The 135574-nt window shown below is 53.1% G+C and overlaps 38 protein-coding genes across 38 annotated transcripts in view, besides 2 other annotated features; 20 read left to right on the forward strand and 18 right to left on the reverse strand.

The window, feature by feature from the left end:
- Nucleotides 1-1700, reverse strand: part of PODANS_1_3050 (uncharacterized protein) — a gene marked incomplete at both ends in the record, with an annotated part of 1773 nt that extends 73 nt beyond the window's left edge. The window contains one exon of the mRNA XM_001912466.1: nt 1-1700. This exon is cut by the window's left edge and continues 73 nt beyond it. Coding sequence (XP_001912501.1) covers nt 1-1700 — 1700 coding nt within the window.
- Nucleotides 1701-2312: 612 nt separating this feature from the next.
- PODANS_1_3060 (uncharacterized protein) lies at nt 2313-3720 on the forward strand (the record flags this gene model as incomplete). The annotated part of the gene is made up of 3 exons (XM_001912467.1): nt 2313-2351; nt 2414-2473; nt 2530-3720. 3 exons carry the CDS (start codon nt 2313-2315, stop codon nt 3718-3720), a joined length of 1290 nt encoding a protein of 429 aa, XP_001912502.1.
- Nucleotides 3721-4443: 723 nt separating this feature from the next.
- On the forward strand, nt 4444-4734 carry PODANS_1_3070 (uncharacterized protein; the record flags this gene model as incomplete). Its single annotated transcript, XM_001912468.1, has 1 exon — nt 4444-4734. One exon carries the CDS (start codon nt 4444-4446, stop codon nt 4732-4734), a length of 291 nt encoding a protein of 96 aa, XP_001912503.1.
- A 1012-nt stretch (nt 4735-5746) lies between these two features.
- On the reverse strand, nt 5747-8344 carry PODANS_1_3080 (uncharacterized protein; the record flags this gene model as incomplete). The annotated part of the gene is made up of 2 exons (XM_001912469.1): nt 5747-6961; nt 7019-8344. Coding segments are annotated over 2 exons (2541 nt in total), but the record flags the coding sequence as incomplete, so codon positions are not given.
- A 1160-nt stretch (nt 8345-9504) lies between these two features.
- Nucleotides 9505-11813, forward strand: PODANS_1_3090 (uncharacterized protein; the record flags this gene model as incomplete). Its single annotated transcript, XM_001912470.1, has 3 exons — nt 9505-9615; nt 9670-9933; nt 9987-11813. 3 exons carry the CDS (start codon nt 9505-9507, stop codon nt 11811-11813), a joined length of 2202 nt encoding a protein of 733 aa, XP_001912505.1.
- A 387-nt stretch (nt 11814-12200) lies between these two features.
- Nucleotides 12201-12288, forward strand: a tRNA (tRNA-Arg).
- Nucleotides 12289-12954: 666 nt separating this feature from the next.
- On the forward strand, nt 12955-13879 carry PODANS_1_3100 (uncharacterized protein; the record flags this gene model as incomplete). Its single annotated transcript, XM_001912471.1, has 2 exons — nt 12955-13400; nt 13474-13879. 2 exons carry the CDS (start codon nt 12955-12957, stop codon nt 13877-13879), a joined length of 852 nt encoding a protein of 283 aa, XP_001912506.1.
- A 749-nt stretch (nt 13880-14628) lies between these two features.
- PODANS_1_3110 (uncharacterized protein) lies at nt 14629-16486 on the forward strand (the record flags this gene model as incomplete). The annotated part of the gene is made up of 2 exons (XM_001912472.1): nt 14629-15448; nt 15531-16486. 2 exons carry the CDS (start codon nt 14629-14631, stop codon nt 16484-16486), a joined length of 1776 nt encoding a protein of 591 aa, XP_001912507.1.
- Nucleotides 16487-17172: 686 nt separating this feature from the next.
- Nucleotides 17173-19182, reverse strand: PODANS_1_3120 (uncharacterized protein; the record flags this gene model as incomplete). The annotated part of the gene is made up of 1 exon (XM_001912473.1): nt 17173-19182. The coding sequence occupies one exon, from the start codon at nt 19180-19182 to the stop codon at nt 17173-17175; it is 2010 nt and encodes a 669-aa protein (XP_001912508.1).
- Nucleotides 19183-25905: 6723 nt separating this feature from the next.
- PODANS_1_3130 (uncharacterized protein) lies at nt 25906-27914 on the forward strand (the record flags this gene model as incomplete). Its single annotated transcript, XM_001912474.1, has 5 exons — nt 25906-26460; nt 26523-27410; nt 27471-27513; nt 27566-27721; nt 27784-27914. 5 exons carry the CDS (start codon nt 25906-25908, stop codon nt 27912-27914), a joined length of 1773 nt encoding a protein of 590 aa, XP_001912509.1.
- Nucleotides 27915-31109: 3195 nt separating this feature from the next.
- Nucleotides 31110-32485, forward strand: PODANS_1_3140 (uncharacterized protein; the record flags this gene model as incomplete). Its single annotated transcript, XM_001912475.1, has 5 exons — nt 31110-31335; nt 31398-31628; nt 31687-31754; nt 31805-31974; nt 32047-32485. 5 exons carry the CDS (start codon nt 31110-31112, stop codon nt 32483-32485), a joined length of 1134 nt encoding a protein of 377 aa, XP_001912510.1.
- Nucleotides 32486-36402: 3917 nt separating this feature from the next.
- Nucleotides 36403-37440: a sequence feature (transposase pseudogene).
- A 601-nt stretch (nt 37441-38041) lies between these two features.
- PODANS_1_3150 (uncharacterized protein) lies at nt 38042-43205 on the reverse strand (the record flags this gene model as incomplete). The annotated part of the gene is made up of 4 exons (XM_001912476.1): nt 38042-39545; nt 39636-41926; nt 41988-42217; nt 42281-43205. 4 exons carry the CDS (start codon nt 43203-43205, stop codon nt 38042-38044), a joined length of 4950 nt encoding a protein of 1649 aa, XP_001912511.1.
- A 2298-nt stretch (nt 43206-45503) lies between these two features.
- On the forward strand, nt 45504-46517 carry PODANS_1_3160 (uncharacterized protein; the record flags this gene model as incomplete). The annotated part of the gene is made up of 1 exon (XM_001912477.1): nt 45504-46517. The coding sequence occupies one exon, from the start codon at nt 45504-45506 to the stop codon at nt 46515-46517; it is 1014 nt and encodes a 337-aa protein (XP_001912512.1).
- Nucleotides 46518-49086: 2569 nt separating this feature from the next.
- Nucleotides 49087-49509, reverse strand: PODANS_1_3170 (uncharacterized protein; the record flags this gene model as incomplete). The annotated part of the gene is made up of 2 exons (XM_001912478.1): nt 49087-49274; nt 49356-49509. The coding sequence occupies 2 exons, from the start codon at nt 49507-49509 to the stop codon at nt 49087-49089; spliced, it is 342 nt and encodes a 113-aa protein (XP_001912513.1).
- Nucleotides 49510-50164: 655 nt separating this feature from the next.
- Nucleotides 50165-51205, forward strand: PODANS_1_3180 (uncharacterized protein; the record flags this gene model as incomplete). The annotated part of the gene is made up of 1 exon (XM_001912479.1): nt 50165-51205. The coding sequence occupies one exon, from the start codon at nt 50165-50167 to the stop codon at nt 51203-51205; it is 1041 nt and encodes a 346-aa protein (XP_001912514.1).
- Nucleotides 51206-51635: 430 nt separating this feature from the next.
- Nucleotides 51636-52953, reverse strand: PODANS_1_3190 (uncharacterized protein; the record flags this gene model as incomplete). Its single annotated transcript, XM_001912480.1, has 2 exons — nt 51636-51958; nt 52017-52953. The coding sequence occupies 2 exons, from the start codon at nt 52951-52953 to the stop codon at nt 51636-51638; spliced, it is 1260 nt and encodes a 419-aa protein (XP_001912515.1).
- Nucleotides 52954-55662: 2709 nt separating this feature from the next.
- Nucleotides 55663-59547, reverse strand: PODANS_1_3200 (uncharacterized protein; the record flags this gene model as incomplete). Its single annotated transcript, XM_001912481.1, has 2 exons — nt 55663-56329; nt 56387-59547. The coding sequence occupies 2 exons, from the start codon at nt 59545-59547 to the stop codon at nt 55663-55665; spliced, it is 3828 nt and encodes a 1275-aa protein (XP_001912516.1).
- Nucleotides 59548-60466: 919 nt separating this feature from the next.
- On the forward strand, nt 60467-62119 carry PODANS_1_3220 (uncharacterized protein; the record flags this gene model as incomplete). The annotated part of the gene is made up of 1 exon (XM_001912482.1): nt 60467-62119. One exon carries the CDS (start codon nt 60467-60469, stop codon nt 62117-62119), a length of 1653 nt encoding a protein of 550 aa, XP_001912517.1.
- Nucleotides 62120-62198: 79 nt separating this feature from the next.
- PODANS_1_3230 (uncharacterized protein) lies at nt 62199-63067 on the reverse strand (the record flags this gene model as incomplete). The annotated part of the gene is made up of 2 exons (XM_001912483.1): nt 62199-62858; nt 62984-63067. 2 exons carry the CDS (start codon nt 63065-63067, stop codon nt 62199-62201), a joined length of 744 nt encoding a protein of 247 aa, XP_001912518.1.
- A 336-nt stretch (nt 63068-63403) lies between these two features.
- Nucleotides 63404-65773, forward strand: PODANS_1_3240 (uncharacterized protein; the record flags this gene model as incomplete). The annotated part of the gene is made up of 1 exon (XM_001912484.1): nt 63404-65773. One exon carries the CDS (start codon nt 63404-63406, stop codon nt 65771-65773), a length of 2370 nt encoding a protein of 789 aa, XP_001912519.1.
- A 243-nt stretch (nt 65774-66016) lies between these two features.
- On the reverse strand, nt 66017-68777 carry PODANS_1_3250 (uncharacterized protein; the record flags this gene model as incomplete). Its single annotated transcript, XM_001912485.1, has 2 exons — nt 66017-67681; nt 67749-68777. 2 exons carry the CDS (start codon nt 68775-68777, stop codon nt 66017-66019), a joined length of 2694 nt encoding a protein of 897 aa, XP_001912520.1.
- A 1590-nt stretch (nt 68778-70367) lies between these two features.
- PODANS_1_3260 (uncharacterized protein) lies at nt 70368-72590 on the forward strand (the record flags this gene model as incomplete). Its single annotated transcript, XM_001912486.1, has 4 exons — nt 70368-70377; nt 70532-70556; nt 70785-70863; nt 70932-72590. 4 exons carry the CDS (start codon nt 70368-70370, stop codon nt 72588-72590), a joined length of 1773 nt encoding a protein of 590 aa, XP_001912521.1.
- A 450-nt stretch (nt 72591-73040) lies between these two features.
- PODANS_1_3270 (uncharacterized protein) lies at nt 73041-75394 on the reverse strand (the record flags this gene model as incomplete). The annotated part of the gene is given in 2 exon segments (XM_001912487.1): nt 73041-74711; nt 74726-75394. 2 exon segments carry the CDS (start codon nt 75392-75394, stop codon nt 73041-73043), a joined length of 2340 nt encoding a protein of 779 aa, XP_001912522.1.
- Nucleotides 75395-76684: 1290 nt separating this feature from the next.
- On the forward strand, nt 76685-79453 carry PODANS_1_3280 (uncharacterized protein; the record flags this gene model as incomplete). Its single annotated transcript, XM_001912488.1, has 3 exons — nt 76685-77038; nt 77219-77536; nt 77597-79453. 3 exons carry the CDS (start codon nt 76685-76687, stop codon nt 79451-79453), a joined length of 2529 nt encoding a protein of 842 aa, XP_001912523.1.
- A 1880-nt stretch (nt 79454-81333) lies between these two features.
- Nucleotides 81334-82828, forward strand: PODANS_1_3290 (uncharacterized protein; the record flags this gene model as incomplete). The annotated part of the gene is made up of 2 exons (XM_001912489.1): nt 81334-82436; nt 82582-82828. Coding segments are annotated over 2 exons (1350 nt in total), but the record flags the coding sequence as incomplete, so codon positions are not given.
- A 3386-nt stretch (nt 82829-86214) lies between these two features.
- On the reverse strand, nt 86215-86865 carry PODANS_1_3300 (uncharacterized protein; the record flags this gene model as incomplete). The annotated part of the gene is made up of 3 exons (XM_001912490.1): nt 86215-86567; nt 86663-86680; nt 86739-86865. The coding sequence occupies 3 exons, from the start codon at nt 86863-86865 to the stop codon at nt 86215-86217; spliced, it is 498 nt and encodes a 165-aa protein (XP_001912525.1).
- Nucleotides 86866-87050: 185 nt separating this feature from the next.
- On the forward strand, nt 87051-87167 carry PODANS_1_3310 (uncharacterized protein; the record flags this gene model as incomplete). Its single annotated transcript, XM_001912491.1, has 1 exon — nt 87051-87167. One exon carries the CDS (start codon nt 87051-87053, stop codon nt 87165-87167), a length of 117 nt encoding a protein of 38 aa, XP_001912526.1.
- A 315-nt stretch (nt 87168-87482) lies between these two features.
- Nucleotides 87483-89549, forward strand: PODANS_1_3320 (uncharacterized protein; the record flags this gene model as incomplete). Its single annotated transcript, XM_001912492.1, has 3 exons — nt 87483-87730; nt 87816-88256; nt 88313-89549. 3 exons carry the CDS (start codon nt 87483-87485, stop codon nt 89547-89549), a joined length of 1926 nt encoding a protein of 641 aa, XP_001912527.1.
- Nucleotides 89550-89869: 320 nt separating this feature from the next.
- On the reverse strand, nt 89870-91638 carry PODANS_1_3330 (uncharacterized protein; the record flags this gene model as incomplete). Its single annotated transcript, XM_001912493.1, has 3 exons — nt 89870-90891; nt 90947-91540; nt 91596-91638. 3 exons carry the CDS (start codon nt 91636-91638, stop codon nt 89870-89872), a joined length of 1659 nt encoding a protein of 552 aa, XP_001912528.1.
- Nucleotides 91639-92068: 430 nt separating this feature from the next.
- Nucleotides 92069-94652, reverse strand: PODANS_1_3340 (uncharacterized protein; the record flags this gene model as incomplete). Its single annotated transcript, XM_001912494.1, has 2 exons — nt 92069-94572; nt 94613-94652. The coding sequence occupies 2 exons, from the start codon at nt 94650-94652 to the stop codon at nt 92069-92071; spliced, it is 2544 nt and encodes an 847-aa protein (XP_001912529.1).
- Nucleotides 94653-95237: 585 nt separating this feature from the next.
- On the forward strand, nt 95238-98006 carry PODANS_1_3350 (uncharacterized protein; the record flags this gene model as incomplete). Its single annotated transcript, XM_001912495.1, has 1 exon — nt 95238-98006. The coding sequence occupies one exon, from the start codon at nt 95238-95240 to the stop codon at nt 98004-98006; it is 2769 nt and encodes a 922-aa protein (XP_001912530.1).
- Nucleotides 98007-100480: 2474 nt separating this feature from the next.
- PODANS_1_3360 (uncharacterized protein) lies at nt 100481-101722 on the forward strand (the record flags this gene model as incomplete). Its single annotated transcript, XM_001912496.1, has 1 exon — nt 100481-101722. The coding sequence occupies one exon, from the start codon at nt 100481-100483 to the stop codon at nt 101720-101722; it is 1242 nt and encodes a 413-aa protein (XP_001912531.1).
- Nucleotides 101723-106544: 4822 nt separating this feature from the next.
- On the reverse strand, nt 106545-108413 carry PODANS_1_3370 (uncharacterized protein; the record flags this gene model as incomplete). The annotated part of the gene is made up of 1 exon (XM_001912497.1): nt 106545-108413. The coding sequence occupies one exon, from the start codon at nt 108411-108413 to the stop codon at nt 106545-106547; it is 1869 nt and encodes a 622-aa protein (XP_001912532.1).
- Nucleotides 108414-112663: 4250 nt separating this feature from the next.
- Nucleotides 112664-114216, reverse strand: PODANS_1_3380 (uncharacterized protein; the record flags this gene model as incomplete). Its single annotated transcript, XM_001912498.1, has 2 exons — nt 112664-112711; nt 112768-114216. 2 exons carry the CDS (start codon nt 114214-114216, stop codon nt 112664-112666), a joined length of 1497 nt encoding a protein of 498 aa, XP_001912533.1.
- Nucleotides 114217-115434: 1218 nt separating this feature from the next.
- On the reverse strand, nt 115435-115839 carry PODANS_1_3385 (uncharacterized protein; the record flags this gene model as incomplete). Its single annotated transcript, XM_001912499.1, has 1 exon — nt 115435-115839. One exon carries the CDS (start codon nt 115837-115839, stop codon nt 115435-115437), a length of 405 nt encoding a protein of 134 aa, XP_001912534.1.
- Nucleotides 115840-117235: 1396 nt separating this feature from the next.
- Nucleotides 117236-118441, forward strand: PODANS_1_3390 (uncharacterized protein; the record flags this gene model as incomplete). Its single annotated transcript, XM_001912500.1, has 2 exons — nt 117236-118038; nt 118114-118441. The coding sequence occupies 2 exons, from the start codon at nt 117236-117238 to the stop codon at nt 118439-118441; spliced, it is 1131 nt and encodes a 376-aa protein (XP_001912535.1).
- A 2495-nt stretch (nt 118442-120936) lies between these two features.
- PODANS_1_3395 (uncharacterized protein) lies at nt 120937-121974 on the reverse strand (the record flags this gene model as incomplete). Its single annotated transcript, XM_001912501.1, has 1 exon — nt 120937-121974. The coding sequence occupies one exon, from the start codon at nt 121972-121974 to the stop codon at nt 120937-120939; it is 1038 nt and encodes a 345-aa protein (XP_001912536.1).
- Nucleotides 121975-123934: 1960 nt separating this feature from the next.
- On the forward strand, nt 123935-125053 carry PODANS_1_3400 (uncharacterized protein; the record flags this gene model as incomplete). The annotated part of the gene is made up of 2 exons (XM_001912502.1): nt 123935-124664; nt 124905-125053. Coding segments are annotated over 2 exons (879 nt in total), but the record flags the coding sequence as incomplete, so codon positions are not given.
- A 995-nt stretch (nt 125054-126048) lies between these two features.
- PODANS_1_3410 (uncharacterized protein) lies at nt 126049-129556 on the reverse strand (the record flags this gene model as incomplete). Its single annotated transcript, XM_001912503.1, has 3 exons — nt 126049-126638; nt 126743-129167; nt 129203-129556. 3 exons carry the CDS (start codon nt 129554-129556, stop codon nt 126049-126051), a joined length of 3369 nt encoding a protein of 1122 aa, XP_001912538.1.
- Between the last annotated feature and the right edge of the window lie 6018 nt (nt 129557-135574).

The following is a 135574-nucleotide window of genomic DNA, read 5'->3' on the forward strand; positions in this document are numbered from 1 at the left end:
CTGCTCCCCTCCAATATCTCCCTCGCCTCCTCCTCTCCAACCTTCATATCCTCCATCACCAACCTCGTCGCCAACTCCGGCACCAACACAGCCTGCAGATAGGCCGTATACCCCCTCGCACCAATCAAGCCATCCTCCAACGCCCTCTTCCTCAACACCGAAGAAAACTCGTGAATCAAATTCTCCGACATCTGCCGTAGCCCCCTGATCCCATAATACCCCGGCGTCAAGTTCTCATTCGACGTCCGCAACGTCTTGTTTTTCCCTCCCTTGATACTTTCCCGAAACCGCGCAGCGTAGTGCGACTCCTGCTTCCCCTTCAGGATAGATTGAATAAAAGGATAGAGCTTCTCAATCCGATGGTTGAGCTTCCGCCAGTCAATGTCTGGATAGCCATTCAACTCCCAGGCTTCTCTTGCGGTGTCTTTCCTGTGTCCGGTGCAGAATATGTGCATGGACTGGACGGTGCGATTTGGGTTGGTCTTTTCGTATTTGGCAAGGAGGTCGCGGTCGACTTCTCCTTTGCAGAGGGGGCAGACGGACGGTTTGAGGATGGGAGGGAGTTCTACTGGCGAGGAAGGGGCATCCGATAGCGGGGATCCTGGCTGGGAAAACTGGTATGTGACTGGTGAGGATCGGTTGAAGTGGTTGTTGTCATTTTCCCGTGTCCTGCCTCTGTTTGTGGCTGCTGTTGGGGTTGTGGTCCAGTCGATGTCTGCTCTGAGTGGGCTGTCGAGGAGATCCGGTATTCCATGTACTGGGAGTTGTGTAGCTGATTCCGGTGTTTCGTCTAGCGTTGATATTCTGTTGGGAAGGCTGCCTCGTGGTTTCGAAGGAGAACTGCCCAGGTGATGTGGAGTAGAAATCGTAGGGGGTCCTGGGTTGGAGTCAGGGGCTGGAAGAGCCTCTGGCAAGGCTTTGTTCTCATCACCTGAGTGATTGGAGTCGTGATTTTCGTCATCTTGGGAACTCTTGTGCCTCTTAGACTCACGTTGAGACGTCGAGGTGCGGTCTCGCTTCTTAAATACCCCTGATCCACCGTCGCCGTGTTTCCTTCCGCCATATGTCCTCTGGTTCTTTCTGGGGTTAGGTTGGTCAAATATTGGCTTCTCGGTAGTCTGTCCTACTGTTCGGACATCGTCTTTGGGCTTAGGTGCTGCTCCTGAGTTCGGGATGACTATCTTAGAGTCACTGGATACCAAAACAGCTGCCGAGGCGTCCTGAGCGAGCGTTCGGAAGGTGGTGGGACGAATATGGCCTCTCCCTATCCTGTCGTTGCCATCGTCGTCAGAGCTATCTATGGACTCCGTTGCCTTCCTAGCAGTTTTACTTCGCCGAGCGGTTGCTTGGTAGGAGTTCTCTGGGGGCTTCGGGGGACTTGGTATTGGCGAGTCTAGAGCAAACTGGCCTACTGGAGAACTAGTGATTGCTCCTGGATCATGAGGGGGTTCTTCGACATCAGAGCCCCTTTGGGGGGATGAGAGAGGAGCCGGGAGCATCAAGGAATCCCTTTCGTTACCTCGGCGTGGTGTCGGTGGGCTATCCGGAAAGCGTCTGGCTGTAGATTCCTGCGAAGTTTGAGATATAGGCTGACCGTTCACAAACTGGAAAAGCGGCTCGCCACTTTTTGTCAAGCCAACTGTGCGGCTCCTAAGACCCCAGGGAACCCTGACCTTCGGCTTCCCAGGATTGGTGACCATCTCGCACCGCAGCCCTGACGATAAACTGAAAGTTCGGTATTTTAGAATTTTGCTCCAGATATGATTTGTTCACAAGTGTCTTCCGCCGCAGGGCGTGATATCATCCTGGTCTGCGATTAGATGCCATGTCAAAGAGAACTTCCGAAATAGGTCAACACCTACAAAGCACCCACAAAGCGTGCCTGAGAAATGGTGGGAGGCCACTTACACACAGGCTGAAGCAAATAGGAATATTTTCTGGAAACGATTTCGAAATGCTTCTCGCTTGAAACTGATCCTGGACCGACCCAGCGACATATAGGCAGCAGCAGTTTTTGGCGGAGACCCTGGTAGATTTCACTTGTGGAAATTTATCAAAGACGCTCTTTGCAAGCCGCGACTTGGGAGCGCGTCGTGCAGGGATCCCAAGTTCGCCGGCCCATAACGTTCCACAATATCGGGCCCCACCAGCTCCCCTGTCCACCGCCAGCTAAGCCCAGGCGGGAAACCGTTTGTTTGACGTCCCAACATCCACTGTCAACAACCATACGAAGCGGTTGCTCCCAGAGTGCAATTAGAACAGCCAACAGCGCCCAGAAAGTCCGACAGTAAAGGGAATGACAGACTAGCACAATGGCTTCCAGCAGGAAATATGCGGCACTTCCAGACTTGGTAACTCAGCCACCGCCCGCCACAAACAAGCCGGCGAAACTAACTGAACATCAAAACGCCAGGATTCCGCACCCGATATTTACGAAACCCCCGAGCTTACTGATGATACTTCTACCATTCCCGTGAGTTGCTGGATAGTGGGGAATTCGTGGAACCCAAGTGCTGACGGTATATAAAGCCCACAACCGTGCGATCAGCCTCTGACAATGAGTATGACGACGACGACGATGCCGCCGCCATCTCTCGATCCAGACTCCGGATAGACCAAGCTCGGTCAAAGTTCATGCCGGCTGCCGTGGATCCCTCAGGGGTTGACTTTTCAGACCGTGTCAATGGCAAGCGAAAGTCATACAAAGCGTCCAGCAGACGACACCGCGTGTTGGATGATGGAACCGAAGAGCTGGGCGACTTGAGCGACGAGGACGATGCTGGAAGTTTGGCGCGCAAGATTGCGCGTTTGAGGCGCGAAATTGAGGAGGCAAAGGAGGAGTACGGCAAACAGAAGGCAGCAGCGGACGAAACTACGGACGAAACTGGTGTTCAAGAGCAGGAGATTGAGTCTCTGAGCAAAACTCTGGATGAGATGGCTAGACTCGGCGAGCCGCTGGCTCCTCGACCGGTTGCTACACCGACCCCCCGGATCACCAGTGCTGGCGGGCAGCCAGCAGGAGAAATCAAGGGTACTGCGAGCTATACTATTACCTATGCCCCTGACTACGAACAAACGCATGCTTTGGCTAAAGCAGCCGACTTTGACCGCCGGCTTGTGTTCTTGGAGAAGGCATTGGGTGTTGGCTCAGCAGCCATGCCGGAATTTGACTCGAATGGTCTTCCCCGAGCTATTATTCCCCTGGTTGAGAACCTTCACAAGCAGATTTCAACGTTGTCTGAAGCCTCGACACCCACTCTGGATGCCATCAGCAGGAGGGTCAGGACCTTGACACAGGAGGCGGAGAATCTGGAGAAGGCCCGTAGAAACGCCAAACAAGCTCAGGAGGCTTTGGCATCTGCGGGAGCGGCACCATCTGGCGAAGGCGCCACACTCGAAGACTCGGAGCAGATTGCGAAAGTCAATGCTCTTTACAGTATGATTCCGACCATCGAAAATTTGAGCCCTCTGCTTCCACCCCTGCTGGACCGCCTCAGGTCGTTGAGGATGATTCACGCAGATGCCGCAACGGCATCTGACACCTTGGCTCAGCTGGAGCAAAAGCAGGCCGAGATGGCCACAGATATTCAGCAATGGAGGGAAGGGTTGGAGAAGTTGGAGGTTATAATCAACGATGCGAGTGCCTTGAGGGAGAAGAATATGGGGGTGATCTCGGAGTGGGTGAAGGACTTGGAGGGTAAAATGTCTAAATTGTCTTGAGCGAGCATTATGCCATAGTGATACCCATGCTTATGACACATCAATGCTGTTTGTTTATCATCTGAGCTACAGATATCAGTGCTGACCGTGATAGGGTCGGGTGAGTGGGGCTCAGACCTTCGGCAAGCGGGGGCCGGATGCCCGTTATGTATGGGTCTCCATTCAGCCAATCAAGCTCCACCAAGCTCTCCCTGCTCAAAGCATAAATTTCTCCAAGAGCTTCCCTTGAGCTTCAAACTTTTCCTTCATTCACATCCCAAAAGAAGCAATTGTTCAAGAGGCAGTGTCGCAAGCTGCCCATCTCGCATCGCACGCTGATTGCAATGGATTGAGAGCTCTCCGAGAGCCAGGAGAACGGCCTCAAACATCGCCATGGAAGCTCATCGCACGTGATGGAGCAGCAGCAGCTAGCTGCTCAAAGATTTTTTCTCAAAATCTTTTGATGAAGAGGGGCAGTTTTTCTTCTTCCCCTCCCTCAACCATCATCACCACTCTACTTTGGTATGTTTTTTCCCCCTCTTCACTTCCTCAACAACAAACACATCGGTTTAGTGGGTTATCATGATGAACAAAAATGCATGTATTATCTGAGTCTCAGTATGCTGTATCAATTTATCACCAAGATCTCTGACAATAACCCCACCATGATGTTTTGTTGTTGACGGTTTCTTATTTTGTTGTCAAGAAACTAACATTGTAAGAAAGTCTAGTAGGTAGTTGATCATGTCTGCTACCCCCAAGCCCGCCGCCCCAGGGAACTTCACCATCCTCTACTTTGCCACCGCAACCTCCTTCACGGGCAAGAACGTCGAGTCGCTTCCCGCGCCGCTCTCGCTCAGGAAACTGGGTGACGTGTTGGAGGAGAGGTACAAGGGTATCAGAGAGGAGGTTTTGGGGCACAGTCTTGTGACGATTAACCTGGCGTATGTGGATGTGCCTGAGGAAGGGGAGGATGATGTGATTATTCAGGAGGGGGATGAGGTGGCGATTATTCCGCCTGTTAGCTCTGGCTAGTTCTTGTTTCCGTATTTACAATACAATAAGAGAGAAAGTTTTTATCATCCGCGATATACGTTATCCCATTGAGAGTTTAGCAGCGGTTGTTGTTCTTCTTCTGGTGATGATGATGATGATGGTGCTACTGATGAGGCCCAACGTGATCGGCCACTGGTGCTGTGCCATTTTGTCCAGAACTGGGGTTGGTTGAAGGGGATGGAGGCGCGGGTCCAGTCCCATTCGGCTCGGCGGAGGCGGCGGTAGGCGACGGTGGTGGTCCAGGCTAGGAGGCCGAGGAGGATGGTGGAGAGGATGGAGAGGAGGATGGAGAGGGCGGTGATGGCTGAGATGTTGCAGCCGAGGGGCTGGGTGCGGACCTCCCAGCGTTCGGACCAGTGGGGGCAGATGTCGGGTTGGGAGATGGGGGTCAGGAGGGGGAGGGGGTGGGTGTTGGGGGTGCAGGATTGGGTCTGGCGGGTGGGTGGGTGAGCAAAGGGGTGGGAGAAGGAGGGGGGTGGAGGGAAACATACGAAGGGACACCAGGAGCAGGCGTTCTCTGAGAGACAGGGTGAGCAGGATTGTTGGCGCCAGCAGCGGCGGAGGTGGTCGTCGGGGGTTTCGAGAGGGTTGAGGGAGGACATTGTTGTTATATAAGATGAGGTGGTGATATGTACCGCAGAATGGATGTTACAAACTAAGCTGGATCTCGTAGGTAGCAATTCAGTAGGTTACAAGAATACAAACAAGGTGTTTCACATAAGGAGGATGAGGAGGGCGGCTGAAAACCGTTGGAAGTCGAGAGATATCCCATCAGAATGCGGGGCAAGCATATCCTCTGTGCGCAGCAAGCAGGAACAATACAACAAACATCACACCTTCCAGAAATTCATCTCCAAAATTCCAAGCACGCTCTACATATTTTAAGAAGAGAAGCCTGCCACCCAAAATTTTGTCTAAACAGTATATAAATCAGTCAAAAACATCCCCACCGCTCAGCCTTTATCAAAACGCCCAATTACTTGTGACTGCATCACTCCTCCCTCACAATATCCCTCGCCCTCAACTTCTCCTCCTCAGTCAAAACCCACACCATCCCCCCATCTATCCCCTCCTCCTCCTCAGCAACCAACTCCTCCCACTCCTCCTCCTCCATGTTCGCCACCATCAAGATCTGCCCAACCTTGCCAAACACCTCTCTCACTCCGTAATTACCCTTGGACACCACGCCAATAATACCGTTGACGTCCCTTTCCAGTCTGATGGCACCATACGCGCTCAGCGCCCTACCAGCCTTGGCATAACTCCACACCCTCTTCTCCAGCACCTTTTGCGCCAAATACCCAGCAGTCTTGTCCATGAGCTGGCTGTACGTCTTTGGTGTCAACAAACGTGAGATGGGCTTCATCAGCGCATCCCATCCGAGCTCAAATGTCAGCGGAACCTGTTCGAGGTATTCCTCCAGTGTCTTATCTGACAGCGCGGCGAGCTCGGTGAGTTCTTCCTCGGTGGAGATGGTGTAATCTGCGTCGCTGAAGGTGGAGGTGATGACAGGCCGGAGACGAGCATAAACTACCTCGCTAAACAGGGCTTCGATGCCCGCCTTGATGAGCTCGCTGGATTTGAGGTGGAACGAGGTTTTGAGGTTCTGGAGGCGGGTGACGATTTCCTTGGCGTCGTTGGCAAAGGGGAAGGCGGCGGTTAGTACTGATGACGGCTGCTGGGAGTCTGCGGGTGGGTTTTCTGGATGTCTCAGTATCCCGGATACGATCCGTTCCAAGTACTCGTTTGCCACGTCGAGACTGTTGATTAAGACGATGAAGGCGATGATCTTGTCTTCTGGGGGGAAACCGCCTTGGACGTTGGGTTTGGGCAGGTATTCGTCCCGCATCTTGCGCTGGATCAGGCCGACAAAGTCGGTACCGAGAAGAGCTTGGATCGTGGGGATGACCTCCTTGACGACATCTTTCTGGGAGGTGGAGATGGACTTTTCGATGACGGTTTTGGCGATATACATCACGTCGTCAACAGCGGAGATGATGAACGGTGGGTTGCTTTCGATCGCCTTGTTTTGTCTAAGCGTAAGTCCGCTAGGGAACTCGTCCAGTTGAAAGGCCTTTTCGACAGAGCGCCGAAAAAAGAACTTGGTGAGCTCATTGTAGGGTGATACTAGCTTCCCAGAGACTTTTCGACCCAGGTTAGACTTGGTGAGGACCTCGGGCATAGTGAGTGGCGCATCGTCCGGTGACTCCGGTTCCTGGCGTTGTCAGTATCCCACTGCCATGAGACTCATAATAAGACGTACCCTGCACTTTCCAGCGAGGAAACGAGAATACAGAGACCACCTTCCAAGCATTACGGCGATCTCGCTCAGCAAGGCGTTTACTTCCTTCATGTCCACCCCCTCATCCTCGCTCTGGCGTCCGTTATTGGTGCCGCCAACAGCAGGCGAGTTTACTCGTGGTGTTCCTCCGAAGCCTCGATTTGGTTGAGAAACGAAGCTCTGAACGAGGAACGAGAAGGGATAACTTCTGACATCAGTCAACCTCCTATCCACGGTCCTTTCATCGCTCCAAGAATCCAGGATGATGCCTCCCTGCACATCTGCCTCCATCTGGAGCCTTTCGATAACCTTGACCATCTTCCCGGTTCCGTAATGTTTTTCCACCAGGGCCCCATGCCCATCCACAATATGGGCAATGTGTTCGAACAACCTTGTGAGGGCATTGGCAAAAAAGAAGCCATCCTTTCTTCCTTGCCCACCAACCGTAGAAGCGCCTTCCTTGAGCACCGTCCTGGCCGTACCCGCAACACCCTGGCAGACATACTGCCCATACACATCCAGCCCAACATCACCCCTCCCAATCAGGGGGAATAGCTTGAAAAACCTCGTCACCCTTGCGCCATCCCCATCCTCGGCAGCCTTCCTGAACTCTCTCAAGAACAAGTTACACAAGCTCTCCCTTGCCGACTCGAGGGTAACCCAAGGGGGGTCAGGCACCTCGACAGTCGGCACCACTGCAGCTGCAAAGCCTCCTCGGACAATCTCCTCAGGCACCTTGGAAGCCCGCGCAATGTACCCAGCTGCCGCCTCCCAGTCCTGAGGGGCGCCCATGCTACCCACCACGCCTGCGACACATGCTTTCAGCTCGGCAACCTGTTCCACCACGCGCAACGTGTCTTCCACCCGAGATTTCTCCAAATCGAGGGTGCGGACCCGGCTGGAGAGGTGAGAGGCGGTTTCTGAGGCTGAGGCGAGCATGCTGTTGCTTATGCCGCGGGAGGCGATCACCTGGGCGCCGAGCCCGGCGCGGAGGTTGTCGAGGCGGGAGAGGGAGCGGGTGAGGTCTGCTTGAGAGGAAAGCAAGTTTGTTAGACGGTCTGTGAGGGAGGATTCGCGGGTGTGAAGTGCCGCGAGGGCAGCGCGGATCTCGACCGGGGAGGTGGCATTTTGGATTACGGTGGATGGGTTGGTGTTGGCGGGGCTGGTGGTTGGTTTTGGTGTGTTGAGGGTTGGGAAGCTGGTTAGGGCGGGATTAGGAGACGCGGTGGCAGACATTTTGGTCGTCGTAGCGGCGCCATTGGAGAAAGCAGACATTGGAATAGTATCGGTGCATCGCTCTTCGTGCAGTCAGTTGCGCGCCGGGATGGGGGTTGGTCAGGAACCCGTCAAGGTAAATGAACCCAGTGATGCCCCACTGACACCGGGCTGGCAGTTTGGGCGTTGTGGGTTTGCCAATTTGGCACGCAGCTTGGGGACAGGGGCAGCTAGCGCCCCACTTTATCGGCCGTTGAGACACCCGACCACGCCGATGCTTGACCTCCTCCGTGTCGGTAGCTCCTTCCGGTCCGGAAGATATCCCGGCGTGCCTGCCATTTTTAGACAGGAAAGCAACCGCTATATAACTAGACCATCACGGTGGAATTGAAGTCAATTTTGATTTAACCCAGACTTGAACCAAATTTCTTACTCTTTAATCCTTGCACCCACCACAGCGTCATTCGCACCCAAGTCTCACTCTACCTAAACAACAACAAGTATTCGCTGTGTGCCTTTGTTCACAATGTCTCAATTGGCATCGTCCTTGCATTCTGTGGTAGTGGTGAGAAATGGCTCGGTGCAGACTCTTTGCTCCTTGTCCCATGTGTCTTCACCGACTTGAATAGCATCCAAACTCGAGGCTTCTGGGTGAGGCCTACAGTCCGCCAGCAAAAGGCAGATGTCAGCCTTAATCGTCGCCGGATTTAGGACCAATGCAATGAGGGGTCTGGTGTTTGCCCATCTCAACATTGAGGCCTACAGCGGCCGCTTTCCGATATGCCCCCAGCTCAGCGAATCAAAACTGCTCATCTCGTGCAAACAGAGCCTCGTCTCTATCCATGTCTGCCTCGCTTCACTCTGCCCATCCGTTTGCTCTTTCTTTATGCAGATATCCTACTCAATGTCGCATGTTTTTATCGCCATTCTTTGACTTTTGCAAAGTCTAGGTACATCGGGATCGCTATGGCCCTCCAGAGCGCGCACCGGATCTGTCATGACGGTAGAGGTCTATCTCGAACGGAAATGTCACCAATACATCCATGGACTTGTCAAAGGAAATTCTATCCTGAGGCGTGACTCTTGGAGTGTTTTACGGCTATATATGATGGGAACATCGCGCCCTTCTTGACCTCGACCCGAAGCTTTCAGATCCAACCCACCGTTCGACAAGGCAGGCAGCAACGCACATCTCGCCTCAAACAAGTGCCCCTTTGTCTTTGGCTTGACCAACTTTATCCCAATCATTCACCATGAAACAGGAAAACACTCCCCAAGATAACCTGCTTGCTAGTCCGAGCCTCCTTCGCAAAATCGACCAGCTCCGCGAGAGGAATATCGGCCAGCATGTCCCTCTGCCCCAGGCACGTATACCCCCTTCAGTTTGTTCGGCATGGCGAAGCTGACATGTCGATAAGCTCGTTGTTGTGGGTGACCAGAGCTCTGGCAAATCATCTCTTCTGGAGAGTTTGACTGGAATTCCGTTCCCGCGTGATGTTGAACTCTGCACGCGTTACGCCACTCAAATCACCCAACGCCGCGATCATTCAACTCATGTCAACATCACTATAATTCCTGGTCCGAATTCATCCGATGAACACAAAAGCCATGTCGAGGCGTACCATGGCAGTGCCCTGTCTGGTGAGGATTTGCGCGCCAAATTTCCGGCAATTTTGCAAGAGGTAAGCTTACCATACCTCATACGAGCCACTCGGTGTGTTGACCAATTATCCAGGTCAACGCCAGAATGGGCATTCGAATGAGCTCATCTGCCAAAGGCGGAACCGTCTTCAGTGAGGACATCCTCAAGATTGAGATTTGCGGTCCCAAGGAAGACTATTTGACCGTCATTGACGTTCCCGGTATCTTTCGTAACTCAACTGAGGGCGTCACTACCAAACAGGACATCTTGTTGGTTCGGAATATGGTCACCAACTACATTCGAGATAACCGGACCATCATCCTGGCAGTCTTGCCTTGCAACATCGATATCGCTAACCAGGAGATTCTGACTCTCGCGGAGGAGTACGACAAGAAGGGCGAACGGACCCTCGGTATTCTCACAAAGCCAGATTTGGTACCCGAGGCCAGCGGCAAAGATACGATTTGCAGCATCGTCGAGAACAAAAGGAAGCAGCTGACTTTGGGCTATTATGTCGTGAGGAGTCGTGGCGCAGATCAAGACGACTCTGGCTATGAGTCCCGCGAACAAATGTTCAACGAAGACCCCTGGCGTCGCCTTGACAGGGGGAGAGTTGGTGTTCGCGCACTCAAGACAAAACTGGGTGAACTGCTAGGCGAGATGGCGAAGCGTGAATTTCCCAAGTTGAGGAAGGATATCGGCGAGATGCTCAGTCGCGCGGAAAAGGAGAGAGATGGGCTCGGTCCCGCTCGTGGCACTGATACCGAACAGCGGATATTCTTGAGCCACATCGCAGACAAGTTCCAGCAGTTGACAAAGGCGAGCCTGGAGGCTCGCTATCATCATGACCCGGCATTTGAGGCGTCCTTCCATCTCAAACTCGCCACCCTCATGGCGTTCCTTGCCGAAGATTTCAGTCGCGAGTTTGAAGCAAAGGCTGCATTCCGATACTTTGAGAACGAAGACTCTGACACCGACGACTATGACGATGACTACGACGAAGTCGTTGATGAGGATTTTCTGCCCATGAATCCCAACCAGACATCGCCTGCCGCGAATGCAAAGAGGATTCTGAGGGCCGCAACTCGTGATCTTGACCCGGAGGAGTTTCCCGAGCTCGACGACATCATCAGTCACAGGTACGAAGTTGAGGATCCAGAAGATGGTATCATGGACTGGATAACAAATCTTTATGTGCGATCACGCGGCATGGAGCTTGGTCATTACACCAACGCGGTGCAGGCAAGTGCATGGAGAGAGCAATCCAGTAAATGGCCTATCATAAGTCGCGCTTTTACCAGCCGCGCGATCATGATCGTCCAGCGCTTCATCACAGACACGCTCAGCATCGTGTGCCCCGATAGCACGCTTCGGGATACCTTGTGGTCATGCATCCAAGAGGAGGTTCTCGAGCGATACAAGAAAGCGACTGGTTTTCTCGAGTACCTCCTCTCCGTTGAGCGTGAGCTCAATCCTTACACGCTCAACAAGCACTTCAACAGGACCCGTCAAGAGGCTCACGCGGACAGAGCAGCTTCCCACATTCTCGCGACACTGCAGGAGGCAGAACAAGCGGGCGGAGACAACGCCACCGTCACCATCGGCCAAGTTCGCAGCTCGACTAGAGACAAATCCAACATACAAGATGTGGCCGAGCAGCTCCACGACGGCCTGAGCTCGTACTACGACGTTGCTCGGAAACGCTTTATCGACAACGTCTGGACTCAGGTTGTTCAGTCCCACCTGCTTTTTGGCTCCAACACTCCGCTCAGGGTCTTCACCCAGGACTGGGTGATTGGGCTTGGTGCCGAGCAACTTGATGCGATTGCTGGGGAGTCGTCGAGTGTCAAGGAGCAGCGGGCTAACTTGGCTCGCAAGATCAAGGACTTGAAGGAAGCGAAGAAGATTTTGTCGTTCTGAAGAGCTGGCTGTACAGCAGTTTGAGGTGTGTGTTTACGCTAGGACTTTGTTTCGTATTGACTTGAACGGGTAGCTATTAAATATCATAGTTTTCAATGTGTTTTTAGGATACATATGTAATAACAAAAACAAAAAAAAAAAAAAAAAACAGTGTGCATGCTCTGCTTGATCCAAAATCCAAATTGTGGTCCTCTATCCCTATCCCAATTTCCCGGTTTTTGTTTCTACAGAAGGTTTCAGGATATATCTAGTGAGAAATTCTGGCGGGAGCTGTTGTGGAATGTGTGGGTGTGAGGTTGAGCTCAGGGGCTGACGACGGAAAGCGAAGTTTCTTCGCGGCCTCTTGGAGACGCTTCCCAACTGCAGCCTTCAACAAATCAATCGATAGGTCCGCTGGCGTAATGGCAGCGCGTCTGACTACGATTCTAACAATCAGTTAATCAGGAGGTTCCAGGTTCGACCCCTGGGCGGATCGATTTTTTGGGGTCATTTATTTGTTGCTCGGTCTCCACACGATGATGGGTTGGGAAGTTACCTCTTTTTGCTGGGAAAACGGGACTACTTCTTTTCACTTCTTCATTTGTCATCAATTGCTTAGTCGGCTTATTTTTCTGGAAGAGCGGTACTGTTGGTTATTTTGTTTGGTAGGACGGTATTAAGGCATATCTTCATGTATGGATGGGCTTGGACATTTTTTGTCGGGGATATGCAAGAGGTGTGGGTGAGCTTATCGCCGATGGCGGCTGAATAGCATGTTCGTTATAGAGACCCCTTTTCGGCGATAGGGCGAAACATCATTGGTTTGTGTTTTATCTTTGTGCCAATGCATGTTGGGCAGTCAATCTGAGGCCATCGTGAAATTTGCTGATGGGGGGTGTCAAATCGCCTAAGTCCTTTCTTTCTCCTTTGGGGATGTGTTACTTCCGAGATGTAATATGACGGTGTTTGTATGATGGTTTTTGGTGGTATATAAACAGTCGTCATCGGCCACCATGAGAAGAAGACTCTCTGGCTTGAACAAACAACATTAACAGTTTCAACAACAAAAACATTTCATCCATTTCCTACAGTCTTCAAAACCATACCTACCTGACTTCGACTCATTGTTTCTTGCATAGGATAACTTACCAGCTCACACACCATGTCAACCACCGAAAACCCCGTCTGGCTCATCACCGGCGCCTCCTCCGGCTTCGGCTTCGCCCTCGCAAAAGAAGCCCTTTCCCGCTCACACACCGTCATCGCAACCTCCCGCTCGACCTCCTCCGAGGGAATGATCTCTCTCTCCTCTTGGGGAGCCATCACCCTGCCGTTCGACGTGACAGCCTCGGAGGAGGTTCTCTCGGGTGTCATCGCCGAGGCGGCGAGTTTGGTCCCAGAAGGGAGAATCACTCATGTAGTCAACTGCGCTGGTTACATACTTGAAGGAGCCGTTGAGGAGACCACGCAAGAGGAAGTGAGAAAGGTTTTCGAGACGAACGTGCTGGGGAGTGTGAACATTGCCAGGGCTGTGGTGGGGAAGCTGAGGGAGACGGGAGGGGTGTTGGTGCAGATGGGGAGTTTGGGAAGTTGGATGGGGGGTGGGGGGTTTGCGCTTTGTGAGTTCTTCACTGTTGACATGAGGGAAAGGGGAAAGGGGCTAATGATATACAGATTGCAGCACTAAATGGGCGGTTTCGGGGTTGACGGAGGGGTTGGCGGATGAGCTGAAGCCGTTTGGGATTCGGGTTTGCTGTGTCGAGCCTGGGTATACGAGGACTTCGTTTTTGGCGGAGGGAGGAGGGCATAGGGTTAAGGCGAAGAATGTGATGGAGAGGTACGATGGGTTGGGGTTTAGGGAGGGGTTGAATGCGTATGATGGGCAGCAGCCGGGGGATGTGGACAGATGTGCGGTTGCTATGGTTGATGTGTTGACTAGCACGGGGATGGCTGACGGCAAAGAGATTCCGGTGAGGCTGGTGTTGGGGTCGGATTGCTTGAAGGTTGTGAGAGACAAGTGTGAGAGTACGCTGAAGCTGGTGGACGAGTGGGAGGCTGTTACCAAGTTTGCGGATGGGCAGAAGTGATAGACGACCACGTCAGCTTTTGGGTTCTGTGTCCGATGTTGAGTGTTTGATAGACGATATAGATTCCTGTTTGACCTTCGGTGTGGAGCCTTGTGTTGTCTTGGATGTTGGTGAAATGGTGATAATTGGGTGTAGGTTGTCAATGGAGGCCTCGCTGGGCTGCAGAATGGCCGTTGCAGCGGGGAAAACTCCGTGCCGTTCTGCCGTCATCGGGTGCTAATGCAGGCCAAGATGCCGCTAACTTACGGCGCCTTGCGGGTCTCGAACACTCTAGCGCCCATCTGTTCCGGTATATAAACGACGACGATAGCTTCGTGACTGTAACAGCCGTCAACAGAGACGACACTTCTGCACACGCGAGACAGTTTATGCCTCGCTAGAAGCGATATGGACCTCACAAGGCCTTTTGTGGCCGGGAATAACAGGTGACAAGCCACAGCTGTGTCCAAATTCCGCCGGGATTTTCACTGCAGTGCTCTCAGCTCATCCTCAGCTCCTCCCACTTCCCGCTGCCAACCGTTTGGTGCTGCGAGCTGCGCCTTGGCAGGATTCATATGAGTGCCGAGCTCCCGATATGTCCAGTTGTGATCATCAGCAGGCAGTGAGAAGGCAGACTATGATAAATAAGCGGATCCTTCGTCAGCATGACAACTCTGTTAACGACAGCTTCAGCTTTGCCTGTGACAACTTGAGCTCTCGCAAGCAACAGTCCCCTTGAGGCTGCAAGACAGACGTGTTGGCGCTGAAAAATGGATGTAGACAAAGCAGGAGCCGCGACGTCGTCGTCAACATCTGTAGCCAGTGCCCCAGCAGATATGCCCTCCAGGTCCAGACCTCCTTCGTTGGCACAATCTCACCGGCCTCGACTCTCCAAAACAGACTCTATCGCTTCTGTCTTGTCAGCCCACAGAAATTACCTGGATTCCCTTCCAGTCCCCACCAAGGAAGAGTTCGACCAAATAAACAAGATCCAAACCAAGCGTGAGGCCGAGCACAAGAAGCAATTCCGGCGGAACCAACGACAGCAAAGCATCGAGCTCGTCAACAGTCGCAGAAACAGCCTCATCAGTGAAAATGGAAGCGTCACCAAGGCAGCCACCGTCATACAACGAACCTACCGTGGCTACCGAGCTCGCCGGACGCTGGCAGGTCTGGGGATAGACGCCTCAACCCGCTGGATCCACGCCGTAAGAGAAGCCCAATGGCGAAGCCTCACCCGCCCCCGGCCCCGAAGCGAATACCTCGACAGCGACAGCCTCTACTCCCCCAGCTTCCTCTCTCCATCATTATCATCACCAGGGGACACCAACAGCGACGCAGGCAGCAGTATCATGCTCGCCGGAACTCGCTCTCCCACCGCCCGCCTCAACTGGAAAAAGGCCTCCACCATAGCCCGACGAGCAGGCGGGGATGCTGACGAAAGCTCTTCCACTTCATCATCATCCTCCTCCTCCTCCTCCTCTTCCAGTAGTTCCTCCTCCGAATCAGAAGAAAAACTCTCCAAATCCCAGAAGCAACACCTCAAGCAACGCCGCGCCGAGTCCAAAGCCCGCCGCAAAGCAGCCTCCCGCACCATGGGGGCTGCAATACTTTCTCGAAATGATCGACCACAAGCACCGCTACGGCTCCAACCTCAAAGTCTATCACGAAGAATGGCAAAGAGCCGACACCCAAGACAATTTCTTCTACTGGCTTGACCACGGCTCGGGTCGGAACCTGTCACTGGAAGCCTGCCCTCGGGAGGTTCTGGAACGGGAACAAGTCCGGTATTTATCCAGAGAGGAAAGACAGGCGTATCTAGTAGCTATCGACGAGAGCGGCAGGCTATGTTGGGCCAAGAACGGGGCGCCGATCGACACCACCGAAAAGTGGAAAGATAGCATCAACGGGATCGTACCCAGCGACGACCCCACGCCCGCTTATTCACCACCCTCGTTGGAGTCAACCACCAACTTCCTCGGTGACTCCTCCACCGAATCTTCCCAGTCATCATCCGAATCCCCTCCTTCACCACATCCACCACCCTCCAAGAAATCATCATCCTCCGCCCGGCGTCTCTTCAAAATGTCCCCTACAACCATGCTCAACAAACTCCTCCGCCACTCCGTCACCCCCAACACATGGATCTTCGTCGCCGACACCTCCTTCCGTCTCTACGTCGGGATCAAGAACTCGGGCGCGTTTCAGCACTCGAGTTTTCTTCAAGGAAGCCGCATCTCCGCTGCGGGGCTGATCAAGATCAAGAACGGGAAGTTGCACAGCCTGAGCCCGCTGAGCGGACACTACCGGCCGCCGGCGAGCAATTTTAGGGCGTTTGTACAGACGCTCAAGGGGGAGGGGGTGGATATGAGTCGGGTTAGTATCAGCAAGAGTTATGCTGTGCTTGTTGGGTTGGAGGGGTATATGAAGGTTAAGAAGAGGGGGAGGGAGATTAAGGGGTTGGTGGGGAGGGGAAAGGAGAAGAAAGGGGAGGTGGTCGGGAGGGTTGGGGAGGGGGGTGAGGGGGAGCAGGAGGAGAGGGAGGGTGAAGGGGGGGTTGGAGTTTGTGCCGGGGATGGAGGTGGGCTGGCGGGAGGGAAGGGGTCTATCATTGATGAGAGAAGTTAGAAAACTAGATATCTGTAGGATAAAATGATGATGATGATGATGTTAATTGAAGTATATATATATATTTATTTGTGACAATGCTGGGGCGCTCCTGTTAAAATAGTAGGCTAAATGGCATCGGACGAGGGACATAAGATCATTAAGGTGCGATGGTAACCGTGGGAGAAATTATGCGGAATGAGTATGAGATATATAATATAAGTAAACTCAAAGAAAGGCGAAGCATTGTAAAGAAGTGAAACTAAGCCAGGCATGAAATGATCCGAAAATCAACACCCCGCATAGAAGCACAAGATGAGTAACAAGTGCGAATCAACAATGCAACAGGCAGACAACACATGAGGTGGGTAGTATCAAGTGGATACACAGTAATATAAATCAGAATAATATGATTGAGCACATATACAGACAGTAAAGCGAGTCAACAAAAGAGTCGCAATGACCGTAGAAAACAGACCATCAAAATTACCCAAAACATGCTCACGGGAAATAGCCAGACCTCTACCTCTATCTATGCCCCTTGGGCTTCTGAATATCAAACCCCTCGGCAAAATGAAACTATCCGGCTTCAGCAAAACAATAGCCAGCAGATTGTACGAGATGTTCACTTTCCGGCAAATTCCCAACATTATTATCCCTTGCTCTCAGTCACCAGAACCAATAGTGAGTGACCACATCACATCACATCACTTACACCTCTTCAACAACTCCGCCAAAACCTCCCTATCAACCTCCTTCACCCCAACCTCCCTCTCATACTCCTCCAACCTCTGCACAACCTCCCTCAACCTCAGCCTCCCATACCAGTTCCCCTTCCACTCCCCCCTCCCCTTCAACTCCTCCCGCATGGTCAAAAACCTTTCCGCCACCTCCACTTCCACCCTCCACCAATCCCTCGCCGCATCAAGCACCTCGAGCGGTGTGCAATTCACATCCACCAGACCATCCTTCCGACGAAGCACCATCTTGCTTCCCACCCGAGTGACAAGCTTCGACAAAGTCTCCCTCCTGCCCTTGGTGCACCCATCAATGAGATCCCTAATCGGAAGGGGAGTGTGCCGATACTCAGGAAACTCATAGTCGGGCTCCCGCTTGTAAGACTGCCAAACGGCAGCGTGCTGCGGTGCACACTGCCCCTCAAAAATACACCACAAGACGCGCCCGAGCATGTACGCCTCAGCCGCCTCCTGTTCCGCCTCATCAAGCGCCAGCCAGGGGATATTATAGCTCTTATACCCATGGGGAAGCGGCGTGTACATTTCATCCTGCTCCAAAACCTGCCAGCCGGGGAGGATCCGGCTGAGAAACTCGGCCCACCGGTTGGGCCTCTCCTCACCAGGAATAAACTGGTTGTACAGAAGCCTGCTGTCATCCCCATGCTCTTGCTCTAACCCTTCCTCCTCCGCTCCCTCGTCCACAGCCAACGTATGCACATAAGCAATCGCGTTCACCTCAGGCGCAGCAAACTCGCACCACACACCCCGCTGCTCAAAGTCCACCATGACCAAGTCCCCCCCGGCCGTGAGAACAACATTATCAAGCCGGAGGTCGGGATAGTAAATCCCGCCACGTTCGCGGACGTGCAAGACGGCAGAGGCAAGCTGCCTAGCCCACATTATTTGCATCTCCGGCTTGAGAAGCCCATGGATGTGAAGCAGAGGAATCGTGTCCCGGAGGCTGCCGGCCGCATAAAACGGAATGATGAAACCCACCACGGCCGTCTTTCCCCCAAAGCGGCAGTACTTGGTGACTAGGTACTTTGGCTTCGAAACAACATGCGGATAAGGCTCCATGAGCAAAAGGTTGCGCAGCTCGCAAACCAGATACTTGGTGTTGCTGGTGAGGGCCTTGAAGATCCACAGCTTCTGGCCATCTTCTGGTTCATCATGATGATGAATGCGCACCAGGCAGACACTGTCGTGCAGCTGCTGGACAATGCTCAGGTTCGAAATGTCGATGGTTTCCGGAATGACCTCCTTGGGCAGTCCCAAAGTCTCAACCAGCGCCTTTGGCCTGATGAGCTGCTTCTCCACGTGCCAGGTTGTGGCGACGGTGATCTTGACGCTCTCAAGACTGAAGCCAAGTTCGAGAATGATGCGTGTACCAAAAGGCTGGTCCTTGTACAAGGCAGCAATGTGTTCTGCCGTCCCTTCACCCTCCAATGACCACTTCTGCAAAGCTCTGAGAATGTGCCTGGTGACCCCGAGACGGTTCAATCTCGTCGAGTCTTTGGTGTGGAAGGCGGCATCCAGGTCTAGGACGTCCCGAAGGACAGGGTCCCGTGTGGTTTCCATGGGGAGGAACACATCGAGGCGCATGGGTGGGACCTCGCCCACGTGCAAGGGTAGGGCATAGTACTGCGTGCCTATGGCGGTACAGCCGTCGATCCTCCAGAGTGGGTTGGGAAGGGGGTCAAGGCTGTCAACCCGGTTCTTGGGGTTCAGCTGGGATTCGAGCCAAGAGGCTTGTCCAGTGTCATTGCCGGTGGGCGAAGCAAGCTCGAGCGCTGACCGGTTCTGGGCAAAGGCGGCGGTCGGGTGGATGGCATCGTGGATTGTGGGGGAGTTGAGCTCCATGGCGGGCCAAAGGTGGTCTTCACACGACGCAGAGAAGGATGGCCTGATGCAAAAGCTTACAGAGAGAACCACAGAATGAAACGAATGGAACCGGGAAGGAATATGTTCCAGGTCGGACATCGAGCCTGGCTGCTCTGGATCGTGTATAACTTGGACACCATCCCGGTGCTACTTACCAACCACCCTACATCAATGCAGCTTCCCTCGGCCTCTGCTGGCCTGATCATCTACAACGCAGGAGAACAGACGAAAGGAGCGACCGCTGTGAAAGCATAGGTAGGTATGCAGTTGTTCCTGGCTCGAGAGCAAACTCTGAATCCGACCCACTCACGGCTCGATATCGTTCTAGTCTGCAAGCAGGAAGCCGTACAGGGAGTGCCACTTGCCAATGTCTTTTGACCCGACGACTGAGCTGTGCCGCTGCAAGACAAGATGCTTGGTGAACGAATGGGGGGTGGACAAGAGGTCAAGAAGTATCCGCGAAGAAGCTGCATGCTGTGGTGGTAGTCGTTGATGCTGGTCACTCAAAAATGATTGGCCAATCTCTCCTGCTTAGCTGGAGCGGAGCAGCCGGCCCGTCCCTACTGTCAACCAGCGAAGTCGCTCAGGTAAATCGTGGTTGTTAGGTATACTGTACTGCTTTTGTCTCGTACCCCTGGAAGCCCTATCCATAAACATGATAGGAACTTCTGAGCCGCGTTAGGCTATCTGCAAGAGGACCGATTAAGGGGAGATGTGACTCTGGCTGCGACGCGTCTCCACTCCTGTCCTGTCATCACACACTTGGTAAGAGATGGCTAATCAAGGGGGGGAGTGGATGCCAAAATCCCCCCTCTAGCCGCTCTATAAGAAGACATAGTCGACCAAGAGCCAACTGGAATGGGGCCAAGAATAGGGCGAGCTTGAAACTTGAAGCTGGGAGTGGAGGTGTCGGTCGGGACAGTTCCGACGAGAGAGTGCAGATGCGAAGGGTGTTGTCGTGCACAGTGCCGCAGAATGTCGGCATTATCTACTCCCTTCGTGAGAGAATCTTGGCTGATATCCGGAAGCATTGGCGCTTAGCACGGCCGATGAACCTTTTTTGATGCGGAGGAGAAGGCAGATGAAAGCCCTTCGGCGGGGATCTATGAAGTCACTGAAACATCTCTTGATATGTCAGCGGCATTGTGGCTCGGGTCTGGACCGCGACTTCGTGCCCAATATTACCTCACCCTATCACTCCACGGCTTCAATCGTGGGACAAGCCTAGGCCGAAAGCCTGGGCGTGGGATGAGCGCCGAAGGACCCCCTCGGCCGCACGATCTTGCTTTGGGCCGCGAGAGCCCATCTCGGTCGAGTATTTGATTCAACGCCAATGAATGGGTTCGGTAGATCGATGGCTAACTAACAGCTCGGGGTGTTGGTTGTAGCGGACACACCGAGATGGGAAGTCATCGCAGCCTGCTGAAGCCAAAAATGCATCACGCTCGAAGAGGAACTGGTCGAATTGGGGGACCCATCATTCCGCTCAGCCGCTGCAAGTATGCCTGATGGCTGTGGTTGTGTCATTGAATCGTCGGCGTTTTGTGGGGTTTGATGGGGAGTTCTGCATGCTGTGGCTTGATTCATATCGACGGGCACCATCCACATCGCGCGTTTCCACCTTCCAGATCAACTCGAGGCACTGGTTGATATCGATTGCATTGGTCAGCTCGTGTCTGGATGATGGATCGAAGGGTGTATGCCAGTAAGGGTGTAGCTAGTCGACCAACTTTTGCTGAAATCATAGTTCCTTTCGACCGGCCGCGGGCGCGAACGCAAGTAGGATTGGTTTTGAAAAGCTTCGAGACGAGAGGTGAAAGTTGAGTTAGGGTATAGATGGTTGTTGAATGCGAGTCTGCGTTCGCTCCAACAGTGGTTAAGCATTGCCAGAACCTTGTAAACGCACCATGAGGTTGTTGTCAGGAGCTTCGGGCGCAGGATAGTGGACAAGCGCATGACGGAGTTTGGGTGGACCATCCAGGGGCAACCCATGCCATTCCGAAAGAGAGGGGGTTGCTCAAGAAGCCATGGTACAGCAAACCCGAACCAGCGGGGTAACACGCGTTTCCCACTTGACCACCGAGAGATGTGAACTCAAAGCTCTTTTATGTTCTTGAGCTGGTCGAAAGCATCTCGAAGGAGGCCTGTGCGCGCTAGGTAATCACAGTATGGGACTGTGTATGAGGGTGAAAAGATCACCCAGTAGATTTCTCCCCCTAGGGGTTGATAGGCGGGCTGAAACGTCCCGAGAGGACGGTACAAACGCTCTGCCCAGAGCGATGAACAGCATCCCTTCACAGTGGCAAAGCCAAAAGAACCCTACTGCTTCGTAGTTGTAGCTTGCCCTGCCCCGAGGAGAAGCCCACGGGTAATGTGCCTGTGATCTCTGCTGAGCTAGAGAGACCCATCAAGGCTTCCATTTCATAGTCTCGGTAGTAGGCAGTAACTGGTCTCTAGGTCGCACAACTGCATACGACATTCGCGAACCCCGTCATGTAGTGCAGTAGTCTCTCGATGTTGAAATAAAGATCCATGGTTGTAGGTGGCTGCCGAGTTGAAACCCAGAATATTCCCTCCGGAACCCTGAAGTTCGGAAAGTTCTCAAGGGCACCGGGACAGGTACCTAGATGCATCCGATACATTGATTACTGGCGCCATGATGTCTCGCAAGATGCCACGGCGGGGAGACCTAGGAGTGTTGTACTCGGTCTCAATGTTGTGAAACCAAGCATTGTAGCTGGATCAGAGGAAGCTAGTTCCTGTGTTTTTTGACCAGGCCCCATTTCCAGTGCTTGATGCTCATCAGGGCCGTGATAAAGATTGCTAAAATCCGACACGCCTCGGGCTGTGTTCAGTTCGTCCTATAACGAAGGCCTGTAAATGTCAGTTGGGGAAACTAAAATTGGCTCGGATTTCAACGGCCATTTAGCAATATGAGATTGGTCGCTGGGTGGTGTAATGTGTGGTGTCGAACTTGCGTTTACTTATCCTCTGCGTCAAGGAAATGTGTAGTTTGTCAAACGCACTACTATCTGGGCTGGATGGCTGGAGCCAAGACCTGGTGGATCCCGGGTCGAGCCCCGGATATTTATGTGGAGCTTTGCGAGGGCAAGGGTTCTCCAGGTTGTGGGGTTTGGGCGGACACCTCGCACCAGAAAAATTGCGGGAAAGTTGACGACGGACGACCCACGACCAAGTACCTACATATCGAATGAATCAAAGTACTGTAGGATCATACTGTAGTCAAAAGTGAAGCTTAGACACAATGCATTGCAGGTATCTCTGCAAGCCACAAACTGCCTAAGGGTGTTTGTCAGACCGTGCTCCTTCTCGATTCGCTTCTGTGCATAGAAAGATCGGGTATGACTACCCCGCGGTTTTGTGTTCACCATCATGTCTTAATTCTCCCGTGACACCCTCCATTTGCGTGGCCCAGTCTGACTGGCAGCGGCTTGCGTAGATCTGCTGTACCCTTCTGACGTCTCCCTGATTTGACGATGGCTATGATTGAGGGTGGCAGTCGGTCCTACCTGATCTCAATGAGTGGGTTTGCCGTTTGGGAATCTTATAGCAATTTCTTTTGACATCAGACATACCCACTATGAGGTTTGACGTGGACGCTTGAGGCTCTGACATTCCTTTGCCAAGTTCCCGAGTCAAGGAAGAGCCCCCGGATGCCCTATGGGTGGGTCAAACGGTGTTCCTTTCAAGGTGTGGGGTTGTGGGAGCGTGGCGGGTCGAAAGCAGGAACCAAAATTGGCGTCAATCAACGTTTCATGCTGCAATGGATGGGCAGCACTTTTACACTATAGGGGATCCATTACGACGTGCCTGAAGGCCTTTCAATCCCACCTACTCTCACATGCGACAGTCGTTCTTGTAAGTTGAAGCCGACTGTCAGTTGAATTGTTGGCATACTGACCGATTGGAATTGCATCGCGGCAGCCACGTGAAGGGCACCAAGCAGTAGAATCCAGTTCACTTTGATTCGTCCAACATTCAGGCCCTGGTCCATGCCACTGACATTGTCAAAATGTAACCGAGCTGGACAATGCATTTGTCATGTCGAGTCAAAGCCAATGAACTCGAAGAGGTCACAGTCCGGAACCGTGGTTCTGTTACCAAACGGAAAGGGCGGGGTCAGAGCTCAACCAACATAACCACCGGCACCGCGTTTTTCTTCTAGCATACCCCATGATCCCCAACTCCCGCACTTATCATATCAAGTCAGGGCCTCATCTTCAGGTCATCAAAGACTGCGTGGAGCATGGAAGTCTGCTAAACTAGTGTACATCGATCGGATTGGTAGAGCTGATTGGTCAAGATTAGTTTCCGCCATTTTGAAAAGGTTTCCGTATCAGATCCGTTTCTGTGAATGGCACCCCATTCACGACACCATCAGAAATAGGATGGGCAATTTACAAGCCGAAGCATGTCGAGCGGGTATTAATCTGGATGGGAGCGGGCGGCCAGCAACGAGACCGGTGAGGTATGCACCTCGACGACTGGACGTACAACCAACAACCGGGCAGTCAGTTGTCTGTCAGTTATCACATCGAGCTTATCCCCTGTCCTCCCGTCGCATCCAATGCCGCTCTTTTTCCCACCCTCGATGGCCTGACCAGATGACCGCTTTTGCACCGCGCATTGAGGTTCCATCGACATCCATGCACGCACTTTGCAACTTGCGTTATCTCGAGACTCACGGACCCGGCTTTGCTGCCCCATGTCCGCCCAATTTTTGGGTGGTGCTCATTAGCCAAGCACTGGTCAGCTTGCGCCTTCCCGGCGACCGGTGAATCACTTTTCTTCGCCCATCTCCTCCAAAGCTCACACCGATTCCCTTCCTTTGCAAGTAAACGAGACAATCGCATTCAACCCCCGACAATTCCAGTCCCCACCGCGCAACAAGGAACCTTCAACCCCGTCCGGCCCGTAAGACAACACGCGTGTATTACCGCGAACCATTGGGTGGCACAGGACAACTCCCGCCGCTGAGCCTTGACCGGTGCCCTCACCGACTTGCCCATCAGCATCACGCCCCTCACGCCCAACCTCGACTCCACTCCCGTCCAGGAGCCTCTGACCTGCCCCGTCAACAGGGCCCATATCGCCCGCGCTGCTGGCGCAATTGCGTGCCGTCACCAGATTTGTGGACCTGAGAGGAGCCGTACCATAGTCTCGGCTACCACACCCTGGCCAGCTCCTCTCTCTACGACATCCTTTCTCTGACAGCACGGCGCCGTCTGAAAGCAACGACGACGGCCAAAAGACGGCACTAGCGGGCGAGGGAACACACGCAAGATTTCCCCTCCAAGGCTGTTTTTGCGCAGATCTGGGGATGGTGGTAACCGAGCAGTAGATTGTGTTCCCCCTTTCTGCTTGCTTGCCTGCCGACCGAGGATCTTGGCTTGGATTCATGCCCCTCTCCTCCTCGCGAGCCCCCTTGTCACCCCTCCTCGCCTCGTGTCGTTCCGACTCTTCCTGACCTAGTTCCGTCCGCAGCCGGCTGCACCGACTGCTGCTCAGTTGTGTCTTGCTGCAGCTCCCCATCGGTCGTACGGGGCTGTCGTCCCCGTGGCGATGGCGCTTTTGTGAGACGCCTACGTTTCTGCGTCTTGCAACCCCTCTCACCACCAGTTCGAGGGCCACCTGCCTGACCTTGGGGCCGGAGCAGGTTCCCCCTTGGTTGCCTTTGTGCGCCGCCGGGTGCTGCTGCTTGCTCACATTCCCAGAGTTTGTGCTTCCCTGCTTGCCAGGGTCGTATCCACACCGGTGTACATACCGACCAAGTACACCCTAGGTCTCTATTGACCTCGGATTGCCCAGTGGAATACCTCTTGATTGTCCTTCACCATGGTAAGAAGACTGTCTCTCGTTGTTGAGCTCGCTGCCGGCAGGCTGCATGGTGGCAGTCACCGACTTCTGCCTCTGAACTTGGTCTTCCCTGCACATGTCCCCGAGCCATGTCGCCGCCTGCTTTCACCTTGACCTCACATTGGTACTCTACACGCCAAACACATCTCCACATATACGCTCCCCTTTCACTCGAACCAACTCACCTTGATCCCCTACACCCCTCCCTCACGTCACTCACATATTTCCTCCCCCTCGAGCCCCCTCCGAAGTTCCTACTATGACCGGGGCTTGCTCACCGGCCCTTACCTTGTGAACCACCACCTCATTGTGCTGCCCCCCTTTTTGCTTTCGTTGTACAGCCAGTTGATGATTTTTTTTTGTCTAGAACAACGCCGTCAGAAAACGGAGGGCTCATCCCTTCGAGGATCCCCCTTCAGAGCCAGTGCTCCAGGATTGGACTTATTCCTCAGCGGAGCCACCTGCTCTATTCCACCTCAACACCAAGCTTGATCAGTACACGCCGCAAGACTTCTCCAACATATACGTTGAGCTTCCGCTGGAGGACGTGTGGTGTCATCCTCCGCTTACGCGAGAGCGCCGCTTCCTAATCTCAATGTGTCTGTGAACCAGGTCGAGAACTGGTTCGACTCGACGCAACTGGCACAACCCGCACAAGAGACAGCGTCTCAGCACTCCCAAATCTCCTCATGAGCGCCCAATTCTCGGAGATCTTATCGGCCAGGGTGACCACGAGAAGTCACCTCTCTCGGGCGACGGCTGGCCTGGATGGACCAGCCAGAGGCTGGCGCAATGTTTTTCGAGCCTTTGCTCCCCATGTGACCCCGCACCAAGTAAGTTTTCACACAATCACGCCTGGCCCTCCGTCTCCTTGGTGTGGTGCTGATGCTGCCTCCAGGCTATCGGCCGCTTCCTCAGACACCAGTCTATGAATATGGCCCAGCCATGGCGCCCGTCCCTGGGCCCAGTATGGCTCCCATTTCACCGCAGGAGCGCACCCTGACGATTTCGCCCTCAAATCAAGCAAGTGTTCTCGCTCGTGATGATCCGGCAGCCATGGCTCGATATTACCCGCCTCTGCGGCCGACACACGTAGTAGGCATGCCGCCATCCACAACAAGGGAGGAGATGGTCTATCCGGTTGCGCCGCCGGGGCTTGGAGATGGTCTTCATCACGGACCTAATTACACAGCTCCAGGATCGCACTGCCTTATGGGCTCCACCATCAAGTCCGAAGCTCTTTCTGTCATGTACGGTGGGGGGGTTGTCACCACACAATATGGCGCTTCAATTGGAGAACTGGCTGGTCTTCAGGACCTCTACGGCCTGGGTCTCAAGGACGACACTGATAGGCCAGATGGCCCAAACTTTGACACGTATCCTGCGCATAGAAACGTCCCGGCAAGACGAGGTGCATTCAAGGATCAAGAGCTGAGAGCCAAGACCGCGCAGACCAGGAAGATGGGCAGCTGTATTCGATGCAAGATGCAGCGCATCCGTGTGAGTCTTTTCCCTTGATCTACAGATCAGTTCAGTGTAAAACACGTGCTAATCCTCACCAGTGCAATCTGGACCCTGAAAACGAGAATGGTCCGTGCATCGCCTGCAGAAAGGTCAACGTCAGCACCAGAATTTACCGGCTCAACTGCTTGCGGTTGAAGATTGTCGACTGCAAACTCTACAAGCCGGGCCAGGTTCCTGGTCATGAGTGGACCAGCCGCTGGAAGGACAGCGTGCTCGATGATATCGAGGTCTGGGCTCCTGGAGAGCAGAGGACGATTCGTGTGACGGAAGGATACACAAATATGTTTGTGGAGCTGCGCGTCAGGGAGTTTGTCCCTCAGCCAGGAGACAAGTTGGAGAGAACCTGGGTGGACAAGAACGGCGTGAAGCAGAGGCGAAAAATCCCGCCGTTCGCCATTGTCGATCTCGAGGATGCGAAAAACTCTTACAGCCGCTACATCAAGCGCGGTCTGGAAAACTGCTGCATGCGCCTGCTGGGTGCTCGGGACAAACTGCTTCACAGAACATACTTTTTCGCCATCAGCAGAGCCAGAGATGACCGAGACCATTCCTTGACGGAATCAGAACGGGGTCTCTTGGGACTCACTCTTGACCTTTGGATGACGGCACGGCTCACCACGAAGACGCTCGAGATTATCGGGAACGAGAGGCTTGGCATGCCCCTGGACTTGATCAACGACCCGACCAATGACATGCACCGGAAGACGCCTGTCCCACCTGTGCTCGGGGCCCAGATCGATTCGTTCTTGATACACCAAATTCTGTCACACCTCCGCCGAAAGACGCTTGAAGAACTTCAAAAGATGACACAGGAGAAGAAGCAAAAGACATGGCTGACTACCTACCTTGTGACTTTTATTTTACTGCACAACATCGGTCTTGTTACGAAGCATGATGCAAATTATGCCAGGAAGCACGGGATGAAGGTTGGTGACCCCGCTATCTGCAAGTCATGGGTTCCTGGAACTGACAAGATGTGATCACAGAGACATTGGGCGAGAGAAGACAGCGTCAAGGAGTATGAAATGGGTTAGTCCATGCTCATGACCAGTTGTGATGGGTAACACTGACGGCGCGTTAGGAGCCAACACCCTGCTTGCCTACTTCCACTACTGCAATAAGGGCATCTACCCTTTCTCTGCCGAGTGCAGGGATGCCGACCTTCGAAGTCTGGCAGAACTTGATGACGATGCCATTGAGCTCGTTCGCTACACCAGAAAGTACGTCGCGGAGCATAGTAAGTACTTCCACAGACTTCCATCTGTCTCGTGGAACCAGCAGCTGACCCCCGGTGTGTAGAAGCGCAATGGGAAAGCATGTGGAAGAACGAAGGCGATTGGAAGGATCAGGGCCTCAAGAAGTACGAGCATGAGTACTATTATGTGAGCCAATTGTTCGAACCGAACTGGCAGCCACGCAACATGCCCTAAGGGACCTAATGCAGGTGCAGAGAAAGAGGATGTGAGAAGGGGTCTTTGGGAGTTGACTTTGGAATCTTTGTTGGAAACAGATGGACGAGCCGGGCCTCTGATGCTCATGAAACATTGCCGGCGGGGAGTTTGACGGTCTCCTTTGGGCTTCGCGCGTTCCTTCAGCTTGTGTCACTTTGTACGACTACTCCTCTTGTCACTATAGTCACCCCCCACCAACAGCATTGGCGATGGGGAAGGACACAGTATCAAGTGTTTTGCCTGTTCATTCGACCACAGCATCTCTGCCCATTTGACACGGAGTGTGTGCATAGTGACCGGATTGATCCGCCAAACAGCCGCTTTTTGTCATCAGATCATGGCAAGATGTAATGTTGGTGTGCCTCCGTCACCCCACACTTGCAAGCCAGCGTCGTAGCGGCTGCGGTTGACTTGCTGGCTGGGCTTCATCGAGGCCCCCCCGCATTGAGCTAGTCCCAGAAAGGAATAGCTCATTTGATCATTGAACCAGGGCTGAAGTGTGATCGCCAAGCCTTCGAGATTCCTGTCCACTGCTCTCAGTATCTCTTGCCTACGCAACGACACGGCACCACGATCCATATTCCCAACAAACAAAATCTGTAAATGGATCGTGTAGAACCGCTGCTCTGCGCCTTTCCGAGGTCCCTGATGCGGCTCGTCCGATTTTTCTTTTTTGTTTTCTTGTGTGACGAGACAGCAGCGGCAGTGAGCCGTCCCGCTGTCCCGGCCCTTCCCATCATCCTCTTCTTCTTTCGACCCGAGCTTCGCGACCTTGACCGGCCGGCAACCTACACATCGAGGGTGCCAAACATGGACAAAAAAGGCATCTACGGCACCTGCTCTGCGTGCTTGGCTCTGTAGATGTTTACCAATGCAGAGTAGCCTGGCTACTGGCCTTGCGCCTCTGCTGCAGTTGGAGCTTGCATATGCAATGCGGTATCCCGCAGCTCATTCCACAAGCGCCTTGAGATTTTCGATTTCCTTGTTTCAACAAAGGAACTTTTTAGACTCCCGTCGTGGATAGGCACCAATGCTGTGGCAGCATGCAAGATCGCCCGGCCGTGATACTCAACTGCGAGTTCCATGGTAAGCCATGTCTCCCCAAACCCCCTTGTTCCTTTCCCATACCACAATGGCCCATTTGACACGCTTTTAGATGGCTATTTTGTTTTCCATCCATTTCCCTTTTCCCATGTTGCACTGTTGCACTGTTTAAAACCTGATCTGCTCTTGGCTGGGCTGCTGGAAGATCTTTTCCTTCTTTTTATTGCCGCCCTAGCAGGCAATGGAAGAGGCCTTCCTGCCCAGCTTCACATCTCGACATCGCGCCACCTCACTCATGTCGTGCCCGGAAACAGACAGACCGGTTATCGTATCTGTCGGCAGCTCCCATCCAGAGAACGGCACCGATCGACGCATTGGCGGAGCTCTCCCTCTCACCGGTCGACTCAGCCAGAGGGTTTGCCGCCAACAGTGGTGCCTTCCGTTCTCGTCTCATGGGGCTATCGTACCTACCAAGGAGAGTCGTCCGAGTTCTTTTCCCGCTCCTTCCCGCCATACCTACCTACGTACCTACCTAGTGTCCTGAAGCCAGACCCCGCCGTCGCGATCCGGTGGTGTGACAGCAACTAGCGGAGTCTCTGGTGCGCCGTCGAGAACCTGGAAGGACCGCATCCGATGGATGGATGTTCTTGCCTCTGTCTCCACGATATGCTCCATCTTCGCCCATCGCCCTCGCGCAGGGCATCGGCCGGCTGGGTCGGCCTTGCTTGCTGCACCATATCATGTGGGAGATCAAGGAGATCCCGCCCCGTTGGCCACTAGTTCGTGTCAAGGTACCTATCACTTTGCAGTCTTTGGTTTCCACGTCCGGGTCCTGCCCGACCAGCTTCGTCAGGGACCGTCGTGTAAGGCAAGAGTCTCGATCTTTCATGGTTACACCACACCACAGGGCACCTTGATGAGGAGCTTGTCAGAGGCAAGTGCCCAAAGCAGCGAATCGTGGTGCATCGGGCGGAACTGCAATCGAAGCTGCTTTCACCTCTCCACGGGCGTTCGTTTCAATTACATGCTCAGGCTTTTCTTCATGAATCCATTCCTGCTTGGTCGTCCTCTCCTCTCAGCAGCGACTTCCGCTTAGGCTAGCTTGGGCTGGCCCGAGACCGGTCTAGTCGTAATTGGGATTTCCCGCTTTTGGTTCCATACAGTTGTCACTGCCAACCCCACACTTCATAGCTACCAGACTGCTAGGAGTTAGGAAAGAACGTACTTGACTGACCGAGTCATGTCGATCGACCCAAACGGTCAGGACACCTGCATTCAAAATCATGAAGCCTCCAACCGCATTTTTGCGCGGACAGGGTCAAGAGCCTGGAGCAAGTACTCGCATAGCACCTCTCCCACACCCCTGGCTCCCATCTTTCTACATCCCACTCCGTCGCGAGTCATCCACCTTGGTTAGGCCAGGGCAACGTCAAGTGGTGCTCTCTTGGACAGCTAAAGACGGCCGTTTTTCCATTGGTGACCTGAAACTCGCATGGCTGCTATCAGCACTTCGGAGGAAGTTCAGCATCTTTCTGTCTGTCCATGCCCAAGTTCGAGTATCGCTACTCCTTGTGCCTGCCGGGCATACTAAGCGAGTTAAGATATCTCTACTTCATGCCGTGCCTCACAGGCCCTGGCCTGAGCAGCCCTGTCTGGGTAGCATGTACCTTCCTGCCAGCTTCCACTGGCTACCCGTGCGGCTGCTTCTCAACATCATCGCCTGTTCCTTTCGTTCTTGTGTAAGCACCACAACCTGCCTTCCGGCCAGGTCAATGACGGGACGGCTACGGTCCTCGCCGTGTCGTTATTTCCCACCAGCTCACCGGTTTCCTGGGTTCGGACAGCGGCAGCAAGTGGAATTGGGCAAGCACAAAGAGGTCAAGTTGACAAAACTATATCAGTGCGACTTTCTTCCCCCAAACCTGACTTCTCTCTCGTTCTTTCCCTCCTCACTTGTCTTCATTTCATTTCTCTGTCCTGTGTCTTCGCATCCACAGCATACACGTCCGAGCACCATTGGCTCTCTTTTCGAAAACCTTTAAAGTCTATTCTCGGTCATCTGTTAGACCGGTACCGACCTGCTCCCACCTGTTTACGTTACATCGAACCAGCTCTCAACATTTTCCCACCATGTCTGCTCTTGTATCCGGACCCATCTCCCGGGCGGCTGTTGCCCCAATCACCGACGTCAATGTCAACCTTGTTGCTGCCCCAGCACTGCCGTCTGGCTTTCCGTCTCACCTCGACAGCGAGCTGGCCTGGACTCCCGCCTCCCTGGCGGTGGCCGCTGACTTTATTCTTCGTCTGAACGAGGATGACATCACGGAGGTGAATGCGGCTGTTGCTCACTTCAAGAGTGCGTTCCTACTTGGAGTTATTCCTGCAGGATCCTGTCGTGTCACTGACGCATCGTTGTAGCCCTTGACCAGGATGGAGATCTCGTTGAGCCTACCAACTTCCCTCTCCCTACCCTTGGGCCGAAGCTCGAGAAGCTCGGCCGCGAGGTTCACAACGGGAAGGGGTTCTCTGTCATCCGCGGCCTCAAGCCTGCATCCTATCCTGTTGAGGATCTCAGCCTGGTTTACCTTGGCCTTTCATCGTACATTGCCGAGCAGCGCGGTCGCCAGGACAAGCGTGGCAACATGCTGGGTACGCATGTCTTTGGGCCTCGAAACCTTGACCTTTTAACTGACACATTCTGGCGCAGTCCACATCGTCGCTGACAACAGCACCAAGTTGGCCGCCGAGCACCACAGACACTCGAACAAGTCGATTGTAAGCCACCAATATTTCGCGCGCTTTGGGGCTTCACTGACATGTGGCAGACTTTCCACCATGAGGAGGCTGGAGATGTCATCAGCTGGTTGACTCGCAGCACTGCTGCTGCCGGCGGAAAGTGTATTATTTCCTCGGCCTACACCGTTTACAACGTTCTTGCGGCCACTCGCCCGGATATCATCCGTACCTTGGCTCGCTCTGATTGGCCATTTGCGCTGTAAGTTATTGCTTCTAACTGGCTTGCCGTTTGTGGAGCTTTGCGGCTGACCACCACCCTGTCTGCCTGCAGTCCTCGCTTCCAGTGCCGTCCTGTCATTTTCTACCAGGATAACAGGTTGATTATGAACTTTGGCCGTGCTGCTCTCCTCGGCAATGAGGCTCATCCCCGGTCCAAGAACCTCCCATCCCTGACCAGCAGTCAAATGGAGGCTTTGGATGCCATTGAGTCCATTGCTCGGGCTACGGAGATGGAGATTCAAACTCAGGCCGGCGACATTCATTTCATCAACAACCTGGCCATCCTCCACCGTCGTGAGGGCTTTACTGACGGTCCCACGGAGAAGCGCCACCTCGTCCGCATGCGTCTTCGCAGCTCCCGAGAGGGCTGGACCATTCCCACCGCTTTGGAGCATGAGTGGGAGCGTGCCTTCAAGGAGCAGGGCACCAAGAACTGGCACCTGGACCCCATGCCCGATTTCTACTTTCCTCTTCGTTCTCAGCCTAACTAGATTGGGGATAGCATCGCACTTTTCTTGGGCATCTTGTGTGTGTGTGTGTGGGTGGGTGGGTGGGTGTGTGTACATCTTTCATTGCTAATTCTATCTCGGGACGACAGTGTGCATGGAAAGGATCTAAAACTGGCGAGATGGCGTCTGTGTTGTTACTGTGCTATGGGTGGGAAAAACGGAAAAGGAAAAGGAAAAAGGGGATATGGTTCAAATGAAGGGGGGCAGTTGGGAAAAAAAGGAGAAGGCGCAAATCGTGTGTTTTCTTTTGGTGTTTTAGTATTATTCACAGGCTGGTTTTGCTGGACAAGCGCCTACTGGCGGCCCTCAATCAAATCCATTACCAGCAAGACCACGTTTTTTCTCTTGATCGTTTTTTTCTTTTTTTCTTTTTTTCTTTTTTTGTTTTTTTCTTTTTTTTTTTTGTTTTTTTGCGCGACGTAGTCTCTCGGCGGCGGCATGTGGCTGATCATTGCCGAATGGACACTTTGCTGCATCTCAGTTACTGCCAGACTCCATTACCATTTCCATTACTCCAAGGTACTATCGAGATCAGACTGCAGCCATCAGGCTGGTAGTGTTTGCTTAGGCTGTGGCTGGGGGGAGTTTTCAACCCCGCAGGCCACATCACCACATGAAGTGGGGCTCGCTATCTATCGATCTGTCTTTTATCAGATATCATTTTGCGACCTTTGTTCTTCAGCTCTCGTCCCTGCACTGGCGACCCAGAATGGCTAGTCGAGATATTGGTATGAGACTGTTGATTCAGCCATGACATCACGTATAAGTCGAGCATGTGGGGGGGAGGGGGAGGGGGAAGAGGAAGGGGGAAGGGGAAGGGGTCCACACACCAAGCGCGGGGCTTGGAAAGAAGGAGGATTTTCGATGGCATATCATGTCCCAGATCGAGGGATTCAGGGTTGTATCGGGCAAGCTGGAGGTGCTTCCCCGTTGTGGTCTTGTCGTTTGTGGTTTGTGGTTTGTCGTGCATTGTGACCACTGACCACAGGGTTACATGTCACTTTGTTGCCTTTTTCAGACCTTATTAGGAGAGTATTTCCGATTGTTTACCGAGGGGAACCTTGATGGATGGATGGATGGATGGATGGAATCAAAAGGCTCTCTACTACTGTATGCCAGGGTTGTACGGAGTAGATACACGACAACATCTTTTCCCCCCCGAGGTAAGAAATACACACGTCCGCCTTGTGTCAGTGTACTTAGTCGGCAAAGAAATGATAGCTGGATATCTATCACATATCAGCCGATCTCCCCCCATCCTTCGGGGCCGCCCCACCGACGATATGTGAGCTGTCGAGTTGGCGGCCTTTACGCACACACACGCATTCCTCTCGGTGGGTTGTATATATCCGAATCTTGCGGCCCGTGCACATGCAGGCGCGGCTGGGGGGAGTTCAGGTGGTCAGTGACATCCCAGCCAGCCCAGTTCCATTTATGCATGGGACGGTGGGGTGTGTGTGCTCCCGGTAGATCAGAGACGGCGACGATCACCGTCCCGAGCTGATGGGTCGGTCAGCAGGGTCATCCTGGTTCTGCTGCTGCTGGACTGAGGACGAAAAGCTGCGGGTTAGGGGTAAGCGAGCACGAGGCATTTAATTATCCCTCGTTACACACTTCTGGTTTTTTTTTGTGCCACTTTTGATTGATGAGACTTAGTACCCGGGTTCTTTGGGAATCGGGTGAGCATTCGTGTTGTTGCGGTTATTTTATGAGGTTGGCGACAGTTGATGGTTATTGAAGGGGGCAGGTTTGTTGCGTCACACCGCCTGAATGTTTTCTTTCTTGGACATGGCTAATTCTTGTAGTCTGTGGAGAGAAAATACTTGACATGTGGGGAGGGGGTTATTGACCCGAGAGAGAGAGAGAGAGAGAGAGAGAGAGAGAGAGAGAGAGAGAGAGAGAGAGAGAGAGAGAGAGAGAGAGAGAGAGAGAGAGAGGCCGGATGTTGCTTTTTTTCTTTTCTTTTCTTTTCTTTTTTTTTTGTTTTGTTTTGCGTTCGATCTCCCATGTGGTTCGTCACACACACCCATTTTCCAAATACGAGACAGCGACAGCTAGCCGGATTCCAAACCTGCAGCTACCCCTCCCGCTCTAGAGTGGCCTGTTGCTTTTGGTGAAAATACAAACTAGGCCCGCGGATGAGGTGAAGTTAAACCCCCCCTGTTGACAGATGATTGGCTGCCACTGAAAACCCTCGTTGGTGGTGGTGGTTGGGAGAACGAATTTCTTGAGAACGGGTAGTGTACCGTGGAGTACCAGGCATTTCTTTTTTTTTATTCTCCCCTCACAACGCCATATTTTGGCTTGCCAACTAAGCCATAGCGAATCATGGTGCTTGTTCGGTGTTTTTTCCCATCAACCATCAACCGCCGATTATGTACCTTGTTGGACTTTTTTTTCTTGGGAGTTTTGGATACTTTCGGCAGCTATGATAGGAAAGGGGGAAAAGGGGAATTGCTGCGGAGGATTTAGGTTTACTTTCTTTTTTCTAAAAGACAACAACAATGGCAGGCAGAAAGCGAAAACGAGAGATATCAACTACACGGATGGATCATTTTGGGGGCGGAAGGTGTTCGAGAGGTTACTGAAGTTTCACACTGTGGTTGGTTGTACTTCTTATTCGTATCATCTCCCGGACCCGGAGGACGGACATAACGCGACACCGCAGCACGGCACCAAACCCTACGGGAGCAACAGCACCGGGGTCTTACTGGGACCCTTATGCGTGGGCGCTGCCGTTGTCGTCGTCGTTGGTGTCCTTGTCGGAGGTAAGCACCCGATTATCATCACACCGCGCAAAGGCCGGTGAATAGTTTTGGGATAGTGTAAGTCGAGGTCGACATCCGATGAGGAGTAGAAGGGGGAGCGGTTTTCACACTGGGTACATGTACCGGCGGATACTGTGACAAGCATCGCGAATTCTGTCTGTGATACAGTTTGTCACATCACCATGCCTAACTGTGCTGGCGGTCTCAGTCAATGTGCATAAACACCTCACGTTTTTGGATGGTGAGAGTGGGGATTCGGGCATATTTCCGGAGGTACAGATTTAGAAAGATGGATCATCACCCACCAACCGGGTAGATCACTTGGGGGAAGAAAAGGTGTGGTGCCACGACAGCAAGCCGGACGCCACGATACAAGGCCACACTTTTGACGGCTGGAAACGGGAGGGGGGATCTCGAGGGGATCAAAATTCTTCAGTGATGGGTGGTGATTGGTGACACAAATTGTTTGCGAGCAAACAACGCCACGAGGACGCCACACTTTGTTGGCTTGAACGGATGAGTTTGCGAGCGGAAGCTGGACAGACACATACCCGGACAGCCACTTGATTATTGAAAGATGCCGAAAGAGAAGCCGGTGAGGGGTGATCGGTGCCGATAACCTGGTTGATGTAGCGCGTGCCGATGAGCGAGGTTAACGCCGTTGAGGTTCGGAAATTATAACATGTGTAGACCGGCCAGAAACACACTGTTTCCGCTGCGATCGTACGTTCAGCAAGCCACGTTTTGATCGGTGAGGAGGCAAACACGGAGACAAAGATGCAGGAAGGTGCACATCGGGGTTGTTTGTCTTTTTAAGGAGCGTAAAAGGTCGGATCGAGGACTTGGTGTTGGCTTGATGTTAGTGTGAAGCAATTGCAGATAAGGCTGAGGTGGGTGGGACTAACCATGGGGACGACAAGGGGGTTGTAGTGTGAGTATGTCGTCATCTATTGACTTGTTAGATCCGCCGACATACTGTGGTTACGTACAAAAGTTTTGCCCCCTTGTCAAGTACCGCCCAGGGCCTTGTTTTTTTGGCTAGGCCAACTTCGGCCAAAATTCTACCGCAATTTCCTCCAGACCAGTATTTTCCGGGTTTCAACACCACTTAGCCAGCCAGCCAGCACCACACTGGCTCCCAATCGCCACCTTACTACTGAAGAGCGTCAACGAATTCGTACCCTTTATTTCGACGGCCACCTTAGCCAACCCCGAATTCAAGAAACCACTGGTTATACGAAATACCAAATCCGCCATGCGATACGAGCCCCGGCGGCCGAGGTCGCCCCACGATCTGGCCGACCACGCGTTATTACGGCCGATCAAGAGCTCGAGCTTATTCGGTATGTGTGTGAATCAAAGGCACACCGTCGGATGAGCTTCCTGGAGCTTTCTATTGCCCTTTTCAACTCCCTTCTTAACTGGATTACGATTCGCAACGCCCTTTACCGCCACGGATTTCGCCGTCGAGTTGCTCGGAAGAAGCCTCCTATTTCAGAAGCCAACCAGCAAAAGCGACTGGCCTGGGCTATAGAACATAAAGACTGGACTCTCGAACAATGGCGTACAATCCTTTGGAGTGACGAAACCTGGGTAGTTGGTGGTCCTCACCGTAAGCAGTATGTTACACGCCGAATCGACGAGGAATGGGACCCTACTTGTATCGTTGAAAAGCACCAGAGAAAAGGAGGGTGGATGTTCTGGGGCTGCTTTTACGGCTCAACTAAAGGCCCTGGTATCTTCTGGGAAAAGGAATGGGGATCGATCAATGAGTATTCTTACCGAAAGAATATCCTTCCTAACGTCCACGAATTTATTGACGATACCTTCGAGCAACACCATTTATAGCTTTCTTTTATGCAGGACGGCGCACCTGGCCATCGAGCGGCCGGTACGAAGAAGGATCTTGAGAATAGGAAGATTAGAGTAGTTGATTGGCCTCCTTTTTCCCCAGATTTAAACCCTATTGAATCCTGTTGGAATTGGATGAAGGATTATATTGAGGATAAATACGGCCTTGAGGAGAAGCCGTCGTACGCGAAGTTGAAGAGGTACGTGGAGGAGGCCTGGCAAGAGCTTCCGGAATCTTACCTTCAAACGCTGTTGGATTCGATGCCCAGTCGGTGTGAGGCAGTAATTGCAGCGAATGGTATGCATACAAAATACTAGCTATAGATATGGTGATTATTTTGTAGAATACAATCGTCAGGGTGGACCTTGACTAGCGCGAGTACTTGACAAGAAGGCAAAACTTACCCCTGCACCACAGTAGGGGGCTTGGCAGAAGAGGAAGGAGGGAAGGAGGGAAGGAGGTATTGGTGTTTCCGTGTGACTGGGATACCTAGGATAGAGAAGGTAGAGAGAAAAGGGGTAAATAGGGGTAACGTGGAGCATCACAGAGGTGCAACCAAGAGCACACCCACTTTACTTATCAACATCAGATGCTCTGGAGAAAAAGTTGAATAGCAGTCTGCCAACTCGTTTGGTGTTCGATAACATTATCATCAACTCGCCCCACATGTCATCGATGCCATGACTCTGTTTACTTTTGTATAACCGCCCTTGGGCATGGCAGTTGAATCCCAGCCATGGATTGCGCTGTTGAGACACGAAGGGATAAATAAACAAAATGTTGCGTTTCTTGATGAGTTGCTACATAGAAAATAACTAGAGAGTGTCTACTTGTAGTGCTGTTCTATCCTTTAACTCTTGTCTCTGTTTCCACACCTCCACTCTAAACGGGTATCACCAACGCGCCCATCACCACCCCTCAAGCAGCCTTCGCAAACCACCTCCTCCAAAACGGCACCCTCACCTTCCCATCCTCCTCCACAAAATTATCCCTCACCACACTCAAAAACACCCTCTCCAACGTCGGCGCGCCCACAGTGTAATCCTCCAGCCCCAACCTTTCCTTGCTCTCCTCAATCAGCTCAATCAACCTCCCCACCCCCCCCTTCACAACCTGCTGCTCCGTCTTGCTGCTCACGGCAGAGACACTATCCCGCTCATCGTCCTTGCCAGTAACAGTCGCCACCCTGGAAGGCGCCGCCGAAACAAACAAACTGGGCACTACAAACCTCACCTGCCCGCCCAAGCTCCGACCTTCAAACACCGTCCCCTCTCCAAACTGCCCCCTCACCCATTGCTCCACCGTTTCGACTTCTTTCTGGGTAGGAGTAGGTGCTGACCTGAGGACCAGCTGGACACAAACACTGTCACTATATTCCCGTCTCAGCTCCTCCGTCGTTCCCAACGCGAGTAATTTTCCCCCAGCCAAAATCGCCGCCCTCGTAGCCAACGCGTCAGCCTCTTCCATACTGTGCGTGGTCAACAGCAGCGACCTTCCAGGTGCAGAAGCGATATGGCTAAGCACCTTCCACATCTTCCTCTTGGCGGCTGCGTCCATGGAGCTGCTCGGTTCGTCGAGCACCAAAACGGCAGGGTTGCCCATCAGAGCGATAGCCAACGACAGCTTCCTCTTGTTTCCACCGGAGAGCTTGGTGGCAAGCTTATCCGCGTGGGGGGCCAAGCCAACTTGGTTCATCACCTCTGTGACGTTGAGTTCGGTCTCGCTGGGGGGGATGCCCTTGATTTTGGCGTAGAAGCGGAGGTGCTGGCGGGCGGTGAGGAGGTCCAAGGCGTCGAACTGGGGACAGACCCCGATGGCGGAGTTGATGGTTGATTTGGCCGAGGAAGAGGAGGAGATGTCCTCGCCTCGGAGGAAGACTTGGCCGCTGTCGGGGGCGAGTTCGCCGCGGATGAGGTTGACGACTGTGGTTTTGCCTGCTCCGTTGGGACCGAGGAGGGCGATGATCTCGCCCTGGGAGAGGGAGAAAGTTACATCGGAGACGGCGGTGTTGGTGCCGAATGATTTGCTGATGTGGGAGATGGAAAGGAGCTCATTTTCGGCAGGGGTGGAGTTGAGGCTGGGCTGCAGCTTTGCTTCTTGGTGGGAGGGGAGTGTTGCAGCGGTGTTGTCGGTCACGGGTGAAGTCTTCTCTTTCCGTGAGGGCATCAAAGAAAGAGAGAGGTCTTTGTCGAGAACACAGAGAATGAAGGCAAAGGCAATCACCTGAAGAACGAGGTAGCAGATGGGAAAGCCGTACCCCCACCACGATCCAGCAGGTGCTTGAAAGTCCGAATCACCGCGGCAGCCGAGCTGGTACAAATTCCATCCGACGGCCATGGCGCGAAACAAACTGCCGGCTGGGAAGAAGATGCCCAGAACATGGGAGATAATGTCGGCATTTCGTTGTACAACAAGCGGATCGCTCAAGACAGAGGGTAGCTAGAGAAAGAACCGTCAGTTTCGACCTTCAAGTCCGGTTAGTAGACGAGATGAACTCACAGTATACGCCAACGCCAGCCCAAAATACGCCAGCAAGTTGAATCCCAGTGCCCACAGAAACGACGACAGTTGAGACTCGGCCCACGTCGACACAATGTAGCTGACGAAGATGCTCGTGATGCCATGCAAAAGACATATAATGAACATGTACTCCGGCCCAAACCACACCGGAAACTGCATCGAAATGGTCACAGTGTACGCAATCGACACCACCAAAACAAAGCACAGATCAAACAAAAAGTACGCCGTCCACATCGGCAGCGGCCGCACCCCGTTCGAAATCTGTAGCGCCCTGACCTTGCTCGACCTCTCAAAGGCCGGGTACAGCGCGAAGAAGCACGGGTACACCGTGAAGATGAACGCGGCGTAGAGAATGTACGTCCAACTCCCATCACCATAGCCCCCGCCATAAAACGGCTCCGCCGATGTCGAGACTCGGATCTTGACCCCGCTCCTCACCGAAGAATACAAGTTCAAAAGCGCCATTATATTAGGGGGGTGTTGTGCATTCTCGATTGCCCAGGCCAGCGTCGGGCTGGGCTCACCGTCTCCACCCATCCACAACGCTTTTGTGTTCCAATGACCAGAAAAGCCTCTGGCATGTGCCAGGTGGATGTAGGCCGAAAAGTCTTCCCAGTGCGTCATCTGTTGCCAGTCGTCGCCAAATTGATCAATAGAATAGGGCTCACTCCATACGGGATACTGGTCGCTGATGTTAGGGGCGGGGGGGTTGCCGATGGGAAAGTCCCTGAGGACAGTATAAAAGGTGTCTGTGAACGAACTCGGGCCCATGGCCGAGCTCAGGCCAGTGGAGCTTGTCATGTAAACAGGGGAAACATAAGGATCGAACTGTTGCGAGGGTTGGAGTTCGGCGTATAGATTCTTGCAGCCCGGCCGGGTGAAGTCCTGGGCGATGAACCCGTTGATCGGGGGCATGCAGGCTATCGGAAGAGCAAGAACGAGGAAAGCCCCAATCCAATATCGGGGTATGATGAGAAGGCGTTTGAGGAGAAGCGCGCGGACTTGTTGAAAGAAAGTTGGGCGCTGGCCGAAGCTGAGTTGTTGATATTGTTGTGCCGGTGTGAATGATGCCGTCTTCTCGATGTCGACCGCTGTTCTTGAAACCTTCTTGCCGTCCTCTTCAACCGCAGCGATATCGTCTTGGGCAACCCGGAGAAACACATCCTCTACTGTCGGTCCGGCAACCTGGATGTCAGTCTGTCCTGCTGCTTCCAGTCTGGCGATCAACTGAGCGGCGGACTTGGAGTCGGGTGTCTTGTAGAGAATCCGGTCTTGATGGATGCCTCTTGGCGCATCGAGGTCCAGCTTGTCCGCCATCGTGCTTCCACCCATGGGAATGCTCACCCGATACCCCCCGCCGAGCTGATTCTTGAGAGCGGTTCCGGTGCCTCGACATTTGATCTGGCCCTTGGACAGGATGATGATCTGATCAGCGAGAACCTCGCCTTCGTCCAGGAAATGAGTTGTGAAGACCATCGATCTCTTGGAACGCTCAGCCAGAATGATGTTCCAGATAGTCCGTCGAGAAACAGGGTCTAAACCGGTTGTGACCTCATCCATCATACAGACAGTCGTATCACCAACGAACATGCAGGCGAGCTGAAGCTTTCTTTTCTGACCGCCGCTCAGCGTGCCAGCCCGACAGTGTGTCTTCTTGGTCAGGTCGCAGGCAGCGATGAGGTCATGAAGCGCTCGTTTGTCTTCAAGTCCGCCTTTGAGCTCGCGCCAAAATTGGACATGCTCAAAGACTGTAAGGCGGTTGAACAAGACATTTCTCTGCGGGCAAACGCCGAGTCGAGGGTGACGAGCATTAATAGTGATTGATCCTGCCGTTGGTGCTCCAGCCCCCGATAGCAAGTCTAGAGTCGTAGACTTGCCTGCCCCATTGACACCAAGGAGGCATAGTATTTGATTCTTTGGCGCGACCAAGTCAACTCCATCGAGAGCTTTGAAGGTTTTGCCTCTCTGACCGCAGCCAAACAGTCTCCTGATCCACGAGCCAGAGTAGACTTTGGTGAGACCAGTTGCTCGAATAGCAACAGTTGGGTCATCAGCCGCCTCAGACAGTGTCCGATTTTTGAAGTTGGTACCGTGCATGATCCGCTCGGTGATGATGGCCAGGATGGGATAGACCATGATTTGGATCACCAAGAAAACCCAGAATGTCCAAAGGGCGACCTGATAGTTCCCACCCGGAATTGGCTGGCCATTCCATTCTTGAGGTATTGTCAGGATGGCTTGCGACATGTTCACAGGCTGAGCGGTATAAGCAAACTTGGCCATCTGTCAAAACAATGTCAGTAACTTGTCAGATCGTCTGGAGCAATATAGCCGTCAGTCTCACATGTGACAGGGAAAAGATGTAGTTCATCTGAGGGAACAACAGCGACAGAGGAAGCACCTGTGGCGTTTCGGCGACCCGATTCAACATGATGGCGGCACCGCCTCCGAGGCAACAGAAACAGATGATGACGAATATGCTAGAGATGATACGCTTCGTGAAAAAAGAGGCACCAAAAATGGCAGCGTTGAGGAAGGCCAGACCATTGAAAAGCTGCCAGAAGATGGGAACTGCTGCGTTGGTTTCGGGAAAGAGTAGATTTTGATAGACTGGATAGGGTCGGTCGAGTTAGTCCCTACTTCTCTCGCAGCCTCTCACGCAGTTGTTTGAACAGGACTTACGACACCCAGAGATAAGCCATGTCGGAAACTGCACCACACTCAGTGCAAGTATGGTACCGGTGACACGGCCAGCCGGACCTCCTCCCATGGCATCGATCAACTCTGCCGTGCCACTCGCCCTATCGCCCGACACGAAGCTCACAGTATGGTAAACAGGGACAAGTGTGCTGAGGAAGAAGACAATGGCGTAGGTCCCGATGACCAATCTGGAATACCAAGCGTCAAGGTTGTCGTTGAGGTACTGCTGGGACGTCCGGCTGTATGCCCACTCCCTCGGTCTCTCATTGTTATCGGTAATAGCATTGTCGACAGCAAGCTGGACAGGTAGATGGTATATTTGGATGGCACTATCATCGTCATACACGCTGCTGTCGAGAGTCATACCGTAGTGGCGTATGGGGTCGACGATGACTGTGTAGTCCCATGTTTGGTTGTTGGAAATGCCCATTGTCAGCGGTGAATCTTTGAAGACGATAGTTGCGTAGCAGTTGGACACTCCTCGAAAGTTGGGTGTGCAGTGGCCTCTGGCTTCATTAGCCGAGTTGAAGCGAATGGTCTTGTCGTTGGGTAGCGAGGCGGCGAGTCTGTCGATGACCGTGTCGACATCAGAGCCGAGAAAATCAGGTCTGACAAGAATTAATTGTTGTGAAGCGGGTATGGCTTCGGCGAGGGCACGAATAGGACGAGCATGGCCGACCCCCAGGCGTTCCCTGCTTTTGGCAAAGTTTCGGATGTTGAGTACGAGGGCGAGAACGACGATAGGAGCCACAATGGATTGAAGAAGAGTCGATATCCAGTGCCGTGTGACTAGGAGAACGAGGTTCTTCTTGGTGATGGCTTTCACCTGTCGGGAAAAGTCCCGAAGAGATGTTGCTGCCATTGTCACCGATCTACCTTATCACCGGCTCTCCCAGATGCCCGGCTCAAGGGTAGTCTGGACATGCCATAAGCTTATGTACTAATAACCTGAGGTCCTCGATGAACTGCCCAGCCCCTTAAACCTCGTATATCTTCAGTATGGCTATCAATGCCAACTGCCCATCTCACAAAGTGACGCGGCTCTGAACGGCCTTGCATGTTGTTGACAGGGGGTCACGCCCCCGGATCTTCTTTGCGGTACAGCATCACCAGGTTCCTGAGAGTATTGGTAGGGCTTGAATGGTTTAGATGCTGCATCTAGATGCAATACTGCTGATGGCCGCGCGTCCACCAACGATATATCCCATTTGGGTTGTTCGTACTGCACCTCAAACGGTTGCCTGGCCTTTGACAGAACCAACAACCAATGCTGTAGAACAGTGCCAAGTGATCAACATCCTGGAAAGGGTAGGTAGCATGGGCGGATTTTGTGTTCGAGTTGACAACACAAGTTGAATGTTTAAGATCAGATCAGGGCAGAGCGCGCCTGAGGCAAGGTACCCGCGATATTACAGATGCCCTGATACAACATGTGCCAGTCCGAGACTTCTCGAATAACCATCCAGTGTATTTAATGCTTTGAGATAGAAGAAGAGCCAAAGGACGAGGGAGAGCTTGTGGTAAGCGTCTGACAGGCGCTGAGACAAGGTGACAATGGCAACATCAGCTGTGGAGAGCCAATGAAGTTTCGAACCAACAGGTTCCTTGGCACCGGACCGCAGCGTCCCGTCATTCCGTCATGTTGCGGCCGGAAGACCACCGGGAGGACTGCCGAAAGCACGGTCCATGAGCGGTTCGGATGTTATATCCGGCCGGGTGGGTCTCTCCGCGCTTCCCCGGCGAGCACACCATCACTAAAATGCGGGGGTGGAGATGGCGAGAAACAGCTTTGCCGCTAGGTATGCTGTGACTTGTGGATGAGAGGTGGCCACGACTGGTAGAAGAAATGCCAAGATGCAGATGGTATATCGGACCTGAAAACAAGTCGTGCATGAGCAACCTGGAGTTAAGAAAGCGGTGTGTACTCTGTATGGATGGCCGTTGGCTGCCATTGACCGCTATCGACGAGCATAGTAATCCATATATTCGTGTTCAGATGTTTTGCTGTTGTTTGGTGAATGTCTTGTCCAACTTGAATAAAATGAATTGCTGCATTGCCGTTGATAATCGATCAGGATGCTCTGAGATAGGTAGGTGACGGGAGTGGCAGCACACTTGGCAATATTCGTCCCATGGTTGAGTTTAACGCCGAAAAATTGATCAGTCCCCAAAACATCCAAGGAACCGCAGGTGCCGTTCTGGATCAACAGTGTTTCGCCCGGTGGCGAGCTGGACCTGGCGGCGGCTCGAGACGGACGCAGGCACGCAGGTGACGGACGCTGGTGATCCGTGCAAAAGCCGGGGCTGAGAGTGATGAGTGAGACCGCAAGAGCCCAACCCGTTGTTTCGAGTCGACACGGACAGAGGCAACTTCAGCAGTTGTGGCAGTAATGTTGACGGTTCCATGTTTGGTTCGAATTCAGGTTGTCCCTGGAGATGAATGCGTTACCTACCCCAAAACGAGAGCACCGAGGCAAGCAGCAAAAGTCAGCGAAGGGTCACTAACAGAGCGCCATATATTTCTTGGTCTGTCTATGATTAGTCGTCCCTCCCTCGCGGGCTTTGTCCACTTCGAGTTCCCCAGCGACTGCCCCATTGGTGCATTCCGCGCATCCAGCAGCACCCCTGGCCGGGTAAAGACCCCGCCTTAATCCTTCGTTCCCTGCATTCCAGTGCGCATCTGCAGCGCGTGTGCAGTGAGTGGTCTTGATTGACCGAGTCTTGGGTCTCTCCTTCTCCCGTCGTCCTTCCTGCAACAGCTTCGTGAGACGCTGGTGACCGCTTCCAGCTTCTTTTCAACAACTACCAGGTCGCCGCTCTCAGAAGTAGTCGCTGCGATCGATACCTTGCCGAAATCCGAGCCGGAGCAAGCTTCCCCTGGCCCTCCACAGTCCACACTCACCAACACAGCCACGGCTGCAAGGGGGAACAGCATTGCAAGCAATTCCATCATCCAAGCATCCAGGCATTGACATTTGCTTGCGGTTGCTGTTGCCGTTGCCGTTGCGCGCCCACTCCCAGCCGGTGGTTCGGTCGGATCGACTTTGCTGTCGCTGTGTCGCTCCATGAGTTTCCTGACCAAGTCATCATAAACGGTGTTTGATGAGGGCATCAGCAGACCACGACTAGAACAACAGAATCCTCAGTCAAGCAATTCACCATGGAACCCGTTCCTGAGACAGAGCGAATGGAGGAGTTTCGGCCCACGTCTATCCCCTCATCAAGAGCGTCGTCTTCTGCTTCGGCGACTCCATCTACGTTGACGCCAGTCGGCCCTCCGGAATTCGACTACCTGCGAAAGCCTCCCACGATCCGCCGATCGACCGATCCCTCACCTTTGTCCTCACCAATTTCTCCAACATGGACACCTGGGTCTTTGCTCACATACCGTCCTCGTGCATCCTCGCCGCTGTCTAGCAACCACGTGCGATCCAGGTCGGCCGCAAGCCTGGCCCCGCCGCCCATGGTGCGCACACAGTCGATGCCAGGAATCAATGGCGGTGGTCACTTTTCATTGTCGCCTCAGTTTCGTCCTTCGAGCCCTGCAGGATCTCCCAGCCGCATTAGGATCCCCCGAAAGCCGGTTGACGAAGCCTTTCCCACATCGCCAACCCGGATTTCGGTTCACGACCCTGAGCGGAAGCTTGCGGAGAGGAACAGTTCGCCCAACCTGGCTCTGAGCTTAACATCTTCAGCCACTACTCCCAAGTTACGGCGGCCGGCCTCTCCCCTTCGCCAAATGGCTGTTCCCGGCGCGGGCTCGTTTCCGGTCCATGGCCCTCTTACTCCATCTGCAGTTGCCACATCGCCGTCTTACCGCGCGTATGATGCATTTTCTAGCACCTCCACCTTTTCGACATATCCATCATCATCTGTCCCGTCTACCCCAACTTCACTTCGATCCAGAAGCCCCAGTATTTCCAGTCTTGAAACCATCCCAGACTCACCAGATGCAGAGGAGGCAGCTTTGGAGGCTGAGAGGATAGCGCAGCTCAAGGCAGCAGCGGAGGCAGCTGAAGGCGGCGAGGAAGAGAAGGGAAGGAGCAGTCTTGATGGCCCATCTCGTGGTAGGACCCTGAGTGGTTTCAGCTCCCGGGACAAGCGGAAGCGGTGGAGTGTTTGTGGTGCCGAGAGACGACAGGACTTGGATTTGGAAACGATTTGGGAGGATTGAAACCCCCAGAGCATTGAAACAAGAGCTGGGGAGACAACCGGAATGGTTGTATTGCATCATCTTTGATATCATCATCATCATCATCATCATAAGGGCGGCGCTTACCAGTTTGTTTTTCAACCGGACGACTGTTGATAATTGGGTTTTTTTTTTCCTTTTTTTTTTTTTGCTTCGTCTTTCTTTTGTTCTGGCAAAGGGTCAACATTGTCGGCGTTCTGTAACTCATTGATCTGATACCCTCTGCATCAAGCACCGTGGAAGATTTGCCACGCGAAAGTAGCTAGGCAATTTCGGGCGAGAAAGGGATTCGTCTATTGTTAGTTGCATTCTCTGAACGAGCATCAATTGAGAAGCGGCCATTACAGTGCAGATGGTTTTGTCAAGGGGCTCATTCTAGGGTTGCATGGCAGTATGTCTCGTCTGGCTGCGTGGGATATTCATCCCTAAATAGCGGCAATGTATATTTTATCTGTTCCGCATTACACTTGAATTGTGCCCTCGATTCCAAGCTCTCCCTGGTGATCATCCCCTTTTTTGACACGAACTGTATAATACAATGCATTTGCCATGCCGAGAAGAGTACTGAAGCAGATCATCAGAGGCGCTTCTCTAACTACGACACATCATGCAACTCCCACTTCTTTTCGGCGCCTTGATTGTCCTAATCAGGACCGTGGACGCTGCACCACACTTGGTGAGATGTATTGTGCCCGGGACATGAAAGTGAAATCTAACTTTTGCAACAGGGGAGGAATCATGCTCGATCTCACCAGCTACTTCAAGAGTTGCACCAGGCTTTGACAACATCTTCCACCACAACCACAGCAGAGCCTTCCACCCTCACGGTGATACCGAGCTACATGGCGTCTGCTGAGGTAGCTGGCGGTGTGACGGTGACGCTCCCCGGTGCCGCGGCCGCTCTGGCGGTATCAGCAGGAGTAGTGATCCTGAATCCACTGAACCCTCTCCTCGGTATCACGAGACCAACCAATGTGACCTCAGAGCCAGTGGCTACAACCAGTTCAACTACTGTTGAGCCATCTATTTTCCGGTCTGCCACTTCAACAACCACCGTCACGCCTCGTAGCTCAACCCCCAGCAGCTGCCTCTCCGCCACCACGAGTTTGATCACCCTAACAGAGACAGTCGACATCACCGTCTCCACCACCGCCCCGGCTGTCACCGTCACCGTCACCCCCCCCTTTTCCTCCTCCTCCTCAACCACCACCTCAACAACAACCTCCACATCAACCAGCACCATCACCCTCCGCCGCGTGACTTCTGCCTCTTCCTCTTTCACAACCTCCACCACAACGACTCCCCCAACAACAAAAACAACAACAATAACAACAACAACAACAACAAGATCAACCGCCTCCATCACCACAACAAGATCACCGGTCCCCTTGACAACACGACCAACCACCACCACTACCGCATCAACCCGCACACCAACAACCACCAGCACCAGGCCCGCAACCACCAGTGAACAAAGCACCTTTTTTGTGTCCTTGTTTTACAACCCCCCAGCCAGACCGGCAGTTACTAACTCTGTGTCTACGTCAACAACGCTGGAAAACGTCAAGACGGCGACCACCCGGCGGCGGAGGCCTTGGAGTTTGTGACTGTACGCCTGTCCCTACGCCCACCATTGAGGTCGAGGATCCCGATTGCACAGAGTCTGCTGGGTTTGCAAAGGGGTTCGGAAAGGGAAGGGGTGGGCGGGCTTGGGGACGGAAGGGGGATTGGGGGGTGGATGAGGAGTGATTGTGTAAGAGATGGGATGGGACTCGGGGGCTAATATGTATGGATGTTGGCGGCAGGGTAATATTGTAATACCTACTGTCACAGCCATGAGCAGACGTGCATGAACAGAATTGAAGTGATTTTCATTGCTTAAAGAAAGGGTATGTAAACTACCTCCCTCACCACAAAATAATTGAGACAATACAGTGGGTTTTACATGCCTTAAAAGGATAGTCCATAAGCCTTTAAAGATAGTTTACAATAGGCCTTAAAAATAGTTCACAAGGCTTCAAAAATAGTGAACAGGCCTTACAAGATCGTTTAAAGGCCTATTAACTTACTTTTGATGTATAGTTTATAGTATAGTATAGGTTAACTTACTTTAGTGTCTCAATTGTTTTGTGGGCAGGGTGACTACCTACAGACGATCAACTCGTTAAATATCCGGTCCTTGTTGCTACCTCAAAACAAAGAGCACGATGGCTATCACCCCCAACATTGCCCTTGGAGCCGCCAGTGACGAACCACCAGTAATAACAAAAGCACATCCCGGGTATCCAGTGTACTGTGTGCCCAAATCGGTGAGGCTTCTACACACCTAACACCCACCAAGCGTCAACCAACCCCCCCCCCCCCCCAAAAAAAAATAAAAATTAAAAAAAAAAAAAAAAAAATAAAAAGATAAATAATAAAAAATTAAAAAAATTTCAACATTCCCCAACGCCATATTAGATCATCCGCGCTCCTTCGCACCATCGACTTCATCCTCCCCTTCCGTTGCATACCTCACCCTCCCCTCTGTCACTTATACTGCATCTGCCCATTAGGCGGCGGTGGCCCATGTCCCCATCCTTGATTCCCCTGCCCGGGAGGCGGAGGCTGCATCGGTATCCCCTGCCCCCCTCCCCCGCGCATCTGCTGAACATCCTGCCGGTGCGAAAGCGGCTGCGAATAGTTGCACACCCGGCAGCTGACATCTTCGTAGCCCTTCATGGAAAGAGGGATGACGGGCTACATCATTTTGCGCATACATGTCAGTAACTAACCAATTTTCATGGATCGACGATTGAGCAGGGAACGGGGATATGATTCAAAAACATACCACAAAGCAAAAGGTAAACCAGGGATGCGACTTGATGACAGAGGCCGAGTAGTTGCCGCAGTTGTGGCAGCGGCAGACGATTCCTTCGTACCCTTCGACTTCCTTGCGGAACGTGTGTTCGCCACACGTGAATATCAAACACATGGTGACGGTTGCTGAGCTATACTATGTTGCGATGCGCCGTTGGTGTATATAGAGTAGTTGATGGTGGAGTATACGGAGTAGAGCTAGGTAGAGCTGTCGGTGTTGATGATGATGGAAGGTGGTTGTCAGAGAAAGGATGAACCTGTTCGCTTTAATCTCGGGAAGGTTGAAATGACGAAGACGCTCTGGGGGTTGCCGCTTTGCGTGTTCCAACGTGGCTGTGTTTCCGATTGCGCAGAGTGCAGAGCGAGGAAGACACGGGAAGCTCCCGCCAAGAAGCTTGGGGATCTCGGCACCCACGCATGTGCTTTATGCACTGATTGGATGAAAGCTGAAGCTTGGCAGGTGGGAGCTCTCCACACCTGTCAACCCCACTAAAAAGTCCAAAACTTTGAAGCGCCAAAGCAGCTTGGGGATGGCATTTCATTGAATCTGCATCGAACTAACCATTGACATTCTTACCAACGACACTCGCGACGGTTGAACCATTGAGCTACGGGCGCGCTTTTATAACCTGAGACTACGTTAGCAACCTTAGACCGCAACAATACTTTTTATTATTTTTTATTTAATCCGGCAGCATCAATTCGAACCTCGACGACACGCGACTGGACTACACCACCGCTGATCACATACTGTCTCGAGTCCCCCCACCATGCTCTACGACCTCAACATCGCCTGGTCCCCAGGCCTCTCCCCCTCCGACCTCCAAAACACCCTCCGCCTCTCCAAAACCCTCGGCTACGACGTAGTAGCCCTCAACAACACCATCACCGGCTCCCAAATCCCAAACTCGCCCAGCCCAATAACCAACCCCATCCCCATCCTCAACCCACAACAACCAGCCGGTGGTGGTGGTGCTCCCTCCTCAATAACAACCCCCTCAACAACAGCCTCCTCCTCCCTCCCCTCCTCCTCCCTCCCCACCATCCTCCGCCGCGCAACCCTCGAGATCACCGACCCTGCCACAACCAACTACCGCCTCCCCGACTTCACCCGCGCCTACGACCTCCTCGCCCTCCGCCCAACATCCGACAGGTCCTTCACCTGGGCCTGCAACAACACCACCGACCCGCCCGCCCTCATCTCCCTTGATCTAACACGTCCGTTGGGGTACCACATCCACCCCCGCACCGCCATGGCGGCCGTCCACCGAGGGAGCAGATTCGAAGTCTGCTACAGCCAGGCTGTCCAGCTCTCGTCTTTGAACCCAGAGTCGGCACGGGTGAGGAGCATCTTTATCGGGAACGTGCAGAGTCTGGTCCGGGCGACGAAGGGGAGGGGGATAGTGATTTCTAGCGAGGCGAAATCGGCTTTGGGCCTGAGGGGGCCGGCGGATGTGGTGAATTTGATGGCTGTTTGGGGGTTGGGGCCGGAGAGGGGGTTTGAGGGGTTGGTTATGGGGGCGAGGGCGGTGGTGGTGAATGAGGGGGTGAGGAGGAGGGGGTTTAGGGGGGTGGTGGATATTGTGAGTGTTGCGGAGGGGGGACCGGAGAGGGCGAAGGGGGAGGAGGAGGAGACAAATGGGAAGCAGGGGAAGAAGGGGCAGAAGCAGAAGGGGCAGCAGCAGCAGCAGCAGGGACAGGGGCAGAAGAGGAAGAATAATGATAAGGGTGGTGGTGGTGGGATTGGGGGTGGTGGTGGTGGTGGGCAGCAGAAGAATAACAAGAAGATGAGGAAGGAGGGGATGGCATGAGTGTTTGTGAGATAGGGCTTGAGAGATAGAGGCATTTGATACCCCAATTTTGAAGACGTTTTGACGTGTTCAAGTACCCAGGCCTGTGTTCTGGCTCTGTTGACTCTCTTGTCAGGCATCATAACTGCTACGAAACAGCACATTCACCAAGAACAAACAAAGAATGATGTTGAGAACACAGGAGACTTGCTCCTTTCCCCCTCTTCCATTCCAAAAAAAATACATCTAATAAACAAACAAAACGAACGTCAACCCAGAAGAAGTCGCTATATATACAAAGTTCAAAACTCCCTCGTTCTTTCATATCAATAAAAAAAAAAAGTCCTGCCTCGTATATTTCCCCTTCATATGTGTCTTTTAAACTTTATGTAGTATATGTACCATCAGAGAGATGTCTTCTTTGCACATCTATTTCCTCCTTGGGGTTGTTTTAAATGGCAACAGCAGCAGCAGCAGCAGTAGCCTGCACCAATCCCCCCAAGTTCAACTGGCTCTCCAGCTTCACACCCTCCAGGTCGATATCCACCACCGGCACAGCAGCACCACCATTATTCACGCCCTCTGCCGCACCGTTCGCAACGGCTGGTGTGGTGGCTGCCGGTGGGGGCGGGGCCTCGGCCGAAGCGATGGGGATGAGGCTTGCGACACCGCCAAAGGCCCCTTCTGGGATCAAGGGGACGGTGGGGGTGGGGTTTGCGAGGCTGAGGGTCGAGTCCAGGGATGAGGCGGCTGCTGGTGGGGGTGGGGTTGTTGCTACTCTGGTCAGCATCACTCTAGATTATTAAAAAAAAAAAGGGGGGGGTTAACTTACGAGCAGCGGTTTCCTCTGCTGGGGCGGACTCCTCAGCAGGTGTAGTCTCTGCTGGAGCGGCGCCCTCGGTGGAAGTGGGGGTTTCGACTGGGAGGGCCTCAGCGGTAGAGGATTCCAAACCAGGGAGGGGCGCAAGAGAGGAGGCGGCGTCGCCTGCGTTGGGGTCTAGGCCGGGGAGAGGGGCGAGGGTGGGTTCAGCGCCTGCTTCGGCGGCAGTGGTGGTGGTGCTCTCTGAAAGGACAACGCCGGGCACGGGGTCGACGGTGGGCTCGGCGGCGGCGGGTTCTTCGGTGGAGAGGCCGGGAGGAGGGAGGAGCTCGGGGTTGCCTTCGGCTGGGGGGTTGGCGTCTTCGGTCGGGAGAGGGAGAAGGGTGTCGGGTGCGTCACTACCGGCGGCGGGGGCTTCGGTGACGGCGGGATCGGCAGCGGCAGGGTCGGTCACGGCTGGGTCAGCAGCGGGTGGTGCCTCCTCGGTTGGAACCGCAGGAGGCCCGGTTTCAACCGCGCTGGTGACAATGGCTTCGGTAGGAACCTGCACAACAACGACACCAACACCACCCGAGGCAAGACCGTCGGTGGCGGGCGTAGGCGTAGCAACCGGGTCGGCTCCGGTTTCGATAGCTCCAACGGCTCCATCCGGAGCAGTAGCCGTGGCCTCGACGCCCTCAGCGGGAGGCGGAACATCTCCCTCGCTCGGTTGAGCAGCTTCTCCCCCTTCCTGAACCTGCCCATTACAGACCGTAACCGTTACCGGCGGCGCCGTGACAGTAACAGCCGCAGCACCATCCGCTCCAACAGTCTCTGTGATGGTCACCGTCTCAGTCGCGTTCCCAACCGCACCCGCCGCGCCGTCACCCCCAACAGTAATAGTCTGCCGTTCCGTCTCGGTCACCGTCACCTGCTCCTGCCTCGCAACGATGCGGTCGTAGATGCTCATGAATCCATCCGCCAAGTTTGGTGCTGACGAAGGGGCATTCTGACGACGCGCCAGTCTTGCCCCATCTCGCTCATAAACAGCTGCCTATCTCAAGTGTTAGTTCCACAATCTCAACTTTCCCACTCAGAGAAATCTCTTACCTGGGCGAGCGAGAGGGTGCCCAGGAAAAGTGCTAACGAAGACACATGAGGCCTCATTGTAACATGTACAGATATTAATCACTCGGGCTATCCAACAACACACGCAACAACGGCACTAGGCAAATGCCGATATCTCCCAAATCCAACAACAACAAAATGACGAGGGAGCGGACACAACAGGCCAGCCGTCGATAAAGAATAGAATGGGATCAACCCAGTGGCGGAATAAAATAAAAATGTTGGTGAAATCGGTTGGCGCTCCTCCTCGATGATGAAGATGATGATGACAAGGTTGAGGACGACAAAGTCTCGAGGTCGCCACACAACAAATCCGCAACTGCTCTCCTCCGATCGATTACCAAGCAACAAACACAAGACGAACCGAAAGAACCGCGAACGTGTAAAGGACTTGTGGGGGGTTGCGTATCAACAACAAACAGGGGCACCGCCGCCAAGTAATAAAGAATCAAACGTCAAGAAAAAGAAGGGAAAGGGTGGTGTGGGTTAAGGAACGTGGGTTGAAAGGTCCAGACCAGCAACAAGAGGGAAGAAGAGAGAAAAAGAGAAACGAAAGATCAAAACTGACGGGACGGGACCATTTTGCTGCTGAGCAAAACAAGAGAGAGGGAGAGGGAAAAGAAGCTTTCAGGAGTGAGAGAGGAATTCAACAAGGTGGCATCGAAACTGTTTCGACTTTGGACAAGGGGCGCGCGCCATTGGAGAGCCAAGCCAAGACTGTACCTTTTTTCCCCTGCTGACTCCTGTGTCTTGTTTGCGTAGTATTTGCTTACAAAAAAGGAGAATACAAGCCAGGAAGGAGAAGGCCGAGGGGGGAAGTACCAAGAAAACATGCTTAAACGCCCCGGCAGCATCATCACATAGATCACGGACTGTGGTCGCCAAAAGGGACCCAAAAGGTGGTCATCGGCAGACGTGTTCTGGACCTGACCCCCCTGTCGCTCCCGCAGTTGCGGAACCTTGCGGCTCAAGGCTGACCCCCTGGCGGTCCCCACGCCGTGAGGGGGCGTGAGACTGACCCCCGACGGTTCCTGTCGGAGGTCGGCCCAGATGAAACAGGCCAATGCCTGAGCGGCGCAGGGGAGCCTGGCTGCTTTGATGACAAGCACAAAAACCAGCAAGAGCCCCGTCGTCTTTTTTTGAGATGGTCTGATGAGAGGGTGATGCGTCGGGGAAGGATTCCTATTTCTTCATTGCTGACGACGACAGCGACAGTGATACCTAGTAGCATGATGTTTGGCTAAACTCACCTTGCGGGACTTTCGCAGAGAGCGAGGTGAACGAAACAGAACCGAACGATATGAATGTACATGCTCGGTAGTTGAGGTCTGAAGTCGAACCTATCACAGTCCATTCAAGTCCGGGGAAGTGTGATATTGGATGGTCGAGCGCCTCATGAGACCCGGCCTGCCCCAGGTTTTGTGAGGGCTGGCGCATCGAGCCGCATCGGATTGTGTGGCCTGCTTTCTGCGGCCCGGTAAAGACGTGATCAGAAAAATGTCGGATTGCTGACCAATGAAGGATATACACAAAGATGTGAAGATAAAGAACGAGATGTCAGAAGTTGATTGTCGGCACTTGAAGTTGTCAACATCGTTGGATTAATTGGAAGCGGAGCACGTTACAGAAGAACCCACAAAGAACCTCCCGGTGTAAACGAATAGCTGTTCCTGGAAATGCGGGCCAGTTGAGATAAGCCCACTGTGTTCCTATCAAATGATGCTGGACTTGAACGACATACCCAGCCTACTCAGGCATCCCTTTGAGCTACGGCTTAGAAATTTGAGTGCGAAAAGAAGTAGTGAGCTCTTGCTAAGTCAGCGAACCTCTGTAAGTTGATTTGGTCGGCTCTACCTACTTTCCCTTGGCGTGACTCTCCGTGGCTCAAAGGGATTCAACCAAGGACACACGATCCCAATGTAATTCATGACGAGATGAATCGTTCCCCTTATCCTTGACCCAATCCCACCATATACCCCGCGATATCTCATCGCTAAGGTGAAAAAAATTCAGATTATCATCTTGCCGACTTCCCCTCAATCTCCAGCTGGAGAACAGGGCCTTGGCTCTGATCTACTGGCAGATTGCATTAAATGTGGGAGCAAACACCACCAGTAGCCCAATCGGCTCATCTGAATAGCTGCTTTTTTATTATCACAAAGCAGGAGGGGTAAAAGGCAACTTGCCAAAAGAAGACATTCCCACATCAGAATGATGTAATTAAAGAGCTCTCAGTACCCTTATGTGCTTTGCTGCTTGGCACCAACAACACCTGACAACGCACCTCAACAGCACAATCCACAATAGCATCAATCAATATAAACAGAGATACCAATGCCAGTGTACACAACTACTCTGATTAAAGTACCCCGACAATGCCGTAAAAGAAGAAGCCACCAGAAACGCCTTTCCAAATGTTATTCTCATCACCCCATCCCCCCCCCCCCCCAAAACCCAAACCACAGTCTAGTCCATCAATGTCATATCCTGTCTCTCAAAAGAGCGTGTCATAACAAACAAAACCACAAACGAAGATCCCCCCCTACCCAACTCAACGCCATGATTTAGCCAATGGGCTTCCAATCTTTGGCGCAAACTGCAAGCTCTTCCTGCGAGCAGCCATCAATCTCATCAAGACTCTCTCATCCTTTTCCTTGTTAAGCACCCGCTCCCCGAGCTCGATAAATGTTGCCCTTTTGGGTGGACAGGTGCGCGTGAGCATCTCTTGGCTTTTGCGTTCCTCGTCTTCATCATCGTCACCAGCAACAGATGACATGTCTGAGCCAGGGCTGATGTTGGCCACATAGCGAGCAATGGCTTCAGGGGCAGGGGTCTTGGGCACTGGAGTCAACACCACGCCCCAGGTGTCATCATCGTCTTCCTTATGCTCCCTGTCGTCCTCCGAGTCGATATCATCAACTGAAATGCGGGGCTCCTCGGGGGTGCGCACCCAAAGGGAGCTGGCACGGCGACTGCTGCTCCGGTTGCTGGCCGGGGTCGTGGGAGCAGTTTGGTTGCCGGTGCGAGTAGTCGAGGAGTTGGTCGGCGTAGAGTTGCTAGAGGTACTACCTTTCACGGGCGCGGGAATGAGCGTGCCGTTCATGTTGGACATGGCGCGCGGCTCCATGCTCTTCCTTCGACGGGCACCACCACGGGGAATAATCTGGGTGTCAATGGCGTAGGGGCCCTCCTCGAGCCATTCGTTCTCACGTTCGCAGCTATTGAGCTTGGTTAGTCTTGGCTCAGAAGGTGAAATATGACAGGTAACAACTCACTCCAACACCCAGCTCACTCCAACACACTGCACCACGCCTTCACTTTGGCGAACCTTTTCCAGAGTACGCTTGCCACCATCCTTGTACACCACATGAGTGATTCCAATCTTGGAATCCGTGTTGGTGGGATTCCACTTCCACTCCTTGAGGCATCGAGCACCCATTTGCGTGAGCAGCTCAACAAAAATGCCGCTCGCGTCAGCACCCTCAGTTGTGTGAACATCAACAAAGACGACTGCCCCACGGAGCAGTGCTGGGTTCAGATCCCGTCTCGGGGTGCGAGCAGGGGTCCCCAGGGTCGACCAGATATCACCCTTCGCCGGAGTGACGGGTGGGACAGACTTGGCCTGTGCCTCTTCTTCATCCTCCATTTCTTCAACAGACTCAGTCTTGGTGGGCGTATACGAGATAACTGTTGCGCTCCGAGTTACGCGATCTGTGGGTCTTGAAACGGGGAGACGCGAGGCGCTGCCGGCACGCTGAATTGGCTTAGGGCGAGGGGTAGAGTCGTCGGCCGGCTTGAGAGGCACCTTTGCAACGGTGTGAACTTCTCGTGGGCGCAGGGTACGAGCTGGAGTAACCGGAGGGACAGGACTGGCTGTAGTGGTGGCTCTAGAAGAGATGTTGGGATCCACTGGCAGTTCATTCTCATCTCCGTATTCCTGGCTTGCCTCAGAGATGGTGTCGTCATGACTCGAATTGCTCATGTTGGCCTCAGCCTGTTCGGGCTCCATGAGGGACATCTCATTTGCTTCAGCTGCGAGGGCGGCGTCCTCTTCTGTGGGGGTGATGTCTTCGAGGATAGGAGTCTCAATCTCAGCGCTGGAATCAACCGCCTCCTCGTCAACATCCATGGCATCGGACCGATTGAGCATCTCATTCTCAAAGAAACCATTCTCGGGCTCCAGACCGGGAGTCGCGAGATCCTCATTTGTAGACGTGTTTTCCTCCTCATCTGTTTCGTGTGATACTGATAATGGGGAGTCGGCTTTGCTGTTTGTCTTCACAGGGCTAGGTCCCGCAGTCCAGCCATTGAGCTGAGAAGCCAAGGGAGTGAATCCAACGCTGTCATCGATACGGACCCTCTTGGCGGTGCTCCTACCAGACGACATCCTAGGCTGACTGGTCTGAGCACGAGGAGTCCTCAACGAGGAACGACGGCATGGAGTGTTGGGCAGCGCGGTGAAGGCAGACGAGAATGGGTTTTGTCGGGTAGGAGCCTCATCCTCAGAGTCTGTGTCCTCGCTCTGGTACGGGTCCAGGTCCTTCGTGCGGAGGCCAAATTGAAATAGGGCAGGCGCAACCTTGGGAGCAGGCCTAGCCTGCTCCTCAGGTTCCTCAGCATCGGCGCTGTCAACTGCCATTTCCTCACACTGTTCCTCAACTTGCTCATTTTCCTGCAGGAAAGTCTCGGCTGAGTCTTCCTCCGCCGCGGCTTTGTCATTCTCTTGTTCGATGAGTTCCACTTCCTCCTCCTCCTCTCCCTCCTCCTCCTGCTCCTGTTCCTCCTGCTCCACCTGCTCCACCTGCTCCTCAATCTCGTCATCGACCTTGTTCTCGTTGTTCTCAACGACATCGTCGATGTGTACTTCCTCCTGCTCCTGCTTCTCTTCCTCTTCTTCCTCGGACAAGCTCGTCTCAAGAGCCAGAACCGGGTCTGCATGTCGGGGCAGAATAGTCGAGAGACGTCCGGGAAACTCGGGGACTTCTGGTGACACGACTGCGACATCATCTTCTTCCTCTTCGTCTGTGTTGCCCATGATCATGTCACCATCTTCATCCGAAAGAGTCCTGGCCTCCTGCTCAGCAGGGACCGGCACAGCTGGCATGGGGCTGGCAAGCAACGTGGGCTTCGGCGCAGGGCTCTTGCATTCTTCCTCCTCTTCCTCAATCCTGGGCGGGAAGCTCTTGATCGGTGAGACAACCGAGCGTTTAGCTGGGGATGAGAGCAGAGAAAACTTGAAGGGCGAAGGGTTCACCTGGCTGCCACCGACACTCCCCAAGGCAATGGGAATGGCAAGGGGCTGTCGCTTGGCGGGTGTTTGCAAAAGGCTACACTTGATGGGGGATACCTGACCTTCAGGCTGGGCTTGAGAGGTAGAGGCTGCAAAAAGACCATCAACGCGTCGCGGAGGGGATTTCATACTTCCTTTCCAGGGTGATGGAGGTAGCCGTTTTGCGGGGGTTCCGAGCATGAGTGTGAGTGTGGCATCCGAGGTAGGCATGACCGGCACGTTTTCGTCGTTCTCCGTGGGGTGTCTCCGGTCCACGGAGGAGGCGAGAGCCTTGGTGGCGCCCATGGCGGGCTTTACGGGTGCCTTTTTGAATCGTCGAACGGGGACCTTCTCGTCCATACCAAGTTCGTCGTCGGATTCCGCGGCCCGGCTCACGGCGAGCTGGTTGATCTTCTTAGGACTCAATGGAAGTGGCTTATCCTTCGTGGAACTCACTGTATTGGAAACGGCATTTGTCGCTCCTTTGGTAGCACGGGCGGTTCGGCCGGTGGCAGTAGCTCCCTTGCGAACAGGTTTCTTGTTCAAGGCTCCAGTTGTGCTAGCAGCTTGTGTCGAGCTCCTCGAGGGCGGCGCAACATTCTCCTTCTCAGGTACCTCGAACTTGACGGTCTTCTTGATCACTGGTTTAGCGAGGGACTTGGCAGCCGTGCTCGCGGTAGCAGCTGTGGCAGGGCGGCGGGTCGTTGGCTTCTTTGCGGCAGCGGGTTCGGGCTCTGTGGCAGTCTTCCTGGGCTGGGCTGTCCTGGCAGCGGTTTCGGATGCGATAGTCTCGACAGTCTTCCTTGGCCTTCCCCTAGCCCTTGTTGATGTAGATAGTACTGGCGCTGATGGGGCCTCTGTTGCCTTCTTGGGCCTGCCACGTCCTCGGGTAGGCTTCACAGCGAGACTTGAAGATGGCTTAGTGGGTTTCTGCTCTTCATGATCTGACTCCTCCTCCTCCTCGTCATCAAACGGGCTCTTCCGCTTGAGAGATCCTCGCGACGTGGTGGTGTTGAGCGTCGAGGCCGAGGAGGTCGTCAGTGTACCACGGGCCGTCTTCGCCCTGGCCGCAGCAGTCATAATCTTTGTCGTCTTCGAGGCCGACTCAACAGCCTTGGCTGCGGCACGCGCCCGAGTGACCCGTTTTGGTGGTGATTGGGGGTCCATGTTTCGTTGGGTTTTTTGGTCGTGTTTTGCTTTTTAGGGGTATTTGAAGGGAAAAAGAAAACACGAGGTGACGAGATGAAAGGACAGCGCGGAAAAGGCCAGAACTAACAGCAATTCCTCATAATAACGCTGACTTGCTGTGGTGGGCGATTGACGTGTGGGCGATGACGCTGCTGTTTACAGTGAAACAGCAACGATGGCCAGTGACCGCTCCTTCTTGTTGAAAGACTTGAATTGTGGGACGCTGTTGCCGCTTGTTGATTTGCGCGACTGCTGTTGCCTAGGAGACGGTGGGGCTACTTGGCGGTGGATCCCTCCCACTCGGCAGTTTCTCTCCAAAGCGGAGAAGGGTTAGGGTTGCATTCATTTCCTGCTCTTCAGGCACCAGGACGTTACCTGCTGCTTTTCAACCGTTGCATGAATGATTACAAGGTCATCCATTGCAGAGTCTGATACAAGCTTCACACTCGGAAGCAGTGCTTCCATCAGTTGTTGTGGGCAATGAATGTTGTCAGGCGAGTGTCGGTGTGTGAAGTAAGCTGGAGCAGCCATCAGTCATGGTGCCGTAGATGCCACTGGAGTATCGCATGAATTGACATATTCCATAGCTCATCCATGGCTCATCCGAAAAAAAAGAGCATCTCATATGATTCTTAAGGCAAAATAGTTGATTTTGCGAAGAAAAATGAATTGTTGATTAGGGATGAGATCTGGCAGGAGATTCTCAGTGCTCTCTTTGGTCAGCCCCACTGCCAAACGTCAGAGTTCAAGCTTCAGGCTTTGTGAATGAGAATTTACATTGCATGTAACGACAACCTTCAACCATTAGACCTTGGAATCCTACCCGGCATTCTGACGACAATCAAACACCCACTAAATTTCCGAGAGTTACTAGTTTCATTTGCCCGAAAACAAAGCGATGTCCATCGATCTCAATTGGGAAACGGTCACGGGCGGCCCTGATGGACAAGAGCTTGCCGACAGCATCCGCGATTTCATCCACACCAAGTTCCAATCAGTACCATTACCGCGTTTCATCAAATCAGTCACCGTGCATGACTTTCAGTTTGGGACGATACCGCCAGAGATTGAGTTGAAGGATATCACCGACCCGTTACCAGACTTTTACGAGGAAAATCTTGATTCGGACTTGGCATCAGAGTCTGGCAGCGAGGAGGATGAGGAGGAAATTGCAGATGACCGAAGACGGCGACAGACTGAAGCGGTGTTAACTGGCGGTGCTGGGGCTCATAATCCCTCAGCTCTCCCACCACATCTCAGTCTTGGTGGTCTCGGAGGTTTGGGTGGTCTTGGTGCCGGTGGTTCACGCAATGGAGGAGACATAGGGAGCCCCTTTTTACGAGTCAACACGCCCGGTATTCCAGGAGGCACCTCCAACCTCCACTACTTTCACTCCCAATTCGCCACGGGATTATCAGGCACCCAAACACCACTCGCCGCCGTAGCAGGAGCTCACCACCTCAACAGCGCCGCCTGGCTAGAAGGCCACGGCCACAGCTCCTCAGCACCAAACCTCCACCAATACGGCGCCCCAGACTTTGGCGGTGTCGACGGGCAATCAACCGCCCCAGTACCCAACCAAGACCTCCGTCGTCCCCTCCTCCAACAGCCCCCTTCCACCCACCGTCGCAACCCCTCCCAAAGCTCCATCGATCTCAACCCCTCCCTCGGCCTCACCCCCCCATCCCCTACCGTCCTCTCCGTCCCCCCCTTCCCCCCTTCCTCAACCGGCGGCCCATCCCCTCCTCCCGGCCTAGCCAAACCCCATCACCCCCATCACCCCCATCACCACCACGCCCACCACGCTCACCCCCTCCTCCGAGAAAAGCACTCCGTCTCCACCCTCGCCGCCTCCGCCGGCCCCCCCTCCCGCCCCCCAACCCGCGACAAAACCACCCCCTCTCACCACCCGGACCCAGAAGACGTCCACGCACCCAACACCACCACAACCAACAAACAGCGCAGCACCAGCCCAGCCACCTCCTCCCCTTTGGCAACCTCAGCCCAGGAACAAGCCGAGGAAGAAGAGGAGGAAGAGAAGCGCAAGCTGAGAGAAAAAAAGGTAGACGACATGCAAGCCGTTTTCCGGATACGTTACGCGGGGGATATCAAATTGTTGCTCACGGCGGACATCCTGCTCGACTACCCCATGCCTAGCTTTGTCGGGATTCCCGTCAGGTTGTCCATCACCGGGCTAACGTTTGATGGGGTGGGGGTGCTGGCCAAGATTAGGAAGAGGGTTCACTTTTGTTTCCTCAGTCCGGAGGACGCGGTCGCTGCTGTTGGGCAGGGGGAGAATGAAGTTGATGGTGGGGAGGGGGATAAACAAACTGGTTTCAAGTCACCGCCAGGTGGTGGGAATGGGCTGGGGGCGACAAAGCTGGGCGGGTTGCTGCAGGAGATTAGAGTCGAGAGTGAGATCGGTCAGCGGGAGAGCGGGAAGCAGAGTTTGAAGAATGTAGGCAAGGTGGAGAGGTTTGTGCTGGAGCAGGTGAGGAGGATATTTGAGGAGGAGTTTGTGTATCCTAGTTATTGGACGTTTTTGGTATGATTAATAGGCCTGTCAATGATCAAGATGATTGGAGGTCACCGAAGCATCGTGGACCTGGATTGATGGAATCTTTCATTCGTTAGAGGGTAGCCTTGAAACCCTGATACGCAGAGTTGATGTCCAGCTCCAACTCCCTCGCCTGGTCCTCGCTCAGCTCTTCCGTAGCCTTCATCTGGTTGAGCGTAATCAGCCACTGGACAATCTTGCCCCTGTTTTCAAAGTCCCTATCCGTCACCTTGTTCGCAGACTGAATCACATCCGTCAGCAGAGGATGCAACTGGTCCTTTGCCAGCAAGCCCAGCTTCAACGCATCCAAAAATGTGATGAAGTCCTGCGTCGCCTCCAGAATGAGCTGTCCACTAGGGTTTTTACCACCCGAATTTTCAGACTTGGAACCATTTCCTCCACCACCGCTGCCGCCTCCGTGGTGTCCAGCAGATGCGTCCACTGTTGTGGAGGGCATCCCCACGCGAATGCGCTCTGTGGCGCGGGGCACTTCAAGGTCCCATTCTGCTTTGAATTCCTCCAGTCCGACAAAGGCGCGGGCGACTGCTTCATCGGCGACCAGGGACTTGTATTGTTTGAGAGAGCGCTCGCATATTTCGGTGTAGTCTGCTTCGGGGATGGCGTCCTTGAGGAAGGCCCTTTCGAGCTCGTCGAGGGTGACTATGATGCTGAAGATTTCGGCGAGGGAGTCTTGAAGGTCGCGCTCAGCGCGGGTGTCGGCTAGTTTCACTTCCTGGCATCGGAAGCAAAAGTCAGCAGTTGTCGTGTTGATGGTGATGGTGCTCAACAGCAACATGTTGGCAACAGGTGCGGGGCAGATTGGACATCAAGGTGATTGCAAGGCACAACAGGACGAACCTCATCGAGATTTATAGTCGCCGAGAGCGTAGAGTTTGGCACGTAGCTGTGCGGTGTCGGCGCATATGGTTGCCTGTTTAGCATGGTGAAGGCCTCGCGCTGCAGTTGCGCAAGCGCATCGCGGCACACAAGTACAGCTTGGAGGGGGGATGGATGATGCAACCAGAGCTGACGACGTTGGGGGAAGCTGTTATCGTCCGATAAGGGGCAACAAAGGTGGCAGAATCCCAGTCACCGCTCCCGCGCTAGTGACATTCCAAGCTTAGCGCCCCGCCTGATAAGAAATCCGATAAGCACCCCGGACAGGAACATCAAAAAAAGTTTGGAGACATGCGACTTCTGAGCCAGCAAATTGTTGAAGGGGCTGTTCGGCAAAGCCACACCAATTGCCGACTTTTTCCATCACCATAACTCGCCACGATGGGTGCCTCTAAGAAGAACGCAAAGGCGACGAAGAAGTTCGAACAAAAACATCTCAGCGGTGTTCTCGAAAGAAGAAAAGCGGTCGCCAAGATCAAACAGAAGCAGCAGATCAAGGAGAAGAAGCAGGCCAAGCGCGCAAAGGACGATGAGTTCTTCAAGGGAGCCGATGGCACCGTCAAGAGACCAACGAACAAGAAGCCCGGTACGCAGGGAACCGAGATGAGCGTCGACGATTTCTTCAAGGGCGGTTTCGAGATCCTCGACAAGGGTGCACCAACGGAGAATGGCAAGACAGCCGCTCTTGGAAAGCGGAAGCGCGGGGAGGCCAATGCCCGCGAGGAGACTTCTGATCAGAGCGACGGCAGCGATGTCGATGTTTCCGACAACGAGGAGGATGTGGTTACCGATAGCGAGGCTGGCTTCAGCGATGAGGAGGATGAGGAGGATCTTGGCATGTCCAAGAACGCCATGGCCGCTCTCGCCGAGAAGGATCCCGAATTCTACAAGTTCTTGAAGGAGAACGACCCAGAGGCTCTCGACTTTGACGAAAACGCATCACTCGACGAGGTCGACGAGCTTAGCGGCAGCGACGAGGAAGACGAGCAACCGAAGAAGAAGCAAAAGAAGGGCAAGAAGGCACAAGAAGAAGAGGAGGTTGACGATTCCGCCCATGAGTTGACCAAGGCCATGGTTTCCAAGTGGGAGAAGGCGCTCAACGAGACCAAGTCGCTCAAGGCTGCTAAGCAGACAGTGATTGCCTTTCGCTGCGCTGCCCACCTGAACGAGGAGGATGAGGAGAACCCACAACGCTACAGCATCAAAAACCCCGAGGTCTTTCACAACATCTTGATGGTGGCCCTCAAGCTCATTCCTGAAGTCTTGAACCACCATCTCCCTGTCAAGGAGTCCGCCGCCGGCAGAGCCTACGTCCAGACCGAGACCAAGAAGTTCAAGACGCTGTCCAACCTCATCAAGAGCTTTGCTGCTTCCATTATCCGCCTCCTTGGCACACTCTCAGACGACGCTACCGTCAAGCTCACACTCAACGCCCTTCAGCCACTCCTTCCTTATCTCTTGTCCTTCAGAAAGCTCCTCAAGGTGCTCATCAAGACTATTGTCGCTTTCTGGTCTCAACCCGCCAGCTCCGACAGCACCAGGATAACAGCCTTTCTAGTGATCCGCCGTCTCACGGTGGTTTCCGACAAGGGTGTCAGAGAAGCCGTTCTCAAGGCAGCTTACCGCGGGTTGTTCGACAACAGCAAGCACACCAACCACAACACAATCCAGGGCATCAACCTGATGAAGAACTCGGCCGCCGAGCTCTGGGGTCTGGATCAGTCTCTTGGCTACACCACCGCCTTCACCTCGATCCGCCAGCTCGCCATCCACCTCCGCAACAGCATCATCAACAACAAGCAAGTCCACAACGTCTACAACTGGCAATTCGTCCACGCTCTGGATTTCTGGTCTTGCGTTCTTTCCGAGCACTGCAGCCCCCTGAAGGAGGCCGAAGCCGGAAAGGAATCCCAGCTCAAGCTCCTCATCTACCCCCTGGTGCAGGTTACTCTGGGTGTGCTGCGCCTCATCCCAACAGCGATCTACTTTCCCCTGCGATTCCAGCTCATTCGCTCGCTTCTTCGCCTGTCGAGAGCGACGGACACTTATATCCCCCTCGCCTCTTGCCTCTTGGAGGTCCTCTCGTCGGCAGAGATGAAAAAGGCGCCCAAGCAGTCCACCCTCAAGCCTTTGGATTTTGCTGTCGCGTACAAGGCCCCCAAGTCGTACCTCCGCACGAGGGTCTATCAGGACGGCGTGGGGGAGCAAGTGGTGGAGCTGTTTTCGGAGTTTTTTGTCCTCTGGGCCAAGAGCATCGCGTTTCCGGAGTTTTCGCTGCCGGTGGTGATCTCGCTCAAGAGGTGGTTGAAGGAGGCGAGGAAGAGGTCGACCGGGAATAAGAATGGGAAGCTGGGCGGGAGCTTGGTGTTGCTTGTGCAGAAGCTGGAGGCCAACGCCAAGTTTATTGAGGAGAGGAGGGCCAAGGTGGAGTTTGCGCCCAAGGATAGGGCGCAGGTGGAGGGGTTTTTGAAGGATTTGGAGGTGGAGAGGACGCCGGTGGGGGCGTTTGTTGTTGGTCAGAGGAAGCTGAGGGAGGAGAGGAGGAGGGTTGTGGAGGAGGCTAGGAAGGCGGAGGAGGGGAAGAGGAGGGAGGAGGAGAGGGAGGCGCTGGAGGGGGGGGGGGGGAGCGATGATGAGGGGGGTGAGGAGGAGGAGGAGGAGGAGTATGAGATGGATGTTGATGAGGAGGAATTGGAGGCGGATGAGGAGGAGGAAGAGGGCGAGGACGAGGAGGAGATGGAGAGCGAGTAGATGGTTTGGGGACTGGGATTTTTGGTATGAATCTGGTGGGGATACCTGATTTCTGTTGTTTCTAGTGTCATTTGCCTCGGCGTACAAAACCTTGCTTTTCATAGGCAAAACACCCTGGTAATAATCAAAAGGCCGGGAGTATCCTTTATTGTTACTTATACTTTCACTAATGCTGTCTTTTGTGCCATGTTCCTAACCCATACTTATTTAACCCATTTGTGCGAGACTACGCCTTTTGAGAACTCAATCCATAGGCCTAGGATCAACATACTCCAACTCATCATCATTATCCACCATCTTGATCCCCCCTCCATACTCGTCATCTGTGTCGACCTCCTCCTCGGTGTCATAATTCCTCCCCTGATAATGCGAGGATTCATACACCGCCGGTGTTGATGCCGCAGCCAAGGGGATCACCCTAGGCGGGTAATCCGACCTTGCCAGTGTCGACGGCTGCGCAGGAACAGTCTGCGCCCTGGTGATCATCGGGGGCCTGGCATCATCCAGATTCACCAGATTAGGGAACCTGGACGCGTCAGGAGGGGCGGGGATGTGAGGGGCGGGTTTTGATGGCGGGCCTGGGGGTGGGGAGGGGGAGAAGAGACCGAAGGGGTCCATTTCTGTTTGGAGGTGCGACGTCATGCTGCGGGTCATGGTTGGTTTTTGGGGTTGGGTGTTTCTCAGGGGGTGGCGACCTGGTTGGAAGACAGTTGGGGATGGGGATGGGGTTCCTTGGTTGCCGTCGAGGCAGGAGTTGACGTGGGTTGTGGCTTGGGATTCTGACAAGGTGGAGATGTTGCGGTTGCAGATGGGGCAGCTTCGGATGGTGGTGCTGGTTTGCTGTTGCTTGGGTCTGGAAGGTGGTTGGGATTGAAGTTTGGCAAAGTTGGTGTTTTGGGTGGAGGGGGAAGGGGCGTAGGAATAGGGGGGTGGCGAGTCTTGTTTGGGTCGCCGGGGTTGTTGTAGAGGGCTGGAGATTTTGAGGTCTTCCAAATCGATCAGGGTGGCAGAGTTGTCTGGTCGGTTGTTGAGGTCGGCGATGGTGATGGTGTCGTTGGCTTCTTTGGCGATGGACTTGTCTACGCCCTGGCCTACGGGGAGATCGCAGCGTGCGAGTATCTTTTCGATCAGGCCTGCGTAGCGCATGTGCCCCTGAACCTCCTCGCTGAGGTTGAGGTTTTCAACACCTTCGATGTGTTCGATCGCTTGAAGACCCGCCACGCCCATTTGAACAGATGTGGTGCGGTATAGGAATGCGAGAATGTAGTCGTTTTCGGAGTAGGCGTTGTAGATCCTACCGGACACTACGGTGCGCATCATCTGCCAGTGTTCTCTATTCGAGGGAACAGGGGCACCAATGAAGACGACAGAGTCGATAAGACCAAAGGCTCGACGCTTTGCAAGAGAGCGTAGGCACGAGTAAATAACTCGAGCGCCGAGCGAGTATCCGATCAGGGTGACTGGGCGTTCACCCTGGACTTTGTTGATCAGGGCGTCTGCCAGCACTTCACCAGCCTTTTCGGACCGGTTCTTGGCGAGAGAGAACGGGTTGTCCAATGTCGAAGCCATAGAAAGGAGATAGGCCGGCCACAAAGCGCCCCAGAGAGTTGCCAAGACTGTACGCTTCAGGATTTCCATCTTGACAGTGTTCCAGGCATACGAGTTGACGAGTTCCTCAAGAGACTTGCCAAGCCCCTCAAGAGCCTCCAGCTCGTACCGAAGCGCAAATACTTCGGCGTCGTCGGAGAGATGCCGCCACGGTTTCGTGATGTCGTCCTTGGTGGTTAGCCAGCCATTAATGCCTATAGTTACTCTCAAGCGCCTGGCGTCCTTGTTGTTTGCTGCATTTCGGGTTCCCCATTCATCTGCCAGCGGAATAAACTTGAAGTCCTCGACATCTCGGGCGTACTTGTCCACCATTTCACCCTAGCTTCGTCAGCCACGGGCATTCAGAAAGTGAAGTTACAACACTTACCGTCATGCGGGCTCCGAAAGCACCAAATAGAGCGCCCACGAGGGCTCCATTCATCCAGAAGATGCCCAAGAAAGACGCAACACCACCCAGCCCAACAGTACCCATGAGACCACCGATGGCTCCAGCTACGACTGGCGCAGCAAGTCCACCAGTGACTCCTATAAGCGCAGCTCCGGCAACAGACGCCAAGCCAACTTTCAGAAACCTGCCAGCCTGGTTTTGCTGCTGCCTCTTCCTGGCTTCAGCGTCAGCGGACATGGTCCTCGTCCTCTGCTGTTTGGCGGCCTCCTCTGACCCTTCCACCATGGCCTTTGCAATCTCAATCTCCTCGGCGTTCAAGGCATCCAGCGGAATTTCAAGAGCCGAGGCGAGATACACAGCCAAAGCTCTCGACTCAGCTGTGTAATGACCCGTGGATAGCAACTCCAGCAGTATGCAACTCAGACTTTCCAATCTGTCCTCGTATGAGATGGTGATCAACCTTGTGGGAATAGGATGCCAATGCAGTTGAAGCCGTGCCACTCCCTCCCTCCGAACTGCCTCATCATCTCTCACTGATGAAGAACCCCCTCCACCGAAGTCAATCAAACTCCCTTCCGCTGCTGCCGGCGCAGGTTTCCTCTGCTTCATCCTCTCGGTCCGCTTCCGCCTCTCATCCATGGTCTTGGCATCATCCTGGGCGGCGAGAAGCTCCTTAAGTTTGGTCAGGGTCTCTGCTCTCCATTTGTCAAAATGCTCAAGCGCCGCGGCGGTGATCCGGGCAAGTTCTTGGTTGGGTTGGGTGACAAAGTTGCGGTTATCCACTTGGATTAGTGTCGGCTCTTCGTCGATGATGCTGCTCCCTCGGGCGTTGGGGTCAATGCGCAGAGGAGACGGCCTGTCATGAACATGCAATGCGGGAAGGTCCTTGAGCTCGAGCTGGGAGCGCATGTAGGCTGTGATCTCGATGAGGAGGCCATAAAAAGCTCTGCGTTTGGCGTGGTTGAGGATGTGCAGAACCTGGCGAGGCTCGCTGGCGAGGGGCGCCATGATGGTGGTGTTTTTTTTTCAAGTCGCCCTAGAACTTGTCTACCACTTTGCGAGTCGAAAACAATAGAGTTAAAGAAGCCAGAGTTTGAATTTTGATAAAGTTTTCAGTATGGATCTCGTGATAAGCTGAGGGGTCCATAGATTAGGGGGCTGTGTGGGTTGGGACTTGGGACTCTGTCTGTGCCAACGCCAAGCAGCCTTGCGTGTTGTGTTGAACTCTCAATGGTCACTCTGTCGTGGCTTAAACTGGAGCAAAGAATACCTTGGCCGTCAGGGGCTCGGTGATAACGACAGAACGGTTTTCTCGGCATTGGGTGTTGCATTTTTACATACAAGGCGGGCATCTGATAGGTTGATATGAAAGCCAAAAGTGTAGAGGTGATGTAAGTGTCATCGTACTGCCAGCCGGCTTCTTTGAGCTAGGGAGCGACCCCGCAATTAAGCTGACCCAACAACGACATAGTGTTCCTTCCACGGGCTCCATCCCGATGAATAAAACGGCAAGAGGCCTCCAATGAAAATCATGGAAATATCATGACAGTGTCAGCTTCTAAGCAGCTGTTCATATTGGCTGTACATAGTTGTTGTCATCTTGAAGCTTTCTCTTGGTGGGCCTCTCACCTCGCCCTATGCTCCCATCGCAGCCAGCGAAGATCTTATCAAAGTGCCCTGCGTATAGGCGCTAGTCACGAAAAAAATAAACTGCTAGTGCCGGGCGTCAAGTCAGAACGTGGAAGCAGCTGTGACTAATACTCCGTCCATGATGACGCTGGTCGGGATTGGAGGAGTCGTGCCAAAGCTCGGTAAAATTCCCCCAAATCAGAAGGCCATCCATCGTACTCCGTACCGCGAAACCCCCCGAGTGCCGGGAACTGTAATCCTGGATATTGATTGCATCGCACCCAACGGATCCATTGTTGCAAACTTTATTTCCGCCTCGCCGTTTCACCCTTTCTCGTATGCTCTATCCGTGGCTGGGAACTTTTGACGCCGTTGAAAAGCAGACACAAGGGACAAGCCAGCTGTCATCCCGGCCATCCGGGACCTCAGGGTGATTGACGTACGAGTTTGGTCTGAGTACCGCTGTGACCTTCTGTGCTCTGTGACTGTATCCCATAGCTGATGTGTCTGATGTGTCGTCCATCAGTGATTTGACGGATTTCATGATTTGATCAGTGGGGACCGACCTTGGACGTCCACAACCGTCCGACGTTGCCTGCCCCCACCCATCCATCCTCCCAGGGCACAAGCCAATGGACCCCTGTGAAGCCCCTTCAATACCCTGCATCGAGGCAACGGCGCTAACTCTTCTGAGCATGGCCACCCAACGCACGGAAAGGCTCTCCCGCCAAGGCCCTTGGCACCTGAAAACCCGCACCCTCCCGTCTGCATTTCTTGGCTCGGGAGCGCCCTCTCTCTCTGTTCTCTTTGCACCGTGCAATCCCATCCACCTCATCCCAGGCGATCCCATCCGAAGACCTCCTCCAGTCCCCCAATCTCACTCCCCAGTTGCGCCGCTGCCTCACCCTCGGCGGATGCCTTATTCATCGCCTCGGGGGGTCTGAGACGCCCCTTTCGCCATGTTCGACAATGTCCATGTGTAAGTCAAATCGAATCAGAAGCCCCCAATCCCGTCTTCCGACCTGCTTGGCGATGGGTTCCAGCCTCAAAGGTTATCTCATCTTGGCTAGCCAAGCTTTTTGCGCCAAGCCCGGGGCAGATTGTCAAGACCCAGTCAAACTGACGTCTCACAGCTGTCGATGAGATCCGCAATGTTGTGTACGTCTGCCTTTTTCATGCCTCTTCCCTGCCGCGTCCAAGGAGTCCCCTCGTCTGCTTGCTTGCTTGACGACGTGAATTTCCACCATCCTCTACCAACCAGCCGCTATCGTCACCCTGCCGTGGTGCGGCTTGTGTCTCCTTAACCGTCCCCTTCACCTATCAGATCTTGTATCACCACCAAGAGTTATTACCCCGAGGCTGTCCACTAATTCATGGTGGTGATAGCCTGTTGTTCAGCAACCCATCATGGGGCGGTGTCGGCACCGTGTCGTCCACCGTCATTCGGAACGTCACGGCCCTGTCTGTAAGTCTCACGAAATCAACAATCTTGCTGCCTGCCTACCTAGAGTCTCGAGACTAACATTTGCTCAGGGCCATATGGCATACTCTTCACGATATACAGGCAACACCACGGTGCTCTCCAGCAGGTTCGCCGGCACCACAAATGGCATCATCCAAGGTCTCCTTTATGTCCCGGATCTCCCCTACGGCCATGAATGCGTAGAAGAAACAGCGCTGCACATTCCCCCATCAGTCGTGCGACAATCCAGCCTTCCTCCCACAAACTACTATCTTATTGCCATTGCGCCGTGGATCAATGCTCGATGCTCACGGGCCTATTTGGCCTCTGCCCGCACAGCACCGGTTCGAGGGTTTCTGTTCTATCTCCCTGGCAACTCAACCGAGGCCCCGCCCTCTGCTGAGTCTGAGATGTGGAACATTGCGGAGGAGTTTGAATGGAGGACTCAGAGTGGCTACCCTGTATATGCTGTCTCGAGTATGGCCGGCCAAGTCATGATGCAACACCTCAGTCTCTATTCTGGCAACCTGACCGAAGTGCCGTTTGGATATAACATTTCTACACGCTTCCAGGCCGAAGAAGAGGACTATGCTCGCATATGGACCGAGCTTGTTATCAGCACGCCCCCCAGTTCCTTCGCTACCTGGCTGTACTTCCTCATTGTCGTCGGCGTGCTTCTCGCCGTCATTGTTTCGGCGTCGCTCCTGATGCACCTTGTTCAGGCCCGTCGGCGTTACTCCCTGCGACAGAGAGTCATTGCGGGCGAAGTCAACCTGGAAGTCACGGGCATCAAAAGACTCACAGTGCCGCTGGAGCACATTCAAAGCTTCCCCCTTTTCACCTACCACTATGAGCCACCAGATGCCAGCCCGCCACCTACGTCTCCACGGTCGGCCAAGTCCCCACGATCGCGGAGCAGGCGGGACAGTCATGGTCACTCAGAACGAAGGGGTTCCCGAACAACTCGTTCTGTAACCATTTCGGAAAAGAGTCCGAGTGGGCCGTTCGCAACGGTCACAACAAATTATCAACCCTACTGTGAGATTTGCCTGGAGCCATACCAAAATCGAGTCACGATCATCAGAGAACTACCATGCGGCCACATATTTCACCCGGGGTGCATCGATGAGTTTCTTAACGAGAACAGCTCACTTTGCCCCTTGTGCAAAGCTAGCATGCTACCTCCCGGCTTCTGCCCCAAGATCACCAACCACATGGTGAAACGAGAGCGGGCAATTCGAAAGATACGGGGGCAAGTTGACGATCACGATGCCGACAACTCCGACGGCGGCAGGTCAGGAGGCTGGACGGCAACCTTTCGAAACAAGATCTTTCATGGGGGAAGTCCTACATCGTCGACTTCGACAGAACTTCAGGTGCGGAGTAAACCTGTTGAAGGCCAACCCACAATATCAATATCACAGCCCAACCGACCTCCACCACAACCGTCATCGCAACCGTCAGATGAGACAGCTCAATCATCGGCGGGACCGTTACAGCAAACACCACCGCAGCCGATACCGCCGCCAGCATTACCCAAACCAACTGCGTTGGCGCGTGAGAGAATGAGAGAGCTAGCCGGCAGCGAGCTTGATGATGGCGAGGCTGGCTCGTCAAGGTGTAAGTCAAACTTTGCGGACACCAACCAGCAAGGCAGGCAGGATGTCAAACTGATGATTTTCCAGGGCGACGAATGCGCACCAAGATATTTCCCGGTTTTGACTAGGTAGTTGCTCTTGTGTTTTCATGATTGTTTCGGGTGTCTTGACTCTTGTTTGAAGGCGAACTTTTAGCGATGGATGATACCCCGTCATTTGTGTTTTCTTTTCTGTTTGAATCACATTGGTTGTTATTTAGTTATTCAGCATAGAAGATGATTGGCGTTTTTGGGAGGTAGCGTCGTGTTTTGTTAGATAGTATCAAAAGGGGTCACGGGACTAGTTCACAAGCCAGAAACGATTCAATTGCTACATTTTTGTGGAAACAACCATCTTGCACAACAGAACAAAATACCTGCCTGCCCCAACCCAATTAGATGCCCCCTGATGACAAGCCTAGTGATAGACTACGCTGTAAAGAAAAAATCCAAAAAAATATTCGAAAAATCCCAACGCTGACAGATATCCATTGCTTTGTATGTAGTCTTTCCCTTTCGCCCCAACGCCCAAAAACAAGGAAAACTACTCCTCCTCCACCTCCTCATCCCAAGCCTCCTTCTCCCTTCTCAACAACTCCCCCATCTCCCCCGCCTTGAAAATCGTGCTCCCCTCCTCGCTCACCCTCGGCACCTTGGTCAGCGCCTCATCCTCAAACACAGTCCCAATATTCTCAATCCACCTCCTCCTCCTCTCCATCAGCGTCTTTGTCAGATCCCCTATCCCCGGGCGGGCAGTCGCCGTAGCAGCCGCGCTCGCAGCAGCAGCCGCACTAGCCGCCGATCCGGACTGCCCCGGCCTCGCCTTTTTGGGCTTCTTCATCGTCCTCGTCCTCTTGAGGTACGCCGCCTGGACTTGGGAATCCAAATCCTCCAAAATGGTGGTATACTCCTGAAAGGCCATCCGCTCCTTGACCAGCTCTGTCAGTCTGGCTTTTCGGGCGCCGTTGACGAGGACTTGCTCGCGGAGGCGGGATTGGAGGAGGCGGAGGCGGGCGGCGACTTCGTCGTCGTAGTGACCGTCGTACTCGGCTGTTGTCGGGTCCGGCTGTCCTGGTTGGGAGCCGTTGCCTGCCGCGTTGGACGAGTCGGATTGGTTGGGTGGTAAGGGGAGGAACCCGATGTGACGGAGTTCCTGCTTGATGCGCTCGTCGACTTGGGTGTAGTCTAGTTTTGGGTGGCTGGCCTTTTTCCAGGCTTCCGAATTTGATTCGGGCATGTAAGTAGCCGGAGGGAGTTGGTTGTTGTTGTTGTTGTTGTTGTTGTTGTTGTTGTTGTTGTTGTTGTTGTTGGATGAATCGGGGGTGGTGCCGTTAACGCCGTTGACATGGCCGTTTACACCGTTGGTGCCGTTGGGTTGTTGGCTGCTGGAAGGGGGGTTGGTGTCAAAACTAAAGTCGAAGCTGGTGGTGCCGTTCATGAGGGTGTCTCCGTCGCCGTTGACGCCGTTGGCATTCTCTGCTGGCGGAGCGCGGTGCTCGGGGCGCATCGCTGAAAGAAGACGGGAGAGGAGTGGGCCGACGGAGAGTTTGTCTGTTTCGGCAACGTCGTCGTCCATGTTCTCGATACTCCCGCGGGGTTGGTTAGGAGGGAGTTTCTCCCGGCCGCCTGGAGGGACGGAGTCGATGGCCATCGCTCCATCCTCTTCGGCCCAGATCTCTGTGTAGTGCTTCTTGCCACGTTTCGGCATGACAAACGGAGTCACGCGATCCCCTCTTTCTCTCAAAAACGCGAGATCCTCCTCGGTGAACGGCCGGAAGTAGGGGTCGATAAAGGTGCTAAAAGTGCTAAAGTTGATCTGATTGCTAGGCTTTGCATTGCTGAAATCCTTGTCTGGAGGGTCACCAGCGATGAGATCAGCAAGGTCGCTTTTAGGGTAGCCGGCTACCGAGTATATTTCCTTTATTTCGCCTTCGGTCATGCCAGGTTGGACGGGAAGAATCTCGTACACGGTTGGGTCGGGGAAGGTTGAAGGATCATCGCCAAACGTATTGGCCTGTGGCCGAGCGGGAGGTGGTGGGCGACCATCGTCAGAGTCCGACTCGTCCTCGTTTTCCTCTGTCTTGGTCTTGTCATCGGCGTCCATGTTGCTTGGCGCGACTGGCGACAGCGACGAGCTGGCGGAATCGTTATCGCGAGATAGTTTTCGGGGTTTTGTCGACTCTCGTAAAGGAGATGACCGCTCTAAAATGACTGGTCAATGTTGGTTCACAAAGACATTTGTACATCGCTTTTGGGTCGCTTGGTGTTGTTGGTGTTGTTGGATGATGAAAATTCGGAGGAATACGCCCGCAGTGCTAAGAAGAGGGCTGAAAGCCAATTGGGAAGAAAGCTGGACGCAAACGAAGCTTCCTGAATGTGACAATTGGACCATGACTGACCTGTGTTGCTCCCTCCGGGCGCCAGACTGTCGGTCGCTTTCCGCTTCTTTTTGTTGGCTGCCTTGCGTTCGCGCTCCTCCTCATCGGCTTCCTTCTGTCTCCGCTCCTCTTCCCTCCCCCGCTCGACAGCCAGCTCATCGAGCCTGGTGCGGCGGCTCTGGGCGAGTAGTCTCATGCCCTTGTCGCAATTCAGGCCGCGCTTGTCAATGACGTCGCTCAGCTTCTGCAGTCGGGAGACGATGCCATCAAGGCTCTTGGAATCGGGTATGGCGGTGTTGGAGGTCGAGGGATCAACCATGTCCTCAAAGGTCAGGTTCCGGAAGACTTCGAAGCGGAGTTCCAGCAGGTCCGTTTCGACATTGTCGATGGGTGGCAGACTGGCCGAGGGCGGTGCGGCACTGGGGGTGGTGTTGCGACTTCGCTGCTGCTGTTGTGACTGGGAGCGGATTACCCCCGCGCCCGCCTTCTTCCCCGGACCCTTCTGGCTCGATGGAGCCATCTTTGAGCAGGGCACTATGGAAGCACTGTGCTGTGTCTTGCCTGGCAAGGTATCTACACGCCGTACCTCGTGTCGCGTATCACCGATCGCGTGCTGAAAGGTCTCGCGGAATCTGTTGCATTCAGATCAGACACGCGCCGAGATGCGCGACGGGCTGGTGGTGTTTGGTGAACTTTCCGAAGCTGTGAGACTTTGACGTTGCTGGAGGCTCAATGAGCTGCACGTCACATCCAATGATCGCGGGCGCCAACGAGGCGCATTGCATCCCTGTCTGTCTCAACTCATCCCGCCATCTGATGAGAGAGTCCGTGCGCTGATGATGACTCAGCATGCTCATAGGATCATATTTTGAGCCCTCTTCACGCTCATTCCATACACTACGACGGAGTACACTTCGTTACTATTCAAGTTCCAGATCTATTGTTACGTGGATTCATGTGTCACGCAAACAACTCCGTCAGCTTCATGTACAGCTTGTCAGTGAGCCCAACAATGTACAGCCTAGGTACACACTTGAAAGAGGGGAAACCACGGTAGGATAGCCTTGCCGGCCGGCTTCAACAAGATTTCTCATGGGAAGCACCTCCCCAGATGCAGAAAAGCTTCATTCACGAGCACTGCTCCTTTAATCGCCATTGAGCTCTTCCCGTGGCCGCAAGCATTTTCCCGATTGGTGTGCCGGAGTAACCCCACCAGCTTGCCAAGGAGGGGACCCTGCATCTCCCCGTCACCTCGCACGTTCTACAACAGCTTCAACAGATACTGCATTTTCATGGTATCATGGGTATCAATATGATATGCCTCAAAACACGGGGCCAACGATGCCAAGTGACTCTTTTGCCATAGAACCCCGCCTGTCTGCATGGCAGCCAACACTGACGATCCCATATGGAGCAGCAAACTGGGCACCATGTCAAAAGCTGGCACATGAGTGGCTCTGTTGCCAGCGGCTCAAGAGTTGCAGTCTCGATGATCTCATCATCATCCTGCCTCAACTCTCAGGGTGTACCTTTGAGGTCCCCTACTATAGCAGACTGACGAATGAACACCCTCGTGTCAGAGCGATTGGTAACGGCTACACCATCCGCAATGCGTTGTGGGGGATCACAAGCCTTTCACTCTCACCCATGGACAACGGAGAAGGAAAGGTTGCACAGTTTTATACCTCCCCCCCCCCCCCCCAAGTTGCTCACTTGCTTCTTCCCCGGGTTCTTCTGTTTTTCTCAGCAGTACCTAGCATATCCTTGTGTTCAACCATTACTTCTCCATCATCCATAATGAGAGAATACCATGGCTTCTCTTGGTGGTAACATTTTGCCCCTCGTTGGCTTCAACCTTCATGCATTCTTTACCGGCATCACCGGCGGCCTACTTTTCTTCGCCGGTCTTATCAAGCTTTCCCACAAGAGGGCTTCACAGAAGTCGGATCAGAAGCGTCAGGATGATGATGAGCCGGGCCTCATCAGCGCGCTCCTCCTTTTCTGTTATGGCTGCTTCTTCAAGCCGCATTCTGGTAGTGGCAAAGCCAACCAGCAAGGCGCCCTCGAGTCCTTCTACGCAGGCCAGGCTTCAGCGGTACGGCTCCCCAAGATGATAGGCTTTCAAATGTACCTAGTATGTCCCACTGACCAACATGCTTCCACAGTACGATGTGACCAGAAAGCTACTCCTCAGAGGCCGTGAGGACATGCTGGCCCTTGCGGCTGCTCAGCTCCTTCACAAGGCCAAAAGTGAAAGCCGAAAGGCGGGAAGCAGACGTATCTGGGTCGATGTACGAGAGACTCTGTCCTCTCCGCCGCTTGAAACCATCTAACGTCCTCCCAGGTTGGCGGTGGCACAGGCTGGAATATCGAGGCCATGTCGCAGTTTGTCAACGTCCCTGAATTCTTCAGCACTGTCTATCTTGTCGACCTCTCACCGTCGCTCTGCGCAGTAGCAGAGAAGAGATTCTCGCGCCTCGGTTGGGACAACGTCAAAATCATATGCCAAGACGCTCGCAAATTCCGGCTGGAAGACTATGAAAATGGTCTCTCCGGTCCAGGATCGCCAGGGTCCTCAACTCCCAAGAGCTACTTTGATCAGAAGCGTCCCGAGCATGGCGGTGCTGACTTGATCACCATGTCTTACAGCTTGTCCATGATTGTGGGTGTCCAAGTCAATCTCGGAAAGCATCACAGGGGGTACTGACATGAACAACAACAGCCTGACTATTACTCCGTCATTGACTCATTGACATCCCTTCTTTCTCCGGATGGACTTCTCGGGGTTGTCGACTTTTACGTTCAGTCCAAAGCTGACTTTACTTACCGCAACTGGACGGGTGGTATGATCGGCCGTCACGTCAACTACCTCTCACGAACCTTTTGGAGGGCCTGGTTCGATCTCGACCGTGTTGCTCTCGAGCCCGCCCGCCGAGACTACCTCGAGTACAAATTCGGCACCGTTCTCACGGCCAACTTGCGCAACACCGCTCTCGGGTCCATCCCCTATTACGTCTGGCTAGGCTGTCACAAGAAGCCCTTCTCCTCATCCAGCCTCCCCGAGGAGATCATCCAGCGAATCGACGCCCTAGCCACCGAGTCCCCCTACCTGCTCCCATCCGACTCCCACAGCAGCAAAAAGCAGCAAAATGTCATCACCGCCAAACTCACCCGCGCGATAGAGCGCACAGCCCCCGAAATCCGCTCCAAAGCCTTCGACGCCGCCATCCAAAACCTCTCCGCCAACCTCCCCTTGCCCTCCTTCTTTTACCAAAACCACCACTGGCGCATCTACTACGACGACCAGCTCCCAAAACACACCCAATTCAACAACGAATACATCTACGCCTTCACCTGGGAAGACTCCCGCGTCGACCGCGAGATCCTCAAGCTCGGCAGAGACGACGTCGTGCTCGCCATCACCAGCGCGGGCGACAACATCCTCTCGTACGCGTTGCAGTCCCCGGCCCGCATCCACGCCATCGACCTGAACCCCAGCCAGAACCACCTCCTCGAGCTAAAAGCAGCCTCCTTCACCGCTTTGTCTCATGCCGACTTCTGGAAGATTTTCGGCGAGGGCAAACACGAAAATTTCCGCGCGCTTCTCATCACAAGATTGTCCCCCCACCTCTCCAGCCGGGCGTTCCAGTACTGGCTCGACAACTCTTTTATTTTCACCAACCCCACGTCCAGGGGGTTATACGACACCGGCGGCTCCCGCCACGCCATCCGCGCATTTAGATACACCTCCCGTCTCTTTCGCTGCCGTTCAGCCGTCACCTCCCTCCTGAACAGCAAAACCCTCATCGAACAACGCGAGATCTGGCACAGCAAAATCCGGCCTGCACTGCTCAGTCCCCTGGTGAGCAACCTCCTCGTCAGCACGGAAGCCTTCCTCTGGAAAGCCCTCGGCGTGCCAAAGAACCAGCTCGCCATGATCGAGGCCGATCACGGCAGCAGCCGCGCCGTGAAGGTTGGCCTGGCCAAGAGCACGAGGGCGCACGCGATATGGCATTACATGGTCAACACGCTTGACCCTGTAGTTGAAAAGACGCACATTGCGGTTGATAACCCTTACTACCTCGTCTGCATGACGGGGGGGTTCACAAAGAAATGTCATCCTGATTATCTATCCCGCGCTGCGCACAAGAAACTTTCCCAGCCTGGGGCGTTTGAGGGGTTAAGGATACACACTGATGAGATTGACGAGGTGATTGCGAGAATGGCGCCTGGGACGGTGACGGTAGCGGTGTTGATGGATAGCATGGATTGGTTCGACCCGGACACAGACGCGGCGGGAAGGCAGATTGAAAAGGTTAACAGGGCCTTGAAGACGGGTGGGAGGGTCCTGGTGAGGAGCTCGGCTTTGAGGCCGTGGTACATCAAGGAGTTTGAAAAGAGGGGGTTTGTGGGCGAGAGGGTGGGGAATAGGGGGGTGGGAGAGTGTATTGACCGGGTGAATATGTATGCCAGCTGCTGGGTTTTTACCAAGGTGGATAACCTGCCGCCGCCGACGCCGGGGGGGAGCGAGGGGGAGCAGAGGACTGGCGGAGAGGAGGTGGATGTTTGGAGCTTGTGACGCACGGTTTGAGGGTTTCTTGGAGATAAGGGACAGCAAAATTGAGCGTGGCAGAGACAGCGATTGAATGAAATGATTTCTTGTTTTGTTTGCTTTTAAAGCCTGAACTCCCCAATCATAAAAAGACAGGATTGAATGATCACAACTAAACCAACAACATTGAACATGACGACACACGCGTTTCAGAGTAGATCTGATAACTCCCAGACCCCTGTCTATCCGACCCCCACTAAATGGCTCGTGCGCCTAGCGCCCGGAAACAATGTTTCCCGTGGGGCGCTGTGGCTGTGCACGTCGCTAAAGCACCTGCAGCGGCGGCGCTAGCTTCCGAGGACCCACGCCGCATAAGCCACTACTTTGACAGTACCGTAGGGCTGATCAATCAGATCGTGATCCTCGATCTTTGACGGCGAGATCATTCAAGGTGGGGCTATCAAACTAGAGCAAGAAACGAAACATGGAAACAAAAAAAGCTTACCTGGATTCTAGTTTTCTGCCCTGTGTCAGCCTGATGCGCAAGGTTCCCGGGTTGCTCCGTTCATATGCACGATATGGTGAGGCGAGCAATTCAATGATGGCTGATGTCAATGCTGTCGGGGTTGGCTGGCTCACTTGAGTGTATCGGTGTTTTGGCAAAACTATGGCTTCTGAAAACAATGATGCAACCATGGACACAGTAATCTAAACACTTCGGACCTAGAGAACGGTCCAATCCGGCTTCACCATTGGTGGAACGGGTCTGTTGGCCTGGCGTGGAAAGCAGCTCCATGCGGACACTAGGTTGGAGATCGGGCCTCTTGATCCTCATCAAAGCCCCTACCACTCGGTATGATCGATGTGATCTGCAGAGCTCGACGAATTCCATGTCACTGCTCCCTGGGAGTACGTTGCCAACATCCACGAGTGGCTTGGCTCGAGAGTGATGATGATGGCATGCCCTTCCACCCTCCATCTCACTGTTCAGAAAGCCTAACGTATATCACGGAAAGCTTCGGGCATCACCATACACTCGCGGTGAGCAAACATCTCATCGCTGTCAAGGGGGCTGGTGTACTGAAGGTGTGGTGGGTGAATTGTCGTCAAGGGTGCCACGTTCGATACCTAGATCTGCTTCTCGATATTTCTCATCCAGATAGCAGCTTTCCGGCCAATCGGAGGTTATTCTCTCGCGTCTATGGCGCTTAAAAAGCCACTTATTTCCGATTTTGTCGATTTTGTCCATGTTTCCTGTTGGCAGATGTGGTGATGTGGCAGAGGGTCGCGGTAGTCGGCTCCCGAGTAGGCGAGTGGCTGAGCCTCGTTATAGGAGCAAGGGTTGGGACAAGGCCACCTCCCCATTGGTGGGCTGACAGGAAGGTAGTACCAACAAGCCAATGATAGCAACACATCAGTCCCAAGCCAACGGGTTGCCGTCCGGAAGCCCTGAGAACCGTTTGTGGCTCTGGGTAACTTGCTGCGTTTCGAACCGGGCCTTGTAGGGCAGTCGTGCAGGGCTGGCAACCATTCCTCCATCCATGATGCACCACTGCCGGATCCATCGCGGATGCTTCCATCTCTTCGAGGCTGCCTCAATTGTCTGCTTTGTATTAATAACTTCGCGATGGGGCCGTCTGTCGGAAATGGCCACACAGGTCATATCCGTTGGTATCCCGTACCCTATTATAACTTCGGCGCCGCTTGACTGATACGTCACAACCCCCAAATATGTCGAACGCATCGTCACCTGTGGCGACGTCCCCTCAACCGGATGTCCAGAAAGCATCGAGAGTCTGTCTCAACTGCAAGAGGAAGAAGAAAAAGTGTGACAAAGCGTTGCCGTCGTGCAGTCGTTGTGTCGAGTAAGTTTTCGGCCCCCACTTCCCGAATATCAATGTTGCTGACAGGGGCCTCTTTCTGAACCGGGCAGATCATCTCAAGTCTGCCAGCATGAGGACGACATTGTTGCTGGAAATCCTGTGACGGCTGGGTATCTGTATGGAGGAGTGTCTTCGCCGCTTGGGAATCCGGTCCAGCTTCATCGACAATCACCATTAGCCTGGGGTGGGAGTCTGCGTCCTTCTTTGGTTGCCAGCATTCGGTCGGCAGATAATATCAACTTGTACGCCCTCCAATGTGTTATCGACATTCTCGATAGTCGCCAGGGTGTTGAACAGACGGTTTTGGCCTTTTTCGAGGGCCCCAACGCCAGCTGGTTCAGCATTATCGATCGTTCAAATTTCGAGAGGTTACTGGAGGATTTCTGGACCAGCCCATCAGCGGAAACATGTGTTTTGATACTTTGCATGTCGCTGATCTCCCGTCCAACGATTTCGAGCCCGGGCCCGACACCGATGGGCGATACCGTTTATCAGTCGGCCAAAACGCTCTTGAGTTTGGTCCAGAGTCAAAGTAGCCGCCCCATGTCCACCTCCTTTTTGCAGGCAGAACTCCTAGTCGCCATGTACGAGTACACTCAGGCTCTACCACAGCAAGCATATCTGTCTGTTGGGCGATGTTTCCAGATGAGCCGCGCTCTCGGTTGGCAGGATAAGTCGTACTGGGGCCCAAACAACATGGCAACTATACCAAAGATCCTCAAGCTCCATTCGATCCTGTGGTGGGCAATGGTGTATATCGACAACCATCTTCATGCTGCATATCAGGAGTCCAAGTTCCCCTTGCATGCTCCCACCCTCGGGCTCGAATTCGAGATACCCCAGCCCGAAACTTTCGGCCAATTTGCGCCGACGCCATCGCAGCTTCAAATCCAGAGTGTTGGTGCAGCATATTGTGACGGCAACTCTCACCATATCGACGGCATGGTTTTCCCCGAGGCAACATCTGCGTTCAATCTGAACACCGCTCTTAGCCCGCTGGATAGCCCACTGATGTTGTCGGAACGCCATGAGGAACTCTCGGATGCTGTCTGGCAGCACACTCTCAACGTCTTCCAGACTCCGTGGAGTACTGGCGACCGGAACGGGGCGATGAGCACCAACTTGATGTAAGTATCGGGTTTCCTTTCACCGAGCGTCATCTGGCCAAACCTGACTGACTTTTAGAGCCATGCTGAAACTCAACCAATCTGGCCTTCTTGCTGGATCGGCGGGGACCGATCCGCGCTTTTCCAGCCCTGCTGAGAATATCAGGAAGGCTATCGCGTACCTCCATAATGAGGCGGCGAACTTGCCGAGTTTCCAAGAGCGATTGGCACGGGGGAGGGTGGCTCCTTTCTGGGCTTTTGCGGCGTACTATGCATCGCTTTTGCTCATTTCTCATGGTGAAACGGAGCTCCAAATGGCGGCGGACTGGCTTCAGAAGGTTATCGATTTGAAGAATATGCTGCACATTTGCGCTGGAAGGTGGAAGATTGCTGGTAAGCCTTTCCTAGTGTAGATGGCGTGGACTTGTCACTGATATGTTTGCTCCAGAACGTTATTTTTATTTGCTCGACCAGCAGCTTGGTGTCCGGCTGGGCACCTATGTCGGATGATTTTCTTTTCGCATTTTTGGCGTCGTGGGCTAGGAACAAGATACCCGTTTTTTGGAGATTTGGTGTGGTTTTCGGATTGTGTGCAACGGGGAGAACTGACAGAGTTCTTTGGTCATGTTGTGGACGGCTTGCATGAAGCGCTCCTCTCTCTCTCGTGAGATCGAACGCAGGCGTCTGGGTTGGCAGTTTTCGGTACTTTTCTTTCGCTCATTTGTTGACAAGTCATTTTCGTTTCTTTTCGTTTTTGGCATTCGGGCGGGTTGGAAAGCTGCCAAGTTGGATACTGTCGACTGGGTTTTGTTGTTGAAAGGGCTGGGTTTCTGCTTTGCATGGTACTTTCCTTGTGTTTGGGGATGTAAATTAGAGTTTCCTAGCTTTTTATCAGCGGCGTCTTCAAATTGTCTCAATCAGCCACAGCATTTAGACCTGTCTCGGTGAATAAGAAAAGACCGATCATGTGAGGTGCTACTTCCCCTCGCTTTTTAAAATTGGTGAGATGGTTTGTCACGATGAAATATCGCCTCATCGTGGATGATACGTCCGACATTGTGCCCAGATTTGGGGACGGAGATTCCTTCATGGCATGACAACGGCGGGAAACGAAGCTCTGTCAGGAGAGTCGAGTTTCTTCATGAACAATCCGACTCATGACGGACAGTAGAAACTTTGGCAGAGATCAAGAGAAAAAGGAAACATGCAGAGCAAAAAATGAAGGGATCACAGAAGAATGAAGCAGGGAAAATGATAAGCAAAAAGAAGATGAATAGTCACCGGAGCAAGGAAACACACATATTATACAAAAAGAGCTTCAGCATACCATGTTCAACAACGTAACCCCACGCCACCAACAAACCATCCTCATACTCCAGGGTCCCAACAAACGCTCCTATTCCAGCCTTTGCTGCCTTGAGGGGTTCCACTGACTTCGGACCTGCGTGGCATACTGGCCGGGAGGAAAACCAAGCGGCCGCTCCCGCAGATGGCCATTGGTGGTTTGAACAGGTTGAAAGGTGAAGAGCAACCGACGAGTGAGGCTGATGAGGTTGCTAGCGCCTGTTAAAATGAAAAGGGGCTACAATGCCCGGCGGGTTGAGCTTGGTGCTGCTTTACCCTTGGTGACCGGGTGGCCAACGGACTTCATAATACACACTTAACAAGGAAGGATGGCGAAAGTAAGAGAGGAGGGAGCCTCAATCAGTGCCACGAGAACGAGAACAACCGAGGAGTCCCATGGATCCCTCTTCTGGATCATGTAACAGGAAAAAAGGCCCACGCCCTGTTGGTGACCTATCCACCTGCTTGCCTTCGGATCATAGAAGATGCCGGCATCCTCCTTACCCATTCCAGAAAGTTAATTAATCCCCCAACCCCCAAGCGACCCTTGATCAGTGAGGGGGCGGGAGATCGCCAAAACGTGGTATCAGCGTCACGTATTACCGACTTCCGACACAAACTCTCCAATACACCAGTAATAACACCCCAAACTGTTTTGTTCACCAACAAAGCCCCCCACACAAAAAACAGTTCATCCCATGACGATACCTAGTTGCCGAGAACATGGGTCGATGCGGCACCGGTAGGGTTACACAAGGGTAAACCCACGACAGAGAAGCTGAACCTGGTTCCCGGTTGGCTGCGGAAAGACCGTGCCGTTGGGATACAACTTGCATCGCTTCCCGGGAGTGTCAGCTTCCGGCGTGCGCCACAATTATCTTGCAGATGGAAGCTTGAACATCCGGGCGGGAAGCTGGTCGAATGAGAGAGCTCGTTGGTTCTTCAACTGGGCTTAGCTGCATATGTAAATCTAACCACCATCATCACATTGTCAGCGTTGCATCATGGGCAAAAAAATGATGGAGACTTCAACGTGACACAAAAATCCTAGTTGAAGATAGAAAAGCATGCCAAAATAGGCAATACGTCTCGATAGATAGTTTGACACGCCTAGGAACAATTATTGAACACCAAATCCAGTGAGTTGAAGGCCTGTAACCATGGCGAAAAGGCGTTCAATGATAGTATACATGTGTTAAAAGATGGTTGGAAAGCATGTGGACATGGTGAAAATGCATTCAATATATATTATAATGTGTTCAAAGATAGTCGAAGCGCGTTAAAAGATAATGATCAGGCCTCGTCAATAGGCCCCAGACGAGTTGATCAATGTCTTGCTGGGGGTTTAGTCGAATGGGAGCTTGTTGGTTTCTCTAATGATAGACGAAAACAGTTCAGACGAAGAGTGAGAGGACCGACCACCTTGAATGACTATATGTTCATTGGCCGAATAGACTGTAGTAATCCAATTAACACGTCTCACTAATTATTCTTCTCATCTTTTGGCTCTGGTGGAGTAAACATCCACTGAAGAGCGCTAATGTTCTTTTCTTCCCTGGGTATATTGATGCCCCACCTCCCCGAAGTGATATTCCGGCGTGCCTCCTCGCGAGCTCTGTTAATGTCACGGCCAAGAGCACGAGAGATAGTGCCGCCGCGAACGGCTGGTCGAGAAGAAATTGATGTTGAGAAGAAATCGATGAAATAGAAAGGTTGAGAGTTTGTCGGTAGGTACGGTAAGATGGGTCTATTACGGATCGGGCTTTGCCAGCGATAAACTTTGGCAGACAGGCCAAGTAGCTGCTCTGAACAAACTATAAACTGACACGCTCCTCCCGAAATTACAGGCATTGCAAGCAAGTAAAACGTATCATTATTGTGGACTTCCACCCTTTTTAAAGAGAAAAAGGGGCTTGGAAGGAAACTTTTAGGCCTTTAAAGATAGTTCATATGCCTTTGAGGATATTTGATAGGCCTATCAATTCTTCTTTGAGGCATAGTTCACAAAATAATGCGTGTTGACTTACTTGTGCTGTGCCAATTACTTTGCGGAGAAGGTGACTGGGTAAAAGTTCAACACGCCACTCTCCGGTATCAAAAGCTGTTGAACCTTTCAAACAATTCAATATTTCGTTCTATCAAAATTGGCCATCCTATACACGTTTTTAGCTTTACAACCTTGCAGTAAGCGTCGAACTATTTTGCAAGATACCAAAAAGGCCTCTGCTCCCTTTTTACCCCCCTTTTTTATCACAAGCCAACACTAACACCGCCCGTTACCAAGGAGGACAACAAATGGAAAACGTGGTTTCGCAGAACCAAAAACTGGGATATTGGTTGTTGCCGTAGTCGTAGGGGGTTGCTATACAGGGAACAAATAAAACAAAACGAGCCCCCGCTCTTCTTTCCTCAAAGCCTCGGGTCCCAAAAGCACAATCTCTACTCCTTCTCCCGATTAAGCCTTCCACAGTCTCTTGATGGTCTCGGTGATGCCGACATCGCTGGTCTCGTACTCGTAGAGGGCAAGGCCGACAACGACGGTGGCGGCGTTGAGGCCCCAGATGGCAGCCTTGCGGGCCCGAGGTGTTCTGTATTGGGGAACGTAATCGACGATGATGTTCTGGAAGCCGGTGTGAGAGTGGATGAGGAGGGTGGCGCACAGGACGGCATCCATGGTGGGGTTGAGAGAGCCGGCGGCGAAAGGAGCGACGGTAAGGGGGATCAGGGACGCAGCGACGAGACGGTCAAAGGTCCAGTGGTAGGAGCCGTGCGAGGGAGAAGGGGGCGGTACGGGGGCAGCATCGTTGACTGTATGGGTTAGTTGGTGTCCTCACAAAGACATATATAGTGCCGTATATTCGTCGATTCCGGCCCCATCTCGGTTTAAGAAGATGCGCTCGTACCTGTGCCAACAACACGCTCTGCAACAAAATGTTAGTAAATAAAGCCCCGAACCAAAACGTGAGTAGGAAAACGCACGGGGAAGAGGGGGGAGGAGGTCCCTCTTGGCGGTAGTGTGGAAAGCAGCACGCGCGATGATGCTGTTCTGGAGAGCAGGCTTTGTCGCAACCTGGCGCAGCAGGGAAGAGCGGGCGATGGAGGCCATGATGACTGAAAGGTGGACGGCAACCAATTGATTCGACTAAAAAACTGACTGGCTGGGTAGACGACGCCGGGACTGGGACGGCTTGGGCGGGCTTTGAAGACGACGACGACGACGGCGACAACGAACTCGGAACGACGGAGACACAGGCCTGCGAAAATGGTTGCCGAATGTCCAATGCCAACTGAATGATCCCTCGGCAATCGGGACCTCTCTCTGCCAATCGTCTTGTCGTTGATGTCAGCCGAAGAACCCCACCTGGGTTCCGCTTCAAGCCAAGCTTCGGGTCGGACCGGATTTTCTAGACCCCGAGCAGCACCCCTCCAGACGTCACTGTCACAAGCCCAGAGCGGGCCCAGTGCAGGGGACCCTGTTCTGGGTGGGAGGTGGCCCGAGCTTTTGGCCCAAAATTTCGAGCTTGGAGCCCGCGACAGCGTCCATCGAGACGTCTGGCGGGTCTTGAATCTAGACGTTTCACTCAACATATCGACATATTACACGAGCTCTCACCCTTTTTCAGCAGGTCAAGGTGCCAGATCAGATCTTCGTAGGACTTCGTTGGCGGTAAAGCAACTTCACCACATTCAGCCGCCGTAATGGCGTTCGGAAAAGGAGCGCTCATGAGCATGAGCAGAGGCTCCGTCTGCCGGAGATGCCTGTTAACGATGAAGTCCATGGCTGGTGGAGGACCAACATCAACATACGCTCAACAACGCGGCAAAAAGACATGGCACGGCCCCAAGTACCAGGCGAAGATTGACCAGGCACAGGCTGATTGGGAAGAGCGGGCTGAAAAGATCAAGAAGGGGGAGATTCAACACACATGGGATATGTTTGTTGAGAGAGGCTATGTGAAGGACACAGCTGGGTAGGTCTACAAAGTCTGGCGCTGAGGTAAACTTGAAGAGCACTGTTTTCCGGAGCAGATTGGCTGACTTCAACTTGGGAGAAAGATCTCATGAAACTATTCGCAAACTGATGCTTCACAAACGGATTGGCGCCTACACTGGCATTGACCCAACGGCGCCCTCTCTACACATTGGCCATTTGCTCCCGCTCATGCCGATTTTCTGGATGTATATGCACGGTTACGCTGGTTACACTCTGATCGGTGGCGCGACGGCCAAGATTGGCGACCCTACTGACCGGTTGGTCAGCCGCACGCCTCTCAAAAGGACCGACCTCACCATGAATTTGACCAAGATACACTACCAACTCAAGGCCCTCTGGATGAATGTGGAAGAACAGGCAAGGAGGCGGGGCTTCGAGAAGGATTGGGCATGGAAACGGGCTGTTGTGAACAACTCTACATGGTGGAACTCGCTTCCTCTGATCGAGGTTCTCAAGAGGTTAGGGGATAGTATGAGAATGGGTCCCTTGCTGTCCCGCGATACGTAAGTGTTGATTTCAGGCATTCATCGGCAGGCGCATTGCTGACCTTCTCTCACAGGGTCAAGAACAAAATGTCGAAAGGCGATGGCATGTCCTTCTCAGAATTCACCTACCCGCTCATGCAAGGTTGGGATTGGTGGCATATGTATCAGGCAAATGGAATCCAGATGCAGATCGGTGGCTCCGACCAGTACGGAAACATCGTGACCGGCGTCGAGACGGTGAAAGTCGTCCGTGATAACGAGCCAGATCCGGCGAAAAAAATTGAAGGTGGTCCCTTCAACGATCCGGTCGGCTTCACCGTCCCCCTCTTAACAGACTCAGCCGGTGTCAAGTTTGGAAAGAGCGCCGGCAATGCCGTTTGGCTTGACAAGTTCCAGACTTCCGAGTTCGACCTTTACGGTTACTTTGTGCGGCGATCCGATCAAGAGGTCGAGAAGCTTCTCAAGCTCTTCACCTTCCTGCCTATGGAGAATATCAACGAGGCCATGAAGATCCACAGCGAGAACCCCGCCCGACGAGTTGCTCAACATCTGCTGGCCTTTGAGGTAGTCGGCTTGGTGCACGGCATGAACGCGGCGCATAGGACCGCCTTGAACCACCAGGCCAGGTACGGAAAGCAAATCGACATCCCCGGCGTCACGCTCAGGATGCCCAAGGCAGCAACCGAGGACACGCCACCCTCCATTCTAGACGCCCCCAAGATGGACATGCAACTGCCCGAATCTCTCATCATGGGCAAATCCATCGGCCGCATCCTCTACGCCGCAGGCCTCGCAAAGAGCGCCTCAGAAGGCCACCGCCTCGCCACCCAGCAAGGTGCCTACATTGGCGCCATGCCTGGCCACAAGCGCACCGAGGACAACAAGGTGATGGACTACTCCCAGCTCAGCTTCACACCCATCAAGCTCTGGTTCCCCCAGGAGACGAGGAACTACCTCATCGACGGCAAATTGCTCATCCTCCGCAAGGGCAAGGTCCAGATTCGCGTCATTGAGATGGTCAGCGACGAGGAGTGGAAGGAGTCTGGTCAGACGTACCCTGGCGAGCCGGGGACCGGTGCGCTGCGCATGCTTCGCCAGCAGTTGAAGATGCTGAAGTCGGGGATGCTGACGCCGGACGAGGTCAAGGCCAACTTGAAGAACCATGTCGAGGAGGAGGCGCCGCCGCCTGGGTTTATGAAGTTTCCGGATCAGGACTCTTATGCTATTAGGAGGGCGACTCAGGAGCTGATGGATGAGATTCACCAGAAGGAGGTAGGGGGTGATTCGCCGAGGGAAGAGAGGAGGGAATGATGATGAGTTGTAGAGGGGGATAGCCATCGTGGATCTGGGTTTTCATCTGAGTTGTACGATATTGGCTTGTATTATATCAGATGCATTATACTCTATTGTAGATTTTCGTATGTGTGCACATGAACTGGGATGAAGAGTTGGAGGTAGAAACGTAGGTAGATAAAAAAGCTCCAATCCAAATACGTTTGCGGACCAAGATAAAAGAAAGATTGCTACTCCAAATAGGTAGGCCTCCTCGCTGCTAGACCTTCTCAGTATTTTCCCCCAGAGATTTCTGATCTTTTTTTCCGAAAGCCTACATCATCCCTTTGCCCGCATCATCAGCGATGGAGCACCGTCAAATCCCCCGCCGGCGCCCCCCTGAACCCCTTCAGCCGCTCCATCACCTCCGCGTCCGTCATGTCCATCTCGGTGATGATCTCATCAAAACAATGACACCCATCCGTGTACTTTTGCAGCGGATCCCTTCTCCCGCCTCCCCTAGCCGCGGCCTCCCGTTCAGTCAACCTCCTACTTTGACCCGTCGCTAACGAGGCTAGATACTGCTTCGACACCACATACTTGTGAACACGGTACAAACAACCTTTTATCACACCAAACTGCACCAACCTCCGGACGTCGACGTATCTGAGGACGTCTATCCCGGCGTCCATGTGCATTTTTAGCCACTCCATTACTGTTTTTGAGGGGGCAAAGGTGGTCATTAGTTTGATGAGCAGATAATTTGGTAGGCGGTGGTCTCGTTCGATGGAGAGGAGGGAGGAGGAGGAGGATGGGTTGTGGAAGGGGGAGGTGGGGTGGTGGGAGTGAGTTTCTGGAGACAAATTGCTGGGGGAGGTGGAGAGGTGGTGGGAGGAGGATCGAGGGGTGGTGGAGAAGGAGTTCAGGGCGAAGGAGTTGTTGTTGAGGGTGGTGGTTGACGACGACCTGGGGTTGGAATACTTGTCATTGTCGTTGGAATTAATTCTCAGTGCGCCCACGCAGACGTAATTGGCGCATTCATCTACGATGCCGTCGACGTTGGCGATGAAATCGTGGATTCCGGGGCGGGGGGCGTAGCAGGCGGAGAAGAAGAACATGTCGAGGAGGAGGATGGTGTCGTAGTAGAGGAGGTGGCGGAGGGCGAGTTGGGTTAGTTCTAGGGAGACGTCTGCTTGGAAGGCGATTCGGCGGACGTCGGAGACGCCGTCGATGTGGGCGATTACCTTTTGGAGGGTCAGGTCCCAGGTTGGGTCGACGATGTCGGCGAGTTTCATTTTTGCTACTGGGACGTGCCAGCTTTTGATTTCTGGTGGGTTGGGGTGGTAAGGGAAGAGCTTCATGTTGATGGTGTTGGCGTCGTCTTGTCGTTGTGTTAGTTGGAGGGTCATCAGAAGGGGGTGATTAGGCGGACATACCAACGGGGATCATGCACTCTCCATAATTATTCAAATCCTCCTTGATGATCTCCAACAAACTCTCAATCGGCCTCCTCGTCGAAAAGAAGCCCCCATCCCCATTCTTGTCCCTGCTTTCTCCCCACGCGCACTCTCCCTGGGCCTTAGTCTGGTCTTGGCTGAGATACCCGCTCTGCTTTTCCATTTCCGCAAAGGTAATCGCCAGCCGTCGAACAACCCTCTCATAAGGAACCTGATCGACATCGTGATCGACCACGAGACCAAAATTGAAGATGAACTCATTGCGGTGATACCGGGGGTCTGGGATAGAAACAGGGAAACCAAGGATAAGGTATTTGTTGTCTGGGTCGGTCACGGTGATGTACCTGTTGCGGAACGGCTCCCTAGGAATGATGTACTCGGACAGGACTGCAAAGTCAAATAATGGAGATTTTATGGCGGGTGTGGTTGTTGAGGTGCCAGGCGTCGTTGAGGAAGATGTGATGCTAGCATTGAGGTTGCTGATTGTTTGCGAGGGAACAGGAGCCGTATTTGGACCCGGGGTTGTGACTGGAACAATGCAGCCGGGCGGTGACTGAGCCACAATCTTTGTGCCTATTTGAATTTGTCAATCTCTGTTTTTTCTAAGCTGGAGGATATCGAGAAATACCTTCTTGGGGAAGGAAGCGGGCATAGAAAATACCCTGAATCATGGTGTTTCAATGGGTGTCGTCTGGAAGCCCCGCAATTCCCACCCGAGTTATGATTTGAAGAAGTTGAGTGTTGGCTGCTCGTGACTGCGCAAAACTCAAAAAGATATGATTTTGATGAGTCTAAGTGGTGAAATATGAGACCAATTCCTTACGTGCCGTAGACTGGGTGAAAGAACTCTGAAGTTCAAGTCAACCGATGAATGGGGATAGGGTTGAGGGGATGAAAGACACCGCACTTGATGAGTTGTGTCCGGTAGGAACCCTAACCCTTGCATGCCCCCTGGATTCATTCACTCGAAGCAGTTCACAATCATTGTCGTTGGTTACCACGCTTTGCATTCCATGATATATAGCCATTCAAGCACATAAATCTATCAATATCGCTTTTACTACCCAAATATTTTGATAACCACTTTTCCTATCCTCACCCCTATACGTCAGGCCTGCTGCTATGTGTAGGAGTGATATCTCTTCTCCCAAACCGTGCCCCTAAACCGCCAATATCCCTTCTGAAGAAGTTTCCGATATTCCTCAAATTTTCATTCATAGTGACACCTTCACCTGTTGCCGCCCCCACACCGGCTCTTTCTGCACTATCTCTGGCTGCAGTCAACAGCCTTTCACCAAGAGACGCGGCATCGAAACGAGTTTGCAGACCACCTGCGGCCAACCCCGCGGCAAGACCACTGCCACCTGCTGCGGTAGTACTTCCCAGTCCACCAGGGGTAGAGTTGAGAAGTGGTGTTAAAAGAGGAGAGCTCTGGACAAGCTTGCCTCCCGCCGCTGCAGGACCTTCCCGATGGATGGCGAACAGCTCAAGGAGATGTGCCTGGTCTGCTCTCCGCACACCCTTGAGCTCCAGAATCTTGCGGAAGTTGGTATCGGACCGGTCAGCGATGTGTATAAGATAGGCCTGAACGAGACCCTCTGGTGGTGAAGGGCGAACTTGTAGGGTTTTAAGCAACGGATCCATGCGGGTCATGGATGTGTTGACATGCTTTACGAATGAAGCGGGCGGTTGAGTCGAGGAGGATGCCGTGTGGAAGGACATGAGATTCTCCAACGACTTTGTCAGGACATACTTGTCCAAAAGCATCTGCTCGGCGCCAGTTTCGCAAACAGGCTTGCACTGGACCACATTGGTGATGTAGGCGTTGGCAAGATGGTCGACGAGATTGTCACAGAACGTGCGAGCATATTGTTGCTTCACAACAAGCGGCAATATCTCCTCGGCCTTGCTGTTGACATGTTTCAGGAGCTCGCTCACATAGGAGCTGTGATCCGAGACACTTTCCATGCGTGACCAGTTGGTGTTCCTCATCTCGCGCCAAGCGGACTCGCATTCTAACTCAACCTTGGCGACCAAAGCCAGGACGGAAGCGCCAGCAGCCCCCATGAAGGCATCTGACTGGTCAGAGAGGTCCACTCGAGATGTCATATCCGGGTCAATGCGCTTCTTGATAAATTCCTCCAGCTGATCAGTGTTGGTATGCCAGAAGTCCGCGGTGTTAAGTACAAGTATGATGTCCTCGATAGGTGGCCCTTGAGTTCCACCACGTTGGAGGAAGCCAAGGAGAACTTGCTGAGCATATTCGTCCAAGTACTTTGCTAACGTCTTCGTCAGGTCGAGCAGCCGCTCACCAGTGGATAGCTTGGCGCACTGGGATAGGGTGACCTTGTAAAAGTGGAATAATTCAATGGCTGATGGTATCACCGCCTGAGGCGAAAACTCCTCATCAGCCGGAATGAGGGGCTGTTGTTTGTACTTTGGTATCATGCTTGCCAATGCTCTGTCCTGCGACTCGACCCACAAACTCAGGTAGGGCTCGAATGCCGCAGATATTGACCCGTTGAAATTCTGTGCCCTGTCGTCTGCGGAACTGAGCGTATCAATGCTAGCCCTTGGCTCGTTCGCAAAGCGCCTTTCAAGGCCTTGCTCGAAGTCCATGGTTTCCTGCAGGCAGCTAAGTAGCAGGTTCACGTCGAGTTTGGGACCGTCGGGTCTCCGCATGCTCTTTTCCAAAATGCCTTTGAAGTCCTCCCTGGTCCCGTCGCAAAAGGACATGGCTAGCGTCTCATTGACGCGCCAATGGGGCGGGAAGATCACAGCGTGCTCTTCCTCGTGCGTCTTTAGGGTGCGTTTGAACCATGCATAGCGTCGCCCAATGTTGTCCAAGCTCCCGGCTTCATCGTTGCCTCTAAAGACCTGACGGTACTCGCGTAGCTCTGTATTGACATACCAAGTCACCAGTCGAGTCTTCGCATGATCGCCCAACGCATCCATAACGAGACAGGCCTCTACCAGAACCGCGCGACGGGCACCGACCTCTCCCTTCGCGAATGCTATCTCGAAATCCTCGCAGACTTGCTCCAAGAGCTCCCGCTGCAGCTCGCTGACGTTTCGGCTTAGCACGGCGATTTGTTCAATGCTCCGGTAGCTATTGAAGTGGCGCATGAGCTGCAAAACAGCTTGCAAAAGGCCAGCACACTCGCGGTACTGGCGGGTCCGAGCCAATCCTCGAAGTTGTTCGTAGGCGGTGGTCAACATCTGGAGCCGCTTGAGGGCAGTCATGCTGAGGGTTAGGTTGCGCTTGGTGCCATCCAAACGCTTAATGTCGGCCGTCATGGTGGTGATGTCGCGTTCGGTCTGTAGAGCTCTGCTTCGCACACTTTCAATGCGCTGGAATAGAGAGGCCAGTTCGGCCTGAGCCGACTGCATTCTTTCTAGCGAGGAGTCGGGGCCGTAGGCTTGCGCCGTTTCCAGCGAAGTAATGGACTTGGAGAGTTCATCTTTGTGTTTCTGAATCGTCGCGGATACGCTCGAGACCGACGATACAGTGGACGGGTGGGAGAATAGGAGGTTGAGATGTGCGATCGGATCGTAGTCCACTGATGAGTTGCCAGCCCAGTCCAACGTCAGTGACCATGTGTTCCCTGCATGCTCAAGCTAGTGGCGAATAGAATGGGCAATTACCTGAGTCTAGAGACAGAGAATCCGCGACGGTTATATTCATGGTGGCATCCAGGCCGCACCGGCTGTAAAGATGCCTTGCTGGAAGAGGAGACGTTTTGAGAGCCAGAAACTTGCTGCCGTGTCAGCCATGAAGAAGCATTCGTTATTAGGGAACGTCGCCGAGAGCTTGGGTAAGGTGGACACAGGCCATGCCAAGTAACGGCCGCCCGAAAAGCGGTCGCATTATAGTGACTAACCTAATCGAGTCATATCTAAGTGGTATTTCCAGACTCAAACAGGAGCCTTCTCCGCAAATGACACATTTGGAGATGGTACCAGTGGTTATACTTTCCTGTAGATAAATCAAAACAGTGATAGAACCCGTCTATGTCGTTAGGTGGCGTGTAACAGATTATATATAGATGTTGAGGTCAACGAATTTTAAATCATTTCGAAGCTAGAGCGATAACTGAAAGTCTTGGCGCGACCCACACTGTTGCGCAACTGGAGCTGAAGCTGTCTGCTGCTGCCCTGACCTTCAACTGCTATCTACCCAGCTTCAACAAACCATCATCTACAACCGCGACAGTTTCAACAGCAGGAAATATTGCAACCCCAGAGCTAACAGGATGCAACGTCCGACATCATGGATTCATCTGTCGCAGCATCCACGCTGACGAGGCAACGCATTAGTGTGGCCTTATTCTCGCTCGCGGCTACAGCAACAGTCGGCTTATACTGCTACCGGTTATACAACCCACAACCCGAACCGAGTGGTCGACTGCACAGGAGCAACGCCGTTCGACATCGCAGACGTTCTGTGAGCACCCCCGTAGCCGCTGAACCGCCAGGTCGCGCCCAATCCGAGGCGTCCTACACGTCGGCTGAATCCCATGCCGACGAGAACGCTGATATCGACACCACAGTTCGACCCTTGGCCGATGGCGAGACGGTCGCCGACGATGCCCAGGAGCTCGATGATAACTGGTATGATGACGATCAAAATCAATATGGTCCCCAGGCACGAGCCGGTCAAAATATCGTGAGCTTGCTATTTCGAGTCTCCGAGGACAACGCCCGGCGCAGCGCCTATGTTCACCGAGGCTGCCAGTGCAACGGGTGCGGCATTGTCCCGATTCGTGGCATCCGCTACCGCTGCGCCAACTGTGCCGATTTCGACCTCTGCGAGACATGCGAATCCCAAGGCCTTCACACCAAGACGCACATCTTCTACAAGATCAGGATCCCGGCCCCGCGCCTCGGTCCTCGCCAGCTTCAACCCGTGTGGTACCCTGGAGACCCCGAGAACTGCCTGAGACTGCTTCCTAAGAGATTGATGGCCAAGCTGTCCAAGGAAACCGGGTTCGAACGCCCAGAGTTGGAAGCTCTCTGGGAACAATGGACGTTCATGGCCAACACGGAATGGAAGGAGGATCCGGATGAGCTGTGCTTGGCTATGGACCGCAAGACCTTTGAGCGATATCTCGTACCCTCAGGAGACAGACAGCCTATTCCGAATTTGCTACACGACCGGATGTTTGCCTTCTATGACGACAATAATGACGACCTCATCGGCTTCTCTGAATTTCTCCGCGGCACATCCTACAGGAAAAGAAAAAACAGGCTCAGGAAGATCTTTGACGGATACGATGTGGATAACGACGGTTTCGTGAGCCGCCGAGACTTCCTACGCTTGTTCCGCGCTTATTACGTGCTCTTCAAGCAGATGCACAGGGACATTCTGGAAGGGCTGGACGATCAGGTCATGAGTTCGACTGAGGTCCAACAGCTAGGAACAAGCAGAGCACCGTTGAGCAGTCTTTTTGGCCGCGAAGGCATTTTCCAGCCGCCCGAAACCGATCGCCCCTTGGAAGGAAAGGTTGTCAACGAAAGCCTGGGCGAAGTTCACATTGCGGACGGAAACCCCCGGGCTGTGGCAACGGATTCACCTGATGTTTCCGACCGACAGTCAGTTTTGAATGACTTGTTCGCAAAGCAAACCCAGACCCAGGAAAGCCTGTTTGTTCTGGCTGATAGTAGGCCATCGGCGAACAGAGAAAGCGGCATCGAATACCTGAACGCTCTCTTGAACCCACCAACCCGGACCAGCGAGCTACCGACTATTATAGTGGGGGAGTCGCCGCGCGGTGACCAGTTGATGCTTGTTATGAACGGCCCACAAGCTCACATGACAAATGGTGATGGTCAAGACGGCGGGGCCAGCGAGCAAACACCTCACCGAGTCGAGAATGGCGCTTCCCCACCCGGTGAGGAGGCCAGTGATAACTCCAGGGAGGGCGAAGGACGCGCCGGGGACCGTCACTCCACTCGCGTTCCCTATATTGCCACCTCTAACCGGCGTGTAAGGGTTGAAGCACGAAAAAAGCTATTTGATCGTTGGAAGAAGCGGCAGTTTTACTTGGATGAAGAGGAAGGTGCTATGGCTCCTGACGGCTGGCCTGAAAGCCTTGACGTCTTGGCACTGGCGAATTCGTCAATAGAAAGCTCAAAGGCTCCTCAACAGCCTCCTTTCTCGCGGTCACGATCTTCATCTAAAGTGCGATTCGCTGATGATGATGATGAGTATGACCATGGCTACGATACTGATGCGAGATCCAACATCTCCAATTCTTCACGGAGTATACCAGAAAGATGGGGCGGAATGGAAATCCCTGATGCCGAAAGAGACGTGGGCAAGGAAATCTTTTACCAAGTCATTCAGCAGGCGTTCAACGAAATACTCGATACCCTCTTCAAACGCAAGGAGGACCTTGCGATAAAGGCGGCGGAAACCAAGGAGGCGCGCGACAAATGGAGACCGTCCTTTACATCCATCAATCTCAAAGAGGTCGACAGGAACAAGCAGAAAGTTACCAAGAAGTGTAAGCCTGCTGAGCTGTCCTTGGAAGAGCTTCTTGCTGCTAGCGGGTACAGCGTTGACCAGAGCGAGGGGGATGGAACCACTCTGGTGGGTTCAGCCTCTGAGATTGTGCCGGACGAGTTGCCTGTTCTGCCATCTGAGGAGCCTGCGGAAATATCAGCATTATCATCAGAGGCGGCTTCTCATCGCGATCCAACCATGCCGCAATTTAGACCCAATGGCGATTCTGAATCCGAACCCGCCGTCGAGACACCCTCTGACGAGGACCCTACCCCGGTCGACAGAACCGCGGTGAAGGCGGAAAAATCCAAGAAGAAGGCCAGCAAGAAGAATGGATCGGTGTCTCCGCCATCCTATGAACAGTTGGTGGAGTGGAAACGACTGGATCTGGCTGAGAAGGAGGCAAGCGATCGCGGTGGATGGGGCAGGCTCAGCTTCGAGGAATTTGAGAGTATCTACAAGGAGGAGGAAGCCAACGGTAGCCGGCTTGACTATCTGGCTACCTGGATCGACTTTTGCATCCCGTATCACTAGCAGTGGTGTTTTTATGACCCCCTCCATTTTCATATCGCCATGGCAAACTGGTTGGGGCCGGCCGCGTGGAGTTGACTGACCACTGGCGCGAATAATGGCTACGAGATGAGGAGTCAGTGAGCATTGTACGATGGCGTTGGTTATTGAGGCATAGCGGAAAATAAAAGCGCATTATGAATTAAGTGAAATTGATGCGATATTGTGTCGGTGTTATGTCTTCCTTGATGCTGATTTGGCAGATTGTTGTTTTTGTTTAGAGAGAACCTTTACGGAGCCCCCTATGTATCCAACCAACGCCGGCCCCACCCCCCCCTTCCCCCACTTTGTATATAATTTAACTACCTTGTGTTGTGAAGGATAATTACTAAGCGTAAAGAGGATTTAATAAGCCTTGAAAATAATTAAAAGGCCTTTAAAGATAATTAAAAAGCCTTCAAAGATAGTTTAAAGGCTGGTAAATTTCTTGAAAGGTCTTTTATTATATTATAGGCAGGACAAGTTAATAGGTATAGAAGGGGGCGCTGGTCAGACAAATAGGGGGCTCCGTAGAGGTTCTCTCTTTGTTTAAATGTTCTTTTCTGTGCTCCGTTCCGGAGCAGGGTATGAAGAACTCTCCTGAGCCTTTTTCTTTTTTTCTTCTTTTTTTTTTCTGTACAACGGGAAATGGGTTTTTTGTCTTTTTTTCATTTACTTTTCCTTCTTTTTTTCCTTCTTTTTTCCAACTTTACACCCAAGTGAAATTGATGGTCTTGCTGGTGGGTCATGAAGGAATGATGTGGCAAGCGCTCAGTCGCGGTTTCCCAAGTTCTCCTATAACGTGCTCCTTCCTTATATGTCTCTAGGAGGCCAGTGCCCGCTTGTTACCTGTTCCATGCCACTCCAGTTCTCAAAGCCCATGCTGTCGGGACCCCTCTTGTCCCTCCTCTCTCATCTTGACTCACGCTGCCACTCGCTGGCCTCTATTTCCGCGTTTTTATTCCTTATATCCTTCCTACCTGTCATTCTCTCCCATCATTACCTCTGAGATAGGTACACGCTTTCCTTTTTTTCTCAATGATTATTTTACCCTAACACACATTCCTTTTTTCTCCGAGCGAACCGCCACGATATCACTCCTCCCCCTCGTCACCTTCCTCCGACCTGACGCAAGGAGCGCTCATTTTTTCTCCCCCACTTCCTCCATCACCAGGGGGAAGAAGAAGAAGAAGAAGAAACGACCAATAATGGATCCCGACAACATATCCCTCCGGTCCAAGAAACGACTAATAACGGACTCGGGCAACATATCCCCCCGGACCCGGTCCAAGAAACGACCAGTAACGGACTCTGGCAACGAATCCCCTCATTCCGAGCCTAATCCCCAGCGGAACCCGTGGAATACCGAACGAGATGACGAATCATCGACCATTGTCCGGCCGCCGAACCCGAGAAGGGAGAGATATCATTCTGTGTCGAATAGACGGAAAGAAGGGGAGAATTCCTCGTCTGGGGCGTGGTCACACAAGGCTGAGCCGCCTTCTGCGCCGTCGGAGAGGGCGATGAGTGATGGTGGTGGTGATGGGCAGCATGGGGGTGGTGGGAGGAGGGAGCAGGATGATGGTGCTTCGACTTATACGCAGAGATTGTACGATCATGTTATTGGGGAGAGGTTTACGCCTTCGAGGACGGGGCATCATCATCGGAGTCGGACGCCGAGGCCGGCGATTGTCATGACTGGGCCGGGTGGGGAACAAGAGGAGTGGCGTTATGAGGAGGATGATAGGTTTGAGAATGTGGAGTTGGGGGGAGGGGAGGGGTTTGTGATGGAGGAGAGTAACTCGCCTGGCAGGGGGGAAGGGGGGAGGAGGAGGAGGAGGAAGTATTACAGCTCGTTTAGTTGGTGGAAGGAGGAGTATGTTTATGCTGGGTTGAGTGTGGTTGCTGTGGTGGGGCTGGCCGGGTTCTTGAGGACGTATGATGGGCAGGTTTTGCCGCAGGAATTTGGGTGGTCCGGTATAAGCTTTGAGACGGGGGTTGTTGCGTTGGTGACGGCGATGAGATTGTGTATGGATGCGTATGTTGGGTCAGCCATCAGCCAGGGGGCGTGGTTGTGGGTGAGTGAGAGTGCGCAGATGAGGAGGAAGGGTGGGGAGGATGGAAGGTGCGGAGCAAAGTTGGAGGATTTTGGGAAGTTTGATGCTGCGAGTAGGGGGTTAAGGGGGGCAATAAAGCTGATTTGGAGGTTGAAGGGGAGGTTTGTAGGCCCGGTGTGACGGAATTGCTTGCGGTGCTGACATGGGGATATAGGCACCTTGGATGCGTTGGAGCAGCCATTGCCATTCTTGGGGTTGGGTTTGAGACCTTCAGTCAGGAAATGGTCAGCTTTGAACAGCAGCCGAGGCATCTAGACAATGGAACGTTGAGTCCGGCACCAGCACCGGCTAGGTCAGAGGTTTAGGACACTTATCTACACCGAGGGTTCATTGGTGGTAAGCATGTTCATCTGCTCCAGAGAAGTTTGCCGGCTTACAAAAACTATAGATACGTCTCTGTCTTTATCGACAAAAGCGGCTGTCTATGCCGGAATTATCTCCACAGAGGTGAGTCTTCAACTTGGTAGGGTCGACCAGATAACTAAGTATCAAGGTCAGATTCCCATGATTCCAGTATCCTGCGGGACTGCCAATTGCTCGTGGCCTATCATACCTACACTAGCCAGCTGTGGCGACTGTGTCAATGCCGAGATATATACCAAGTGCAACAAAACAGCCAATACTTGCACCTACACAACTGGCTCTGGGACGTCAATCGTAAATTCGATGGACCCGGGGGAACGAAGCATATTCAAGGTCGCACCAACCAACGGGACCGTCCACAAGATCTCCTCGACTTCCCGGGCTTACTACTCGGTGTTTGACTTTCTCTCTGTAACACAAACAGAAGAGACTGGGTTGCTTCTGGCTGGTTCAGAATGCGCTCTGTGGTTCTGCGTAGAGGGCCTCAAGATCTGGGTAGAGGACGGCAAGCAGAACCAAACCCGCGTTGCCAACCACTCCCTTACCTCGTTGACAATGACCAGTGCCGCCCATGGGTCAGAGCACGTCTTTATCAACATTCCTCCCAGTCTCAACACAGACAATGCCACAAAATACGTCGTCACGCGCGAGGCCATGCTCGCCCTGCGTAACTTCATGTCGTCCATCACGATGGGCACAGTCACCACGACCCTCAACACGCTTGATTCGTCATCAGACTGGGTAGAAGCCATGTGGAACGCCACCACGGGCGATTTAAATCAGTGGATCAACACCTTTGCCGCCAGCCTGACGAACGAATTCCGGCTTCATGGAGCGGTGACACAGACGACGAAGAAACGATACGATGGAGACGCCACGCAGATGACGCCAGTGGTGAAGGTGAGGTGGTACTGGCTGATGTACCCTGCCTTTATGATACTACTGAGCATCTACTTTTTGTTTCACACCGTTCTGGCGTGCTCGATGGCTGGAGTCAGGGCGTGGAAGGGAGAGGTGCTGCCGCTGTTGTTTTGCAGGGTGGATGAGGGGTTGTATGAACGAGGCAGGGCTGGGTTGGAGATTCCAGGCGGGTTGGAGAAGAGGGTTGCGGGGGAGAATGTGGCGATGTACAGGAGTGCGGAGGATGGCGGGTGGGGGTTTAGGACTGTGGAGCATGGGGAGTGGGCTGAGGAGGTGAGCGTAGAGGGAGAGAAGAAGTAGATTTTGAGATTGAAGATTGATGACTAGACAAATTTGAATCAAACAGATCGCTCCTTGAAGATTGCTGATGGTTGTATTGCTGTTGCGGTGTTGATGTTGGATTTGTGATGGGTGGTTGAAAGTGGATACTGCTGAGCCTGCTGTGGAAACGAAAAGGGGCAAAAGGGGTGGTTCTTCACGATGTAAACAGTGCGCACGGACCAACAGACTTTGATTATCAGGGATACATACATTTTCACAACACTATTTACAGAGAATGAGATACATGTAGCTCAAAGTGGTTCTAATCAGTCTGAGGGGGCTCATGTAAGAGTACTACACTCGTGAGCTGGGCATCTCTCTTCAGCAGCCGGTTATGTCTCGTGGGCGGAATGAGCCGGGCATCCGTTCCGGCGCTCGTTGATTGGGCTGCTCGTAGCGTGGCTTTTCAACAAGATATGGGGCATGATGATGACAACTGTGTGTGCGCATGTTTTGCGATCACCGAGTTGCATTCGGCTGGAAGAAATCAAGATTGTTCAGGGGGAAGAGTGTGAAAGTACTTTCAGGTCAACGTGACATGGTGGTACTTTGAGGAGATCTCGAACTGTCTGGACTCTACAGGGACAAGGTATCTATCTTCTTCGGCTCATACTGCTTTGGACGGTTCGAAGTGGCGTTATGGTTTGGATAGTCTGGTACTCCGCAGCGGAGATGGGGATGTCGCCTCTCACCGGCGTCGTTAGTGATAAGGCACTTTGCAGGCTTTTGGTTTCGGGGAATCCTTGCTACTGGGTTACTTGAGAATGGAAGAATGAAACTGAGCTGGGAGACCGCGAGATCGTGAGATACACCAGAGGGCATAGAGGTGCAACAGGACTCGGAGTCTTCCCTCAATTGATTGACAGGGCACAGTGCGTCTGACACCGTTGCGGATGTGGCGCTAGTGTTGATGGTGACCGGCTCATTCTTTGCTCGACCTCGCCGGCGGCTAACTGCGGTGATTTCCGTGGCTGTCCGAGGCGCAATGCCACGATATTTGGCCATGTCTGACCCCTGACAGGTCGATGGGTGCCGAGCAGCCGATTTCTTCTGTCTCATCTTGTTGAGCAGCTGCCGAGAGGGTGTGGGATGTGTTTAGATTGTGACTGGTGTGTTTGAGTGGTAGGTGAGTATGGTTGATCACCCGTTGAACCACGGAAAAGCCTCTCCGGGGAGGTGGAGTTGCACATCGATAACGGCAAGCGAAGGTTGACACCCTTCATTTGTTACCCACCAGGAGCCTGTACAAAAGATATTGTTGCGGGGTGGTACATTCAGACTGGCTGGGGAGAACAGGCAATCTAAGGGCCGTTGAGCATGATCAGACGGTATAGATGAGGGGTGTCGATGGTTTTTTTTTTTTTTGAAATGATAGCGTTTTTGAATCTTTATTCCATAGACTCGTTGAACTATCCATGGTTAGATGAGATATTTCAGGATTTCAGTTGATTGAGTGTCATGAGGAGAAACAATTCGAGGCAGTCGGAGCGCTGAGATGTGAGTGAGGCAAGAGCGAAGGCGCAGAGCACTTTGACCCACACCCCACAACAGTTTCATCCACACAGCCCAAGCTAAGGTAAGAAGCTTTGTTGGCAGCACAATGCCCTTTATCCAAGACCAAACACCACCGATTCCATCTTTCCGTTTCACTTCTGCCTTACACACAGCCGCTCGGATGACAAAGACCTCAGAGTCTCAACGAGGAGCCGTGGCGGTTATGCAACCAACCCACGCTACTCTCGCAGTTCTACCCGCTGCTCTACCACCAACGAGCAACTGAAAAGACGGCTCTTCTGACACAACAACCTGGATGGACAACACATTGTTTCTCAGTCCACTCCATCTCGCAATAGGCGGTCTACGTATGCAGAGCGGTTCTGTCCATAAGCATTATCTTTCCGAACTGGGATCCCTAGACTCACTTTATCGCTGTACAATCATATTCTGACAGATATACTATAGCTTTCTCATAATTATTCGTAACATTGGTTCCTCGAGCCAAGCATGATGCCCAGCCAGGTCTGTCATCGATTATTGCATATCGGAGCTGGAAGAATACCGCCATGCAACAGCACTGTTTGGTACAAGTGGACCTTGCAGCTTTGACTCGCAGAGAGAGCAAATCATGTTATCTGCGCTGCAAGCGACAAGCTATCTTCCTGGGGTCCCAAACACCAGCCTCCGTTCGCCCATCGCGCCATTCTGCGGTCTTTCTCTCGGTCGAGACCGCAGACGTCGTCGTATTGCTGCCAGCAACGCCATGCACTCCCTCACCCCGAGGCAAACCTGCATCTACCTCACTAGCTCGCACTTGGCTCTGATCTAAACGCCACCACCCACGTCAATCCCATTTTTAAGAGCAATTCTGCGCAAGGTTGTGGACCCCCAACCTTCTCGGCAGATCATCTAGACGGAACGGAAGCTCACCGTGGTGGCAGACGTTAGGATTTCCGGCCCTGTTCTGATGCGTTTTCAAACATCATCTCCCCCCCCCCCCCAAAAAAAATGCTCGAGGGGTGCGCGCTGATATGACAAGTCAAAGTTGGCTTTCCACAACCAATTACCTTCATCCCCCTGTCCCGACAGACTGGTACAGTCGCTGAGCCCTGTTCATAGCTCTGCTGTTGGTTCCTAGCGCCACCACTCTCCCCTCGCTTTTCATGGGAGAGGGAGGTGGCATATGAGACTGGTTTGACACGAAGTCGAAAGCTGGCATTTTCAGACGGAGGACGTGTACCACTGACAGACCATATCCTGTTGGAGAGACTCTGGCGTCTTGTCATCCGATCAGATGGGTCGCGCACGGTGATGGGAGCTAAATCCTTCCGCCAATTCAACCGTTGATGGGGGCTAGGGAAGTGCCACACATGACGTTTGCATGTTGAGCTGCCCTGCGTTGCACATCGATCAAGAAAACCCGTTCCACGAAACCATCTTGGTTCTCTCGTTGCTTCTTTTGTCCTCGGTGTGGCTGGCGGTGAGTTGACACTCGCCCGCACCAGGGGTCCACGGACAACTCACCTCGAGTACGACCTTTCAGGCGCATGTCTGCCTTCCCATTTCAGCTTGGGTAGACACCACAGCTTCACAAGGACCCCCCTGCGTCGTGGCGCCTGATCAGCAAACTCAGCGGACAGGAAGGCAACAGGGGCAGAGCGTTGACCATCGTCTGCCAGTCCCACCCCAACCCTCCAAGATGGTTTCATGCAAGCTTGTTGCTCCTTTTTAGCCACCCATCTGACTAACACCATGCCCTTCTGTACCACACAGTGCTTTCGGTGTTAAGTGTTCGCACATGCCAGGAGACACCACCGCGGCACCAGTGGCTTCCCCAGCTTCAACGACCTGATCACCCCTGTGTGCGCAGGGTCGATCCCACTGAACCATCACGGTCGTCCCGCGTCTCCACCACCTTTCTGACCGAGTACCCGACTGGCGATAGTGGAAGGGTTACCATTTCAACGCGAAGGCGACACTGACAGCATCTAGGATTTCTTCGGGAACCATCCAGGCCACCATGGCCGCCTTCCAGCCCCAAGTCTGAGGGCTCCCAGGGGCCATGATCAGCCGATTCACTCAGCCTTTGTTTCGATGTCCACCGCTAACGAGAACTGCCTCTCCAATGCAACGGCTTTCAGGTATGGTATTTTCGGACATAAGGGAACCAGGTAAATGAGGCGAAGATTGCAGAAAACGGCGCGCGTGCACACGATTCCTGGTTCCGGCTCGGCTGATGTAGTTCCCCCCAACAGTCACCACCACCATGCTCGAGCATTTTAAGCGCCGAACCAACATGCCGCGTCGTGTGAATCGTGTGCGTCTACTACCCTGCCTACATGACTTTGCCTACCCTCCATCACCACCCACACCCTCAGGGCTGACGACGTTGTGCGTGTTTGCTACCCACACCCATCAAGATTGCTTCTAAAACACGCTACTGCAAAATGTGAATAGCCAGCCAACAACTTTTTCAAAACTCCCGCGGGATGACAGAATCTGAGATCTGACTAGGTGCCATCTTCAGCAAGTGATTCCATGTCTGTTGATCTGCCCACATAGTACGGATAGGTCAGGGTCTCTACTGTTGCAAAGCCTGAAGAGACCTTCCTTATCCTGGGAAGTGAAGCATCGTTGCCCCCGTCTCAAGCGCGCTGTTGGTTCATCACGCTTTGATTCATTTGAAAAGATTTACCGCGAGGCCGAGGGCTCTCGCTTGCGGCTGACAATCTTTCAAGGACAACAACCAACAGAAACAAAATGTCTTGGGCTACTACGACCTTCTTCTTTGGTGAACAATACCCAAGAAATAGTGGAAACTGTAGCATACAAGCGCCTCTGCGGCGTAAATGTTTGATTGTTACACGTTACACCGCGGCTGAACAAAGTCTGTGATAAACCACGCTTCATGATGTTTGGTTCGTCTCAATACACCCGGAACGAGATAGGTGGTTCGAGGTGGTAAAAATGCGTAGGAAATCTGACACAGAACCGTGTAGGTAGCTATCAACGTGGAAAAAAAATACGCAAATGCAAAAACAGGCTGCCGCCTCCCATCTTTCTCCTAGTATAAAGTATGTGAGTGACAATAAATGCGCAAAAAGCAGAGTTGCCAGCCCAGACATTGGAAAAACATGCAGCCAGATGCGAGCGAGGTATATCCTTCTAAAGAGCAAAAGGCGGAATCGACAAGGAAAAACAATGAGTCTTTTGAGGGTTAAGCCTGTGTCGAGATATAAATGTCAGCATTCTGATGATTTGAGAGAGGTATAAAAGGGAAACATACCACAGACACTAAAAGCAATCATCCTCTTCTCCTACTTGGCGTCGAAAGAGGAATAAACGACCCGCAGTCAGTGCATTTGATCTCGGCAGGCCGCCAGTGAATTTTCCAGCATTGGCACACCCAAACCGCCTCTTTAGTCTTGCAAAGCTCAATCAGATCGCCAGGGCGATAGTATTGCTTCCTGATACCGCAGTCAATGCAGAACCGGCGGATTCCCCAAGTCTCTTTGATTCGTGGAGAGTCCGTCGATGGCATGCTGCCACCTGCCGCGGTGGAAGACGATGCTGGACTTCCAGTGCTTTCTGCTCTGCTCGCCCGGCGACTATTGTTTGCCGCCGCCGTGACGCTGCTTCTCGTAAGGCTCGGGTCGTAATGCGGGTTACCTGTCGAAGAGTAGGCCGACACGGAAGACTTCGGCGGCGTCGAGCGAGCCGAGACGGCACCGGGCCCCGGCGTACTAGCGGAGGAGCCTGTCTCGTTGTTTCCGTCGTCCTCTGGGTGGTTGTTCCATTTGAATTGCTCAAAACACTCCGGACCCTTGATTTGGAAGCAGTGGTAGCACCCGAATGATCCAGGGTGCTTGGCATCATACTCCCTGCCGCTTCCACTCGCATTGGAAGAGGAAGCCCGGCCGGGGAAGTAACGGCGATAGTATTGTTCCGCATAACGAACTCCAGCAATCTTGTCTTCGACTGGGAGGTTGGCAGGGTCGAATTTCTCCTTGAACCAGCGGGAGACTTTGGACACCTGGAAGCATTCTAGATAGGTGAATGACCTGTGGATCCGGCTGATGATATGGGGAGGCAAGCTCTGCAGTCCCTTGAGAAATGGGGACGGCCCTCGTACTTCTGGCCGGTATTGGAGCAATGGGGACGTTTGATACGAGTGAAGAGCCGACGATGGAGAGTGGTAAGACGAGGTGGCGAAGTGGGTGAAGTCCAGTCCAGGAAAGCTCTGCATCGATAGTGGCGAAGGATGGGAGGGAATCGAGCCGACTTGGTAACCGTAGTGTTGCGACTGGGAGTATTGTCTCTGAGAAAGTGACGAGTAGAGAGTCGCAGGAGGAGCCATGTGCGCCTGAAAATATTGGGATGGGCTCGGCAGCGACAATGTTGTGTGTGCTTGCGGGGTGTAAGACTGAGGTTGAGGAGACTGCTGGTAGTGAGTGCCGGCTACCAGAGCGTTCCCGATTGCTGAATCTGTCATGCTAGGCACTGGTGATATCGTGCGGGAACTGGTTCCATGCTGCATGCTTGGGGGGCTTGAGAGAGATGTCGACGACGACACAGAAGATACAGATGCCGAGCGAGTCTCTGCCTGCTGCTTTGTGGCTGGGTTCGAGGAGGAATAATAATTGGACGCATTGAAGGCCACTTCGCGGAGAAGTTCAGGGGTCGAGGATGACAATGGCACTGCCGGAGGCGAAGGAGGGAATACACGGTGTGCAGGACCTCCGAAATACTGCTGTTGCGGGTAGCCCGTTACTTCAAGCATGGTTTTGGTTGAAAGGCGTCGAGGTAGAAATGTCAAGGTAGAAGGGTTGTGGGCCAGGGCTGATAGCCAGGAATGGGAAGGGAACCGGGTCCCTCTTATGAATCCTGAGCGGCTGGCTGCGGGAGCTGTGGTGTTGATGCAGACGGCAGCTGGGGCGTTGACCGAGTGGTCGGCGGGAGAAGGCTTCGGCACCGGGAGCAGGACTCGTGGATGAAGACTGAATAGGGGGGGCTTTCTCTTCAGGCTCTGCTTGAACCGCGACAGTCCAGGAACCTCAACGGCGGGCCCTGCAGACAGGGATGGAGGGGTGAGGGAACCAGATGTGCTGTAGGCTGGGCTGGGGCACACTTTGACCTGCAGCGGGTTGTGTCGCAACGGGGGAGAGACTTTCATCAAGCCGATTTGAGGCGTCAGGTAGCAGTCGAGGTACCTTATCCACCCGAACAACACACCACACCTTGTCCTGTAGTGATCTGCAACTGATACCTTTGTGAGCTCCTCAGTCGCGTTTTCATTTGGCAAACAAGACAGAGGGACAAGAAACGGATGTCTCGATGGAGGACACAAATCGGCCCACGCAGCCCTTTCTAGAAGGGACAAGCGCGATCAGAAATGTCCTGCGACATGGTCTTTTTGAACCCGAGCTTTGATTGGCACTGGCCCTGTGAGACTTGCAGGACGAAATCGAGCGTGGCCTAGGCATGACTCTGGACCCGCAGCCCCAAACAGCTCACCCGGGGTACTCTCCGGAGGGCAGGACACTCACTGTGGTGGTAGCTTGAATCCAGGTCGGCGGGCTATGCGTGAGATGCACGACGAGAAGCTGAAACAGAAATGATATCTCGAAATAGCGCTGTCCTCGTGAGGAGGTGAGAGACGAGGGAGCAAGCAGGTGACGGGCAAGCAATCAGGCAAACCACATGAAGAGGATGGAATGTGCCGCTCAGGATGGAGGATACTCGTGGGGTTTATCCCGTTTCCGCCAAATGGCGCCAGTGAGACTTTCATCGGGCGGTACCTTCCTGGACAAGGGACGTATCGACTAGCCCTACTAGCCCGTCCACTTTATTGCTTCCTGCCCACCTATTGATGCGACAGCAACAACGCAGAGTGCAGCCAGAGAGGTAGGGGGGCATACACAGTTAGGCAGGGCGTGGTGGTTATGCCAAGTGGACTTGACTAGGGTCCTGTCACGGAGGTGACAACCCCATGCATAACAGATCTTTTTACGCACCGAAGCATGTCAGACTGGACGGGAAGCTTGTCATCTTGGCTTGCTTTGGCGTGTGGTTTTCGCCCGTCTCCCACACCAGCCAGAGTTGATTTGCATTCATCTACAGAGCGCAGCTGCCATGTCACGTTCAAAAGGTCCCCTCCTTCCTCTCGCTTCTCACTATCGGTTTGCAAGCAAGGAAGGTGCACACCGCTACGCACGAAATGTGGGAAGGAGGGAGGGTGGGAACGAAGGTGAGGTGATGAAGTGCGTCGAGTTGCCTGCGCACTGTGTAGGGTTGAGGAGGAAACCTGCCACCCTAATCTCAGGCCATCTCCCACACACCTAATGACGGCAACGAACGGTCAAAATCCACTTGCCGTCCGTCAACCCGCCCATATTTTGATCCATGCACAGACGAGGAAAGAAAAAGGGCCACATCCCGGCAAAGCTCCCACGGGTTGGAGTGTGGAGGGGGAAGGTCGAGCGAGGAAGGAGGTGGTACAGCGTCAGAATCTCAACCCGGCCGATCGCGAGGGGTAGGGCGTAGGTAACCACCAAAGGCGAAGGACCCGCCCCAAGCCGCTCAACCACAACCCCCAGATGGCAGTCCGGTGCAGATTATGCCCGGGAATGTGGCCTATGAGGGAGCGAAGCCTTCCATCCAGAAATAAGCGCACGACCAACAGCATCTTGGCAACCAAGCTGCAGCCAACCAGCTTGCATATATTTGATCCACTGACACAGTGTACCCAGACGCTCGGGACGGGCCGCGAATTATGATTGGCGTAGATTTAGGGCCCGAACTGTCGGGAACGCTAATTCAACGTGTGGTGGGTCCCAGAAAACGAAGGTTTCCAGGAAGAACACATCCCCCTCAGTTTGAAAACCTGTCCTTTTCTGGGTCTCATGCTTTCAAGATTTGCGTGTTCAAGAAGATATGCCCTTTGTGTCTGCTGGGAGCAGCGCCTGCCGTTATGTCAAATTTCCCCCGTGAGTGATGGAAAACATAGCAACGAACTCTCCAACAAAAATGAGCTGTCAAATCTGTCAACAAAACGTGCGGTGCTTGCATCGCGCTTGCCGTACGGGCGGTTTTCTTCCTTCCCATATGTGGCGTGACACAGCGTCATGTCCCGTTGCCGAGCCCCTGTGATGCTATCCATCTTGACCTCCCCTATCAGCGAAAGAGGATACGCTCGCCCCAGAGTCGTCGACTCGGTTTAGTTCTGCCACAAATCACCAAGACAAATATGAGATGATACGGGCCGGTGGGCGACATGATGGGGTAGAATTCGCGGCGAGAGGGCGGCGCAGCTCTTTGGCAAAATCAACGGTTGCCACTGATATTTGCCGGCGCCGAGCTTAATCGGATGACACCGTGATGGCTACATACTTGTTCATGCAGTTGGTACCACGACTTTCTTGGGGGCATACTCGTAGGGCTGGCTGTTGAGGCTCTGGCGCCGTTTCAAACGGAGGACCGAGGTGTCGTGTCATTTCTCCTCAGCTGTGCGGCGTGGGAGTTGGGGACAGCATCATGCAGCGCTGACCGACTGCTCCTCCAACCTTGGGAACCATCCTTGGTCTTGGCGATCCAAAATGTCTCTCCTTGTATGCTTTGATCATGGATGGGACCGGTGGCAGGGGGCCTTGGAAGTGGCATCGACGAGTAAAATTCAAACTTCTGAAAAGGGACGAGGTGGCAGAGCCAGCTATCGACGAACAACATGCAGTTTGCAAGCGCTGAACCAGTCTGTCGGGTCCTCTAGCGTGAGAGGGTGCATATCTACTGTTGATGTTGTTGAGATCGAACGTCCCGTGATTTGTCAGAGAACGGACTTGCGTCTGCAACCATGTACCACTCGGCGTCGGTGGACCTCGGTTTGTTACATGAGTGAGTTGAGAGATCTGGGATAAATGTGACGTTCTGCCTGTTGTTACTGAAATGGAAGGGGGACGGTGGAGAGGGAGGCCTGCCATACCCATGCGCTCACCACTCTCACTGCCATGGCCGCGACGAATGCGGCCCGTCTCTCGGCATGTCCACGGCAACTTTTTGTGTGGTTTACCGGCGCCGGTTCAAAATTCACTGCTCGGGGCTGTGTAGCGGGGGGACCGGGGACTAGTGTCAGTAGCTCCGATCTTTTCCACCCTAAATCAAGTCTCGATATTGCGGCTGCACGGCGGCTACGCTTGAGAAAGCCGTACAAGATGCCTTACTGCAATGACATGACGGCCAGCAAGTTTCGCTCCATGGCCTGCCTCCAGTAAACCCTTTCCCGAACCTCCGACAACAACATCCGCCGTGGAGTGAAACCTCCTGTCCCGAGCGAGATCATTCTCTCAAGATACATCCTCTGATTGGGATAGACGCAAAAGCCTCATCAACGCAGCCGCCGCGCACACCATCCAAATCACAGTTACCTACCAGGCTTCTCGCCAGATATCTCCTGCAATCACCGCCCCCTGCCCCATATATTTAAGGCTACCTAAGGTAGGCTCGGCTTTTCTTCAACAACGCCACAACGCGGGGTCACCTCAACCCCCTCGCGGCGCAGCAACCTCACTCGTCAACATCCGGTCGTCGTCGGAATTTAGAACCGGTAGGTTGTAGTGTGTCGTCGAGCGGAGGGCAGATGGACAGGATATACCAGGCTTGAAGTGATGTCGGTAAATGGGCTGTGCCTTGCTTTCACATCTGACGTTCCATGCTTGCGGGGCCGGAAAACCCGTGTTGGTCCGGAGGACGGTGGGGCTTCGGCTTCGGTTTCGCTTCCCCGCGGGGGCTTGGCTGGACGGAGAGCTCTTGCCGCATCGGTATCTTGGAAGGCATCGTCAGCAATTCTTCGATTTTGACCGTGATTCCTAGGTTTTTTTATAGGTTTTTTTTCTGCATTTGATAAGCAAGAGACGGGCTGATTTTGAGAGTTGATACACTCCGGATCTTGGTCTGGTCCTGCGCATCTTGATGGCATCCTGTGATCTTTTCCGCCGTTTGATCTCCGGCTCCGGGCTGGTGTGCATTTCCTGATTCCCTTTATGGCTACATCTTTCTGTCACAATGGCTTTCGGGTTCGAATTATTCCAGAACAAATAAAAACCCTTCGCTTCAGTTCATTTGGGAGGCTCCCTTGTCGAGACTCTTGAGACTTGTTTGGGCGATGGAGATGCGACGGTGACACAAGCGGTGCATTTCCAGGTATCAGAGTTGACAGTTGCTATTGCTTAGTGACTAGCTCAACAAAAGGAATCCTTTGTGTTGCCGGACGAAAAGAAAGTAAACATTCTGTTCAGATGACCCCTCCTATTCCGACCCTGACCCTAACCCTAACCCACTCTTTGTCCATCTCCCCTTTCTCCCTTTGACCCTATTTTCGTTTGGTGATATGTTTTTGTGTGGTTTCTCTCTCTTCTCTGGCATGCGGTCCTAAGGTGGAGAAGCTGCTGCCAGTGCCACGGTCGTCAGGATGGGGACCTGTTGTCTCGGTCAGCTTTCCGGTTACTGTGTAAAGAAAGCCAAATGATACTCACCCCTTCGGTATTATCTGCACTAAAAACGACAGTAGTCCAAGCATCTGCCACCACTCCTCCTGGGACGACCGAAGGTGGCGGGGGGGCGGTAACAGTCACTGTGAGCACCCCTCCTGGGACAACCGACGGTGGCGGGGGGGCGGTAACAGTCACTGTAAGCACCCCTCCTGGGACAACCGGCGCTGGCGTGGTCATCGCCGTGTTAATATCGCTGGCAACCGGGGATGGAGGAGGAGGCGCGGGAACAGCTGTGTCTGGGGCTACCTGGGGAATCACCACCAAGGACGTCGACTCCTGCCAGATTGTGCTGACAGGCATTCCATTGGAGAATGATGTCACGGGCACCGTCTCAACAAGAGTGACAGTACGGCCTCCTTCCTCTCCTGCTGCTGGTGGAATGACCGGGGTTGGAGAAGGAGGAGGTAGGGGCGAGGGGGTGGTAGGTATGCTGATGGGGATGGCGGAAATAGTGATTGTTGTGTCTCCGATTGTGGGAGAAGGGGGTGGACCGGTGACAATGATTGTTGTGTCTCCGGGTGCGGGAGAAGGGGGTGAACCAGTGACAGTGATGGTTTTCGTAGAGATGAATGAGATGGGCGGTGCGGGGAAAGGGACGGTGACGGTTATCGTGCTGACTGGTGGTGGTGCCGGGGCTGAGGCGATAACAGTGGGAAGACTTATGGTTATCGTACTAGCTGGCGCGCCGGAAGGTGAGGCAGTGACAGTAGGGAGAGTGACGGTGATCGTGCTGCCGGCTGCTGTAGGCGAGAGCGCAACAGGGGCTGTGACGGTGATGGTACTTCCAGGCGGTGGAATGGCTAGAGTTGGGTTGGGGCTAGGGTTTGAGATGGGAGAGAGGATGACCGTCACTGTGTTTACTGGGATCGGCGTGATTGTGACGAGTATGGGTGTTGGGGGAGGTGGAGATAAGGTGAGGATTATGGGGGAGGGTGTGGAGTCTGAGACAGAGGCGGCAGGCGAGAGAGCAATAGGGGTGCCGACTCGTACTGTTGTTGATGCGGCTATCACCGTGGCTGAAGGGGATACCGATGTGATCACTGGTGGACCTTGTGAGACCAGGGGAGACTCCGAAGTAACGACGATGGGACCTTGTGAAGGCCCTGAGGAAGGACTGGCCAAGGTAAGAGTAACTGGAGTGGTCGTCAAGGCAGTCACCGCGGATAGTGTGATATTGAGAGATACCACCGATGTGGCATTGGCGATTGTCGAGTTGAGTGGACCTGTACCTAGAGGAGGGCTTATGAGCACGCTCGTCTGGTTCTGCGGATCATCTGCTCGGTGGTAGATCTTTCGGGGGAAGATGTTGTTCTCGCCATTCTTCTCGTTGACATCTTGAGATGAGGCCCCGTTGAGAATGGGTGCTGGAGCAGCCAGGGTGCCGATGTCCCTGCTTGCAATGATGTAAACTATAAGAAGTAATAGATGCATTTTGAAGGCTTTAAGAAGAGCAGCAAGGCGTCGGTTTTTACAAGCAGCCCGAGAGGTCCTACTTGGGTTGATCAAGACATGGGACCTTCTTGTAAAGAGTTCAAAGTGAGTGTTTCAACTAAGTACTTTGGCCTGACGTCAAAGGTTACGACTTTGGTCAGCCTTCCGCAAATAATATATCTGCCTACCTATCCAGCCACTCCAAAGTATTGTCTGCATGATGAAAGACCTTCAGCTCTCTTTTTTGAGCCAAACTATCCGCGTAATGTGGCCAAAGTGCGTTGTTTTCACGCTTCCGATGAGAAGTTGTTGCACGTGGGAACATCTTGAGGCCTGGAAGAAAGTTAGTATCCAAAACAAATCGTACTCTCTGAGGTTCACGAAGACTGGACAGGCGGCTCCCAGCATCCGATGTCGAGGAGTTCATGTGCACCGTGTCCTTGACACATCACCCAAATGCTCCCTGTATAACCAACATGTTGGTTCCTGACGCATCATTTCCGAGTCACCTGTCATGACAAATATCTGGGGATCATGGAAATAATGCTGAAGAAGTATGACGAGACATGGGTTTCTGTGGTGTAGGGGGGAGATTTTCGAAATGCGGAGGCAGTATGACACTGTCTAAGGCATCGTGCTGATGTGAATCTCGATCCGAGACAACGCATGGCCGGAGATCACCTGTGTGTTTTTGTCAGTCCAGTCCATTCTTTCTGTGTCACCGTACCACAACGTACTCACATGGCAGGTATGGCAAGCCGGGACCTGTGGCAAGAACATGTAACCACGGGAAATCACATTTGTTCCTGCATATTTGGAAAGTCGGGACGTCAACCGATGGTCGTATCACGGGAGTTTTGGAGCTCGTATAGGCGGTCCTTGCGTGACAAGTTTCACAACCACACCGAGGGAACATCAACACTCTGAACACGCGGCCAGCAGCCCCATCATTTTCTGTTATATCCTTCGTCAGCTCCCACACATGCCTTCCATTGTGTAATATACATTGTTCGATTGCCATCCACATCTTCCCAATGCCAAAAGATGGTCTGAACGTGAGATGTTGTTGTGTGTCAGTGTATTCCTTGTTGGCACACGCGCCAGTGAGCTTTCATGCCGTAACGCCGCTTATGTGATATGGGTTTGATCAGCCCTGGAGTATGTAGCTAGAAACTGTTAAATATCGTGCACCCGAAAGAACCGATGGTAATTGAAGACTTACATGCCAACTATGGTGGCCACCGCCAGAGTTATTCCCAAAATCGTGAGGAATGCAAGCATGAGACCCATAGCTCGCATTTTTCTCTCTTCTTCTTCCTCAACGGTCTCTGTGCGCGGGGCAAAAACACGGACAGTCAAGGTGCGGCGGGTGGCAGTCGAGTTGTTATTGGTCTCGACTGGGTGGTTGTTGCTCTCAAGGTCGACATGATAGAAAGGGTGAGGAGAACGAGACTCCAAGGGAATGGAATTCTGATAAACAGCAACAGCCTTGTAGGGGGGGACGTTTTCGGAAGGAGCCGCTTCCTGGATGTTCCTGTCTCTCTCCATTGTCTTGACTTCCAGACTGTTTCCTGGATGTGGCTGAGAAGTGTTCAGGTTGTGATCTTGCGAAGGAGGCGCCATCGGTACGCAGTTGTTGAACTCGAGATGGCAGTCAGTTTTACAGTCGGCGACTCGGGAAACTTTCTCTCGTTACTTAGGCGGCGGGCTGTCCTGTCCAGTTTCTGCCTGGCAGTGAAAAGGGCGGTTCTGAGCATCGTTCCTTCCTTGCCAAAGGAGATATCGGCTTCAGATGACGTAGGTATATTTTATTCAATTACACACCTGGCAGCCACTCCATGCCGGCCTGGCATCTCTTTGGCTGATTTCGATCATCCTCTTCATAGAGCACATCGACCAGGTGGTATGGTATGGTATGAAATAGTTGCTCCCTCCTGTGAACACACTGCCTGAGAGCCACCAATAATGCCATCATCCAATCAGCCCCTAGCCTTCCCCACAAGCGCTCTATTTGAGTGCCTCAGAAATTTGCATGTCTTTGTAACACATCGAGTCACTTCCACTGTCTCCAGACTGGATCCAACCTCCCATGTGTCGTCTCGGCCGTTGACATCGTCAACCAGCCCCTTTCTACGACAAGGCCGCCAAACAGATTTTGATCTGGTTACAACAATGAGAAGACTGATCTAATCACGAAGATGCCTGGCCAATTTGGTGCTTCCAGTTGTGTCAGGACCGCACACCGTGACCGCAACTTCCCATGCAGTTGGTATTTAGAGATTCTTTGTTCTGGCTTCACTCGGGAAATTGGTTGGTTACTTACCAGCACCGCCAGCCCAACAGTGCCGAGGTTTTTCAAGCTTATAATACTCCCTCACCTCTCTCCTTCAACACTTGCTTCTTCCATTCTTCAAAACCTTCCGGTCCGTCAGCTTTTCCATCCACACATCACCTCTACTTTATTCTCCATATTGTGTCTCCAAGTGCTTCAGAGTACGAGCTTCATTAAGTCGAGAAATCATCATACCATATATTCAGCACCAACACGTTTGTCGAACGCAATTTCTCGATCACGGCACACCGCCTACCCCAAAATCCAGTCCACGACTTTCATCAGTCTCAATCTGAGCATTACCGTTCCTCCCTCGAGACACAATCATCTGACATCTTTTCATCATCCATAAGCACACAGACTGGCTCACAGATAGTCATCTCACGCACCAAGACGGCGCCCTTTCCACATCAAACATCTCTAGTGACTAACTCCACTGATCATCAGTCAGACGATCACTGTTGTCGCAGCCGTCACCATAGTACCATCATCTCAGTCATCATTTTACAGCATCGCATCTTCACATAAAACCCTTTTCACCTATTCATAATCTGGTTCTCTGTTAGCAGTTTGCATGTTATAAAGTATCACTCAACACATTTCTCATCTACAAACGGTATCAATACACCGATCTTGACGTCTTTTCTCACCTCTCATCCCTCCATTGTTATTTCACTTCTCGCTATAATGGAGCCCATCAAGATCAAGACCACCGTTCTCACCGCCGACGCTTTGGCGAAAGCCATGGCCGAGATGCAATCCATCCTTTCCCAACTAACCCCCTCAGAGTACAAAGATGCCCTGGCCATCCAGTCAGGCGACGATTCCGACCGATCAGCTCAGAAGCTGTTCTCCGACCCGGGGGGCAACGACTCGGTCAGCTCTGACCAAAACCTCACCACCACAACAACCCTTGCCTGTCCCAGTCATCCAACCACCGACGAACCCACCACCACCGAGACAAAACCCGGGCAAAACAACTACCACATCCTCCCGCACCCGGCCCCGGTCTCCAAATCTGAGCCGCGGACTGTGAAAATCGGCACGCTAAACAACATCCCCATCTACCACTACTTCTCCCACGCCGAGCAGTTCCTCGCAAGCCAAGAATACGCCACCCCGTTCGGGAAGCGCTTCCTCCTCGACGAGCCAGACAGCTTGTTGCCTTCCGATGACCCCTCTGACAGGGTTTTCCATCCTCCCGTCCACTCGGAGGAGTGGTGGCCTGGTCCGGGGAACGCAAACAGGGATTTTCGATTCAAGAAATATTTTGAGATACGCAAGTCGGGGCTTGGGGGGTTGGGGGCGTTTGCTACGGTGGATATTGAGATGGGTAGGGTTATCTTGCTGGAGAGGCCGCTGCTGTTGACCACGCATGGGAGGGTGGAGGATGATGTGTTGGCGATGCGGCAGGAGGGGAAGGGGATTTATAGGAGCTTGGATGGGGGAGGTGAGGTGGGGTGGGTGAGCAGGGTGAAGGATCGGAATTGGTGAGTTTATATACTGGATCTTAAGTTACCTAGTTGAGGGCGAGTTGGTGGCTAACATGATGTGTGTCTGTGTAGCTTTGATCTGGGAGGTGGGATAGGCTTCTTTGGGATTGCCTCGAGGTTCAACCATGCTTGTCGGGGTGCGGCGAATGTGAATTATAAGTATGATCATCACAGAAAGGTGATGGTTATGACGGCGAGGAGGGATATCGAGGCGGGGACGGAGCTGTTTATTGACTATGGGGCTGGGTCTTCGGCTTGCTTGTATGCCATGTATGGGTTTGTTTGTCGGTGCGGTGGGGGGTGCAGGCGGTTGACGAGGAGGGATTTGGAGGCCATGGGGGCTGGGTTGAAGGAACTTGTGAAGTGGGGGTTGGCGAGTGAGAAGGAATTGGCGTGGTGATTGGGGGTTTGATAGGGGGGATGAAATGCGGTGATTTATGTGGGTGATTTTCTCGCAGTTTTTTTTTTTGGTTATATTTCGCTACTTTGGTGAATTGAACGTTGTGTTGAAGTTTTATTGATGGTCCTGGTGACAAGTTGGTTGTACAACAGAACTATTGATACACGTCAGTATAAACGTGTATTGACCGTCGACTTACCATGCGTGTGCTTCACTTGATAAATCCCCGCAGGGACAGCGTTGGATCAAGGAAAAGGGGCTTCCAGGCGACAGGCTAGGGGTTAGGGTATGAAGGTCTTGCCCCTTTTTGACCCCTATTTGCTGATGTTATGCTGCTTCCACACCCATCATAGATAAGCATCATGTTTCCAAGGGAGACCGGGCCTATTGGTAGGGGCGCTCAACAGAAGAGGTATGTCTGTTGCGCATCATGACAAAATCGAGCAATCTGCAACCATAAACTCCATCTGACATCCGGGCAAGAGCTCAACGCAAATGGTCCTCTCGTCTTTCGTGAAGCACACAGAAAGGGTTAAGGTTGATTGATGGCCTCGTTCGTATTCCAAAGTTGAACACCCTATCACACATGCAAGCGTGATATGACACAATATCACTCGAGATATTGAGGCGGCAGGAGACGGCAGGCCATGAGGAGCTTAACTGGCGGACGGCAAGGCCAGAATCTGCAAGCCTCATCCCAATCTTTCCCGGGACGACCACATCAGGGACACACACACACGCACACACCCAGGCAGACAGAGTGGTAGGTGAATGAGCGGACGCGGTCCGGCTGCATGCATCCAAAAGTGCGATATTCTCCAGATTGCCATGTTGTCCGATGTGGCCTAGTGCATATGTGGTCCATCCCACACTCAGGCCTCGCTACGACGCTGAAGCAAATAGAAACTGATAGCCAGGGCAGGAAAGATAGATGGGCACGACACCCTCTTTTTGTGAGTGATGTGAAGAAGGGGAAAGGGGTGGGGTGGTAGTATTTGTTTTCCATCCCACGGCCGGCAAACTACTGGCTCATAACGCAAGGCCGAGGGTTGCCGACGAGGTGCGTGTGCGTTTGTGTGTTGCCTTGTCCAGTATCAATCACCATTCTTCGTATCACGACTTGGTTGCAGCCTTCCTGCCAACCACTATGGATGCTTGATTTGAGCAAACACACTTGCTTCTATGATCAGTCATTTTTGCGGAGACACGCCAGCGCTTCTCTGCTCCTTGATATCAAGCAGGTCTGATGTAATGTAAGCAGTCGGCCCCTCATCGTGAGATCTGATAAACAAATGGCGATATCGGCACGGCTTTTGCCTTCCTTTGCCTAGAGACGGTTGTCAAGTTTCCAAAAAAAGAAAAGAGGGTTCGAAATGAGACAAGATGACGGCTGAATTCGCAAAAGGCCAACTGGATGAGAGGCGGTGAGGCGCCGGAAAATTGAGTCATAGAAAGCCAGATAGAGCTTCTCTTGGTGTGAGATGCTGGATGGATAGCTAGGGAGATCTCGGCATGTGCATTGGGACGGAAAGCTACTTGCTCAAATGCTGTCATGGTCGCCAAGATGAAGCTGCAGCAAGCACGCTAGGCTAATGCAGCAGATCTCGAATCGTTTTGGGCCGTCTGGGGGGAATACAGACACCAAAGCTATATGGATTGGGTGGTCGTCATGGCGAGCACTACCTAGAAATGGCTTGGTCGTAGATTGGAACCGGAAGATAGGCATTTGAACCGGGCCATCGATAACCAATCGATAATGATACGGACATTGAACCGCTCGTGCTCTGGTGGGAAACCGAGTGGGATACCACCACCGCCTCGGCCGCGGATGCAAGCACTCTGGGCCGTTGGTGATTCATACGAATAAAACAGGTCGGTGGCGCACGAATGAGAAATGGATTTTGCTCTGGCGTGAATATCGAGCAAATCCTCGGAGGGAACAGCCGCAACTGGGTGTGAATGGGCTGTTAATTGAGGGGCCGGTGGAGGTATAAGACCCGAATATGAAGAGGTGCAGACGCCGGACGGGCCATAGTCTGATACGAGGGATAGCCGAGCGCTCAATGCCTGTGAGCACCCATGTGGCTTCTAGAACGATTGGACAATGAACAAAGTGTGCGAGGCACGGCGAATGTATGTAATCCATGTCGGCACAATCTAGATGATGCGTATACACCCGCTGTATGTCATGGCCGTCTCGGCATCATGAGCATATGTCTGTCTGCCTTTCATATGTCAACCTCCGCCGAGAAAAAGACCGGTCTTGCCGGAAAGCTCCGGAGAGCATCGACCTCACCTCTTCGATGCCGTAATGGGGCCGAGGACCCTCGATGACATCTTGATCGACCGATCCAGAAAGACAGAAGCTGGTGTGGTGGAGGGGCATCCGGCTTTACTGTGGTGCAGGGGTAAGTTTTGCCTTCTTGTCAAGTACTCGCGCTAGTCAAGGTCCACCCTGACGATTGTATTCTACAAAATAATCACCATATCTATAGCTAGTATTTTGTATGCATACCATTCGCTGCAATTACTGCCTCACACCGACTGGGCATCGAATCCAACAGCGTTTGAAGGTAAGATTCCGGAAGCTCTTGCCAGGCCTCCTCCACGTACCTCTTCAACTTCGCGTACGACGGCTTCTCCTCAAGGCCGTATTTATCCTCAATATAATCCTTCATCCAATTCCAACAGGATTCAATAGGGTTTAAATCTGGGGAAAAAGGAGGCCAATCAACTACTCTAATCTTCCTATTCTCAAGATCCTTCTTCGTACCGGCCGCTCGATGGCCAGGTACGCCGTCCTGCATAAAAGAAAGCTGTAAATGGTGTTGCTCGAAGGTATCGTCAATAAATTCGTGGACGTTAGGAAGGATATTCTTTCGGTAAGAATACTCATTGATCGATCCCCATTCCTTTTCCCAGAAGATACCAGGGCCTTTAGTTGAGCCGTAAAAGCAGCCCCAGAACATCCACCCTCCTTTTCTCTGGTGCTTTTCAACGATACAAGTAGGGTCCCATTCCTCGTCGATTCGGCGTGTAACATACTGCTTACGGTGAGGACCACCAACTACCCAGGTTTCGTCACTCCAAAGGATTGTACGCCATTGTTCGAGAGTCCAGTCTTTATGTTCTATAGCCCAGGCCAGTCGCTTTTGCTGGTTGGCTTCTGAAATAGGAGGCTTCTTCCGAGCAACTCGACGGCGAAATCCGTGGCGGTAAAGGGCGTTGCGAATCGTAATCCAGTTAAGAAGGGAGTTGAAAAGGGCAATAGAAAGCTCCAGGAAGCTCATCCGACGGTGTGCCTTTGATTCACACACATACCGAATAAGCTCGAGCTCTTGATCGGCCGTAATAACGCGTGGTCGGCCAGATCGTGGGGCGACCTCGGCCGCCGGGGCTCGTATCGCATGGCGGATTTGGTATTTCGTATAACCAGTGGTTTCTTGAATTCGGGGTTGGCTAAGGTGGCCGTCGAAATAAAGGGTACGAATTCGTTGACGCTCTTCAGTAGTAAGGTGGCGATTGGGAGCCATTGTGGTGCTGGCTGGCTGGCTAAGTGGTGTTGAAAGGTGGAAAATACTGGTCTGGAGGAAATTGCGGTAGAATTTTGGCCGAAGTTGGCCTAGCCAAAAAAACAAGGCCCTGGGCGGTACTTGACAAGGGGGCAAAACTTTTGTACGTAACCACAGTACTGACATGGGCTGGCCGAGCCAAAATCTTGGTCAAGAATGAGCAAGTATGAGATGGCGGTCAACATGTTGCGCCCTAGTATTGCTTTTTAGGGTATCTTCCAATTGGCGAAGCCTCTGCCGCAACTGATTGGCGAAGGAATATTATTCCTTGGGGAAGGGACAACAAGAACATGGAGTCCAATTAGATAGCCAAGTTTTCCCACCTTCTCGGTTTCCACGGCTTACGGGACAAAGCCAGCGGTCCCTTTGGCACGTTTGGTACGGAGATGGTGGTGAGAAAACCGGGGGAGGGTACCCCACGCGGGCTATGGAGTGGACGTCAGTCTCCCGTCTCCCGGGCAGATCGGGACCTGCCTCTGGGCGTATGCCAAATGTTGTCGGCCTAGGACCCCAGCCAAACGGAAAGCTATCCGGTTCAGGTGTCATGGTGGCATCCAGAGCTATTTGCTGGCTCAACTGGTTGACGACTAAAGGTAGAACGAGTGGCCGTCCCCAAAACTCCAATGCCATTTCATTACGTCTCAGAACACACAACAACCACTGGCTGTCTGCCTAGATCCGTATACTAACGGGTAGCGGTTTACAGATGTGTGTGGTGAGACCCGTGGGGGTAAAGGAGAGAATGGGTAGGCCGATAAGGTGCTTTTGTGGCATGATTGGGAGATGCCGGAGGGGAGAGGCTGAGAGGGGCCCCGCCTCGACCAGAGTGTGTGCCAAGTTCAGCGGCACCATCGTGCGTTGACCGACGTTACTCTGAATCCCGGGAAGTTGTGTACACGCTTTTAGAACCGGCATGGAGTTTGATGTATATCGCTCATGGAGGCTCGACAGGGGGAGGGATATTGACATCCGGGTGAGATGGAGGTCGTCCGCGCCTCTCTTGCTTGTGATACTGCTTGCTGAGTTGGCCCTTCTTTCCGAGTGGTGGCAAGATGAGTTTTCCCTCATCCGATAAGCTCCGAGCAGCGGATGTTTGATATATCGAGCCACGCCCGAGAGTAATCCGGGGAACTCTCCACAGAGCGATAAGCCACCTCAGAGCTCACAGGGAAATGTGATGGGTCAAAACGCCATACTATCCGGGCCTGTCGAGCTGGCAACCTGGAAGTGCAGAGTGCAGACCGACCGCCTGTTGACGGCCAGAGAACACAGGCAGCCGTGACGCAGGCATCACCAGCACCAGGAATCGGATGAGACATCTGGGGGAGAGAGAAAGTTGCGTTGACGGGTGCTGTGCGCACAAGCTGTGCTGCAGCTGGTTTCCCTTGCAGCATGGATGGAAGCAGCGAAGTTTTTTCTGTGGGCTGCCCTGGTTTTAGTCGAGCGCCAAGACATGGCTTTTGGCGGGGTTGTTCCCTCTAGCTCCAACTTTCACACCCCACCTTTTCTCAGCCGAGGGGCAGCGAGGCACCACAAGCCAGCGAGGGGCAGCATTTCGAGGCTTGCCATTTGCTATCACCTATGCACATTCTGCTTCCTTAGACGCGGCCATCTGAGATAAGACATTGTGAGAGGTAAAGTGAGGTTGTAATTTGCCAGGTCCCAACCATCCCAAAGAGGCAGTCGACACCATCAGGATGAGCCAGAACACGGAGCGAAACGCGAGGGCAGCCTAACCATGAGGAGACATCTCTAACACAGACCGGGATACCTCTCATCATGGTGTGTGATGCACAGCGATGCGCCTGCGTCTCTCTTCCTGTTCACCGACTCCACCAGCGGCATGGAATTTGACTCCTTCCCGCTTGGGGTGGTCCTAGTTTTCTTTTTGTCTCGCCTTTTTTTGGCGGTCGACCAGTGAGTGTGGTTTTACAACGCTGACACCCCCAAGCCCAAGCCTCCTTCTCCTGCAACCACACACGAGCTTACTACAACCGTCCATTCTTCGTACGCTCCGGCCGCAGCAGGATACGTACCTCGCCTGGCTCTAGGACCTTGGAGTCAAGAAGCACTTCCTCGCCTTACTTTCCGCCCTCCCCTTCTTCCTCTTTTCTTCTTCACCATGAGCGCCCCCGCCGACTCTGCCCAACCTCTGGCGTCGACCAGCAACGATCAGGTTCCCACCTCTGCTGATATCAACACCAGCGATGCCTCGAGAGGACAGTCCGCCTCCGCCTCCGCCAGTGCCTCCGAACTCGCCCGTACAAAGATAACTCTCCAGGGCGCCCTCAAGTCGTTCCAGGACTTTCCCATTCCCGGTATCAACTTCATCGATATCCTCCCCTTGTTCCAGGACCCCGCCATCCACAACGCCCTGCTCCGCGCCCTCGAGCTCCAGGTGCTCGAGTTTGTTGGCAGCTTGAAGCCCGATGTGGTTGTGGGGTTGGATGCGCGGGGTTTCCTCTTCGGCCCTTCGCTCGCCCTGAAGCTCGATGCGAGCTTCGTGCCCGTCCGCAAAAAGGGCAAGATGCCCGGCCCCTGCGTGACGGCTGCCTATGAGAAGGAGTACGGCACCGACTTTTTCCAGATGCAAGAGGGTGCTATCAAGCCGGGCCAGAAGGTCCTGGTCGTGGATGACATTATTGCTACCGGTACGTTTTTCCTGAACTGAACTAAGTGGAATATTGCGCCATTGCGGCGGCCATTCACCACCCCTGGAACCTCCCCGCCAATGGGTTTCCCAAATTTTTTAGCACCGCCCCCTGCTTTCGAAAAACACCGGCCGCCGTTGCGGTCATACGTTGGGAAACCGCTCAAAAGCTTGGTTCTTCCGAGCTTCCTAAAAAGCCACAAATGAAACGAGCCTAGACTAACACAATCTTCACTCACAGGTGGATCTGCCGCGGCCGCTGGCACCTTGGTGAAGCAGCTCGGAGGTGAGCTGGTCGGCTATCTCTTCATCCTCGAGATTGCCTTCCTCAAGGGCCGTGAGAAGCTCGGTGGCGTTCCTACCATTACTCTCCTCGAGACGGATGAGTAAAATAGCTCGGCCGACATCGGTGCTTACACACTGACAACACACACGCAACAACACAATTCGGCGGGCTCTTATCCGACATATCCATATTCGACGGTTTCCGGGCTTTTTTATTTTTCAACATGAAACAGTTTAAATACCCCTACATTTGTTTTTTCTTACACGGGATGATTATTCGTCAATGATGGGTGTGTGCGCGTGTGGATTTTTCTTGGCCGATAGACTACTACTCCTACTGTGATCTTCAGGCAAACGGCATGGGAGCTTTACTGGATGGGCGTTGTGGTTTGTTCAAAAATCCGGAGTGGTGATTTGTGATGTGGTTGTGGGCAATGACATCATCACTATCAGGGAAAGTAATCAAGTAGACTTTGGGGCATGCTGATTGTTTCTCTTGTTGTACTACCACTCACTACCTACACTCTCGCCACGTTGCCTCGGTTGTGGGCGACGGGCAAAAATGAATAAAAAAAATAACATATGAATCGCTCTTTCATAGGTTCATGTGAGATATGGGACCAGAATAATATCTTCTCGTACTGCAATCAAGTAAGTGTGTGCTGCATCTCCCTCAAATCAATCAATATCACATCACATGCATCGATCATCAGAGGGCAAGTTCGCACATACACCCAAACATCAAGGTTCTCAGTCCTACCCTCGAGATGTAACAGCCAGTCTAGATTGATTGACTGCACAAATAGTGGATAAATCCAATGTCGACTATGGCAACGGCCCAGCATAAAGTGCAGGGGCAGCATGCAGCGGCCTCTAAAGATGGGATGAAGAAACATACTACTCGTATACATCCAACGCTAAATGCAAAAAAATAAACACTTCTAACCACCATCATCTAACCTCACATCAACCCAAACACAATTACCGCTCACCAAAAGAATCCATATACACAAAATTCCATACCTTAAAAATTCACACCACCCACTCCCACCCGTCAATCATATCTCCCTAACCCTAACCCCCCACCTACACCTAAACTCCTAATCAACCTCATCATTATCCCCCTCATCAACAATCACATTCCTGACCCTGAACCCCGAGCTCTCCACAAACCACCTCCTCGCCAACCCCATCCTCTTCGCAGCCCCAAGCTGCTCATACCCAACATCCCCCCCACCAACCATCACCATCGGAATCGGATGCCTCCTCGCAAACCCAGCAGGCGTCACCTGGACCTCATCCAGCAACGGCCTGATCAACCCCGCTTGCTCCCTCAGATGCGCCGCCGACGACGACTCGGCCCCGTCATCATCCGACACAACCACCACCAGCTGCAGTGACCTGAACGAGGGCGAAAATGCGGGAATGTTGGCCAGCTTGGTCGAAAAGTTGCACCCGCCCCTGCGGATGACGATGACCTGGTGGTCTCGCGGGGCAGAGTCGGGGAGGACGGCGTCGCAGGCAGTGCCGGCCGCGTAAATCGTCGACCAGGGGAAGTGCTCTATCGGGACGGGTCCAAACTCGGGGATGCGAGGCGCGCGGGGTGGGATGATGTGCGCTGGTAGAGGGGCGGCGCCAGCCCTGTGGGGGTGACTGCTGTTCGGTTTATCACCAGGTTGTAGGGCAGGGCCTTTTTGGGGGTGGAGGACCTAAGCCCCGGGATGGAGGTGGCGTCTGGGAGCTGGAGGTCCAATGAGGCAGCAATTTGGTTGAAGAGTGCTTTGACCATGGAGCCAAAAGCTGGAACAGAGACCCGGGGAGAGGCAACGGGGGGAAGCTCGGCCTTGGCGAGAAGGTCTTGTAGGAGGTCTGCGTCGAGCTCTTCGAGGTCTTCTTCTTCATGGGTGTCTTCTGTTTGAGACAGTGGTTGTTGGCCAGCTTTTCTCCCATCGTCACTAGCCGCGGGCTCATCATCAAGCAGGTTGATTTGATGTAACTGTTGGAGTTTGGCGAGAACGGGGTCCTTGATCAGCGAGAATCTTGGATCTTGGATCTCGCCCAGTATGGCCCGGTCAAAGATGATGGATTCGTCCTTGCCCAGCAAAACGCCATTAACTTTGCTGACCCGCCACTCACGCTCACCAGTACCACTATCCTCCAGACGCATTGACATCTTGAGTCCCGATAGGCTGGAAACACGGATACGATCCGCACTTAATCTTTCCAGATTCTGACTGCCCAGTAGAAAGTTGAAGGAGCTGCCTCCAACAGCCTGCTGCGCGTTCGAGGCGAATTCCAGGGTCACCTCCTCTGGCTGGTACAGTTTAGCGCAGATGCCATTGTCAGGCATAAGCTCTGCAGGGAGTGTCCACGGATAAAGCGTGTAGTTTGAGCGAGCCATGTGTTGACCAGACATTTGCCCTGCATCGATAGCGTAGGCGGAAGTTGGGGAAAGCTGGTGAAGATCCAACAAGCGCGCGGCGTGGTAAATGTCATCTCTTGCTGCAACGACCGACCCTGATAATGGCGTGGTTTGGGGCCGTGGCGGGCATGTGTTTGTGTACTCCTCGTTAGGATAGACAGTCAAGTATTTGCGAGGTGACCGTCGTCGGCGAGGACCATCTTTTGGCGGAGCCTTGGGAATAATGAGTGGGTGTCCCTCGGTTGTGAAAACATAAGGGGCATCCAAAGAGTTTAGCGGGTGTTCGTCGTCAAAGAGCAAGTACATGTATTTGGCGGTCTCTCCGAGGAAAAAGCTTTCCATGCGGTCGCTCTTTTCGCCATCCAAAACGTTTTGCAGGCCTGCCCAGCCGCAAGGGGTCCAGCAACGTCTCGTGATATCCCGCAACACCATCTCACCAACGTACAGATACCAGGGGTCTTTGGTGGCGCGATATATGTGGTATGTCGACTCGATGAACTCTGGCCGCAGCGGCCACCAGCCGAGTCCACCCTCAACTGTCTTATCACGAAGTGAGTACCGCTCAGGAAGCGCAGCATACCTCGTCCATATGGCGGTGTATAAGAGGTTTGTCTCAATGGCTTCCTCAACCTCACCAGCAAGAACAAGGAGCCCCGAGTAATACGCGCCCAGGCTGTCAACCCAATTGGATACTAAAGATCCTGTCCAAAGGTTAACGTTGTCATAGTGGGGGTGGTCTTTTTCATTGTAAAGATGGCGCTTGATGGCTGCGTGTGCCAGATGCCATGCTTCCAAAAACGAATCGGCCGAGTTTTCGGCATCGTTCAGGGGAGGGAAAAGAGCGTTGGGATCCAACCAGTTGTCACTGTCGATGCCGCCCCTGTGTTTGCGTGCAGGAGCCGTCCGGTTAGGGGGCTCATGTCCAGAGAGTAGAATATGTGACTTCAAAGCATACTCGAAAAAGCTGTCAGCGCCCGCACCAATGACGGCATAAGCTCCGATCCAGTGGCCTTGCTCGGCATCCACACCAGCCCCTATAAGTCCTATCTGGCTTTTTCTGTACCAGACAGCCCAGAAGGCACGTTTTGCAAGTTGCTCGAATCGCGGGTCGCCGGTCAGACGACTCAGAACTGTAAACTCGAGCACCAGTGACCCCGCGCCAGCGCTACACGTTTCCGTTATCTCCAGTGGGCCTTCTGGTGGGTTCATGGGTGCATTCTCATGCATGGGTGAGTTGGTATAAAAGGGGATGCCATGACGGAGGTTGACACGCGGGTATGGCATTCCCGTCTTGGTGTAAAAGGCCGGCAAGAGCCTCTGTCCCAGATCCAGTGCTAATCTCAAAATTTGCCCATCGTACTTGAACCCGTTTGGCCAAACGATTGGTTGCGAATATAAGGGGTCATCCGTCTCGATATGGCGAGGTTTGTATCCGGTTATCGGCAGCGCGCCCACGGCAAACAGATGGGCACTGAGAAGCCCACCAAGGCCTCGAATCACCGTCTCAAAGACTTGAACCTTGCTGTCGACATCGAACCCACGACCACGCTGGCCTACTCCTGAAGGTCCAGGGCTTCCATCTCCGTACTGTTCGACCAAGGCGGCTACCCCATGCTGGAAATCTGCAAGGGCTTTCGGCCCAGTGCCTCGTTCATCTGGTGGCGCAGAAGCCAAGATAGCCAAGGTTGAGAGGCTGTCTATTAGCGTGAGTGAGTAGTTGCCCAGCACGTCATTGAGCTCGACATTTCGTGGGTTTTTCGCATCGCGGGTCAGTGGGACACATGATACTGGACGGAGCTTGGGTGGTTAGATGTTAGCTATGATAAAGTTACAAAGTAATCAATGGTGGCGCAAATATGCATGCATACCTCGTCCTCGGGGAAGGCAATATCCATATAATTATCAAAGCCATGGTAAAACATGTCAACGGTCTCCTGGCGTAACTCTTTTATCCTGTCCGTTGACATGGCCGCAACCCCGACGTGGCCAGGGGCCAGCATCACCGCCACAAGACACCATAGTAGCATATTCCACCCTATCCATGATATTGGGCGGAGAATCGGCCGTGTGAATATCATGGTACTCTCGGGGGGCATCTGGGCGCGGGCAGATGCGTCAATGGGAATTCGGGTTGCGTCGGATCGGGAGCCGCCATCGCTAAGCAAATCGCGATGGTCGTGGTCCATGCCGAAAGGGCATCATACAAAGTAAAGCCCGGGCGACCACATGGGGTTACTGTCCAAGTGTCGTGTCGTTGCGATCGTGCCGTCACCAATAATGCCACCTGGACAGCTTTCAAGGTTCGTGATTTCCAGCTGTTGGAGGCTTGGCGTCAGCCATTGCTGCTGTGGTGTCAAGGAAGGCGTTGCTGTCCTTCTGGAAGGACCCGCTTTTCCTGGCTCTCGAGACTTGGCAATTCACTGATGAGATGGATTACGTAAACCAGGCCATCAAGGTGCCCGTGTGCGTGACAACGAGCGCCCACAGAGCAAATCCACAATCGAAGGCTCTCGTGGGACTTTGGATGAGTTGACACTGCTAAGGCTCTCGTGGGACTTTGGATGAGTTGACACTGCTAAGGCTCTCGTGGTTATAGTTTCAACATAAACTTTGACCGAAATGTCAAGATTGTCAATCCACCAAGCCGCCAGCCACATCACCATGAAGAAGCGAGGTTCGGCTGTGTCGTACAAACGCAACGCTGGGAACGAGCCAGCTATTATGAGATAGATCGAAAGGCTCTCTTAAGTGAGGCTACTATCGAGTCTCTATGGTCAAGAAAATCTAGGTGGTTACTCTAATAGTCGGCACTAATCCTTCGTTGTACACAGTGCACCCTCTTGGAGTTCGCGGCCGTTGGTCGACGGTTTACCCACTGGAATGAACAGCCGCCAGCCCTCTCAAGTATTCCAAGTCTCAGTGACTTGTGACAAATTATGTTACTTTGCTGCAGCTCGTTTCTTTGCCTTCTACCAAGCTGTATGCACACACCCACACACCTATCCCAACCACATCAGCCGCCGATCTCCAGTTCGTTATCTTCACCTTCTTTGTGTTTACGTTCCCCAACTGACGAAGTTATGTGTGGGATGACTCTGTTCTGTCAAAGTGGCAAACGGGTAAGAATACCTCACCACCTCGTGGACCTGACCTGCGACAGGCAAGCCGCTGTCACGAACAGTGATCGTTGCTTTCAAAGCTCTCACCAGTCCTCGCCCCCAACTGCTGAAAACATGGTGACCAATCCTCGGCAGAACTCAAGCTATAAGCCGCCGAGGTATCACCTGCACCTGGTATGGACTTGCGAGAATTGTTCAAGGCAGCTAGCAGCGTGGCTTGTTCCAGCAACCAGAGTGGCGGATCCTGAAGAGCACAAAGTCCAGTCCAGGCCTATCACACCACGCTACCCCGGACGGATGATCTCGAGCCGTCCACGCCCATGCATATCAGTCCAGGTTCAGCTTTTCGCGGATGAATCCGTTTGTCCGTCGTTCGGCGGCCGTGTGAGATGTCCCGCTTTCTCCTTAGTAATTTGTGCCATGTGCACATTGTACAGACGAGAAGGATTCACTGAGGTCAATGCTCTAATATTGGTAGATTGAGCTGTGTGAAAATACCCGAGTTACCCGACGTCCGGCTGTCTCGTCTCGATTCAGTATTGTCGGCATGCGGCACAGCGGCTTGTGGGTGGTCGAAAGGAGCTATCTCAGTTAACTCCGAGTACCTACCTACGATTGGAAGAGGGTGATTGCACAGATAGATGGGGAGCGGTACGGGCTCCACGATCAGCAATTCAGAAAGTGGTTCAGGCGCCTAATAATTTTGGAAATGGGCTCGGTTTCTTTTTGGTTTTTTTTTGGTTTTTTTTTGGGGGGGGGTGGGGGAGGGGGGTGCTCGGTAGTTGCCGTTATCTCAGGCTGGTCAGAGTCCTTCGCCCCCATTGCACTCAAAACCGCGTGAGTGGGTATGTAATCCTCGAGATAGCTATTGTCGATGGGGTTCGCCCCGGTGTTATTGGTTGTGGAACAGGAGCGTTCAATGTGTGAGAAACTCAAACTGCCTCCGCGTTTGAACTCTATACATGTGCACCCAAACGGAGAGGGTTATGCAGACAGGTATCACTGCGGATGCTGAATCAGTATCCTATTCGGAACTGGCATCTGATTGCCCATCACCTGCGTGCAGTTGTCAGTTTGAAACAAGTATGAATTCGCTGGTAGGTGCGCAAACTCTCAAGTTGGCAAGAGTAGACGGTAAGTTACTCGTCAGGCATTAGCAAAAGAAAGCTTGACTTCAACTTGCTTTACGTCGAAGAAACGGAAGTCTTGACCAGTTGCTGTTATCTACCTATGTTCAAGAAATATACGGCAAGGGCCAACAAGAGCAAGCATCCCCTGTCGAGGTGGAGCAGGAAGAGACAGAAGGAATCAGATGAGAGTGATCAGAGGCGGCAAGTGTAATTCCTGTCCCGCCGTTAGACTTTTAAAGGCTTACTCCCCTTTTTACCTCGCGCTGCCTGTATCTGCCGTGGGTCGAGGCACGTGTCCGCAAGGCTCCATGGCGGCAGTTGAGCTCCTGTCTTCACAGTAGTTACTCCGTTCTCGCCTTCCCAGCAGCGCAGACGGGATTCATCAGCCCGCTCTTTCCCTTGGACTAAACTCCCAACTGAACCTGAAAGCAACCACGGGCAGGTAGCGAAGAGAGGCTCCACTTTCCCAGAGGTATAAACCCCCCTCGGGAAGAGATTGTCTGAAACATCACCAGCTTGGTTTCCCGGCATGTTGGATTCGAGGCGTGAGGTTCGTTGTCGAGGTCCGTACTGGCATGATATCGACATGCAGTCCATATGCAAAGGACTGGAAATATCAACACACTGGTCTGGTATACTTGACCCGCTCATCGACAGTAGAAACCCAATGGAGTTTGCATCCCATGATGAATCGTCATGCTCCCTTTTCTCTATCTCTGTCCCGTTACAGGCTGTACGATAACTGATTTCCTACACTGTGTATCGTTCAATTCATTTCATATCTAAGCGTTAGTTTGTCCAACCAACTCCAAATGTTCTTTTTGTTACAGATCACAACTGACAGAAACCTCCACCAACACATCTCACGGCGCTTGTTTCACATCGGACTTGTTGCTCGCACTCTTGCATTCCCGCTCTCCACCCGCAACGGCAACCCGCATCTCGGGATTCCATTCCACACTGTTGGGATGACTTTTTGGCTGTTGGTGGCTTACTGCTTTCTCACTGTGTTTGCGACATGGTCCAATCCCCCAGCTTTTTCCGCACTTTTTGTGTAACGAACATCTCACAACAAGCTTTCTTTGTTCCCGCAAACCCGTCCGTTGGAATGACGGGAGGGGGTTTGTTGGCTGCTGTCTCATGAACTGAGACTTGTTGGTGTTTTTTTTTTCGGTATTTTACCAACAGAAAGAACAAACACACCTCACACACCCATAGCTTCGGTGTGGGGTGCAGACGGAGGTGGTCATGGGACCCGACACGTGATGTCCTTCATCTTCATCACTTCACCTCCGAGGTCGTTGTCAAAGCTGACACCGATCTCGGGTTCGGAACCAATGATACCGGATGATTCGTCAATTCGCGATCTCCGATGTCTTGCTCAGGAAGCATCCATATCCGAAGAAAGAGATGCACATGCGGCTCTCGGATCTCTGTCTTGTTTCCGACCATGTTTCCGAGTTGAAAGATCCGAGAACTTGGTGAACAGGCAGGCCGCAATATGGCGCCGTATCCGTCATGAAATCCACATCGTCCTGTTTTTTCGTTTCATGGTGTTGTCAACCAGCATCTTTCTCAACGCCTTTCGGCAAAAGTCTTCAGAGACTGTGTGATATGTTGATACAGCCTCTCTACTCTCCAACGTGTGCCTCGCAGAATCCCAGACAAAAGGACCGCCCGCTTAGCCTTCGGTCCTTCTCTGCGGCGCAAAACTCCCTTGGGGCTGTGAACTTTGCTCTTCCCAAGAAAAAAAATAGGCGATACCGAAACGCCTGACTGTGTGTGTGTCTCTCTCACACACAGTTGCATCTGCTTCGCCAAAGAAAATGGCTGGGCCTCATCGAGATCGATGCAAGATGCTGGCAACAACATTGATGATAACGACAGCAACAACAAAAACCCCGATAACTTTCGGTCCCATTCCCCGCCCATCTCCCGAAAACAAAAACCAAAAATCACACTTCACATGCTTTTTAATAGAGCGACGAACCTCTTTCCCTTTTCTGACCCTAGCACTACAACTCTCCCCAAGGAAACTATCACCTCGTAAATCTCGTGTCGTAACCTGTATGCAACACAGTTCCCCCGATTCAGGTTTCTAGTGCATGTCAGGGGGAGTTGTTTTAGCTCTTTAAGGTGAGGTCCGGGCTTCCTTCCCTTCCCCCCTCCCCCTCCCCATTCCCACTTGGTGTGGGAAAGTCCGTAATCCGGACCGTAATCCGGATCCCGGGGTGTGACCTAGCCAAGGAACCCCCCGCGTTGGGCTTGAGGGGCGGACCCCGCCGACTCGGCGGTGATCCGCCCACCCGCCCGGCGCTAAAACACGCTGTCCACGGTGGGTAACGCCAGTGACGATAGCGTTAACTTGGCGGCGAGGGGGAGTTGTATTAGTTTGAAATACGGGTTTTTAATACACTATGATACCAGGCCGTGTTTTTTTTGTTTTTTGGCAACGTTACAGGAACCACCAACAAAGAACCAGCCCCCAATCTCCCCCCCCCCCGGTGATGGTGCACAGTACTTTTGTTTTCCTGGGTAAGTATGGTTTTATGGTCCGGGGTTTGGGGTTGTTTTCTCGAGGAACAAGGGGGAAAAGCCACAATACAGTTACAGTGTGTGATATCAAAGATCAAAGCCTTCCTCACCTCGTCCTCGAGTAGAAGGTCCGCTTGGGTCAAATCGGCCTGATGGATATTGCTCACCCCGTAGCAACGCGGTTTAACACGATGTTTTTGCTTGCCCATTTCCAAGAAAAGGGGGCTGTGTAAAAAAAAAAAAAAATCCAACCAGAGCAGCAAGCAAGCAGGCCACTTCATCGACGACGCGCCACTAAAGGGCCGGCGCGCCAGAGACATTAGGACCTTGCAGCAACTGATTTCGTTGTCGTTGTCAATCAATTCTCCACTTGGCACGGCAGAGGGGGGAAATGCTTCGCTCTTCGCTGTTCGAAAGCGACCCCCAAGATTTTCCCCTTTTTCTTCTTCTTTTTTTGGGGGGTTTTTTTTTTTAACAAATCAAGTTTAGCTAGCCTTGGGTTCCTTTGCTTGACGTTCCGCTGGGGCTTACTTGCTTGCTGTTAAGCATCATCATGCATTTTACGGCAATGGTTTGTTGTTGTTTTCTTGTCCCCGACGAATATCGGACATTAGAACAACAACCAATAGGAATGATGATATCTTTTCCTCTTCGACAAAGAAAGCTCACCGCCGTCCGCTGAGCAACAAGTCTAGCCTAAGCAAGTCACAGTGGCTTGCTGAGGGAGATACGGTTAGAAAAGTTCCCGTGGGGTTCCGCTCCCAGCTTGCAGAAAATCACGATGAGTTGCTCACGTGATAGATGACGAGTCGTCCCCCCAAGACTGGTAGCGTAGCGTTTGTGACCGTTTGTGGGCTTAGGGGCGCAACTTGTCGTTGACACTTGCTTAAAACCGGTAGCGTGGTATGTGAGGCTCTTGTGCTCTGCCCCACGAGCAGGGTCTGGTTTGGGCGATTTAGCCCCCGTCGGTTATCGGAGTGTGGGTTAAATAGAGAGTCTGAGACTTATACTGGATCACAACTGCTGGGTTTTGTCAGCGGCGAGAGAAAGAGAGAGAGATAGGGACAGAAAATGCAAGAGAAAGGAGATAATCATACCGAATACGCATCACTTGTTCGAGCGAGAATATCTATCTCCTCTCATTCGTTCAGTCGTATCGTGGAGATGCTAAAGTTGGCAAAAAGGTGATGCATGTCTGCAGTTTAAGAGCAATTGTCCCAAAATGGAAATTCTTGAGTGCTTATTTCTTGATCCACCAGCCCTACGGGGTTTGACACGGACATTGAGAGGTGGGTTTCTCAACTGAGAGCGGGGGAAAGCATCAGGAGTCTGTCCCTCTCTCTGCCTCTCGAAATAATGTGTCGGTTCTTCATTCAGAAGAATGTCTCTGATTGGTATTCCACAAGACATGTCAGATCCT

The sequence above is a fragment of the Podospora anserina genome, chromosome 1, assembly GCF_000226545.1.
Source record: "Podospora anserina S mat+ genomic DNA chromosome 1, supercontig 1".
NCBI lineage: Eukaryota > Fungi > Ascomycota > Sordariomycetes > Sordariales > Podosporaceae > Podospora > Podospora anserina.